At 39.7% G+C, this 121,896-nt stretch overlaps 2 protein-coding genes across 13 annotated transcripts; both read left to right on the top strand.

Moving 5' to 3' along the window:
* The first annotated feature begins 6,994 nt into the window (after window positions 1-6,994).
* On the top strand, window positions 6,995-44,874 carry FAR1 (fatty acyl-CoA reductase 1). Of its 4 annotated transcripts, none has more exons than XM_083836704.1 (12): window positions 6,995-7,148; window positions 19,267-19,461; window positions 22,589-22,764; window positions 25,342-25,521; window positions 26,552-26,729; window positions 27,753-27,797; window positions 27,887-28,014; window positions 28,583-28,650; window positions 30,150-30,321; window positions 37,933-38,062; window positions 39,770-39,897; window positions 41,985-44,874. In XM_083836704.1, the coding sequence occupies exons 2-12, from the start codon at window positions 19,273-19,275 to the stop codon at window positions 42,145-42,147; spliced, it is 1,557 nt and encodes a 518-aa protein (XP_083692830.1). In that variant the 5' UTR covers window positions 6,995-7,148; window positions 19,267-19,272; the 3' UTR covers window positions 42,148-44,874. The 4 variants fall into 4 exon arrangements, with proteins under 4 accessions (XP_083692830.1, XP_083692831.1, XP_083692833.1 ...); XM_083836705.1 differs by having other exon boundaries at window positions 6,996-7,148; window positions 27,887-28,005; XM_083836707.1 differs by lacking the exon at window positions 6,995-7,148 and adding an exon at window positions 7,781-7,804.
* Window positions 44,875-45,019: 145 nt separating this feature from the next.
* Window positions 45,020-86,702, top strand: OVCH2 (ovochymase 2). Of its 9 annotated transcripts, none has more exons than XM_083836702.1 (23): window positions 45,020-50,215; window positions 52,341-52,449; window positions 65,984-66,083; window positions 66,779-66,888; window positions 67,562-67,653; window positions 68,807-68,979; window positions 69,166-69,261; window positions 69,844-69,995; window positions 70,654-70,849; window positions 72,045-72,068; window positions 73,445-73,535; window positions 73,638-73,771; window positions 74,213-74,353; window positions 75,356-75,486; window positions 75,882-75,975; window positions 76,806-76,937; window positions 77,333-77,413; window positions 78,092-78,278; window positions 79,753-79,825; window positions 80,395-80,590; window positions 81,012-81,163; window positions 81,499-81,667; window positions 82,095-86,702. In XM_083836702.1, the coding sequence occupies exons 3-23, from the start codon at window positions 65,993-65,995 to the stop codon at window positions 82,115-82,117; spliced, it is 2,538 nt and encodes an 845-aa protein (XP_083692828.1). In that variant the 5' UTR covers window positions 45,020-50,215; window positions 52,341-52,449; window positions 65,984-65,992; the 3' UTR covers window positions 82,118-86,702. The 9 variants fall into 9 exon arrangements, with proteins under 9 accessions (XP_083692828.1, XP_083692821.1, XP_083692824.1 ...); XM_083836695.1 differs by having other exon boundaries at window positions 52,341-63,891; XM_083836698.1 differs by lacking the exon at window positions 52,341-52,449.
* Window positions 86,703-121,896: the final 35,194 nt, after the last annotated feature.

Genomic DNA, 121,896 nt, shown 5'->3' with positions numbered 1-121,896 from the left:
TTGTTTTGTAAGATCTCAGTGAAACTTCTTCTGGAATACTGTATACAATTATGAATTGAATCTGGAAAAGAAGTGAGGAAGGGCTCCCAGAATGATTAAGAAGGAGATTCTCTATACAAAAGAAAGTTTACAGAATGTGGCTATTCTAGCCCAATAAGATGAAAGCTGAAATGGGAAATAATTGTTCTCTACACATGGAATCATTGAATCAAAAGGCAAGTGGTGGCAGAGAAACAAAGTTGTACATTGATAAATACATTTAGAATGGAAATTAAAGGACAATTAAAAGAAAGTTAAAAGAAACAAACTAAAACTGTGTTAAAAATAGAATACAATCATTATACAAAGGGACCCTTCTGACTCAGTGCCTCCAATAGCTGGGCACTAGAGCCCATTAGACTTCCTTTGATCCTATGTACATAACTACACTGCCTGTCTTACAGCTTTTTTCAGCCAGTCTGCTGTTCCTAACTGAGCAGTAACTTTCACATCTGTAATATCTGGTACCTTTCAACAACCTGTTCTTTACTGGACTGTTATATTTTAGTCCTATGATCTGTATAGCCACATTCTTAAATGGTGTGATGACCTAAGCCTCACATGGCCATAACTAAGCCTCTGTCCTTCCTCTTAAAGGATCGCCCTTCCTCTTAAAGGTTCACCCTATAGCACTTCTTGTAGATATCAGCCATTCCAAAATGCAATTACATCAGAAAATTTCAATAGAAAAGAAGAGAGAAAATATCAAACACAAATATCACTAATATTGAGTTGACAGAACATAGCATGGCACCAGTAAAGGTAAGAAGTGTTTTAGTCAGCTTTTTCAAAATAAGGAGATTTTCTGAGATTTAATTTCCAATTTTCTGAAACTTAATTTCCAAAGAAAAAAATAAATTTCTTTGGAAATTAAGTTTCATACTTTTGATCATACCTGTCTCAGGACAGGTACTTTTGCTGCTTTTAAGTGAAGCACCAAGAATGCAAAAAGAGAAGTGACATTTGTGTGTAGTCATGCAGGAAAAGATAAGAATCAGCCATAGCTGATAGCTGAGCAGCTTAAGGCCTAAAAGGCAGAGTATGGCCCAATGAAAGACAAAGTGTGAAAGGCCAGTATTTTTCTGTGAAAATTTTTCTAGTGAATCTAGTCTTTTTGAACGAGCTTAATGCAAAGGAAACACGCCGTTGCAGACTGATTTTAAGCAAAGAAATCACATCTAATGATGACAACATCCACTAGAAAATAATCACCAGTGCTAAATACACAAGTGGAAGTAGAAATTACTTGCTGAATTCCTTTAAAGTCTGTTTTGGCAGTACAATATATAATGTCGTTATTAATGGCTTCAATACAAAAAGGGAAGATATAGTTAATAATATGTATGGAATCAGAAAGCTGAAACAGCTGAAGTGTACAATATCAGAGTACATTTTGGGAATATCCAGGTACTCCTGAATACTGAAGCAAGAGAAAATTGAATGAGATTTGATAGTACTGGATGTTAGGCAGTGGACCGAAACTGTTACAAAACTGCTACATGCTAGAGACTTGTTCACTGGAGAATGACACAGAAGGAGAATTACATGTGTACGCATATGTAATTTCATGCAACCACGAGAAAGACAGATAAAACCTAGGAGAAAAGTTTCCAGTAGGGGTGAGTTAAATATTGCCTTAATTGCTCTACATAATTATAGTTGCTAGGCTCACACTAAAGAAAGATGAAATGAGGAAAAGTGCAGAGAAGCACTACAAGAATGACTAGGGATGTAGAGATCTTTCATGAGAAAAGACTAAAATAACTTATTTAGCCTAGCAAAAGAGACCGCTGTAGAATATCATTATTCTTTATAAATTCAATAGAGAATGAATATTAATTAGCATGAAGAGATATTTAAGGTAAAATAAATGTGTATACACTTGAAGAAATAAGGGGCATAAAGTGCCCATGATATATTTTGTTTGGAAACTAGAATGAGGTTCATAACCATCAGAGGAAGAAAAATCTGGAGTCGATGCAAGCAAGAAAGCTAGATTTGGGAGAAGGATTATACAGTGTGGTTTTCCTTAATAGTGTAGTTTTGCAGATGATACTAAATTGGAAAAAGTGGATGATAAACCAGATAGGTGTGCTGCCATTCAGAGGAACCTCGGCAGGCTGGAGAAATGGTCCAGAAAGGGCCTTATGAAGGTCAACAAATGGAAATGCAAAGTACTGCTCCTGGGAAAGAACCCCGTACACCCATATAGATAGCATCAACTGGGTGGAAAGCAGCTTTGCAGAAAAGGCCCTAGGGATCCTGGTGGACAGCAAGCTGACCATGAGTCAGCAATGTGCGCCCACAGAAAAGAAGGCCAACAGCCTGGACTGCAACAGTAAGGGCATTGCCAGCAGGTCAAGGGAGTTGATCCTTCCCCTCTACTCAGCACTAGTGAGACACTTCTGGGGTCACAGTGCAAGAGATAAATGGACACGCTGGAATGAGTCCAGCGAATGGCCATGAAGGTAGTCAAGTGACTGGAGCATCTGTCATATGTGGAGAGGCTGAGAGAGCTGCACCTGTTCAGCCTGGAGAAGAGAAGGCTCAGGAGGCATTTTATCAATGTGCAATGTGTGTATGTTGTGAAGAAGGTTGTGTATCAATGTGAAGGTGGAGCCAGACTCTTCTCACTGATGTCCACTGACAGAATGAGACGCAACAGGCACAAACTGGAACACAGGGAATTCCATTTAAACCAAACAAAAAGCTTTTTTTTTTTTTTTAACTGTGGAGGTGGTCAAACACCAGTACAGGTTGCCCAGGGAGGGTGTAGAGTCTTCATCCTTGGATACTCAAAACCCAGTTGGACATGGCCCTGATGAACCTGCTCTACTTGGCCCTTCTTTGAGCAGGGGGTGGACTAGATGATCCCCAGAGGTCCTTTCTATTCTGTGATTTAGTGGTTGCATAATCTGTACCAAATATACATTGTAATTCTAAGAGTTGCCACTGAAAAATGAAGAACTAGCACATTAGCATGGAAAACGTACAGCGTGGAAAACATGAGCTGTACATTAGCACAGAAAATATACAGAAGATAGCAGAGTGCATTCAACTCCAAGCAATATAGAAAGTAACCCATCCAGTTTGTACCTCTACACCTAGTATGTGTTAAACATATTCAGGATTAAATTTAAAAAACACCCAGAATGCTAAGTAAGTATATTCAATCAGTTAATTCATTTGTAAAAGACAAAAGCAGCACTTGACGAAAACCAGCATTACATCCTGGGAGAGTAAAATTGTAACAGTTTCTTCTCATGAGAGGTTTGCTCTGTTTTGAAGCCAAAGAAAGCTTTTAGTACTGTGACTAGTTTTAATACACAGATGAAAATAATTTCCTGGACTTTTCCTAAACTGGTTTAACTACTTTTGGTCAGGCCCTTTGCTTTCAACCATAGTATCTCAAATTAGAAAACAAATAGTTTTACCTGTATTAATTACAGTATCCTGTACCTCATACAAAGCCCTGGATTTGTGCTTTTGCGAAACTGCATCTCCCATATCACAATGAACCACAGAAGCAAGTTTGTAAATTCTAGCATAAATTCTGCAGTGCATTCCAGGACTGGAATGCACTGCAGCTTAAGGGTAAGATCTGTTAATGCTCATAACATCATAAATACACTCTTTATAAACACCCATACATACAGCTGTTAACTGAATTTAAGTATCATATCATCACAAGCACAAATGAAGTGCTACTACCATGTAAGTTTGCTGTACAGAAACTGCTTGTGTGCATACTTCTGGCAGCATGGAAAGTAAAATTTGATGATGACTAATCCTTGAACTAAATGGTTGAATTTACCATATAGAAGCTCACCAAGCAGAAGTGAGCATCCATTTGGCTCTCACAAGTAGCTAACTTGTGGTAAATACATGCCTTATTTTATGCAGAAAAAAACACCCTTTATAGTATGTCCACAGCCTATTGAAAAAAGAAAAAAAAAAAACAAAAAACCACATGACTGTTGTTTGCCTAAAACCAGTAGTTTCTGAGGTATATAGTGATGAAGTTATGCACAGAGAAACAAAGTTTTTATATGAACAGCCTGTTCCTGTGGCATGGCTGTCATTTCTAGTGATACCTCATGATTTTGGTACTTGTCCTTTCTCACTTCTGCTGGTGGCACTTTTCTCAGTTTCCAAAGCAGGGAGACTGGGGCACCTAGTATGAGAAGCAGGGTGTAAAAGTAAAGATTTAAAGGTCAGTAATATGCACAACATTTTTACAACTCTTGGGCTCGTTTAAAATTGGAGAGATGCAACTAAGTCAGTCCCTAGAAGATTCCTGTGAATGAAATAACTTGTAGGTAGGGGTCAGAAACCTGAATGGATATAAAGACGTGAACTGGGTCTCAGTCTCTCTTTCTCTTCCCCTTGACTGTGACTATGGTGGCATTTGTTTCATACTCTCACAGATAACAAACCAAGGTTTGCCTTTGGAGGCTCTTGTGTTTGTTCACCTGGAGATTTATATAACCCTGTGTCACACTACATTTTTGTGCTGGGTAACAGGCTTTCAAACACCTTTGTTATTTAAACTAATGCAAACCTATGTGTTGGTTTTTGTTTGTCCTTTTTTTTTTTTTTTTTTGTAATTTATTCAGCATTCCCAAACTAGAGCATGTTTATGTGCCTTCTCATTTTTTTCCTCTGATGAAGATTTCGCATTGCTACCTAGTATAACCAGTTGGGTAGGTTCTTTGAGAAGCAGCCGTATGTTACTGTATTGAAGTGCAAATGCATTGTGATACCATGTCACTGTGATGTTTTCCTGCTCATAAATAATTCAGGAAGGATAAATTAATTGTGACTTTGAAAGGATTTTCTGGAAAAAAAATCAAATCATTGGATCTCACAGTATCCCTAAAATTTCTAAGGCTCTTGAGAAGCTGAAAAAGTTTTACAGCATTGTGAACTCACTCCATATCACTGCGATGCTTTGCTTTGTTGAGACATTTTGTCCTAGTGCAGTAAGAGACTGAGTCAGAAAAATGTTACTACATTGAAACATGTTGATATTTTGAGTTCACTGAACAGAACTCACCAATTATCAGTGCAAATGGATAATGCTGTGCTTTGGCTGTTCTTATACTTGTAATGATCTGATGGCATTGAAGGTAGCTTTGTGATGTTGTGCTCTGCTGTGTTGCCACTAAGTCACCTCGTGGTGCTGCACGGACCTGATGTGTGCTGATGACATGGTGATCTTGTCAGAGGTATGGAGCCCACAGAACCCATGAATGTGAAGAAAACCTGTGAATTTCAGCCTATCGATTACATGCTTGATAACTTCTACATGTATTTTTCTGGTTTTCCCCTATTCTGCCAAGAAATTTGATTTAAAGTTCTGATGCCAAAATTGCTTTATTATTATTATTATAGACTACAATTCATATTGAGTGCATCAGCTAAGGTATTGTCATTGCATTATAACATATCATTAATGAGCTATGACAATCATTAGATTATACAGCATTTATTATATAGAAAGTTTAAAACCCCACCATTTTTTAGCTGTTATCAAATGAGAAAATGAGACTGGACAAAACAGACTGCTTTGCCCTTGTTGAAATACCACTAATACCTGCCATTTACTTCCAGCTGATGTCATACACACATTTTACAAAGTGACTTCTGAAAAATGCACCCAAATTGAACCACTGTAATAATTTGTATGTGCCTGATAGGATGTGGACTTTTTTTTCTTTTTTTTTTCTTTTTTTTTTTTTTCTTTTTTTAATAATCTTTCCAAAGAGTACATATGCACTGGAAGTAATTCTGCAACTGTATCTCTGAGCTGCTATGGGCTCCACCATACAGGGGAATCTGAAATGCCTATTTCACATAGGCATTCATTCCTATAGTCAGAAAGACTACAATATGTCAGGATTTCACCAGAACAAGAAAGTGAAACATCGGTGCCGTAATAGCTATAGCGAAGTAGTAAAATCTTTCAGCAGGATCGTGGGAGATTTGAACTCAGACCTGTGCACTGCCTGGGTTTCCTGGTTCTCCTGTATAGCAGATGATCGGATAATGCTTCAGCTTTAATAAGCAGGTATTAACCTGAGGAATAACGTCTTTGAAAAACTGCCCACTAGATATTCTGATAGAGTCCAGCGTTGTGTGATTCTAAGTGCTCTGTTAAGAGATTAATGTTTTCATATCCAGAGTATGGTTTAACTGCTATGTAATAAATAAATCACGGGAGACTCATCAAACAATGAGGAAAACATAAATTGAATAGCTGCTGATTACATGAGCACACCTCCCATTCTAATGGCCTGGATCAGGCAGAAACTGTTCCGAAAAGTAGCATGCAGTTGCACAAGCAAAGTCAATGTTTACAGCAGTTCTCATATAATAATTTATATGCACTGTAATGTGAGCTAATACCAGTTGGGCAAGCTCATATTGGGTATTTCCTAATTTTTGAACACTTGATTTTTTTTTAATCTGATGCATGTCCACCTGTGCAATGCGTAGTTGTGAAACGAATGGTGTATGGTGACAGGGCATGGCACAACGGCACATTGCCCTGTATGGCCTGGCGATATTTGGTAACAAACGTGGGGTAATGTAGCACAATGGGTTTTGTAGCAGAGGTGCGATGTGTATGGGCAATAGGCCGGTAATTACAGCAGGGCACAGGGTCCAGGGGCGTTTGGCTGGCTGGCAGGCGCAAGCTGCCGAACGTTTCTCAAGCGTCAATTCAGCCAGTTACAACCGAAGCCGGCCTAGCGCCGCACTGCTCCAGCCCCCAGCAATTTCACACATACGAAAGCACTGCAGGGCGACAACGGGCGAGCGGCGAAGGCCTCCGGCCCTCCTCACGGAGCCGGCGTGGCGGAGGCCGCCTCAGGGTCGCTGGGTGTGACTCCCGCCCGGCCGCCAACCCCCGGCGTCCTCGTCCCTAGGAGCGGCAGGGCCGAGAGCCAATGGGCGGGCGCGAGCCGCGTGCGCAACGGCCAACGGGAGCGGCTCTTTTAGGACCGCTGCGCGGGGTGGCTCATAGCGCAGGGGAACGGCGGCTGGCGCGGGGGCGCGCGTCCGGGGAGCAGCGCACGGGGCTCGGCGGGGGTCGCCGCCCGCAGCAGGTAGCGGCCGCCGGGCTAGGCTAGGCTGCGCCGCGCCGCCCCCCACCCCCCTCCCCGGCCGGCGCCGGTCCTGCGAGGCGAGGCGAGGCGGTGGGGTAGTCGGCCGCCGCTGTCGTGCGCTTCCGGGGGCTGGCGGCGGGGGGGCCCTGAGGAGGGGGGCCCTGAGGAGGGGGGCCCTGAGGAGGGGGGCCCTGAGGAGGGGGGCCCTGAGGAGGGGGGCCCTGAGGAGGGGGGCCCTGAGGAGGGGGGCCCTGAGGAGGGGGGCCCTGAGGAGGGGGGCCCTGAGGAGGGGGGCCCTGAGGAGGGGGGCCCTGAGGAGGGGGGCCCTGAGGAGGGGGGCCCTGAGGGCCGGGGAGCTCGGTTCGATACTTATAAACGGGGTGGGATCCCGTCCTGGTGCCGTCGCGCTCTCGCGTGGTCGAGGCCTGCGGCCGCCGCTCCACCTGCAGCCGGGCCCGGGCCCGGGCCCGGCATCGGCATCTCGGCCCGGCGGTTCCCCCTTCTCGGAAACGTCGCCGGAGGTGGCCGTGCGGGGGGAGGCCACGAGCTTCTCGGCCCGGCACGGGGGACGGGGACGAGAAGGGAAATGGCCTCGTTCCGCAAACGGCAGTCCTGCTCGTGAGGAGGAGATCGGAAGTCGCGGCGGCCCATGACCGGTTGGGGAGCCTGGGAGGGCCTCGGGGCCCGCGTGGAGAAGGAGCCGCGTTGGGCCGGGGAGTGGGGCTGATGGGTGGCTAACAGTAGAGGCACACTGACTGGTAGCAGGCTTGGAATTGAAGCCAGCCTGAGTCCCAGGGAGGTAGAAACCTTTAATTTCAATTAATCTACTTTAGAGCTGTAGCAACTGGAAGCTTTTGATATTTTTATAACTGTTTTAGTAGTAATTAAAACAGAGTTGGAGCATGTAAGAGTTTTACTGGCTAGGACATCAGTCTGTACAAGCAAGCTTGAAATGCCCCTGCCCTTATCTCCTCCAATTTGTGATATCTTGTATACACCTCATAACTGAGGTACCAATACTTTAACAACTTGCAGGTTATGTATTAGGAGTATATTTCTAAGATCTCATATCTTCAGTTTTTCTACTCTGTTTTTGTACCACCTACTCAAATATAAATCATTAAAAAAATGCGCTTTCCCCACCCAAAAACTCCTAAAACTGGATATGAAAGATTGGCTGTATAGTTCTGCAACAGCTAGAACAAACTGTAAAAGCAATATGCAAATGCAGGTCTGTAACTTTTTACTGCGAGTACTGGGTTTAGTTACCTTATGCAGGGCTGCAGGTCTAATGAAGTTTACCAGAGACAATAGTTTCAACGGTAAATGCACCATATGCAGTTGTTTTCCATTTTGTGTGACTGATTAATGTAGAGGTGTATGTTTGCTAAATACTCCTTTCCTTCCAATAATTACAGTGGTACAAACCATCTTAATTCTCCCTAAGAGCTGATACTTGAAAATAAGTTAGGAATGAGGCAGAACTGTGAATCTGGTAACAGTGAATGTTTTCTCTTCATCCAGTACTTGGTGTTCCTCAGATTTTTTTTTTTTGCAAGCGTATAGGATGTCTGCTGGCTAGGTGTGAGCAGAGAGCATCACTAAGTGTCAGTTCTCTAGTGTGTTTCCTGACAATACCTTTAAAAGTTGGAGTAACGCATGTCTTGAAATACGTGTACTAACATATCTCCTGGAAATGGAGGAGATGGAAGTGTCTATCCGTAGAACCTCTTAGCTCCTGACAGGCTGAACTAAAGCTCCTCTGAAGCTAGCTACCAAGTGCTAGAGAACATGCTAGATGTAGTCAAAGGCACAGCTGTATCATTGCAGGGAGCTCAGGTTTGGCTAGCTTCTCACCTGAAATAATGTGTTAGTTTTCTTTTTGTGTGTGTGCCAAAATATTCAGTGTCTGAGGAAGGTTTGTGTTTGGTAAAACATGCCTCTTGTCTGTAGGATGCAGAGCGGCCGTGGAATTTTAAAATGCAAACCTTTTGAAAAGGAACCAGTAGCATCAAAACTTGAACTTTGCTACTTTGGTACTCTGTGCTACTTTGGTACTCTGTAGATGGATGGATGGCTTATCTCATGTAGTACTTTAATGGCTGGGCATGGTTAGTGCTATCATGTACATCCATACTGTTTCTCCCAGTTGCTAATTTTAAGCCTTGCAGCAATCTGGCTGTAATGCAGTCTTCCAGCTAGGTTTTATTTAGCCTCCAGACTTTGAAAGTGTGGAAGTTGCAAGCAGTCCTAGCAAGCACTGTCTTTCTGAATCAAATAGATACTCTTTTTTTTTTCCTTCTTATCTGAGTATGTCCAACATGGGGTTTCTTATGAGGCTTTCTTTTATAAAACTTCCTCCTCGCCTTTGAGCTTTTTCAAAACCTTTTCAAAGAATGTGACTCCATTTGGGTGCCCTATTGTGTTTTTCCTTAGGGTGTGGTTAGAAAGACTGTGTCTAGTAGGTTTTGGTAAGCAGCCTTTGGTGTTACCTATACACAAACTACATCATGCCAACCTTTCTGTGTCTTTGCTTAGCTTGATGTTTGCACAGGAATTCCTACAAATTTACAAAATGGGCGTAATGGATAGATCCAAGTAACGTGTGGAGCCCATATCATCTACATAATCAATAACAGCTACGGAATTGGAATAAAAAAATCTCAGTTCTTCTGAGAACAGGGATAGGGGCTCTGTGTGTCATTTAATTGATGTTCACTTGTGTTTGTCCTATGAACAGGACAGGTAGGCAATAGGTTAGTAGCATTTGCTTTAACTATTTATGTGTGTGAGCTATTTTTTCAAGACACAAAAGCTGCAGAAAAAGGTCTTTTAGTTTTCTGATGGGTTTTATTCTACAAGTTTTGAGAAGAAGAAAGGTAAATTATTTTTTTAATAAATATATGATTAGGCTTCAGATATAACCTACTAGAATGGTTGTTAATGGGTTATTTTTAGGTTCTAGAAGTATTCTTAGGCACATCTGCAGGAATGTGATGGGAAAAGAAAGGATCTTCATTGATTTGCACTGGAAAGCTATTGAATTAACTCATGTTGAAATGTTATATTGCTTGATGGCAATATACTTGTATGAAAAATTTTGAAAATGGCTCATTTAATGTTAAAGAACTAAGTTCATGGTTATGGAGGACTGCTGTAAGTTTAATGGCTGTAATTTCTGGAAGTCTTAACTTGCCTTTTTTTTTACAGCTGTTTTACAGTCTGCTTATCAGCAGTGAGTGTGTTTACTAGGTGTGTCCTTTACTACAAAGGCATTAGAAGCCAGGGTTTGGTGAAACATCAAGGGCATTTGAGGATTTTCTTGTGGAAGTGTAGGGAATTAGTACTAAACATTCACATGTACCTGTCAAATGAGGAATTACGGTATTTTTGTACCTTTAAATCTCTCTTAAAATACCTGAAACTATTTCAGTTGGGAGAACTCAGAGGATCACAAAGAGCGATCGCTTAGGATTTTCTTTAAATTGTAGAAAGTATAGAAGGAGCCTGGAAGTGGTGATTCCTAGGACTTCAGATCCATTGTATAATGTCTGTTGTAAAATGTGACTCACACCTTCCCATTCTGTGATAAATGTGTAATTTTAAAGGAAGGATAAGAAGGCTTTTTTTAGATAACACAGAATTTGCAGTCAGAATATTTTAATAAAAGTAATCACACAGTTCAAGGAAATACTGCTAAAAGACTAGCTCAAATGGCTCATTTTGGCCTTCTGATGTTTTGAACAGCATGTCATAGAGGCTGCAGTTTGAGCTGTTGTCTCTGTCCTGGCTGATCAATATGAGGAACGTGAACCTGGGTTTTAATTACCTAGCTTTGTCTCTTAGCTATGAAACTGGTGAATCCGTTTCAGTTGTTGTTGCTTTAGTTTTGTTTCTTCCTTTCCTCTTCGCATTTTTTGTTTTCTAAACTATTTCAAAGAATCTTCCCTGCCACTGCAAAATGACAGTATCACAGTAACAACTGGAGCAATAATCCTGCTGCCGTTCAGGCTTTTCCTAGTGGATACCTGGACCGGTTCTCAGAATACTCTTGTATGAAGTTTTAATTGATGCCTTTGGCTTTTCTTGATGCAATGAATAAGCATTGAGCCATCTTGCCTCTTCAGCATTTTCAGTCGTAGGCAACTGTGAGACAGTGTTACTTTGTCCATCTATGTTGCAGGCAACTTACGCAACTATCTTGATACACAGTAAGACTTTCTTGTAATGCTTTCCTAACCAAAAGTGCAACCAAGACTTCTAATATTGATTTCTAATTAGATAAAATGATCTGGGCCTATGGTCCTGTTTGGTTAATCTTGATTGAAGCCTGGCTCTTGCTTCCTAAAACAGGTTTGGAAGTTCTTGTGGTATAAGTCTTAAGCACAGTTGCATGTGAGCTGGAGATGATATACAGTAAATGTTCTTTCTCTTATGCGGTATGTGCTTTATTATAATAGCTTTTTTTTTTCCCTGGGCTGACTTATGCCTTTGCCTTCTGTGCAACTTGGAGAAATGAGGTTAATTATGTCAAAAGATATTTTCTTTCAACGTGTGCTTGAAGACTAAGTTCAAACAGTAAACAGTTTAGAAAAACATCACGGTTACAAGTGTGACTTATTATAAAGGGATAATAAAAACCTTTTACTTAATTGAATTAAACTAGCTCTTAAAAGAACTTTTAATTCCTTTTCAGTGCCCTTACTGCAAAGGAAGTATAATTACAGCAGAGCATGGGTCTCTCTAGTACTCTGTGGAACACAATGCTTACTAGTCAAGAGTCATTTCCATGTTAACTGGTACAGAATCCCTGAATAGAGGCATAAGTGAACGCAAACTTGTAGTAAGATCAAAATTATGGGTGAAAGGTGTGCGAACACGCACATAGGAATTAATTGTATAACTACATGCATCAAATTTGTGTAATGACAAAGTTCTGCTGAGATATCTCAGTGCAGGCCACTTGAGTTTACCTTCCCTGCAGTAAGACAGAAAGATTAGAGGAGGTTAAAGACCCCATGACTTCAGGCACAGCTCTGGCTTTTTAAGAGTCTTGTTTTCACAAAGGTGTTTTTGAACTGCAAATCAAATAGTTTGTGGGTTGGTTTGAAAGGGAAACTGAATATTACTTCAAATTCTGCTAATAAATTATAGGGTTAATTGGTTCGAGTTCACTGTCTTACTAAAGCAGTTGAGTGAATACTGTACTTTTTTGTCAGGGTCTTAAAGGAGTTCACGGAACTACTTCAGCTTCTGATATAAATTTAGATTTCTGTATCAGAATGCTGTGGTGTAGTTAAATAGTTCATATGCAGCATTACTTAAGCCTAAACTAAAGCAGTTTAATAACGCTTCTTAACTTGAATGTATGCACTGGAAAGGATAGTATTTTATCCAGGATGAGAATAACTTGTGGAGTCTGTAGTCCAGGAAAAACTTCTAGTATCCAATGTATTTCTATGGGCAAGAGGATTTTTTTTAAAATCAAGCCCACTCGATTTGTGGGCATACATCTATATGCTTAGTTATGTAAACTTTGGCCTGACTATATTAGTTGCTCTAACTGGTGTCTTGTTTCAATACTTAAATGATTTAAAGTAGACAGGTATCTTCATTGCTAGCAGGCTGGTCTGTGAACAATTCAAGATTGAAGAATATAGCTAGTTCGAAGCATTTATTATTTAGAAAATCTCTAATATACCCAGCGAGTGTCAGCCACATGTTTGCCATGTATAGTTTCAGGGAAGCATGAGACACTTACTGTCTAGCATACTGCCAGGCATAAATGAAAGACCAGCTAGCTGGTATTAAATTAGCAAACCTGTTTTGATAGCTCTTCAAAATGTAGTTCTTCTAATTAGCTTCCAGACCTGGCAATATGTTTTCCAGCTCCTGGAAACATGATAAATTTTCTTGGCAGGTTTATCCTGCAGGGGACTGTGGCTTACAGCTAGTAAAGAAAATGACCTTGCAGAGAGGAGATAAGAATGTTAATGATAGTCTAAAAAACGGATAAATGTCTTTCTCTAGTTGTGGGAAGAATCCCAAATCTTCCACATGACTGTCAAGTTTGGAATAGATACGTTTTGAGGTTAACTTACACCAAAAGCAGTTTACAATAGGAAATACTGTTCCACCATTTCAGTCTCTACTCGTCTTCCAAAACAGGTATCTTTCACAGATAAGGTTTCTCAATGGATATAACCTTGGACCTTGAAGACAAACAAACTATCCTTCTTTGGTGATATGCTGGGTAGGTATTGCCCAAATAGGGCAGATCACTGACCCTTGTGGTTGTTGAAAATGTGGACATTTTGCTGATAGCATTCATTGATTTACGTTTGTGGAAACAGGGCACCAGATGAAATGAGACATGATACGACCCAAGCTTGTCTTTCTGGCAGTAACTTTGTTTAGATGAGTTAAATATTACTTCCTTTGCTGCCTGAATCTATCCAGTTCTTAAATTTTATTCTGGCTTGCACTAGTGTTCTTCCAATATGACAGCTGAAGCCCTACATGACGGGCTTTACCTTCTGTAATGATTTATCTGTGATGTGGATGCACGTGTGTACAATTCTTGAAAATACTTGTTGCATTCAGATTTGACGTCTAGGTGGATTATATCCCCTGAATATACACAAATGAAATGTTTCTTCCACCTTATCTGTAGACCTTTTTGTGTTGCACTGCTGCTAGGACTAGGTTCAAGCTGTTAGGGAAAGGGGGAAGTGAGTTTATCAGGCTCAGTTTTGTAGAACTTTGTGGTTTGTTGCAGGTCCTTGAGAGGTTGGTTATGGACACTTCCAATTTCCTGTGACTGGATAATCTCAGTATGATTGAATTGGGAAGGAGCATGTTGCTGACCTAATGCTTGTCAGTGATAATTTAGAAAACAGGCCATTTATTCTCAAGGACATCAGTGCACATTCCTAGTTGCTGGATTTAGTATTTAAACATTTGCTGGAACTGCAACAGGCTCTCTTGGCAATTAGAAGGCAAATTTTTAAGTATCTTGATTTGTGTTTGGAAAATCTGAGAATTGTTCTTTTTCTCGTCTACAGACAGACTCGTACTTGTTTTGAGAGCCATAGAGACCTCTGAAGCAATGAGTTAAATATTGCAGCAGTAGCTCTGAAAGCAAACAGAGCTGCCATTGTTTGCTCCATAATAGCTCTTGCCCAGCCTCAGACAGGAGATTTTTTTTTACAAGATGGCTAGGATCTGGGAGGTGGCTTTTTGTATGCTTGTTTTTCTGAAGTGCTTAGGAGCCCTTGATGTCTTAAAGCACAACACCCATCCAATGAACAGTATCTTCCAAGTGTCACTGTTGGATTAGCCCTCAGCCTGTGGATTTGGAAGTACAGTAGTGTCAGTTTCTCTGTAGCAGTTTAACAGAAGCTTCCTCTTCCAAAGGCAGTTTATCCCCATAAGTCATCCGGTAATTTTGATCATCCCTGTTCTATACCAAGAGCTCTTGAGAGAACTCTTACTAATCCTTCCATCTTTTAGATTGTTTCCCCCCCAGCTGTTATTAGCTCAAAAAGTAGCTACATTATAGGAATTCATGCATTCCAAAGTGTGCATTAGACAGTGTTGTATTTGGTAGAACTGTCACCATGTGAAGGAGCTATTAATAAGTCATTGGATAATTGGTGAAAATATGTATTGCTGGTTAATAGATGCAATTCAGCTGTTGCAAGCATGCAACAAATTGTACTCTAAAACTAGATTAAAAGATTGCAGACACTTGAACCTTAAATGCTAAATTTGATTTTGCTTCATTGTCTTGCAAGGTAGGTATCCTTTCTGGACCTACTTCAGCCTGTTTTGTATTAAAAGTCAAACTAAATTTACTCTGGGAAATACCAGTTTCTTAACTATTTTTTTTAAAGCATAGGTATCATGTCGTTCTTCAGTAATTTGCTTTCATAGGATGGCTTCTTGTTATTCTTTGTATCCCTTGCCAAGTTTAGTTCTGTCAGTGCCTTGGCACTTTCCTGATCCCATCCCTGCACATCTGGACAGCATTTCTGCACTCTTCCCAGGGCATGTGGCCATGTTCCCACTATTTGTGCATTTTCTTCTTTTGCTGAAGTTTGACCAGCAGATCCTTACTCAACCATGCTGGTTTCCTACCTTCCCTGCTTGATTTAATAACATATGGGAATAGAGAGCTCTTGCATTCCAGGGAAAATATCCTTAAAGAGTTGCCAGCTCCAGTCAGATCCTCTGTCCCTAAGGACTGTGTCCCATGGGATCTCATCCACTAATTCTTTGAGCAGCTGCAAGGTGGTTCTTCTGAAGGTCATGGTCCTGATTTTGCTCTTAGCCAGGCTCATATCCCTCAAGATCACAAACTCAACTAGAGTGTGGTCACTGCAACCTAGGCTTCTTCCAATCTTAACCTCTTATTGAGCTCTTCTGCACTGGTGAGCACCAGGTCCAGTAATGCTTCTCTTCTGGTTGGTTTGTCTAATACCTGGGCGAGGAAGTTGTCTTCAGTGGACTTGAGGAGTCTTCAAGATTGCTTACTTCTGCCACGTGGCTTTTCCAGCAAACATCCAGGTGGCTGCAATCCCCCAGGAGGATGAGAGCCTTTGAGTGTGATCCTTCCTGTAGTTGGAGCAAGAAGTCTCATCAACAGGCTCCTCTTAATTGGGCAGCCTGTAAGTAGACCCCAACCACAAGAGGTCCTTTGTTGGTCTGGTCCTTAATTTTTACCCACAGGCTCTCAGCCTGCTCTTGGCTGTTCATTACAGGGAACTGTTCACAATCTATCAATTTCTTAACATAGAGGGCAACACCCCCACCTTCCTTCCCTGCCTGTCTCTCCTGTAAAGCTTGTAGCCCTCTGTTCCAATGTTCTAGTTATGTGATTTGTCCCACCACATTTCTGTGATAGCAATTAAATCCTAGTTTTCTAATTGCACCATGGCTTCCAACTCCTCTTGCTTGTTTCCCATGCTGGGTGTGTTGGTGTAGAGGCATGTCAGCTGGGCTATGGGCCACATCACCTTTTTAGAGGAGTCCTTCCTAATTTCTATGTTATGATTCACAGGTGTTTCCCAACACCTCTAAACAACTTAAGCAAAAAGAATGTTAAAAGGTAACACAACTAATGTATCATACCGGTAAGGAAAAACCTCTTCTGAATTTGAAGTTAGGAGTTGCCAGCAATACTGTGCTAGCTGGTGTGTTTTGACTTCTTCTCAGAGAAGGCAGGAAAGGGTGGGTGGAAAATGGGACCATTCTTTTCCTTTCCTGCAGTTGAGATGACTCCCTTTTCTTTTTGGTAGGGCATAGCATAGGCTGCTGCTTTATTAGTTTTTTCTTCATTCATCTCCAAATTCTGTGGGTGCTTTTTTATCCTTAATTCAACTGTAGTGCTTCCAGGCAATTCATTCACAATCCCAGTATTTATTGCTGTAACTTTGACAGCAATGTATGCTTATGAAAAGGTAAATATCTTTTGTAGCTGGAAACTTCTGGAGGAATAAAGTAGGAGAAGACAGTGTGGAAAATTGCTATTAATAAAGACTACCAAAGGCTGTAATTGTTGGAGAACAGGATAAAGGGAGATGCTATTGAGACTTTCTCAAAGGAAATAGTTCAGTTAAGAATCCTTTTAAAAAAAAAAGACAGCAAAATAAAGACAGCAAATGTAGGTGTTCCTGCCTCTTAAGAGTGGATATGAGTATTTATACATGTTTGTTTTTTTTGCCTAGTGAATAAATTTCTTCGTATGTAATCATAGCTGGATGATGTATAGGATGATATATATGATGATATATTTTAACTCTGTAAAAGTTTCAGGAGAATAGTACTGATATTTTGGATCTGATACCAGCCCCATGCTCACAGGAGCATAGTCAGAAATAACCGAGGCAGGAAATTTTATGATTGTTCTGGCTTTTAGTTTTCTTTATACCACATGACCCTAAATATTGTCAGATTTTTCAGCTAGCTAGCTGAAAGTTGGACCATAGGAATACACTTATTTCAATGCCAGCAGTATTAATTTTTTCAGTTCTTTACAAAACGAACAAACATTGGACTGTAGCCTGTGTGCTGGGGGTTGTAGTGAGGTTCCTGTGCTTAAAGATTGTCTCTGGCCATGCAAACAGGTTAGCAAACTGGGGATATGGCATTGTCTGAAGTAATACTAAACTTCTCTTAAATGAAGGGCAGGTGAAATAATGGTGCGATGTGCTGTGGCCAGTAGAAAATAGCAGTACTTGTTCAGTTCTGAGCCCGCTACTGTATCCCGCTATTACTTTATTGCAATTCAGCAATAATTGCAAGAGCTATTCTTGTTAGTGAAGGGAGTCAAACAAAGTGTTGGCACATTGGACAACAAAGCACAAGACTTTGTATCCAAATTCCTGATACTGAAGCTTGTGCAGGTGATAACTCATTTCTGGTAAGTGCTTAGAGCACATTCAGAAGCATTGCCATGGTATGAGCACATGAAAAAGCACAACACAAGGGCTCTAATATAGAAGGTACCTGACATGTAGAAAAGTATTCCAAAACTACATGTATACTTTCTCTGGGCAAAAATGCAAATTAAGCCTGCAGTTCTTTACATGAGATGCTGTATGTTAGGAATATATTCCATGGTAAGTTCCTGCTTGCAATACTCTGCCAAAAAAAACCCAAAACAAACAATAAAACAACAAAAAACCACTTTAGAAGTTGCATCCCTGTATTCTTGGGTGGTAGGTGAAAAAAGGCTATCATCCTCTTCAGGTATTCAGTACTGAAATTCTTCTTTGCTTAAGAAACAATCTCCACCTTTGTTTAGGGGGACTTTTTTGTTTGTTTTTAAACCATGTTTTTTATGTAGTCTGTCCATTCTGGTAGTGTTTCGTAGATCTGCTATGGGGGACCACAAATATTCTTTATAGAATCGTAGAATGGCTTGGGTTGGAAGGGACCTAAAGGGTCATCTAGTTGCAAGGCTGCCACCCACTAGATCAGGTTGCCCAGGGCCTCATCCAACCCGGTCTTGAACACTTCTATGGGCAACCTGTTCCAGTGCCTCACCACCCTCTAATTCTACTATATCAGCTTGTTATTTTTTATGACAGTCTAATTAGATTAATATACCATCATGGAACTATAGCCATGTTCTGTGGTCCTGTACAGTAAAGTTGTTTTAACGTTCTGGTGAAGACATTAGTGTATTGGACTGCACAGAATGGACTGAAGTTGGCCTGAGGTGCAGATTGAATTCTAAAGGTCATTAAGGTCATGTGAGAGAGCATTATATTTATCCTTAGGAATTGTTCCAGTTTCTAGAATCTAGAACTAGATATGGTCCCCAAACAGTTGACTGGGAGAGGGGAGAGAAATAAGAATTTTATAGTAACTGAAGCAAAAAAAAAAACAACCCTACACCACTTGAGCTCTGTGCTAAATTTGAGTAAAAATTCCTTTCTCTTTGCTTCATTAGAAGGCATATTTAAATCTTCATTCTGCGTGAGAATTCTAATACTTTTTTTGGATAAGTTTTATATTGATGAAAAGATTAGAACCTTGTATCATCTGTGGAAATGTGTTTTTTGTAATCAATAGAAAAAACAACAGATCTTATGCCAGGCAACTAACAACCGACTACCTTCTCTGTGACATAGCATCCTTTGTAGAAAGGCTCAGCCTAATACTGACAGGGGACTTGGCTCACTCAGGCAAAAATGCCAGGGCCAGTGTCAACATATTTGAAGTATCTACTTGTGATTATATTTTAATGATATGACCTTTTGTTTACATGGAACAGCCACTTAGTCTTAAAGGACTATGCACACAGATAAAAATAGACTAAAAATTGAGCTAATTAAATGGGGTGGATGTCCAATTCCTTAAAGAAACTATTAATTGAGACAATTTACAATAAGATCTAGAATGACTGTACTGACCCTGTGGGACTCTTTAGACTCTGGTGGGAAAAAAAAGACATCAAGCACTGGTTATAGGTTTAAAAAAAAAAAGTCAGGTAAAAGCTTCTTTCGGGTATGAAGTTCAGTGTTTACATCTGTGCAGTTTATGTATCTTCTGCAAATCTGAGCTCCTAGAGGTTCATTAATATATTTTTGCTTTTTTAACTTCTCTTAAGGTCATAATGGTTTCCATACCTGAATACTATGAAGGAAAGAATGTCCTCCTGACAGGAGCTACAGGTTTCATGGGAAAAGTGCTTCTGGAAAAGCTGCTCAGATCTTGTCCTAAAGTACAAGCGGTGTATGTATTGGTAAGACACAAATCAGGGCAGACACCTGAAGCACGAATACAGGAAATAACCAGCTGTAAGGTATGTATCATGTGCTCACAAAGTGCATTTTTGTCATTCTGTATCTTGTTCACGTAATGAAATGGAAACAACTTTGGTTTGCCTAAAGCAAAATATTGTTACTTTTTTTGTTCTAACAGAAATCCTAAACCTAAGATCTTGCAGTGTTTGTGACGGCTTTTCAAACTGTTATTCTCTAGCAAGTCCAGTAAAGGAAAATTATTCTGTATTTAATTTAGAAGGAGGGTGTTCAGCTGTAATGTAGGATTGAGAAGTCAAATACCTGAGTTAAAACTTGTTAAGAGAATGTGTAATCAAGTGCAAAAGGTAGTGTGGCCTGAGACTTGTAAAACTAGATTAAGACCCTTCTTAGGAGGGTCTCAGGTCACTTTTTCTCCATGTGCCTTATTTTCATTTCTGTAAGATGAGGTTTAGTGCTTCACTTCTCTTGAATGTGCTGTTGGATCTACCAGTATGCAAGGAGATATGTTTTCAACAGGGTGTTTAAATAGCTCGAACTGTCTATCAGTATTGCGTCTCTCTCCAATATGGTGTGTCCCATTTATAATGGGAAGGGGAGTGATCTCTAGCATAAATTTTGCTAAAACAGAGTTTGTTTATTCCTATTTATGCCTTCTTCTCTTATGGGATGGCAGGGTTGGCAGTTTAATATTTCAGGCTTAGGAAATGTGTTCAGATGCAGTATGGTCTGTTCGAAGTGTGTGCTTAGAGGGTGCTTAAAGGGACTTGGTAAGAGCATGACTGCATTTAGGACAGGAGAAGGTAAGTTATTTAAAGCAGGACTCTGAATTTCCTTACATCTCTTGACTGGTTAAGATTATAGCAGATGAGAAGATAGCTTTGTCACTAATAAACTCTTCTCGATAACCTTGTCAAAACTCTAGCTCGTTGCCCAAAAGCATCTGCTTGCAGTTCAGTACCATGTCATATAAAATGCAGCAGAATCAGGGTTCTGTCTTAAAATCCAGTTTCAAATTCTGTACATGAAGTCGTCAGTTTTTTACTCTCGAAACAAAATTTCAAACTGAACTCCGAAAGGAGAAAGGAAGAGCTTCTCAGTCCATCCTTTGTATACACTATTACCCAAGTAAAAAGTGGATAGTATTCAGGCAGAGGGGAGAGTAGTGTTAGTCTGGGCTGACTTAAGCCTTGCTGAAGTTCAGGCCCCTGTATGTAGCTTTTGGGAAGCTCATGTCTTGTAAGAGGCTTTTACATTTCGGTCCAAATCTTCTGCTTATAGCCTATACTAACTTGTGCTCAGATAGAACAATCTGATGTGTTTTTTGAATCTGGGTGAGCATTTATTGCTGGAAAAAGTTCAAATCTGATGTCCTGTTAAAAAGAACTGGTGCTTGAGATAGTCCTACATCTTAGTCCCTAGAGTAAGAGTGTAAGTGGATGCTGTTCCCCAACTATCTATGGGGATAGCTAAAACCAGATGTTCTGTCTTTATCTCATGGTTAGGCAAAATAGGTTTGAAAGTGTATAGATTAACTGGGATGCCTCCAAAAGACACCAAACATTTTTAATGGGACCTGTTGTCTTGATTTGTCCTTTGTAAGGGCCCTGCCATTAACTTTTTTTAATTTAGATGGGCCCATTAATTGGTTCTACAGATGCTTGGGCATTCTCTTTCTTGAAGAGTCTAGTCTAAGTGGGTCAATGCAATAGTTAAGATGAACTGGTCTGCAAATAGCCCCAAAAAATTGAGGTTTCTGTTTCTATTGGACTTCAGATATCTAATTCTTATGTTAATTTGTCATGTGTTGCATGTGCTCTAGCTGTTTGTTCTTACTTCCATTTTGTACTGGTGTTAGTGCTAGTATGAGTAATGCGATAAGAATGTATGGCTATTCATGTGAAAAGGAGCAGAACATACAGATTAAAAACACCATACTGGTTCTGTGTGTTTTAAATGCTTATCAGTGGGACTGCTTTCTATTATAATTCATGTCACACATCTTAGTATGGTTAAAGGGCAGTGGTTTCAGTATGCTAGAGTCAGGCAACGTTCTTCTGAGTAAAAACATTTTTGTTTTAAAAATGACAAAAGGCTTCCAACCGGTAAGTAAGCACTATTTTGCTGTAACATGTGAACTAAAAATCACAGGCTTTAAATGCTGCCTTGGCAACTTTGTCCTTTAAGGTGAAATCTCATACTTGGAGGTCAGTCTAAGACTTGTACCACTGGACATGTCCCCTGTTCTCACTGCAGTGTTACCACTATAAAATATTGGCACATGTGCAATTAAGAAGGGCTTGCTCTGGTTTAAAAAGGAAAAAAAAATAGGTGTTTTATTTCAGTCCCATAGTATTTTGCTCAGGAAAACTTGCATGTTGATTAGCTGTGTGTTAAGCTGCATGATTAGAATCCACTTAATTAAGAGGGTATATGATGAATGCAGTTAACACAGTTGTGGGTAAGGTTTTCTTAAATGAGTAAGATTTGCTCAGATGTTCTAATACCGCAAGAAGCCTTCAATGCTGGCTTTTTCTTTCTTAACTGGCCAGAGAAACAGATGTTTTGTTGTGTTTTTTAATCTGGAAGTTCCCCAGAACTGGCACAAGTCAAGGATTTTCTTAAATGGTTGGATTTTTTTCAAGTTTGATGAAAGCTTTCTAAATCTAAGAAATAGAATGACTTGTGCAGGTTTGCAAGAATCTGAATACACCATCTACCTTGGAAACTGGCTAAGCTGTCATCTTTCCCCTGTTGAAAGAAAAGATAACGCTATTTAGACTGCTACTGAAAATTGTGTTAATTTTGGGTGTCTAATAGCTTCTTCTGACATTGAGAGATCTGATCTTAAGGATAGGCATGAGCATTAGAAAAATTTTTTAAAAGTATACATTGAAATCTCACTGCTTTTCTGTGCAACGCATGCAATACTTCTGTTTTCACTGCTTGGGATAAAATGCATACAAACAACTTCACTGAATATGTTCATGGTAAGTCAGTAACATGTTGTAGGACACCTAAAACACTATCCTAACAGTACTGATTTTGAGAAATAAGGCAATATAGTTATATGTGGGCAGAAAATGTCTTTTATCTTCACTTATAAAACCTGTGCTTTTATCTTCACTGGCTATTAGTTTGAATTTTTAGTCCTGTTTTTTTTGACAGCTCTTTGACAGGTTGAGAGAGGAGCAGCCTGACTTCAAAGAAAAAATAATAGTAATTACAAGTGAACTTACACAGCCTGAACTGGACCTTAGTAGCCCAATCAAACAAAAACTTATAGACTGCATTAATATTATATTTCATTGTGCTGCTACAGTCAGATTTAATGAAACGCTAAGGTGAGTTTAAAATACTGTACTATCTAGTTTGGTAAGCTGATGGTATTCAGAGGGAAGGGGTAAATCAGGTGTCTGCAAAATCTTGCAAATATTCAGGCTGATTACTAATCTCATTTGGTTTTTGTGTGTCTGGTCAATTTAATGATTTCCCCTCTGATATTAACCTTTTCTCCCTACCTAAAACTTGCTATTGGGTGTTCATTTGCTTTTCATAAAAAGACAGAAGATACAGTATTTAAACCTGCTTTGCCAGCAGTTACAATACACTATTTGACATGGAAAAAAAAAATCACATCTTTTTAAAGCTTTAGGCAAAGACATCTATTCTTGGTGCTTAGAAGCAAAATAAATGATTTTTGTACTGTTATAGGCCCTTTAGTGTTTTTACTAAATTCCTGTACCTGAATTTCAAAGCCCTTTTTGAAGGGAAGCTGTTGAGAGAGACTTGAGAACATGTTGCTTTTCCAAGTCTTCCTAACATCACGTGTTGCTCTGATTTCTGGGATGGCTGAAGAAGGTATAAATAGTGTGTAGCTGTATGTACTGTGCTCACTACTTATATCGGAGCTTTCTTTGTGTAAGAGAACACAAACTATTCCTTTAGCTCCCCTTGTTAGAAAGCAAGCGTATGTGTTTAGAGGATGACTTTTCCCCAAAACTGGGGTGGGGTGGAAGCTCTAGTACTTGCTTTCTTTACTTGATGAACAAATAGTGAATTAAATGTTGCTCAGCCTTCAGAAAGTCCTCCAGTAAGAAGAATGCAAGTTTGCATTGGAGGGTGTAGGGAGAATTAGGTGCAGAGGGAGAAAGCTTAAAACTAACAAATGAATAACTTCCATCTTGTGCAAAGTTTATTAAGGAAATAAACAAAAAAGGATTCACAAAAGCAAGAAAAGATATTTGCTCTTTAGAAAAAATGACCTGATTTAGTGTTGAACCACTAGAATTAATAAACAATTTGGAGAAATGACTTTGAAAAATAACTCCAATTTTTATGAATGTAAAGCGACTCTTAAGTAAAGAAAATCTGAGTTGAGAAATATTTTGAGTTTTTAACATGTTGGCATTGCCTCTCTGAGTGCTGTACTGTATACTGAAATGACATAAGGTAGCCCATATTTATCGCTGTTTCATGGACCTTCAATGCTAGAGAACTGCCAGCCTGTTAAAAGTCTAGAGGGACTTAAATGCGATTGGAAAAACTGGTGGAAAGGTCTTGATACAGCAAGCTTCTGGCAGTTTACACTTTCCTGGAGGGCCTAGTACACTGTTTAGCAAAATAGAAAATCAGTTTCTTGGGAAGGATTTGAGGCCGGAGCACATAGCAGATGTGCTAGAATGGCTTTTTTTTTTTAGAGGAATCTTACAAATCTGAATATCACAGCAGCCTTCATATATTTATTAATGGAATTAATTGATGTAAAGTTCAAAGTATTTAGCTCAGGGTCAGTGATAGGAATAAAGCAAAATACTTTTGGCTTATTTTGGAACCCTTCCTGATTTGTATTGGCTGTGTGTTTCTATATCTTAAAATGATGCTTACAGCTATGATTATGAACTTCTTTCCTTTGACCTCTTCGAAAGAAGCACTGAAGACTTAAAAACCCCTTATTTTAGATAAAGTAACTTTTTCCGAGGTAACACTTCCTAGACTTAATTGCTTTGGGACAAGGGTTCCTTGTCCATTGCCCACCTAATGTTTTAGTAATAATGTGTGATAAAGAAGCCTTAAACTGTAACACCAATGCAAAGATTTTGATGAAGTTTTATTTAGCAGTATTCTTAAAACTTAGTTGATTTGTAAATTGTAAACAAGGCTAGTGCTTCTAATAAGTCTTTAGAGGCTGGAGAGAAGGTCTGAAATACATACAAATCATCATAGCAGTTGGTCCATTAGCTGTATTCTGATACAGTGCAAAATGTAGAGATACACCTTGTCTCTTCCAGTGTATTTAAGGAGTCTATTTTAATGAGAAGCAGTCAGGTTGGAGGGATGAAAGTGTGGATCTTGATTTTTTTCCTCCTTTCACTTTTTCTGCCTTCCTGTAATCCTGTTGTACTATTGAGTCTTGTGCTATCCTACATGAAGATCAATTTGCTAGCACCCTAAACCTTCATTCTGAGGTCTTGACCTAGGAAGCTCAAAGCTGCTGTTAAAATTGACTGGCATCTGTATCCTTTGGTAGCTATGTGTCCTTTTGCAGTTGTTCCATCACACTTTAGGAAACACTTACTGGATTAGAATTTAGCTTGAGCAGATCAAAGGTACGCTGACTTTGCCTGTTTAGTAACGGAGCATGAGGATGCCAATAAGAACAAGGTGAAACTTAAGAAAATTATCCTGAACACAGAGAAATTTCTAGGTGGAATGTGTCATCTTTTAAGTAGAAGGTTAGGATACTACTGTCCATAGTGTTTTTGGGGGGTGGAGGAGAAGGGGTTCAGAATGTTAGAATTACTGTATATACACCCACCACTGAAGCATTTAGGAAAGAATTAGGGGATTGACCAGTTATTTCTTTTTGCTTGCTGTTTTTGTTTTGCTTTCTACTAATCAAGTTTCTGTTTAATCAACAGAGATGCTGTTCAGTTAAATGTGCTTTCCACAAAACAGCTCCTCTCACTGGCACACCAAATGACGAATCTAGAAGTATTCATACATGTTTCAACTGCATATGCATATTGCAATCGAAAACACATTGAGGAAATTGTTTATCCACCTCCTGTTGATCCCAAGAAACTGATGGATTCTCTTGAGTATGTGTTGTTTTATCAAGTTACTTCAGTCTGTAACTACTTGCTTCCTAGTAATGAAGTACCAAACAATGATTAAGAAACAAAGATGAAGAAACTGGCTTATGGTGTTCTGTTGGTCTAACATATGGCTGATGCTACCCTTTCCTGTAAGGGAAATAGTCTAAGGTTTCATGGTTGCTTTTTAAGCTGAGCTAGATGTGGAACAGTGCTGAAAGAGGGAGATGCTCCAGGCTATTCCTGAAGCCTCCTGTATGCTGAGACTGGTGGCTCTTCAGCTCTATGAGGAGCTAGATCAGGAGCTATTAAAAACAAACAGAAGAAAGCTGCGCTGTTCCAAATGTACTGGTGCTGGTACTGTGAAGGACAGAGAGAGCTAAGATAGCAGCTCACCTTTGGCAGCAACCTTCACTACCTCCACCGAAGGCCATTGCAAGATGAGTCTGATATACTGAAATACTATTATTTAACTGCTCAGAAACAAAAATGTACAAGCAGTTCTGTTAGGTCTTTAATGTTGGTGCTTTCTGAATACCTGTGTTCTATGGATTTTTACTCTTAAATTGGATATTACTAGGGGAAAGTTACTTGTTCTGTATTGTCTGTACATTTGCTGTCCTGAGATCTTATCTAGTAGTCTTATTTAGTAGTTGTCAAGTCCTAAGTGAAATGGGACAAGTATGAGATGAGTAATGTAATTAATAATAATAATCGTATCTCTAAATCAGTCTGTTCCTTCTTCCATGTCATACAAAATCTTACCTCTTGTAAGGTAATCATTTTTAGTTTCATAATTATCAAGGTAAGGAAGACACTTTACTACTTATTATAGATGTAATTGCACAAGCATTAAAAATGAACTGAGGTAATGATAATACTTCTATGTGTTTGGTTTCCTGGGTGGTGTTTCGAAGAAAAGATTGTATTTTAATTGTGGAATTATTTTTGATTTATCTGGTTATCCTTTTTTCTTTGCTTTCCCAGTAAAATAGTATGCAGTAACTTACACTTGCCTCTTATTTTATTTTTGTAGGTGGATGGATGATGGCCTAGTGAATGATATTACACCTAAACTGATTGGTGATAGGCCTAACACTTACACTTATACAAAAGCCTTAGCCGAATATGTAGTACAGCAAGAAGGTGCAAAATTAAACACAGCCATTATAAGGCCATCTATTGTTGGTGCTAGCTGGAAGGAGCCTTTTCCTGTAAGTTGAGTTTTCCCATGACTCATGCCTGTAAACTGTAGCACATACTGACAGCTTGTGTATGTAGTGACCTTCATAGAGGAAAATCTCTTAAACTTAAAGCTGTGGCTTGACTGCTCCTGGGTAACAACTCTCATACAAAAGATACCAAATACAGCATTCGTATGTGGGAAGCTTGGGGGGATAAATTACTTCTAAGCATAGAACAATACATTTCTGTCCCAATGGGAGATACTATTTTATACACAAAATAGTTATACAGAATCTTGAAGGAAGAAAGGTAATTTAATCTATTTTCCCTCTTCAAGGTGCTTTGGTGTGTCAATAGCTGAATAGTACCATTAAGGAAACTGGGGTCTGCAGGACATAAAAATGTTTGGACTCCGCTTGTTTTAGTCAAGGCAGGAGATGGCAGAAGTTTTATGTACTTTGTTATATTGATATATAGTATATATGCTATATGCTTCTTCCAGTATGGGAGATAGTGCTGAAACAGCTTTTCCAGTTCAACGCTGAATATTTCTTAAGCACTTAAAAATACATTAACATCACATGCCTTTTTGAGTAGGTACAATGTACATATATGTCAGACAGTAAGTGTATAAATTTTAATTAAATATATAATGTTTAAACATTGGCATTGAAGTTGAGTGAAAATGTTTATGTGAAAATTAAAATAAAAAAAGACAGATAAACAGTTCTGCTGTTGACTGTTAAACTGAGTTGATGTGAGCTAGTGAAATATTTTCAACATAATGTATTTATGTAGAAAATACTTTGCGGTTTATTAACTAAGAAATAAGCAAGCCAGCTACTCATTTGGAGGGGCCAATGAAGCTACGGATGGATCTCATGTCTGAGTTGTAGCAAAATCTGATGATATAACAAGTTACTATGGAAGAACTTCATTTAGACACATGGAAATTAGTATTGCTCTCCTGTGGTAACTTGTCAAATTTTCACTTTAAACTGTTGACTTCACTACACTAACTAAAACCTTTCCTTCCTACCTGTTTGTGATAGGGATGGATTGATAACTTCAATGGACCTAGTGGCCTCTTCATTGCTGTAAGTAATGAAAAAAACGATTCTTCCTTTTGGAGGCAGCAAAGCTTCATGTGTTTTACTGGTGGGTCTTGTCTTTTTTCTCTTTTAAGGCAGGAAAAGGAATTCTTCGAACAATGAGAGCTACCAACGGTGCAGTAGCAGATCTTGTTCCAGTAGATGTTGTTGTCAATATGACACTGGCTGCAGCCTGGTATTCTGGAGTTAATAGGTACAGCAGGTGATGATAGAAAGTACTGAGTACTTTGAAGTGATGGTATTGTGCATTTTGATAAATCAGTCTTCTGTTGAACTTCTAATCAGTGTCCTGCTGTTCATCTAGGACAAAAGGGTTCTAAGGTTTTGACAGCATTAGTCCACCAGAGTGTAACTTAGGACAATGGCCAACATTTGACGATGAAGAGGAAGACATCACCTATGATACTATTGTATAAGCTATACCTGATTCCTTTTTTCCTGGGCCTCAGTGCAATCAGTATGACTTAAAATAATGTAAGCAAAGCCTTCTCTGGGGAAAAATATATACATTTTTTGTCATTGATGTATGTATATATACACACAGTTTATATATATACATAGTTATAATTATAAACTATCATATATATAGTAGTTAAAGATGGATTAAAATACTGGAAGGATTCAGGAAGCAAAAAACCTAATGTGAGGCTGACAACTTTTGCTTTATGTAAATAATGGTGAGGGTAAAGATAACTTTAGATATGGCTTTTGATGTGTTTTGTGTGTTTTTTTGGTCTTCTGATGTGCTCTTTGGTCTTTTTCCCCTCCAGGCCAAGAAATATCATGGTATATAACTGTACAACAGGTGGTACCAACCCTTTCCACTGGAGTGAAGTTGGTAAGACATATTTCTTTTTTATGAGCTTTAATAGAAAAATAAGATTAGTAATAAAAGCACAGGCTATAGTCTGTAGGTCAAATTTTATTTTTATAGTTGAAATTAGTATAACAGCCATAACTCAATTTTGCAGTGCATCATGCTTTTTCATTCTCTTCTGTTAATTTTCTCTCCTTGTAGAGTTATCGTTCCATTTTGTTCTTGTTTTTTTAATTCAATTTTTTTAAAGTATGGCAGAACTGATTTTTCTGCTTGATGCTTCAACAACTTAATCTGTAGAGTGTGGGTAGTGTGCAGAGAAAAGCATTGCTGAGAGGAACAGTACTAATGTTAGGTTTAATGCCAACCTTCCTGTAAATATATGGGTAAACAGCTCAAAATTGGGATTACTTTATACAGCTGCATAATTGAGGGTGTATGATAAGTTTTGCACTTGAAGCTTTTCTGTTGTGTCTAGCTTCAGTTAATTGTTGGTTGAGGTGGCTCTTAATCTTTAGATGGTTACATGAGACGTCCTTTATTCATGCTGAGGGAAAAGTAATCTTCTAAGAAGGTGTGGCCACCTATTTTCATCTTAGATATCCTGACTAAAACGTAACCCACATCTTAAGAGCTCTGTAATAGACTTTTATTATAAATAACAATGCAAGTGGGCTGGTATGGTAAACCTGTTAATTAGCTCTACATTTTTTTAGAAATAATTTCTCAGTAAAGATCATTATTTTTATTCTTTATCTCAAATGCTTAAATACCTGTTATTTCTGACGACTTTCTTCACCCTTTTACTTGCTTTTGCTGTCTTATGTATCTGTATTTATAAGCCTTATCACTTCAGCTGAAGTTGGAAAGTTGCTGGCTTCGTTTATATTGCGATTCTAATTGGGGTATTTAAAGACTTCCTGTAAGCAATGGAATGAAGTTACAAGAGATGATTACAAAGATAAAGTGAATTTTGATACATATGTACAGAATTTTTAGTTGTCAACGAGAGTTTGACCTGGAGTCCAATCCTAACTATTTTTTTTTAGAAAAGCTTAAATATGGATAATTTGTTGAATGTAACTTGAAATGCACTTCAGATACTTGCAAAGTCCTCAGTCTACTTTTTTAAAGTGTTCTTCATTTAAAAGATTAGAATAGCCTTCATGAAATACAGATGGATATTTAAATAGCTTTACATGCTATATAAACTGAAATTGCTGTGAATTCTCAAAATCAACTGAAGGTAGGGAAGAAGACCAGAAAGAGAAGCTACAGTAAAGCTACAGTAAAATATTCTGAAGATAAAGGTATAAAAAACTTTGATATAATAAGAACCAGTTTAACAGTATCTTAGATTTAAAGCTTATAGCTGTTTTAGTTTTTGTGGTTATTAGAAGAGTTAGGATGGTTACTTAAATAGCATACTAAAGTAAATATTGTACGCTGTAATGTACTTGGAAAACCATTGAACTTTACATGGTTACTATCAAAGCTGTTACGCAACTTTTCTTTCTCAGAATACCATGTAATCTCTACTTTCAAGAGGAATCCTCTCGAACAGGCCTTCAGACGGCCCAATGTTAATCTAACTTCCAATCACCTTTTATATCATTACTGGATTGCTGTAAGCCATAAGGCCCCAGCATTCCTGTATGATATCTACCTCAGGATTACTGGAAGAAGCCCAAGGTAATGGTGACTAGCTCTGTCTTCTCTGTTACTCTTACTTTTAAACAAAGCTATGCTTACACTGTGGTGTATATTGATTTCTTCTTCCCCTGAATGTTGTGTGACTAAAACTCACCTTTTCTATTTCTTTTTTTTCTCTCTGAGAGCAGGTCATTGAATTCAAAGTGAGTTTAAACTTTCTTGCAAAAATGAGGATGTTTTTTGTTGGATATTTTGTTTGGGGGGTTGAGTATTCAAGGTAAACAGAGTACAAGATATAGAAAATTATGTTCATTCTTGAATGATAAGTAATTAAAATGTTGATCCTTATCTTTTCCTACAGTAAAGCACCTATATTTGAATTACACGACAAATCCGTTAAGCAGTGCAGTAAGGCACCCTAGCATGAGTCTTTGTTCAAACCCCCTTTTGCATCACTGTCGGACCACAGTCTCCCATATATTGCCTGCGTTTTTTCACGATGTTTTGCTCAGATTGACAGGTCATAAGCCATGGTAAGAAGGACAGGGCTAAAAATATTTTGATAAGGTGGTGGAGATGAAGACAACATGGCATGGGTACTATCTAGACTTACTAACTATAAGCAATAACAATCCATTGACTGCATTTCTAAGAGATTAATGTCTGACTCACCAATGTTGTCCAAGATGTGTCTCAGGTCAGAATCCTAGTCAGTCATTAAACTCAGGGAAGTGGTTGGCATTAAGATTGTTGTTGCTATTATAAACTGAAAATGGAAGGGAGGCAGAGTAAATAACTGCAGGTTATTCCTGTAGATGATACAGGTTGATCTGGTATACTTTGTATCATCTCAACATTCCATTCAGTTTATAATAATTACACTACTAGCTGACTAACTTCTGAAGTGGTGAAAATTGCATAATTCTGCTAAATAGGCCAAACTAGATTACATAGAAAGAATATAAGATGTCACTGCAATCTGTTTCAGATTTGCCAAGCCATATGATCTTAACTCATTGCATGTATTATGTTTTCAAAAGTATTCGTCATCAGACTCTTAAATCTCCACTGTGGTGACAGTGTATTAATACAAGTGAGTATTCTTTCATTGTCCTGTAGTCTAGGTCTATCTTACAAGGAGGGGAAAATTATTTACTGCTTAGCACTGGATCAATAAAAGGAAGCAATGTAAGTAGTTTGCAGGCAAAAACTTCTAAACTGCCTTGGGTTCCATTGTTCCAAGCCTACTCAATAGCATAGCACTCACAGCAACAGTAGGGACAGACAGCTGTGCCTGTGCAGTTATCTCCACATTGAAAAGATTTAAGCTCTATGTATCAAAGGAAGGTATTAAGCATGAATTCCTAGCTTTTTAGGTGGTTCTGCAATATAAAATGTTCTTAATAAAAACTGATAGAAATTCCCTGATATATGTCAAGACTCCATCACTTGCACTTAAAAATAATTACACTACAAATATCAACCTGCTGTCTTCCAAATGGGAAATAATGCTGCCAGAATCATGTCAGTCTTTGGAAGTCCAGTCTTTTAAGTATTTGACCTATGGGAGTAAAACAAGGCTATAAATAAACACATTGTTTAGAACACTCTTAAAGGCATGAAACGTTGAATCTTGTTTTTTTTGCTTTTTCTGGAGTTCCTATTTAGTGTTCAAACACAATTTAAATCTTAGTCTGTACTAGTTCAAGAGGTGACATCAAACATGTATCTTCTGGCCTGTGAAGTATAAATTATGAGTATTCCTAATTAGTTTTATGTAGTAGCAGCTGAATAGGTTTCCTATCATGTACAAGATTTCAGGTTTGGAGGAAAGATGGGAGGTTCAACTAAATCAAAAAGTGATTATTCAGTTGCTAAGGAAGCAAACTGTAGCACACTTTATTCAGTTGCTTGGAATTAAAACTTTTTAAATTTGATGCCCAGCACGCTTACAGGAATGTAGCTTTCATTATATAGGGATTCTTTTCTTTAATTTTAAACCTTTTTAAAAAGAGCTTTTCTTTAAAAGAGTAATAGAAGGAAACTCTGATAGAGGTGCAAAGGAGACATGCAGTTTTAAATCCTAATGGGTTTCATGCATTATTTAATAATAGCAGAAAATTGAGCCAGATCTTTATTCTTCTGCTTTTTTCTAATTGTCTGGCTCAAAGTACTTTGAAACCTACTTTAACTGATAGGCTGGAGATGGCACTAGTATAGGGGTGTACTGCTGTTGCTGTTGTCATTCTGTCTGGTTGACCTCTGGTTTTAATTACCAAGTAGCATGCACTAGGAAGCTTCTAAAGCCTTGGGAACATAATTGCAGATTTTTGAGCTTGTTATAATGCTCTTCTGAGTGAAGGGCTAGCTTAATCTAAAATGTGACCTGTCTGCACCACAATTTAGCATGAAAAACTTGACCGTGTAGTAAAAAAAATAAAATAATTATGAAATCAGCACAAGCAAATCTGAATATTGTAGACCACATGAAGTCAAGTTAGCACAGTCTGCTGTCTGTGAATCTGAATACATTTCTAGGCTCTTTATTGCATATGTTATAAATGACTGAGTCCCAAATAGGATTGCAATCAAAGTTTACAATTTATTAAACGAATAGAGGCAAGCAAACAGCGCTGGATGTGCTGGGAGTCTCTGCTCCAGCAAGATGCACACCTGTTACATAAGACAGCTGATCTTTATGATCCTAGGCTAATACATCTTCATTACTACTTCTAGAAGAGGCAGGGTTATTATAATTGATTTCCGGAATCCGAAGCCCTCCCAGGGGTGCCTGCGTATCAGTCTCTGGTGGTCTCTCAGGGGTTGTTCATGTTGAAGGCTCATGGTCTTCCTCCCAGACTTTGCCTTTCAATCGTCCTTCAGCTCCCCCTTCCTCCTTATTTGGTAGTCTCTTGGCCGGATGTCAGAAACTACTGCACATCCTGTGCAGTAGTCAGCAGTTTTTCTCAAAAAATCCCTTTGTTCTATTATCACCTAAACCTGGGCCTCAATGTTAACCCTTCAAATTCCTTAGTGACATGAATTGCTAGACCATTCCTTACACGTATAATGTAGGAAAAACTAATCAGTGAAATTGCTGCATAGGTTGAATTGCACTATTGTCATACTGTCAGGATATTATACCGTCACTATATGAGAAACTCTTAGCAAATAGAACTACTTGGGTTTTATAACCCTTTAGAACTAAAGGAATATGCTCATAATTATTTAAAAAAAAAAAAACACACAAAAACTAAGTCTTCTGTTGAAGGGTTTGAATTTTTTTGGAAATGTAACCTATTGAAATCTTTATGCAATATGAAATTGTTCTGGTACACTGTACTCGTGGAAGCAGATAAAGCTTTTAGTGAGATGGAGAACTTATTTTTCATTGCTTTTGCATCTAGTGAAACATTGTTGAAGTTAACAATTCTCTGAGTAAGAGTTAAGGAAAATGAAGGAAGAAATAATGCATGTAATTCTTCCGAACATTGTAGATGGAATAAGTACAATAAGGATCGAAATAAGTACAATAAGGATTGAATGACATAATGAGGATTTAATATTTTAAACTACTTAAGTAGACTTTTGTAGTATTATGCCTCTATATAAATAGTGGTGATAATTCTCACTGTACAAGTTTGGCAGTGTTGTCAGTAGCTTGCTATATGTACTTAGTTGCATAGCAAAGCTTATTAATTGTCTAATATAAGGCATAGTTCTTGCCTGTAACTTTGCACAGGACTTATCACAGCAGAACCATCTCTTCTCAAAAGCAGCTCAGTGCGTTTGAAATCTTAAAGCCATTGAAAATATACACCCAGCAGGTCTTTCCAATTACTCTGGAAGAACAAGCACAGGGAGTACCACCTGAATATGACAGGGCACTTCTTTACTGTGAGGGTGACAGAGCACTGGAACAGGTTGCCCAGAGAAGTTGTAGAGTCTCCTTCTCTGGAGATACTCAAAACCCAGCTGGATGCCATCCTGCACAATGTGCTTTAGGTGATCCTGTTTGGCAGGGGGGTTGGACTAGAAGATCTTCAGAAGTCCTTTCCAACTTCAACCATTCTGTGATTCTGTAACAGAAAGTAACATGAAACATTGAAGCTCTAATTCATGTGTTTCTCCAGCAATTCATTTTCTGCTACTGCTTCTTAAAAAGCTTCTTAAACTACAGAGGAGGTAGAGCTGATGAGTGCAGGGAGGTATAAAGAGATCAATTCAGTTAAAGCTTCTTAAAACTTAACATGAAGCACCCTTGACATAGTCTCTGTCTTAGAAACCAGAAATGAGCGAACAGTATACTTTCATTGAATAGATGACTGATTTTTCCCCTTGCAAATACTTTGGAAAAAAGTTCTGCACTTACAGGAACAACAGAGTTGCTAGAAACAAAGAATTCCTCTTTGTCTTATACTTCAAAACTTACAGCTAAATAAAAACTTACCATTTGACAAATGTGAATACTTGTATCATATATCTTAGGAGGAATCTTAATTTTTTTTCCGACTGTCTCTAATGCTTATGCAAGGACTTGTGTATTAACAACACAGATCCTCTGAAGGATATCTTGTATTGGCTTCAGAACTTTTCAGCCTAGAAACAATAGATGGCGTAAGACTTGAAAATGTGTTGATAACCTTAAGCCAGGTTACTTTTTGTCTGCTACAGAAACATGCCCACCTAATTTATGGATACTTGATTTGTTTAACTGTTGCTTAAAACTCAATTTCTCTGTGCTTCTTGATTGGCTGTGTTTTGTGTGTATTTTGTGCTAATGGCAATAAGGGCTAGCTAGTAGAGGCAAAATTATACCTACTGTAGGTGAAAGCCTTGCATATTGTCACACTGGCTGACTGCAGCTAGTGTTCAGCTCCTTATGATCAGCAGGTCTGATTTTTCTGTCCTAAGCTTATGAAGGTGTGATGCAGTGTTTGATATTACACTGACTGGTTATATATAGTTTTGATATTGAAGAATTGTAGCTAACTGCTATCAAGTGTGTATATATAAATTTCAGGCTGAGAGAGAAAGCCTCATTACATACTTCTCACATTCTTCTTTGTCATCTGTATTTCCATTTGCAGGAGGAATGTGATGCTATTAAAGTTTGAAAATCTCTCTAACAAAACTTAGTTTGCTAGAATAGGTGTCCAGTAAATGACACTTATTGCTGACATCTCTGAATATAAGAGGTTGTCACCATAAGTCCTTTTCTTTTGCAAAGCGGGTGGGAGAGGGAAACGTAGTTTCATGTTGATTTAGTGCAGGCTACCAAGTTGTCACTGAGGAAGCTGCCCTCCTTTTGCCACATGTTCCTGTCACTTCTTTTGTGTCAGATCTAGCAGTTAAGAGCATGTAGAGACATTTGATTATTTTGGCTGATGAGAAGCTAATCCTAAAAAAAAAAAACCACACTTTTCTGATGAAGAACTTAATTATCTGGTTCTGTTGCCAGTCACTAAATACAATGTGAGACAGAATCTGCAGCTGAAGTAAAAGAATTGTCTTTAGCCACTTGGGTTGTGTGTTTTTTGTTTTGTTTTTTAAATCGGCTTATCTGTGTTCTAAAACCATACCCCTAAGTAGAGACAGCAGGATTCCCTGCAAAGGTTAGAGACTCTTCTTAGAAAAAGAACTAAAAATAATGTCAGGGGCTGGTAGCAAGCTCCAAATCTACACTTATTCAGATTTTCATTTATACCACTTAGTTTTTTGCAGGGATGCAAGTTTTCTTGTACTGAAGCAGTCTAGGCACTCTAACTAGAATCCAGCTATTCTTCCAGTTTAGCATAACAAACCGGAGAGGCACAATAAGTTCAACTACATTAAATAAACTTAAGACTGTCAGTGGACAGGCATCCACAGTGTCTAAGCATGTAGCTGCCATGTCCTATTTTGCATTATTGTTATCCAGGGCATTTTACTAAGTTGTCTTTCTGGCTATTCTGACCAGTGAGCTCTTTGTTTTGAGTTTATATTTTTGACTTTTTTGGACTTACATCTGTTAAGACAGTTGCTGGAGGATCATTCCTTTTTTTGGATGTTTAGTTCAGCCTTGTTAGCACTGGATATATACTGGACACAGTCTACATTCTTAATTATTTTTTGAATCGGGAACTCCAACTAAGCTCCTGTATAGCCAACTTGCCCAGCTGGGGAAACTGTAAATGAGTGTTAGTTTAATTTGAAAGCATCTAGGAATGTCTACTAACTGTTAGTCTAAAATTGGAATACAGTTCTTTAAGTATACTCCTGTGGAAGGTTTTAAGGAAGTGTTCATATTTTTTGTACTTCAAATACATATTGCTTTTTCAGTGGTCTTGGCCATTTGTAATACTCCGTTTCATGAGACTTAGAGGCAATTTCACTATTGCCTTACATAGTGAGATACCAGTCATTAATATTAGTCAATGTAAATGTTTGGAAGAGTTTCTGGGATTGTGCTGACTCCCCTACAAGTACGAATGTACCAAGGCAACTTCCAGAGAAAAATCAGGGAGTTATATTGCAGCTATGTATTTTATTGAACAAAACTTATCTTCAGAAAGCCATTTCCTGTTACTGCTGGGTTGTTCTGCTTTCTTTGCTTTTCCTATATGTCCCTGTGCTCTGCTTAAAATGACCATTGTGCCCTGCTGTAAGGATCAAATTGGAAGCAATTCTGTGAGATGGAAATAGCTCAAGCCCTGTAAGCAGAAATGTAATAGCATTTCATGTAAGTACTACCTAGTACTTACTGAAGCTGAGTGATCATATGTAGCTCTGTAACACTTGCAACGTTCCTACCTTTACAACAAGAAAATTCTTTCATCTAAGAGTGGATAACTCATGTTTTTTGGGTCTACTTCAGGTGTTCTGATCAAAGGGAAATTTGCCCAAATTGATCCTTATAACATAATTTCTCTGTATTCTGTGATATTTTTACAGAGTTGTCACCCCTGCATAATAAAGGATAATGGAAGGTTATTTTTGCATATTTTGAAGTAGCCTGGAACTGATCACCCAACTAGTGGGATATGCTATGGTTTATCTGCCCATTGAATAGAACCTGCTGTTTGCTGCAGTAACAGTAGGGATAGGGGGCAAAGCTGTATTTCTGGTTCTAAGCCTTGGTCTCTTACTGACCATAACAAATGAGTTTTCTTAGAGACATGGCCATGCGCAGTGTGCCAGAAAGTTAGGGAAACTTACTTCCTTGCTGTGTTCTGCACTGTGTAACTCTATTTTAAACATGTTCATCAAGTTAAATTGTTCAGTACAACTAGATGCTTGTTATGCTGAAGTGAAAAGTGTTAGGTATCACTGTCCTAAATTACAAAGAAAGGATGGTAAAATGCTGTCTTCTGTTGGCCACTCTTTTTAGAGAGGAAACTTACTGTTCCAATGTAGAATTAAAAAAAAAAAAGCTGTCCAGCAAGTTCTGCTTTCATATCAAGATTGGACAGCTAAAGTCCAGTAACATCTCACTTTCGACTGATAGGATATTTCTGTGTATTAATAACTTTTTTCATGGTTTGGATACAGAGTAGGATGGGTTATGTTGAAGGAGAGGTGCGGGGTTATAAAACTTATAATCCTCTTGTTTTACTTGTTTGAACTAATACTTACCACTGTAACCTCTACATTCTCATCCTTGGACTGTAGGATGATGAAAACAATATCACGTCTTCATAAGGCCATGATGTTATTAGAATATTTTACAAGCAATTCTTGGATCTGGAATACTGAAAATATGACTATGCTAATGAATCAGCTAACCCCTGAAGACAAAAAGGTAAGTAGCTGTGTGATATGGGGACAAAGTGAAATACAAACTAGCTGTTCTAAGATGACATGAATCAGTAATGCTGCTTACTGCAATGTGGAACTAAGCATGGTATTAACTCAGTTCTGGATAATCCTGCCACAGCCATTTGAGTATGCCAAGGTGTCTGTACAGGGCTGTGTTGTAAGCCGGATCAGTGATCTGATCAGAGATGAGGAAGGACAGGACCCCTTGAAGGAGGCTGTATACAAAAGATGGTTCTTAGGGTGGCTTGATCATACATGATCAGGTGTTGTCCTATATGTCAGCCAAGTAGCCAAGCTCTTACTGGTTTTACATGCATCATGAGTAAAACAAGGCTTTATTTCTTGACCACTATCTCCTTTTCCTGAGGAACAGGAGGTAGGTTTTGAGGGGCTTTTTTGTTTGCTTTTTGTTTCAAACTAGTGACAGCTTCTGTGTATGCTTTTCATGCTTTGGCAATACAGTTACCTGTTCTCAAATTCTCTCACTCATTGTGAACTAAAACTGCCCCATGCAGTGGGGAAGCATACCTAGAAGCAGGATGACAAAAGTCCTGAAGGTGGTTGAGGAAGAACAAAAACTGTTGTTGAATAGAGGACCTGAGTAAGAGTGAATGACACTTCTCATAAGAAATATCTTAATCTTCCTGCTGTTTCATCCCCTCCTCCCAGATTTTGATAGTTTTTCCAGAGTTACGCATGTTATTTTCTGAAACACAGTGGAACTGTGTATTTATTGTTGCTAACTACATTTTATATCATAAGCTGTAGTCAATTTCTGACTTGCCCTGTTTGGTGACATTTCACTATCAGCTTGTTCAAATGTCATTAAATACAGTATTCCTAGTAGTTAAGCATCAGACTTCCCATCTCTGCTCAGTGGATTATTTTTTTCTGCTCTTTTAACATGTCAAAGCTGATCCCTCTGAGCACTGCAAGACATTTAGTGGGAACATCCAACCTAGGAGGGATTGGGAACAACAGAGGAGTGAAACTTGCAGTAACAGTAAACAAGCTCTTCTATTAGCTTGCAGTTTCATAGAACAGTCCTATTAGGCAGGTTCTTACAGAGCAATGTTTAAGTATTTAGTTCAGAAACTGAGCTAGAGGTTTTATTGTCTTTGAGACTTAACTGGCTGCTGTACTGTAGTATTGTTTGAGATGGGGGTAATGGACATCAGTGAGAAACTGAAGTTGTGAAGTTACCGTAGTAACTTCCGCAGTAGATATTCTTATGACTCTTTTTAAAACATAGTGGTACAACTATAAGCACAGTTAAAAGAACTGCATCTCTATCTGTGAACTTGATACAGAGCAGTGTGCTTATTCTATAGCATGTGAGAATTATTTCCTGGCTAGAAAGGAAACAACAGAAAATCATTACTTCTAGAGTAGAGTTCTTTACGGAGAGATGAAATGTGAAACTAGCACACTTGGAAGCTGAGGGAAGAATATTACTCAAGAGGAAAAACAAGGCATGGAATGGTTGAAATTTGCAGGAGATTGATTGTATGAGAAGCTGGTGGTTTGGTCACAGATGGATCTAAATGTGAATCATTCTTACAATAAAGGACAAAAAATTTATCATTGCAACAAAATTAATCTGATAGAAAGGTAGTTGTTTTCTTTACATCTTTATCAGAAATGATTGACTTTCTTGGCAGTTAATAATGAAAGCTTTTATTTTATGCAGACTTTTAATTTTGATGTTCGACAACTACATTGGGCAGAATACATGGAAAACTACTGCATGGGAACAAAGAAATATGTGCTGAATGAAGAAATGTCTGGCCTCCCTGCAGCTCGGAAACACTTGAATAAGTAAGTGTGCATCTTATTTTCGTTTCTCTGTCCTTGTCAAGTTTTGCTTTTCCATTTTATAATTTACTGTTCTTTATAGCACTTGCCTAATTCCACCAGAGTTCTTCTATTCCAGGCATGTTGTCTAAAGCATTTTCTAATGCTTTAGTCAGATGCTATCTTTCTTTCATTTGTAGATCTTGCTTTGTTCTCTGTATTAATAATCCTAGTATGTCTGGGTTTATGGCTATAGCTCTGATCACTAGTGTATACTGGAATCCAGGTTTCTGATGTTACTTGTGTATGCTTTTTGGAACATCAAAAAGGTACACAGTAATACAGGGTCAGAATGGTTTGTTCAACTACGGTGGTTTAATACAACAATAATTTTCTTTTGGGAAGATTACTGCTGGAAACAGGCAAGTAAACAGGCATGGACTTTCCACCTCAGTGCAGGAAACTTTGATGTTGGTGCTGTAAGATGAAGTCTTTTAGCCTCTTATCTGTGGCTTAACTCCTCCAATTTGAATGCGTTGTAATTATTCAGAGCTTCACTGGCGTAGTTCCATTTGTTTTATTCTTGGGCGATTCATAAAGACAGTTGATAGTCTTTTTCTTTTTTCTCTTTAAAGAGTGAAAAAAGAACAATTTATCTTGTTCTGCAATATTGTTTATCTGTTATGCTGACAACCTGAGGGAAAGTGGTCTAAGTCATCTTCAAAAGAGATTAGCATGGCACAATCTCAGTGAGAATTTTGGCCAAACTTGCCAGTGTTAACCTTACAATAGCATATTCAGAGACACAGCTGTAATACGTGCTTGTAATATACACATGGTATAGCAACAAAGTAATCTGAGTATGTGAGAAATTATGGGTTTCAGCTAGATGTGTTGTAAGCCTGAATTACACGTTTGCAGGCAATTTTTAATGGGAATGAAGGTTTTCTGGATTTTCAGAGATTAATTTTGAATCTTGACTAGGACTTGACTGACAAAATTAGTGCTGATAGAAAAAGACTGAAAAAAGTGAGGGATCTAGAGGACTAAGTGAATATCCTTGTATGTTTACTTTGACTACATTTTTCCTGAATTCTCTTATGATGTGGCTCTTTTCAAAAAAGTAAAAAATGAATAAATTTAAAATCTCAAATATACTCTTTAAAGTTGATAATCTTTGATAATGGTGGGCATAGCTGAAGAGGTGTCCCCTTCTAGTTTTGGATTTAGATGCAGTTCAGAAATGCGCTGAACACAAGTGACATTCTTTGTACAAAGGATTGTGCCAAAATAACATGAGAAATAGTCTTATATTGGAATTGCAACTGGTCATCCTATGTAACGGAAGGCCTGGCTGTAATAACACCCGGTATGCCTGTACAGCAATGTAAGGCCAGTGAGTATTTTCTTAAAAAGAGCTGCCTTTCAAATACAAATTGTTATGGTCTACTGAACCAAAGATGTCACGTTCTTTTTAAGAAATCTGAGCAAATTCTGGTTTCAAGTCATCTTGGAGCTTCTCATTTTTACATGAGAAGATTGCTAAAAATCACAGATACCCTAAAACAGCACTTCCTTTTTCCTAATCCTTAAAGGATTTAGAAGGAAGGAGTTTAAAATTGCCATGGAGGCTATGAACTTTGCAGCTGGAACAATCTTAAACTTTTTTGTCAGCAGTAATAGATGTTTCTACAAATACGTAATTTTAAATACTTGGAAGGGAGCTAGGGTGAAATTAGCCCGGTTTTGGGTGAGTGGCTGTCTTGAGGTGAGTCAGTGTGTGACCTTGGCATTCAAAGGGTTTACCAAGCAACTATGAAGCAGTTGTATATGTAGTTAGCTACAAGGCTGGTTCTATTCCTGAATTTTCATGTTTCTCTTTGAGCAGTGAACAATCAAAAAGGCCTTCTCTGCTTGTTCTTCAACCTTCTCTGCTTGTTCTTCAACTTACTAGCTTACTTAATGCACTAACTTAATACCACTTTAATAAAGTATCCTGAGATTAATAGATGAACAAGTTAAATTCTACATTAGAAGTTATTTTAATGTTCTTTTCCCTGTAGTTCTTGGTACCTTGGCTTTTATGTTTTTTTTTCTTTTTCCCCACTTAGGTTAAGGAACATACGCTATGGATTCAATACAATTCTTGTGATCCTGATCTGGCGTATCTTTATTGCAAGATCACAAATGGCAAGAAATATCTGGTACTTTGTGGTTAGTCTGTGTTACAAGTTCCTCTCGTACTTCAGAGCCTCCAGTACTATGAGATACTGAAGAAGAGAATTGAGCATTAGGGCTTCTATGCATATGGTGGTTTAACTACACAAAGCCTGTAACGTAGTCATCTCATATTTTGTAAAAGCATAATTTCATCTTAAATTGGAGTGCAAAATAGATGGTATGGTATATGTACTGTTAGTTACATATCTTCCAGAAGACATAGAAAATAAAATGGTCAAGTGCTGGTCTGAACTGGTGTTAGACAAGCATTTAAATAACTTTAATTCATTGACATGGGGGGAGAGAATGTTTTAGACCACTGACCAACATAACTGTGCAATTTGGAACATTTTGATTGAAATCTGCCTTAACATACTTATTTTTTTCTTTTAATTTTTACACCACATTGAGGAAGGTAAATATTGTCATAGTAATTGCTAGTTTATTGACCTATTTATTTGAAATCCTAAAACTTCAAAGGATTTTGAGTTTCAGAAGTGTATAAATGCTGGTGGATCTCCTGGAAAAACTAGTGGAGGACTTCTATAATTTGTCTTTACTTTTGCCGCTTCTTCCCTTCTCAAAGTAGGGTCATAATGGTAACTACTTTGCTTTTAAAAGCAAAAAAAAAGTCTCCCTTCATTATGGAAAAGCCTTTTGTCCTATCTGGTTTTCAGAATGCACTCAGTGATTCAATTCTGTGATCAAAATTGGCACCATTCTATTTGTGTTTGTCAGCATGAGCAATTTGCTTCTCCAAAAGCAGAACTGATCCTATCATTGAAAAGATGAAAGGGAACATTACCATGAGGGGGGAAATATTCATTGACCATCCTTTTTTAATGATTTTTGTTGGGAATACAGAGCCAGCACTTGATTGTTACATTTCTGACTTTAAAAGGTAAATGTATTTAAGAAGTATTTATTATGCCTAGTTGATACTTGTATTACTGGTAACTGTAGTTGGACAAACTGTAGGCTTTCATTGAGAGATACCTGTTCTTAAATTCTAAGTAATGTTAGCAAATACTTCATGAATTTATAGCTTTTTAAAAACTGAGCTATGAAATTTGATGCATGGATAGACCATTGCATAAGCACACTCTCATCTCTGCCCCAATAAAACCCTTTTGTTTCACTGGGCAAGCAGAGCAAGAGGCATCTTGCTTCAAAATTTCAAATATGTTAACAGTTTTTCATCTATTACTTAGATTTCTTCAGATTTAAACCTAATAATTTAAACTGTTTTTTCTGTGTAATTTGTTTTGGTAGGTAAAACTCAGACAAATAACAAGTTGTAAGAAAAGCCTGAGTCCCTGTTTAAGGCAATACATAAAGATTCCTTGAAACTCCTGGTTGCACAGAATTCTGTTTGAGAATACTGTTCCTCTAATTGATGCACTGACAAGCACCCTTGCCCAGTGTTTGTTTATTAAAATCTATTTATACTGTATGTGAATACGTTCTTGGAATCTGCTTGGAAAGGCAAATAATGACTTAATTACTCAAGAGCTACATTATACTTGCCCTTGGTAGTTTTTCGTCCTATTTGAATTAAGTATGTAAAGAACTTATTTTGCTATTCTTGTGGAAACTTACTTTAAAGAGAACACCTTTCATGCAGGTGTATATCATTTTGAAAAGATAATGGCTTCCTTGTTGAAGCTAAGTATTCTGTAGTAAGTAGTTAGGCTGTAATTCCTTTTTAAAATGACCTGTGTGTGTATATATATAAAGCTAGCGATGGAAAGCCTGAAAGGTCTAGGACCACACCTTGTGTGAGAGACCTGACTGTGGCTGAAAATAAATTATGGCTTCTGTGACTGAAGATGTTATGCTTTAACAAATACATTAGGTATGCTACATTTTTAGTTACCTCCCCAAGCATCTTACTAGATCTGAAAGTATGCTTAAGCATTCCTGCACTGCAGACTTTTTTCAGAGGTGCCTACAATCCAATGATATCCCTCTTCCCGTGTTGGTATGTGACTGAAGTTTGCAAAAAAAAAAAATGCATCATATTCTGAAAATTATTTCTGTGAAGCAATTGACTTAAAATTTTTGTTCTTTATCACCATTACACGTGATACTTTTAATGTTGATTTGTTAATACTGGGAATTATGAAGCCAATTAATTGATTATTTCTGATCCATGCTACTTAGGAATCTATTCTGTTGAATGTGACTGAAGAAAAGGATTGCTTCAAATGTAAGGACACTTAACCTCTACTCTTTAAACACTTGGCAGTTTAGAAACCCACCTTTTTCTTTGGAGGTTGTGGTTATCTGTTGACTATTGGTATCTTAAGCTCATCAGTCGTTCTGTTTAATTGACAGTAGATTCAGTGTCACACTTATTACATCTGTTTTTTGTGGTCAGTCTGTGAAATTTCTATCTGAAGATAATGTTTTATTTCCATATCAGAACCCTGTTTTATTGCATTTCTTCGTAAGTATTTGCACGTAATGGATGTTGGTCAGAAACAGACTTGAACTTTGTTTTGATAGAGAAAGTTCGATTCACTATACTGACTAGCAAGTTACAGAAGGTATTCTAATTGGTTAAATAAGAGAAGCAGTTGAAACAAGAAACAACGTGGTCACTTAACAGTTACTGGTATTTAAATTTGGGACCAGGGAAAAACTGCTTTTTCCTGTAATGTTTTTCTGCTATAGGAACACATGTTTGGAAACAAATGCTAAATCTGTGAGCTTTTATAAGACAAACAGAAATATTGGGTGCCTTTGTTTGTAAACCAAAAATAAACAAATCCCATAAAAGTGTTGTTAGTGTTTGTTGTATTTTTACATGGTTTTAGTGTAATTTGTGGAAAATAACTGAAATGTATAAATTCTGTCTTAATATACATATATATGAACATGTTCTTTCCCTTACAAGAGACTTGGAAAATGAAGTTAATGGCTAAAATTGCATTTAAAACTCAAAAAAGCAATCCAACAACACCTCCTTTCTCTCCCAGCATCCCCCCCAAATCAACCCAAAAATAATCAAAAGATAAAAAATTAAATCTTCATGAAGTGATAACGAAACACATGGTGCATGGTCATGGAAACTTCTTGAACTTCAGGTAGTTTTCTCCTTACTATTACTGTCATCTCACTTGTAGTATCAATTTCGATTTTGCTTAAATAGGTAGGTGCTTTTTCACATAAGTTAGAAGAGAACTGTAGTTTAGCAGTAGCTTGTGGATTACCATTTCAACAACTGCAAGAAACCACAGCTGTTGTAGCATCTACATTTTGTGGTGAGGCAGAGGAAAGTACCATTGTTATTACCTAAATGCTGTGGCTTAGTCTGGCTTCTGTTTAAAATGTTATTTTCTCAGAATCCTCAGACTTAATGGATAACAACCTTAAGGTGCTGTCCCTCATGTTTTGTGCTGTTAAACATTTTGCCCTTTCTGTGTAGTACAGTATTACATAATGTATTTTCAAAAATGATGTACAGGCTGATAGTGGTAACTTGAATCTGAGAAGTATTCTGTACAGTGTTGGGAAGCATAACTCTTCATAATACTTTTTTTTTTTACATATTTCACAATCTGATGAGCAGACAAAAAGAAGGGAAACAGTAACCAGAGAAGGGCTACTCAGGAAAAATGTGGGTTGCATTAAAATGTGTTTTGCTGTTTGTCCAACTCTGTGCTGACATATGAGATTTGTTTGGAGGCATTCATTGTGTATTTGAATAAATCCATAGAAATTTTAAAACAGCTCTAAAGGAGCTAATATGAGTTGTCTACCCCAATTTTTAATATATACTATAACTGTAAACTTAAACACTAAAGTCAGCAGGTCTCACTCTTTAAATTCTAGGTTTTCTTGCTTTCTTTTTCTAGAGCTTCTTCAGACACCTTTGTCTTCCTTTCTGTCTGGAGATGATTGCAAGTTAAAGGCGACTTAACCAAACTGAGCTACTTCTGTCATCTTGACATAAACTTAACCCTGTGCTGCTTTTTAGATATTTGTTGTCTTCTCTAATGCTATCCTGGAGCTTCAGTGCATAGTTGATACATACTTTGGCTTTCTTTGCTTTGCAACCACTATGACTCACTGGTAATTATACAATTGGCTTTTCTGGAATATTGAGCAGTGACAGCTTTGAATGGCTTTTCTGTATGTGTGTGCTCTTAATTCAGCTATATTCATTAATCGCAAGTGTATTGATTATTACCAGAAGCCTTTAATTTCAATCTAATTGGTTTTTATTTTTTTCAGGGTGGTAATTCTGTAGTTACAATCACTTCCAAAAAAAAAAAATCCTGGTGTAGAAGCAAGACCTATTAATTGTTTTTTATGGACACAAGGAAAATTAAAGCATAAACTTTTATCCTGAATCATTATCAACTTCCCATAAGGTTCTTTGAGGAAGTGAAAAGTTAAAAACCACTGTTTGATTAACCTTTTCTGGATGTAGGAAAAGGATTAAATCTTCAATTGCTCTTGGCTCATAAGGTATGGCATACAAAGGACATACGGGACAGTTCTATCTGTACTGTAGAAACAGCAGTTCAGCCTCCTACCAGAAGGGTCAGAAAGTAGTTGTGCTCTTGCTTTTGTTGACAAAAGTCTGATTTACTAATTGCACTTCAGTGCAAATTATTTAATGCTTAGCCACTATAAGTAGCATGTTACCCTTAATTCAGATTCAAGACAGTGTCATGTACCTGAAAATTTTTATCCTTATGAAGTTCCATATTTCATCTGTTCCTTCATTTCTGATGAAATTATCTCAGAACTGGATGTCTAGAGACACAAATAGTTACTGTTTTAGACACACAACTAAGGTGGAATTCAAGAATCTGAAGTTAGGAGGCATGATTTCCTCTATTATAGGTATTTTCTTAGATTCAGAATCATAAGGCAAATGTTTAAAATAAACAGGGTCTCCTCAAAAGCAGTCATACTGCAGGGTGGAGAGAAATATATCCTTTGGAAGTGGAAGGAAATAGTATTAAGGCTGTTCCCATCATTCAACTGTCAGTATTTGTTCTCATTTTAATAGGTATGTGGCATTGTGGCTGTATTGACACTGTTGTTACGTGGATCATAATTTGCATTGTATATAAAGCTTCTTGTCCAAGAAGATAAATCAGAGAGCAGAAGTTAACTCTTAGTCTGAGTAAGTCTGTCATCTGGTAGGTTCTCACTTAATATACTCTCCTAGGACAGTAGTCATCCCAAGTTAAGGGACAGCAGCTAAGGATATTTCTGTTTACAATATTGCTTACAGTACATGGAAGCCTGCAGAGTCTGTGGAAGCTGAGATCTTCTTTGCAATTTATGGCATAGAAATTTTCTTGCAAGTTTATTTACATGACATAAAAGGCAGCAGTGTGTTCCTCAAACACACATTAACCAGTCCTATGCAATATCTTTTCAAATGGGCTTTAAAAAATGTCATGTACTTCAAGGAGCTAACTAATCTTGAACAAATTGCGTAGGCTAGAACAAGACATCTTGGTATCTACTGTAAGTCCTTAGCAGGGAGAATGGACACTTCCAGATCCATTTGCTGTACTGGACACTTCCTTGCTTTATGTTCTTTCAAGAACATCTTGTTCAACACACTTAATTTTTAAATTGTAAATTAATAGGTAAGTATAATTATTCAGTTGTTAGTCTAGCTTTTTTTGCCTGTATCTTTCAAATCCATCTTACCTTTTCAGTTTCACACAGGCCCTCCCAATTTTCATCAGAGATGCTTTTTGTTGCATAAAGCACACAACACATACTTTCAGAGTTTTGTGCATAGTAACTAGGAAAAGGATTCAAGCCTAATATAGGCCAGAACAGCACAATCCTCCTGAATCTGATGAGCCTTCACAGAGTAAACTGTGAATCAACAAAATGCTATTCTGACTGTTAATGTGATGTTTTCCAAAACTGCAAGTAAAAGACCTAATCTGATGTTGAAGGACTCATAAAATCATTTCCCACTACATTGTTTGTTGTCAGAGCACTTGTCTGTAATCAACTATTTAACAGTAGATAACTTAGGACTCACAATCATCACTTGTCTCTATATCATACTGTATGAATGACAATCCCATAGGTTGCTTCTGTGTTTGGATTTTTACTCTCCCATTTCTGAGGGGGTGGTTTTTTTGGCTTCTTTGGTTCCTTCCCCCACTCAAGTTCTACCATTGGTTCCTATGCTCTTGCCACCCACTCAGTTGAGTGACCCTAGCCATAGTGCTAGGCCTATTGAGATTAAAAAATTGTATGCTTTTGATTGTAAACGCTTCATTAATTCCAGGCACTGAACACATGGGGAAATTGGCTGGTTTGTTTCTTTAAGAAAATATTAAATTCTGACTCTTGGAAACAAATGAAAGACTTCTAGTTCCTCTGATAACAAATATCAGTTTAAATTATATGCTTGTATGGTCACTTAGCAGAGCAGATCCCTCTACTTTTCTATCCATGTGTGTGGTTTTAAGCTACAACTAATCTTTCCTTATCAGTGACACCTGTGTTTTTCCTCTGTTAAATATTTGATTTGGAAAGAAAAACATGCAATGTAACTTCCACTCCCTGACTCCAATATAAAACCAAGCCTATTCATTTTTAATAGGAATGTGCTGCTCTTAGGCTAGTAAGTCAGTTTCTGGATGAATTAGTTACTTCAGTGCTGTTTTGTGCCATGTAGTTTCTGCATTTCAGAACCAATAGGTGCTTAGCATCTATATATGCACATTCAAAGAGTATTCCATGAAGGCTTTCTTTATAAAAACTTTTGGTTAGACTTTCTTTATTAAAACGTTTGGTTAGAGAGAGGCAAAGAACACTTGACTTTTACAAATGCTAAGTGATACCACTTTTAGATCAGTCTCCATTATTAGAATGGAGAGAGAGTTAAACCATTAGTAGGAAATACTAACTAGCTATATCTAAACTATTTTTAGCTTGTTAACCCAACTTCATAGAAGAGAAATACTGGAAAAATTCAGAGCTGCAGAACATGGAAGCAGTTGGTGCTTTTCTCTTTAAACATGGTGCCAATACCTATCATAACTTTCTTTTCAACTAGAACTTTACTGTTACTTTGTTAGTTTTTTTCCTTACAAACCCAACAACAGAAAGTAAGTATTGGGGGTTGGGGTAGAAATCAGTCCTTGACACTTTTTTTCTTCTAGAATTAAGTGTAATCTTCTCATCTTAATCGTTCTGTTGTAGACTCAGATTTTGTGCTTCTTGTTTTTCTTTTGTGGAAATATCAGAAGTTATTACCCTGTGTGCCAGCAGTGATCACTTTAGCTGGCATATTAAGCTGAATGGGGAATCTGAAACAGATGCTCCCTTCACTCATGGTAGCTTCACAGGTGCTTGGCATCCAGATTTAGTAATTAACCTTTCTATGTCTTACATCTGTTAGAGTAAACTGGATATGAAGCTGGATATGCAATGTCATGGTAAGATAGCTTGCCTGAAAAGGCCATCTCTTTCAATCACCTGTGGTGGGGAGAGCAGGAAAAAAACAACACACCTAGAATAGCCATGCAAAGTGGAAAGCCAGTGTCACTCACTGTATAATTAAAGTAATACCCTTTCTAACTCCTGAGGTGGTGTTACCACCTGTGAATGTTTTTGCATTTGAATGTTTTGCTCCAAGACCTGTTAAAACATAAGTGAGGATGATGACTTGTGTCTTGATTATAATATTTAAAGCATGAAATCTCTTTCAGGACATCTATTTATTAATTCTTCTTCCCACCAATGAAAGCATTGGATGGCTCCTATGTTATGACAGATTGTCTGAGAAACCCAGGTGGGAGAGTTTAGAACAGGTACTTAGCATCTGTTTTTGTAAAAAGACACAGGCATTGCATGTAATTAAATGCCTGGGGCTCTGATATGGAACAAGAAGCCCACCTGGGTCTCCAGTCCTGGTGAAAGAGTGGGCTGCCACTACTTTCAACTGAAAGTGTCTGTTGTTAGTTTTTCTGCACGGTTTGCTTCCCATTCCTTTCATTCTGTGATCTTCAAGGTTGTTTGCTGCTGCATCTTCTCACTTTTAGAAGCTTTTGCTTACTGTCTCCATCAGCAGTTTCATAAGGTTCCATAGGAAGTTGGTCTGGAGATGGACACAGGCTTTCAGGTAAGGCAGAAGCACAAATGAGTGTTGTTTCTCTACAAGGGGAGAACAGAAAAAGGCTGAGATGTTCTTCCGAATAGCAGCTTGATTGAACTGACCAACTGTGAACTCCTTTCTGATCTGCCTCTTTATCTTTTCCACATAATGGACATGCCCCTCCATACTGGCATGTAAATAGTTGCTTCCAGAATGACTGTTTGCTTCTTCCACTTTGCTGCATTTAATTAAAGCATTTGTCCTCAAATGCAGGCCTTTTGGCAAGTGTAGCTCTTTTGATATGACAGCAATTTTTTCTGTTGGAATTTATATTGTGTTAGCTGGCATTCAAATTTTTTTAATGGATTTTGGGTTTTGTAGAGCTCAACTGTCCTAATAAATAGACTGCAAATGACTTCCTTTAAGTAGTCCTTTATCAGTTCAGTGCTTCAACGTCCTTAGTTTGACTGGCTGTGGAGATGTAGTTCACCAGAAAAATACTGATGTGATTTCTTGTGCACAGTCAGCTGTCTGTAAGGTAAAACATTTTTTTAATGTGAAATGTTGTATACTGAAAAATGACTTTTTGACTTTTTGTCCAGATGTGTAATGTGCTATTTCTTAATTGTTAGGTTTTATGTGAATAACTATACATGCAGTACATATAGTTTCTGTTGTCAAGCCTTCTGGATTATTGCTCTTCTATTTACACTCCCTGGAAATAGTCTTTGGCAGAACTTGATTTAGAGCAGATTTGAGTTGTCTTGTTTCTTTGAAGTATTACTCACCTGTGTTAATTACAATGCAAAAACTAATACTAATTTACATGCATAGTATAGTAACTTAAGAAATTCACAAAAGGTGAAATGTGTGCACATCTCATCTCAATATTCATGCATATGCATATAAAGAACAACATATATATGGCCAGTTTTTCTCTGCTCTGTTTTTATTCAGGGCTTCTGTTTTGCTGTTCTATCAGGGACTATTTTTGGAAATAAGGGAGGAAACAAACATTGTTTTCAAAACCTAGCTGCTTTACTAGAAGGCTAATTACACAATGCCTGTGGTAACTTGTGTGAACTATTGGATACCTGGCTTGTATCAAAACTGCACTAGTCTGGTGTCCTTTCTCTGTATGAAGGAGCACCCTCTGGTCTGAGGAGAAAACATGAAGTTGGCCTGGGCACAGCATTACTTGAAACTTCTGGGCTACTGACTTGATGCTGTGATGCAGAATTAAATATTCTTAAGCATGTGTCTGCCAGTAATCTTCTACAGAAGGCCTTTGAAGCATACACAATTAATAGATGTTAAAATGTTAATAGATTTGTTAATAGAACTGAAGTGAGGGAAGCGCAGATTGTCACCTGGTATCTCCAGTATGTTGATGTAAAGCAAAGCAGGGGAAAGAAGCCTTTTACCCTTATTGCAGAAATTACTTCTCAAGACTACTACTCTAAAGCCTTCTGCCCTGCTACTTTTTGAAAGTAAGAAGCACAGGAGCTTAAAAGAAAAAATTGGGAAGTGTTAGAAAAAGTGTTATTTTATACAACTGGTTTAATAAAACTTGTATAGCATGTGGTAATATCTTCACTTGTCCAAAGGAGAAGTGGAAAATGCAAGTTAAAATGGAAGCTGGATGATGAATCAGCTCTTAAATATTCCTACTGTTGTTCTTTCAGGGTGGACAATATGAGATTTGTTTTGAGAGTAAATACTCTTACTAAGTTATTTCGAACACTGATTTTACCCATGCAGGAACTGATCATAGTTCATTAATAAAATTGCTGTTGGATGACTTTTCTTGGGCTTTTTAATTCTGTTCTGCCAAAATATTTTTTGGAAAATAAAACTTTAAAAGGCTGTAGTTGAAATTTGGATTGTACAGTAGGTTTTGATCAACAGACTTCTGGGCTCTGGCTGGGATTGCTTGGAGCTAAAGTAACCTGAAGAGATGTGGTGTTAACTGGTATGCTCTGCTTAGATTTAACTGCTGAATCAGTTTGGACTGTGTGCATTAATAAGCACACCAGAAGAGCAATGTTCAGTGTTCTAAGGAAGCAACATAATAATTGTCTTTATGAACTCACACTGTAATATCACAGTAGATTTTCTGACATCCCTGTTCTTTCACCTTTTTTTCCTTTAGAATAAAAGAATGACTATGAAGATTAGTTGTTGGAAACTGTAAGAAACAGATCCCAGATCTCTTACTTGGCAGTTAACTTCTTTAGGAGGGAGTCTTGCTTCAAAAGACTGTAAGTGATGCATGTCTGCCCTTATAGGGTTTTTAAAAGTACTGCAATAAGTCATCTATACAGTCAGTATTTTTCAAATAAATTGAAGTTTAGCACTGTATGGACAATACCTGCTGCATTGTGATTTTGGCAGAAAGCTCTAGCTTTAATTCAATTAAACAACGTCCATGTCATTAGTGACTAAAATACTAGCCCAAACTTAAGTATTTCCAAATAAAAATCATCCTCTAAAATATGACTTCCTTATTTTTGTCTGAACTCTAAGCATGTGTATACATATATGAATGGCTTTTCAGTGTTGATCTCTAGCAAAGTCTTAAATGTTTGCAGTGCAAGGTGTATGAGAGGGTTTTCACTGCTTTACAGAACTAAGAGGTTTATCATCATAGGTATATTAAGTGTAGTATGCAGTTCAGACCAGTATCATTGTATTTTTATGATGCATTATTAGCTATTGCATATAGAGACTGATGCATGTAATGTTGATAAGTTCTGCTCCAAGACAATTGAATTTTGAATAAGAAAGTATTAGAGCCTGGAAATATTAAAAGCTGCAAGTAATAAGAACTACTTTTTTTGACTGCAGTAAGATATGTAGGCCCTAGTTTATTTACCATTGGGTTTGAATGTTTGATGAATAGTAAGTAAACCTGTATGGAGTCTATCAGAATTTTAAAAACACTTGCTACGTGCTTAAGCAGGTAGCAATAAATGGAAAGGTGAGAGAAGAGTAGCAAGTTCAGCTGCAATCCATGAAAGACACTTTCCTGCTGCCAGTTAATGAAAACAACCTGGGAGCTTGTAACTGCACATGCACACCTTGTGTGTGTCTATCGTGTTAGTTTTATTTTTTCCTACAGCTCTGTAGAAGCTGTATTCTAGGATTAATTTTTAGAGCAATTTAAATATACATCTAAGCAGAAGCTGAGTGAAAGTGCTGATACAACAATAATGATATTGCAAATGCTGTTGCTTCAGTGAGTTTGTGGACTGGCAATTCCTTTGTATTGAGACAGCATGCTAAAGGAGAAGGTTTTAAAACAGGGATCATACAATGGACTGTTGTTGCACTGCAAACTGTTAGGTAAGCAGTGATAAATAGACTGAGTGCATGTCAACGGCAATTACTGTGTGCTCTGTTTTGAAAATGTGTGTTCTGACAAATATCAGCCACTGCAGTAGTAATGCAGTATTAAGACTGTTGTCTGACTTGCTTGGTGTAACAGAATTCCCTGGTGTTGGATACCTTGAGACAGGTATTTAATTTTTTGTTTCATATACCTGTTCATCTCTTGTTACATGGTAATACTTACACTCTTAACAGCTGGCATGGCTGTGAATGTCCTGCTTTGCAGAGGTGAGAAATTCAGATGTCTGGCTCCAAGTTGCTTATATTTTTGCGAGGTTGCTCCAAGCCTCTGTTGTTACAAAACTGTTTCTATAGTAAACTCCAGGTCTGCTGCCTGCCTTCAGGGTGGAACTTGACCAGGCCTGATTTTGCTGCCACTGATCTCAACTGCGGGATCATGAACCAAAAGAGGGAGTACGGTCTTCTGAGAGGTTTGAAACAGATTTTGCATCATGGATACTTTACATGGCAAAGCCAACTCTCTTCAAGTTTTTGTGCGCATGCACATGCGCACTCTAAACTTCTTTTTGGGGAAGAGGATTGTTCTGATTAAAGGTAACTTTCCCAATAGAGGAGGGAGGAAAAATGACCAAGCAGGCAAACAACACAGCTCAAATGCTGTTTGAGGCTGATGGCTGATTAAAGCCACAATGCAGCAGATGACTTTGCCTAGCAAACATTGAGTCCACAAGTATCTTCTGTGACTCAAGGAATCATAAGCTACTACAGAGAACTTCATGTTAGTGAAGGCTGCAGTGCTTGCTGGGAGTTTGTGTACACAAAGTATTCCAGCTGTGACAAAATGGAGCTTTCTGTGGGCTTGATTGTTCTGATAGGAAGTCAAGATAGTTAGCCTCTGAGCTTGGAGAGTTTCAGATATTGACACTTCTGGGTGATCAAATGGTCAATGTGTATAAAATGATGTGCAACATAAGAGTGATGTTACAGTGTTTCTGAATTGATGTTTTTTTCTTCTCTCTGATTCTAAGTTAATTTAGCCATTGTGCTCTTCTAACCTTTGCAGTGGCCACTCATGCAAAGTTAATTCTGAGAGATGAAATTCTGGCTGTATTTAAATATATCCTTTAATAATAGGGCTTTGTACAGGAAACTGGATATTTCAACATGAGTATGTGAGGAATGAATGAGGGTAACTTAAAAAAAAAAATCTCAATTTTAAGAAGTCTTTAAGCTGAAGTGTTTCTAGATCCTGTTCTCAATGTTTTTCCACATCTGTGAAGTTTAAGCAGTTGTTTTGTGCCTTTCAAGCTTATTTTTTTCTAGGAAGCAGAAGAATCTAGGCTAAACACAGCTCACAATTGAAGGTCTGTGAAAGGACAGAAAACTGGAATGTAACTGGAAGTTTCTTGTTCTCAGTGTTAAAGCCTGTCCTATGGACTGGATGTGTGGCACAGCAGTGTCAAACACACTGATTTATCTTGGGTTTAGAAATGACTTGGTGAACACATCTGTTAAGTAACCAGTAGTTTCTTGCATGATTCTTTACTGCCTGTAACAATGAAGATGCTGGACACTAGTTGAATTATTCTCTTCATGGTCTTAAATCTGGAATCCTTCTGGCAAAGTGAGATGAGGGGCTGAAACTACAGAAACCTTTTGGTTTGCTGTCTTGCACATGGCAACAGTTCAGGACTCCAAAGAATATATTAGGTGCATGGAAGAACTCTAAAATAGTCAAAACAGCGTGGGAAGAAAATGGCTCTGTTTGTTTTGGTGGAGAAAAGCATGCAAAATCTGCTAACCTGATGGGGTTGCCTATTTGTAATATCTACTTGAATGTCAATGGCAGTGACTCCATTAGCTGTCTTCTGATGTTTAGCCCACAGCCCTGGTACATCACCTGTTTTCAACTCCATATGATTTCAGTGTCAGGAAACTTTTTTTGCTTACTCTGGAGCTTAAGATGTGCCTCACTGAAATTTGCTATACTTAGGTTACAGGTTTATCTAGCCTATCCCATTTCTGTTCATCCATTCACATATGTACACACACAGTTGGAGTGATATATATACATATATATATACATTCTTTGTTGAATGAGAAAATAACAAAAGCTATAGCTTACCTCTGACCTCTGTTCTGAAGAAGGCAGAAAGTTCCTGAATCATGAATTAGTGATCTAACCCTATGCATATTGCATTAGGGCAAGGAACAGTGCAGCAAGTGATGTACTGTAATTCAATGTAACCTAGCACGTAGTGGCACAAAACTACAGTATTCTGCAGTATTTGTGAGCTGCAGTGTTCTGTGGGCTTGACATGGCACTTTCCTACATGAAAAGGGTTGCATTATGTACAAAGTTGTAAAAGAAACATTGCCACTCAGTGTTCTTCAGCTGTTTATCTGTAGGGAGTTAGTGTTTGATGTCTAGTTTTTTTGTAGAATTGGCCAGAGATTTTGCATGATCAGCATGGTGCTGCTCACAAATGTGTGGCAGACCCCTATGGCAATGAAGTGTAAGTCAAGCATGTACAGAATTTGTGGGTGTTTTTGTTCTATCGCCTCTCCTCTTCTTCCTTAAGATCAACTTAAGAATAAAAGTTGCTTATTCTAACTGAAAACTGCTTCTGTATTGGTTGAATTCACATCGTTTTGAGCTTGTAATAAATGTACGAACTGGTCTCCTACTGCCACATAGCATTATTCCAGAAATATTGTAAGTTGAAGACAGAATTGACATTAAACCTTACGTGGCCTATATTTCAGTTGTTCTGTGTAGAAAGAATTTTGCTGCTTAAACTATTGCTGATTGTGTGGAATATCACGTCTGCTGATTAAAGGCAAATGCCACTTTGAACATAATGTGGTTTTTGTAGTGTTGTGATGTTCATTAAAGGCCTTCAGTTTTTGACTGTAGTGCTTTAACAGAATCGACCAGTGATATGGTTCAGTTTTTGTCATACTAAGGTCTCATATCACCACTGGAACTCCTTTAAAGGAACTCCTTTAAAGTTAACTTTCTTAAGCTATTAAGAATCTCCTATGATCATCTTGTTGCCATGTGCTGCTTGGAGCTTGTTCTGGCCTGTCATTGCAGATATGATGGCAGTAATTTAAACCCTCAAACTCTGGCATCTGTCAAATCTTGCTGAGACAGCTGAAATTCACCCCCTCCAAAGCGGGGTGGAGATGGAATGGCTGTACATCCATGTCATCTCTTCACAGCATGCATGATCACACTTCTGGTGTACAAAACATTTTAGTAGCTGCAGTATTTAACTCTTTCATATTGCACCCAGAGTATTTGATGGAAGCTCTCTGTATTTACTGGCTGTTCAGCAGCCTCAGCGTACTCAAATGCTTCTTCTAGTGTTCCCTAAGCTCCTCTTTCCAAAGAAAGACCACTGTTTGTCTTGAATTCATTAGGACATTTATTAAAACACTTACCCAGTGTGTAACAGACCTGAAGTCTCAGCTCTGCCTGTTTTTAAAAGCAGGGACATGGACTTCATCCCAGATACCAGTTCTTGCTCCTGGTTCTTCTTGCCTCATCTCTCCACAATTCTTTTTGCAAAGACCTCAGTTGTTGTTTACATATCCAAAACACTTAAACCACTTAATATCTTGTAAGACAGACTTCTAATTTCCTTTTTTGTACTCATAGCTACATCTACTGCTGCAGAGACAGGGAATCTGTCTCCTTGGCTTTATTAGAAGGGTTTTGTACTTCCCCTCTTTAATCCTCCTGTGTGGTATGTACTGCAGCACAGCATGCGCAGCATGTTTCACTAAAAGGGAGAAGTAGTAGTTCCATTGCTGGTTGATAATACTTAAGTAGTGAGTGCCCTGTGGCAGAAAATACTGCAGGTGGTTGTAGTGGTAGAAGCAGCTTGCTGCTTCTTTGCTTCTTGGCGGCAGAGGGCTAGTTACAGAAGTGGGAAAGTAAGCATGTTAATCCAGTTAGGAAACTTCAAGCTAGCTAAAACTTAAACAATTCCAGGAAACTTAGCCAATGCTGTATCAGTGCATATCCACATGCTAGGATTATCAACATGCTAGGATGAATCCTGCTTAGACTTGTCAAGGGGAGAAATGATTCAGAAATGACTGTCACTTGCAGTCAGCAAGGGTAAGATACAAAACTGGCAAAGCCATACAAAAATCATGTAGGAAGAGCTGTGTTGATTGTGTCACTGTTATTTGTAGTAATTTTCCTTTTGATTAGATAGCATTTTAGGCTTCTTGGTTTTCTTTAAATTCTCTCTGCTGTCATGGAAACAGTTTAGAACTGACTCTTTGAAAGTCTGTTAGGATTATGAACAAGACTTCTGATCAGTCTGACATGACTTTAGATCTGACATGACTTTAGATATTTCACTGGATTTAAATGAGGTTGGTCTTGCACAACCAATAGCAGTACAGGAGGGAAACAACTTTTCTATGGATACTTTCATAGCTGCATGCTTGCAGCAACTATCAGGCTGTCACACGTAGCTCAACTACACCTGTGACAGAAATGGTGTTGCTCTGCCACCTTATGGCAGAGCTGAAGCCAGAACATACCACTTCCTACTTCAGTTTCAATGGAGACTACTGTGTATGTATTAATGTGTAGAAGCTAGAGCAATAAATGAGTGCAGATGCTTCTGAAAGGGGCTGTGTTTAAATTATAAATAAACAATTTTATATTTTGTCTTATCATTGTTCTTATTAACTTTTCACATCTCTACTAAATTGCCTGTTCTGTGGGCTTGGGCTGACCTTCCTTGTACTTCCTGTATTCCTGTGTTACTGTGACAGTGTGAGATAAAAACAGAACTGTCTACTGGCTCTGTTAAAGATTTCTTCTCTGGCTTTTCTGTCTCTATTTCCCTATTTAAATGCAGGAACTGCAGTTTCTGCCATCTTTCACCAAAAAAACCCACACCCTACTGCACGCGCCCCCCCCCCCCCCCCCAAAAAAAAAACAGCAACAAATAAAACAACCATCCTCCTCTGATTTCAGTCTGAGAATTACCCCTAAAATTTTAAAATCTGCCTTTCTAGTTTTGGCACAAAAGGTTTTCTGGGCGTGCTTCTTCTGCCTTTCTCTTCTTCCTGGACCTCTTGGTCTAAACCAGTAGCTGCAGGCTGTTACCCTGCTCTCTGCTTCTTCCTGTGCTGACTGCATTGCATACTGGGTCCTGAAAATAAGCTATTAAGCCACAGAGACCAAGCATGGTCAAGAGCACATAGAGCATGGTTATGTGCTACTTTTCTGCAATAGTGGAAGCTGTCTCATCGACTGCTCAGGAGCAAATACATGGATTACTTTAGGATTTCTTGCTCCTGGAATTTTAAGCTACTTTGACAAATCTTTCATCTCTAATACCATACCATTTGGACTTTGTTTCACCTCTGCACTGGTAAAGCAGTGATACCCTTTCTGAAATCAGCTGCACAATGATACTGAGTTTTAGACTTAGTATGTTGGACTTAATGGAAACATGGAATGTGGTCCTTTTATGTCCTCGTGTTGATGTGATGTGAAGTACAGACATCACACTGGCAGCATATCCACACTAATGTGCTACACATTTATCTTTAGTATGCTTCTGAAAGAATATGCAAGAATTTATCTAATTACTGTTTGACTGAGATGGAGCAGTCGTGTATTTTGAGCATATTTCTTAGCACTGTAGTGCTGTAACTCCTTTTCCCAAGTGTTAAAATCAGACTTTAGAATGTGTGTTCACTATGTTCTCTGAAAATTAAGTTATTTGTTGGCTTTATTTTGGATGATGTGTCCGTCATGCATCAATTTAATCAGAGATGTGCAATTTAATGAGAGATGTTCTCCTTCTAGGCCTTGTTCTGTTTTATGTGTGCAAAACTTCAGACTGAGACAGCTGGTGGGAATGGAGGGCCTGTTTCTTCAGTGTCAACCATTTATCTCTTGTAGTTGAGATGCCTGCTGAGTGGGGAGATGCCCCGTGCCCTTTGTGCTCATAACAACTGTGGTACAAGGCCTTGTGAGCTCAGGTTCGTTGCGTTTCAGGCTTTGTTCTTCTGGATGTGAGAGGGTGCTAAGTGTAAGTTCTAGATGCCTGCAGAGGAGGAAGAAACAAACCAACCAACCAAAAAAAAAAAAAAAACAGTAAAAACTAGTATGTTAGCTCAGCATATGGTAGTACAGTTGCATGAAACTAATGCTTTAGTGTTCCTACATTTGTTTTAGGTTTACACTGAGGAGCTTCCACTGTTCTTGGACTATGTATTTCATTAGTAACAATACTTTCCTGAGGGGATGCTATATGTCTGGGAGGTAAGCAACGAGGGTACTTCTGACTAGCACTGATTTCCTTAGTACATACGGCAGTCTTTCCTTAGCTAAAAAAGGGTAGTATTGATCTTCTCTTATGAAGCATTTTGAGATACTCTGACCAAATACTTAAGCTAAGCCAAATTTTGTTCCCTTTCTTCATTTGTCCTTTACCAATTAATCAGTTATGCCCTAGGTCTAAGGCTGGACTTTATCCAAGGAAAGCTTTGGCCTCTTTCTTAACATGTCATGCTTTTTATAGTCTGCAGTATTTTTGCATTTGTTGACATTGTTCATCTTGGTTGGTTTTGATCTTGTTTACTCTGAAGGATAAAATCATCATCAGTTAGAAGGCTTAGCTACAGAGGGAAAATGTATTTCACAGCATTATCCATTACAGATACAAGTAACTGAGTGTACATCTACGATACTCATATACTGCTGAGTTCTGAGAGCACGAATAACAGAGCTACTGTGAAAAATGGGAAAATGCTAGCAGGTGTTGTTTCTTTTGGTTTCCAGTCACTTTTGGCTAGTATAGCAACTATTCCGCTTTGCTTTGCATAATGGAAAAAAGCTTAATGCATTTTCTTTTGAAGTTGCACTTTTTCTTTGCACAGGAAACACAAATAGATTTTGATGCACATCCAGAAGTTTGAAATAAAGACTAAATGTTCCGGAGAAATAAAGTTTTGGGTCACTTCTTCTGTGGGTTTTTATTCTACCAAGTACTCTTTTGAACATTCTTGCTATTGTGAGCTTTGTTTTGTGCCTTGACAGGTCAACTTAAGAATTTAGAAGGGTGTAGCAAGTTAAAGTAAAGACACTATCAAAAGCCAACCTTTCTTGTTTTACTGCTCCCTCTGAGTCCTTGCCTTAGTTAATTAGAAGCAATAAAACATAACTAAATGTCTCTCTGTGAGGCAAGAACACTGGCCCTTTCAGTTGTGCTTAAGGCTGTAATGGGAGCTCAGTGGTAGCGGGGGAGGAAATGATGAACACAAAGTCTTAGAAAGAAGTCTTAGAAAGTAGTCTGTATCTAAGGGAATTTGATATATTGGGCTGACTAATACTTGGGAGGATGAGGAGTGGGTGTAAGCTGTGCAGGGGTGGTAGCAACTATACTGTTGGAGCTATGGAGATACAGGGTGACCGTGCCCTTTAACTTTTGTTATGCTGCTAAAAATGTATTAGGATGCTTTGTCCTTTCAGGGATCTTCATGCTCTAAGAAAAAGAACTTTTTAGTTCCCAGAGTGTGGTAGTTGAGAGTTAAATATTGCAGAATGTTCAGCTTAGATGTATTTGCTAACCAGAACCAGACAGGAGGTCGTGGCAAAGCTTAGAACAGAACTGAAAACTCTTAAGTCTGGTTTTAGGACAATATCATGTCTAAAGTCCAGTCTGGCTTCAGTTTCATGGTTGGTTTAGGTATTCTTAATTATGGAGGTTGCAATCAAAAGTGGAGGTTGCAATCAAAAAGAATGAACTGATCTGTTTAATGCATGCATTCATTCCTCCTCTTTTGTGTTGGCACAAACATTCAATTTTTGAGTAACAGCTTTAATCAAGAAGCCAATCCAGCTATAAAATCAAATCCAGCTACATTAAAAAAAGAAGAGTATTCAGCTCTCCTCACAGCCTGACCAGAACTGGGGCTACCACAAGGGGAATAGTAGCAACAGGGGCTTTTTTTGGAGATTGGCACAGCTGTCTTTTTGGTAGCAGCCTGAACTTGGGTTGGTTTAAAGCAACTGTGAACCTACAAGCACAATGGAAACATACTTATCACTTGTGAAGAACTTGCCTTGTGTGTTTTTAACAGTTTGTCCTTCGTAGAGTAGCAGTCTATCATCAGCACTGTTTTTGTTAATAGATTCAGAATGGTCAGGATGGTCCTTGCTGAACACTTTTATCTCTGGCCATTTTTTATAAATATTTCTTTGCTTAATTTTCAGTCAAAATCTGGCTTCCTAAAAATGTTCTAACTGAAAAAACATGGGTATGAATCTTTCTGGAAAATGAGTTGATAGCATTATGAGCATTATTTAGCAAAATTTTAGTTTGTAGATCTTTTCAGCAATGTTTGCCAAGCTTAGCTATAATCATAAATCATAAAATAGCTGAACTAGGAGCTGCAGGATTGATGTGGGAGTGTTGAGGTGAAACTCTGTGGTTTGTAGTATGCAGGAGTTCAAACGAATTTATTGAATGATCTCTGCTGGTCTAAAAGTACACGAATCCCAGCCATGTAAATCCAAGCTGAAGGTATAATAACATGGCAGAGAAGCATGGTTCTGCTCTGAGATGAGACATAATTTGCAGAGGCAGAGGAGAAAAGATGTTTGTGAGTAGGTGAATTACTGAACGTTTTGACTCTAGGAATGGATGATTTCAAGGAGGGAACTCCTTCAGCTTTTCAATACATTGCTCTCTGAAGTAAGATGAAGGTTTTGTCTGAAAAAAGTGAACAAAAAGTTAACCATTCGTGTGTGGGTTTGTGTGTGGTTTGTTTTTATGAACGTTAAAAATGAAGTGACTGGTTTTGTGCTGGTTACATGCGGTGTCTTTTATATGCATCTAAATTACTTTTACTTTGGGAAAATGTTAGGCGATAATGGAATAATGAGAGTTAAACTTGATTTTGTTGTTACATCAGACTGAAGCATGATTTGAATCAAGTAATTGGAATTACAGTAGGCTAAAATTGCTGAAAAATGAGTTTGGAAAGTTGAGATACATTTATTTCCTATTGAACCTTAATTAAAATATTTGGTTCTGTTTTCAGTTAAGAACTACTGGATTCATAAATGTAATACACAAATTATAACATTTATGAAGTTTAATATTTAAACCATATCATTTACAAAATACAGAATTGTTAATTTTATCGAACAAGTTTTCCAGTTTTCAAGCAGTGACCTTGCAAACAGTTCACATGACCGGTGAGCCTTAAAAGCACAAGCCAGTGTTTTCAAAACAAAACAAATCTCCTATTTAAATATCTCTTTTCTAGTGATCTTCTAAGAGCTTAATTACTAACCAGCATTTTCTGCTTATGTTACCATCCTCATCCTCCATCCTTCACTCCTTATCTCTTCTTCTCTTAAACTTCACGTTGTCACTGTTATTTTCCACCTTTCCTCTTGGATGGATGGAACAACATGAAACAACTTTTCTAGTCAGAATAGAATAATTTCTGAGATTTATTTATGTATTTACATTTTTCGGTCTGGTCGTGTCAGTGGTCCACTGACCTTAACTGAACAGCAGCCTGCATTCCCTCCTACCAGCCCCAACCACCCCCCCAGACCAGAAGAACCGAGCAACCATTCTGGAAGGTTCTGATAATGAATGTTATCTATATTCTTTGCCTTCTTCCAGTCTTAAACTTATTTGTACTTTTTTTGTTTAATAACCTCATAGGAAGAAGTAGCTATATACATTTCTACAGCATTAAGCTGTATCCTACGGAGAATAAAATGTTTGTAAATCAAATGTACAGCAAAAGAAGAGACAGGGCAGACCGAATGTTATTGATTCGTGCTGTTATTCTGTGGCTAGGGACTGGATCTACCTGCTAAAATGGGGATCAAATCTAGATTTCAAGCACACAGTAATTTTGGAAAACAGGTGATTTAGTGGCTTTGACTGGTCTTACTATGAAGATACAGGATGCTAACGGGATACATAGCTAGCTCTGCACTGGGATTCGGAGCACATGCGTGGATGGAGATGAAGTCTGAGATCTGACCTTTGCCTTTCTTTCAGGAACGATGCTGGCGGCGCTGCCTGCCAAAGCCGCAAGTTTTAGGAGCAACAGCAGCTAGCCAGTGAGAAAAGTAGATAAAGTCATTGGTGCCTCTGTCTGTGCACACAGTATAAAGATAACGGCTTCAGAAGGAGAAAGATAAATCAGTAGTGAAAGAGGAAAACAAAGAATAGTTAGACGAGAAAGGCTGCACTCCTGTTTTGTCATCCCAGATGAAGGGCAGATTGTACAGAACATGCCATTCTGTGCTTTTTCTTTCTGACCTTTTTGGCTGCTGCACAGTAAGTGTTGCCTCACTGTCATAAATTTGAAATGAGCTGATTGTTTCTCTGTTTGCCAGTGGGCTGGATATTTCTATTTCTCATTGGTAATGTGACAGGTAATGTTTGCACAGTGTCACTTAAAAATGCTGAGATCGTTTCTTCTTTTTTTTATATCATCCTGTTGGATGGCATCATTCCAAGAGATGTCATTGTGGTGGATAACCAGAGAGCTCAAAAGTACACAGAACTGATTTTGGGGATTGGGACTTCTGTTTTGTCACAAAGGAATTAATGATAGAACGCAGCCTTCAAAGTTTTTGATTACAGCTCGTCCTGTCTGTTTGGAGCGATGTGGGTGATGCAGGTTTCAGAAGCTGCAGAATTAGGGATTGCTGCGTAACCAGTAGAAAAACTGCAATCTTAAGAAGTTCTGTATATTGATAACAGAAGAAGCAACAGTTTCCACGACAGGGTTTGTATTCAGTTGCTTGTTATGAAATTGCATAGTCAGGGTAAAGGCTTGTTTCTGTTTCCTCTGACCGGCAGAGGAGAAGAACAACAAAACCCTAGAACTGAATAAATACATAAATGATAGTTGGGATGTTTACTGGTGCAGGATTTGGGGGTAGGAGGCATTGTGAAATCCTTCGTCAAATAATAGAACACATTCAGTAGACTGGGGCTGAAGGGTTGGGTATAAGATAGTTTTCTTTGGGAGACAGAGCAGAGTCAAAAAACCTAAGTCTTCTCCATTGGGATGATAACCACAAAAAGAGAAGCTGTTTCATTACTGTTGCAAATTATTTTAAAAGCAGATATATTTTGCTTTTTCCTCTTGGCATCTTGAAATAATAGATTTTTTAATAGGTTATGTTTATGAAACTGTTCAAAATTGAAACTCGTATTAACATGCATGTATTGTTCACCTCGTATCTCTCTGTCTTCAAAGTTTAATGCATCTCCCATGTAAAAATTATGTTTCTTGTGGGATAGTTTAAGGTGGAAATATTGAATTATGTTTTACAAAGACAGGGAAAGCTGAGGATCTCAACCAGTTAAACCAAGGGAAAAAAAAAAAACAACTATCCTTTTCCCTGTCTTGTATAAATATTTATTTGTTTGAAGATATAAATATCCTTTTCCCTTTCTGGTACAAATGAAACTTATTGCTTCTGTCATCTAGAGTTAGTTCTGCTGATTCTCTCGATGTCTTTAATGTCTGTCTTGGTGCTTATATATTTCATATGGATTTATGATTGTTTGTATAATATTTTGATGGTAATTACCACTTCATTCAGTCATTTCTAAGGCAGTACCTGCTAAAACTGATGAGACACAAGTTTTAAGTGATGAATTCACAGGGTAATTTAACTTACGGTTTCTGTTTTGTGAAATCTCTTAATTTAGCTGCTAATGTGTTCTTTATTTAGGATTCAAATATTCTTCTAAGAGACTCATACTTAAATTGCTTTAAAAAAATGGAGCTTAGTCATCAAAGTGACTGGTGCTGCTGACTGCAGTAAAGCTGAAATATTTTTAAAAAGCTGAGCCCTGTCCTCCTTAATTGCTTTTAAAAATGGGATGTAAACGCCAGTCCTTTGGAAAAATGATGCTTTGACACAGGGAGCTATCTTTGTCTCATACAACACAGCATACTGTCAACAAAGTGATAATCTCTTGGTATGTTTCTGAGGTCTTTGAAACTGGCTAAATATAAAATATACAGGAAATACAAAGTATTGCCTGTTCAAGAGCTGTAGAAATTGTCAGCGCAAATAGCAACTGATATTTTATTCAGGTGTGTTCTGCGTGCAAATTAGCCTGGGTAAGTGTCAATAGAAGAGCGTGCAATGGTAACTTCTGGTTCTGTCATTTTGCTTGAAAAAAACAAGTTCTGGGGGGATTTCAGCTACTATTTTACAGCAAATACCAGTATTGAATTATAAAAGAATCATGCTCTGGTGAATTTGGAAAACTTATTTGTCCAGTTAAGTGCTCTATGTCTAGATTAATGAGTAACTTCTACTTCAATTAGTTGTTCTCCTGCGGTGTAATAGTTGGGCTTCTTTTTCTCTATAAAAACTCTTCTTGTTTTCACTTCATCACTTAGCACCCCAAGATGCACATTGCCCCTGGTAAGCTGCCGTTACTCCTGATGGGGATAGTTTGTATTACAGAGTTTCATGCTGTACCATTCGTTCTTCAGAAAGGTAGGATCAAAATTTCACATCTAACTTTAAGAGTTTTCTAAGTACTAAAGCTTTTGTTCATACGCAGTGAAAAGCAAAGGAGTTAATGCTGAAATAAAGAAGCTGCGTTAGTTTCACCCAGTGGGGTTTTAACCCTGAGAGCTTGTAGATCTAGGCACAAGGTAGCATTAGACTAACTTGTCTGGTTTTGATTGTTTGCTTTTGTCCAGATCCAAGTCTGTAACTGAAAGTTAACTTTTAATAAGTAATTCTTATGCAGCTTTTGTCAGATTCCTTGATGATTCAGAATGAATAAAATTAAATAAATGTGATTTATAACTAAGTAAATAAAATTAAATACTCTCAAATTAGCAGTAAGTTAATGAAGGTCCTGGTTTAGCATGTTACCCATGGGCTGCAAACAAAATATAGTGAGTCTTCTCTTACATTGTCTTATATCTTACAATCCAGGGCATACTTCTTTTTGGCACAATCAATGATTGCAGTTGTTCCATTTCCTTCATTAATATTTACTAATTTGTGTAATTGTACACAAATGTACATTAGTGTACAATTGTACATTTGTGTACAAAATGTACACTTTGTACATTAGTGCCTCTGTGCCAGGCCATGCCTTCCAATTTTATGCTGCTAAAAAGTAGAAAAGCATCAACCCAAAATAAATCATTCCTTCTTTTTCTCCTTCAATCCCTCAGATCCTAAGTGTGGGCAGAAAGTTCATGAGACAAATCCGTGGAGTTACCTTAACCTTTTCACTCGGATTGTTGGGGGGAGCCAGGTGAAACAAGGCTCACATCCATGGCAGGTTTGCACAAACAAATGAGGTTTTATCTTCAGAACAAAGTCCTTGCTTTCTTCATATTCATAGAAATGACAAAAGAAAACTGGTATACTTTGTGCTTATTGACACTTAATGACATATTGTTGAGCTCCACCCTGCATTTATGAAAAGCAGTGAAGCAGGCTGAGAGGACATGAATCTGTCCTGCTCTCTAAGAAACCTTTGCATATTGTTTATCATTAATTCTGAAAGAGCATCTTTAGATTAGTCTATGTAAAGATGCATGGGCGAAACTGCTCAGAAATAGGATACCCCAACACCCATAACCATTGTCAGGCATCATGGATTTGCACTTCAGAAGAGGGTACCTCATGGTGCTTGGTGATTTAAGCTTACAAACTGAATAAAGGTTATGGAATAGATGTCAAGGACTCTGCGGTGTTCCCAGTGACCTACAAAGGAAAAAAGAGCGACTAGCCAGTAGCCTTTACAGCATGCTGAATAAGTCAGTGAATTGGCATTTCTTATTATTTCTTAGATGCTTTTATCTGGGTACCAAGTCATAGACAATGAAAACAGCAAGGTTTAGCATCTCTTAGTCTCAAGGAAAGTAGGAGTACTGTGAAAGCATCTTTGCTTGAAGTGCAGCATGTACCTTAGCTATGTGAATCTGTAAAGTCTTCTTTATGTGACACAGGTTTCCTTGAAACGAAGGCAGAAGCATTTCTGTGGAGGCACCATTGTTTCTGCTCAGTGGGTGGTCACAGCAGCTCACTGTATCTTAGACAGGTATGGATGTGATATTTCAGGAACAGGTTGCAGGTGCAGAAAAACATTGATTATGAAAGTGTGTGTGCTGTAGCATCTTTCTTTGGAGATTACTTCCAGGTACTGCTCTTTCATGTGTAACCAATATTTTCCATGTTTTAACAAGAAGGGAGGAAAAAAAACCACCTTTGAACGTTTCAAAACTAAGAATAAAATAGCCTTACAAAGTGAGATGAAGACTGATTTTGGAAGAGTAGGTAAAAATCTAATATAGATATAACCTAATTATAATTATCAGGTGATTGCAATATTTTTTTTCACAGGTAGCATCTAGCACCATAGGTGCAATTAAATGGTGAATGGACACAGTACTGATTTCTTGCATGCTGATGACATTAATGACATTCAGCCTTAGTTGAAAAACAAAAACAAAACACAAGGTTTCAGTCCTGATTCTGTTGTGGCTTCACAGAGATTCTGAGATTCTACATTCTAATTCCCTGACAGTTAATACTGAATCTTTGTACTAACGGATCACTTAGAATTTTACATTTGATCTGTATCAGAAATAGTATATGACCACATCTTGGTTAAATTAGCCAATAATAACTGGAGAGTTTTTATTAATTACAGAAGGACGGGCAGTACCTGAATCAGCATAAAGCCTCCTGACACAAAAGTAATTCATCAAGTTGGTGAATAAATCTGAAGCAGAATAGCAAGTTCATCATGATTGTTTTTTTGTTTGTTTCCTTGCTGCACATTTTGATTTGGTACTAGGAACCCCGAAGCAGGATTCACTACGTTTTAAGACATAAACAGAGAATGCTAGAAAAGTGGTATTATTTTTTTTTGTACTTCTCTATACTCGAATTTTCCATCCTCTGAAAATGCAGTGTGATCAAACATTTTTAAACACAAGAATAGGAGCTGGGTCTTTAGCGAACCTCTTAAACACAATCAGGAGTGTAGCAAAATGTATTTCTCTCGGTTGTTTTATCTCTCAATTTCTACTGTAGGGCATGCATATTGACTGTAGATCTTAAATGCTTTAAAATCTGAAGATGAAAGGTATTAAGTATCAGTAGTAATAACTTCTCTGTTTATAAACAACTACATTTTTACTTTCGTTTTGAAGATTCTATAGTTGAATTTTTATTTTGCTCTTCTGCAGGAACGTACTTGAGTATTTGAATGTCACTGCAGGAGAGCATGATTTGAGGATCAGGGAGAATGGAGAGCAGACACTCCCCGTTAAATATGTCATTAAGCATCCAAACTTTGACCCCAGAAGGCCGATGAACTACGACGTTGCACTTCTGAAGCTAGATGGAGCCTTCAACTTCAGTAAGACCATAGTTAAATATGGGAAATGTGAAGAAGAAAAAGCAAGGATAAATTGTCAAATGCCTGATTAATATTTCAGACACCACAAAAATAATTAGTTTTAAAGAACTAGATGAAAAATAAAGTACTTTTTTGTTGTTACTTTTTCAAATATTTATCCAGAAACTTCATGTCCATGTGTGGCAGGTTCGTCAGTTTTGCCAGCATGTCTTCCTGATCCAGGTGAAAAGTTTGAAGCAGGATATGTCTGTACTACTTGCGGCTGGGGACGTTTAAATGAGAGTAAGTCACTGGAATTGTTCTTAGACTTTGTAGTTTCATTGACATTGGCTGTGTCAGTCTTTGCTTCCTTTGTTCATCCTTCTCTTGCCAATGGGCAAGGACTTGTATAGCAACTTTGTATCTGTGTAGCAGGTAGTTATTTTCAGATGAGCAAACATTCTCTTACCATATTGTTTGGTTTCAGATATTTACTTGAAAATTATGTCTGTCCCAACATGCAGTGTTAGCTTATTTCTGAAGCTAAGAGCTTCTTTATATAGGCTATAGACAGCCCAGAAGAAATGATAAACTGGTCATAAGAATTGTAATCTCAAAATGGGATCTTTGCTAGCTTTTATGTCTACCTGTGAATTACCTCAAGATGGATCACTAGAGTACACAGACCCGTATTTCATGTTGGAGACACTTTGAAGTTTATTCAAGTAAAATTGCTTATGTATGCAAAACTGGATGTTTATCAAAACATGCTTGTAAACATAAAATGGCCCAGAGCAAGTTTCCAATGTGTTTTTCTTTGTGTATTAGCAGTGACATTAAGTTCATCTCTCAGCATTTCTTATGAACATTTTTTTTTTGTTTCAGATGGAGTACTCCCTCAAGTTTTATATGAAGTCAATCTACCAATTCTGAATAGGAAGGAATGTTCAAGAGCTTTGTCATCTTTAAAGAAACCCATCCAAGGTGACACTATAATGTGTGCTGGATTTCCAGATGGAGGAAAAGATGCCTGTCAGGTCAGCTGAACAGAGGGCCTTGTCTACTTACAAGTATTTCTCTGAAGCTCAAGGCTCTGTGCACCTAAGTGAATAAATACACTGCACATTGTGATATTTGGGGTATATTTATTTTGATGTGTGAATTCTTGGAAAAGTTCTGTATGGAGGAATGCAATTAATTACATGACTCTATTTTAATTATTGTGCGAATTGCATGATAAGTGTCTGACAGCAATTTCACAGTGTATCCCAGTGCAGTAATGCATAGAGCTTTCTAACTTTAGAAAACTTGATAAACATTGATTAGTGAATGCTACTAACATAGTATGGAGGAAGTTAGAAAGTTTTGCCTTGGAAAGAAGTGAGATAAAATTGATTGTTGCTTGTCATGTAAAATTAAAAAAAAAAAAAAGAAAAGAAAAGCAAAGCTCTCATGCTGAAACACAGCAGATGTGCACTTCAGAGTGAATTAATCTCTCCCCCTCTTCAAAATCCTGACTAAATATGATGTCTTTTTTTCTTTTTTTGCTTTTTTTTTTTGAAATGACTATTCTGTTTTGTGGCAGGTTTATTACTGTGATTAAAAAAAAAGGCAACTCAATAAACTCTTAGAGGCTTGCTCAGTGGTTGGTATGCATGCACTTTTGTAAGCTGTGGGTTCTGGGGGTTCTTACAGGGAGACTCAGGGGGCCCTCTTTTGTGCCGACGTAAGCACGGTGCCTGGATTCTCGCTGGTGTGATCTCCTGGGGGATGGGATGTGCTCGTGGCTGGATAGGTAATGACAAGAAGAAATATTACGAAAGAGGATCACCAGGAATATTCACAGACCTCAGTGCGGTGCTTTCCTGGATTCAAGAAAATATGAGTGCTGGTATTAAGTCTCCACAGTAATTTCTCTCTCACTTGTGACAACTCTTCTGTCTCATAACAACATTTCATTTATCTTTTTCAAGATACAGTACTAATATTATCCCATTATTCCTGTCAAAGTATTACAGCTTTTCACAATGCCTTTAAGTAGATGGTACTGATTGGTAATTGCCAAAACCAAATTGAGATTATTGTAAACGATTGTTTCTCTTCCACTTTGTCTTCTAACTGGGTGATATTTGTATTTATTTATTTATTATTACTTATTTGTATATTACCTTTAAGGATGGTCTTTTTATCCAGCTAGCCAGTTAACCTGGTATTTTTGGTTTTAAGTGGAAATTTAACCAGTTGAAAGTGTCTGAAATTCCATATGCACCTCTTTGAAGTTGCTTATCGTTTTCCTCAGCTAAAATGTATTTATTGGGCATTTGACTATATGGGCAAAAGTCGTGGTCTCAGAAGCATTTCTGCTTACTCTGCCCGAAAGGCTACATGTCCTCTGTACAGCAGAGCAGCATGAAAATTATCAATCACTTCCAAAGTCATGCAGCTGGAGATATAGATAACATTATGTCTAGGTGTTAACTTCACTCAGAGCATTAAGAGTCTGAATTAATATTTTCTTCCATTTTGAGCTATGTTCTTTAAAAGATAAAGGAGATTGTATTAAAATGTATGTGGAGAATTGGAAAACTGAGGAGGTGTGTTTTGAGAGGTTTTGTTAGTCAATGGTTTAAAAAAAATGGTGAGAAAAAATAACAATTTCCTAGCTTCACTTGCCACTCTTTTACACTGTTGGACTGGTGCAAAGAATCTGGACTGTAACTGCTGTCAGGTTCAGTGTCTCTGTGTCCCTGATGTGATGGAAGCAGTTGGATTCTGCTATCCTTCCCTGAAATGTATCATATCTACTCAACCCATAAGTACAGAGACAGTGCTGCTCAGATTGGTTAATTCTAGCAGTGGTTGCTCTAGAATTGTTTATTCTGAAATTAGCATTGCCTGAACTTGCAATTTTGTTTTAGTTCCAAGCCTAGTTTACTGTAGGTGCTATGTCCCCAGGAAGCATTCAAATTTGCGTCAGTGCTAGCTGTATAAACTTACTATTTCACACTGTTAAAAATAGAGTGTATGTTGTGAATACAAAACTACAGTAATATATTCTTTTTTTCACCCCCTTCCTCCCTTATTAGACCTGAAAATGAAAAGTTCTACACGTGAGTACAGTATTTTTTCAGAATCTTTTATCTATGTTAGAGCATAACCAGCCTTCTCCCTGAATAGTCTGATAGATAATCCGTGAAAGAAGAAACCTATTTGTAGCGTGACTCATCAATGCACTTTAAAAAGCATAAATGCATACTTTCAAAATACACTTTTTTCTTCTGGCTCAGTTAAAAAAAAAAAAAACAAACAACTTATGTAGGATACTACTTAAGTGCTGGTGACTTCAAAAAGGAATTTCCCTTAAGACAGCTACGTCTGAAAAGTAATATTTTTATTGAAATGTAAATAGGATTAATGGGAAAAATATAGAACAAAGCCTCAAGCAATGCAAGAAATCCAGTTAGTGAGGTTGATTCTGTATAACAATATAGATTCTAAACAGGAAGCATGAGATACATTGATAGTACTTCTGAGCAGTTTATGATGAATCTACTTGTCCGATGTCCATTTCTGTGAATGAAATGTAAAAAAAAAATCAAAACCAAAAATAACTAAAACCAGCATATATGAATATAATTTGTTTTACAATTGAAGTTTTATTTTGATTCTGTCATGTTTATGTTCTTTTTGGGCGCAGTTCAACTAGATACAACTTCACATAAGGATAATAGTAACTCCTGTGAACTAGATCTTAGAATTTCAGTTTTTACTATCTAGAAATTTCTCAGATGACAAATAAGCTTAGGCATGCAGTCAGTTTGCAATAGGCTTGTTTAGACCAATGAGCATTGGGTGTCTAAGTGCTGTCTGTGTCTTTCTGAAAATTTTTACTGGTCTTCCTAGGACAATTTAGGAAAGATAATCTTTAAAGTACATGACTCATTATTTTTTTTCCTGTAAATTGTTGATAAATGTCTTACTAGCTTACCTTGGCAAGGAGAAAGAAAGGCAAGAGGAGGCAATTTTTGTAAGTAGTTGTAGTTTCTAGCAGTAGCTATCTCAACAGAAAAGCTTTTGCTTCTTCCAATACCATGTTGTACTGTTACAGAAGTATCCTGCTGTAATATAGCTAAGAACATTATTATAAATGGACAGCAATGAATGTCTTGTGATATGTATTTTTTGTCCCTGAAAAATACTTTTACCAAAATCTTAATTTAGCAAATGGTTTATTCAAGGTAAAAAGCAAGCACTGCCATTTTTACAGTAAAATATGATAGGGCTCTGGCAGTGCTTGGTTTTTGCCTCCAAATTCTGTGCTTTAAAAATGGCTTGCTGTAATTTTAAATAAAAGAGAGAAGACAGGAAAGACCCAACAACATTCTGCCATCAGTAACAAGGTACTGCTGAGCAGTCTTGAGTCTCACAATATTCTCAGATGATTGCAAATGTATTCTTCCTATTTTGTTTTTACTCTGCAATGCAGCATTTTGTGGTGTTCAAGATGGCAAACTCCCAAACAGTGAAGGAGAATTACATTTTCCTGGAAGTCTCAAACAGTTCTATCAAAACCACCAGTGAGTAGACAATACAGAAACCTTGTCCGGAAACTCTTCCTGGTACCTGTGTGGTTGTTTTTCGTTGTAGTTTTGTCAACAGGAACAAATCTATCATTTCAGATTGTGTGTATGGACTCTACTTGTACCGGAAGGAAATTATATATTCCTTCGTTTTTCCCACTTTGATATAGAGCCAGAAACATTTTGTGACTATGATTCTTTATCAGTCTATTCAAAAGACAACAGACTTATTGGTGAGTTGCTGTCCCCTTGTTCTTTGAAATAATCTGTTAGCATATCCTTTCATTCTAAAGGCAATTAAACCTAGAGAGGACATTGCAGTTGATGATGTTTTACTTGTGTTTTCATAATGAACACATTGTGACATGTGATCTAAACTAAACGATGAGAGGTTGTGAGAGGAAAAGAATGGAAGAATACCTGTTAGGGAGCTGTGTCAGCATGTGAATTGATGGTGTCAAGGATTTTCAATTTTTAATATTTTAATTCTATTTTTAATATTTTTATTTTCTTTTATTTGGGCTAATGGATTAATAGTGAATAGAGGGGATTGGATAGGCAATTTGCTTTTCATCTATAGTTTTTTATAGCCAGGTACAAAAAATGGTACATCAAAGTTTTCTCAAGTGACTAAAGACTTTGAACTGTGATTACTCTCTGATATCTTGTTTCAGGGAAATTCTGTGGAGGAGATCTTCCATTACCTATTTTAATTGGCTCCAATAGTATAAGGCTGAAATTTGTTTCTGACAGCAAGGATTATGGAACTGGTTTTTCCATGACGTACAAAGCTCTTACACCAGATATACTTCCTAGTAAGTCTAAGTCTACTAATATACCTGTCTGTGCTCTTGGGTGATGGCCTGAAAAAATAAACTGGAGGAGAACATAAATCAGAGGGAGTTCCTTTGACTTTTTCTAAGAGTATGGTGTAGTGAACGAGGTAAGTGTGCTTAGATAGCTGTGTGACATTGTGGAAAAACTGGGACGTCAGAAAGAGAGAGGATAGATGCTGTTAAGAAAAGCCCTCATGTTACTTTGCCTCTTCTCCATCCACTTCATGTAAGATTTCATTTCCTTCCCTACTTCCAGAATATTCTAAAACTTAGTAAAATTAGTTTAAAATGAGGCAAATTTCCAGATGAAAGGTGCTTTGCTAGTTCCAAGCATGCTTTCCTGTAGGGGCCCTGAGGGAGGCAGCTAAAGCTTACGTATATGTAGTGAAAAATTGCTTTCAGGTTTGCTGTGTAGAGCAGTTTACCATTGCTAGGGAAGGAGGTGCAAGGGTCATCTACTGAGTCTAGACAATTCCATTAAAGACAGACACCTGTTTCTGTTTCTACAGTTTTTCCAACCAGTTTCTTTCCTTTGTGTAGTGTAAGGGCACCTTTGTGGAGTGTATAGGGAGAAATCCCTTCTGAGGGGCCTTGCCACTGCATAGCAAGGATTGGGAAGACACATCCAATGGTTGTGTTTTATATCTCCACTTTCATTTCTAAAGCTAGCAAATGTTCTTCTGACATGCCTGTGTCCCTCTCTCCCCACAGAGAGCAGTGCACACAAGCACATCAGTCTGCAGTGCACTGCCTATAGCAAAGGGGGAGTGCTATTGTCATGGTTGAATCTGTTCCACCTGGGAACAGATGAAAAATTTTCTCTGCATGTTTTTCATGCAGAAAAATTTAGCTTGCTGCTCTTTTTCTGTTTTCTTTCTCAATTGTGTGAAAGCATCATGAGAGGTTTTCCGAATTTTATTTTTATTTTTTTGCAAATGATTTAAGACGTGCCTCCATTTTTGTTTTTCTCTGGATTTCCAGATTCTGGCTGTGAGTCCATAGCTGTCCTTTTTGAAGAAGGAGTGTTACAAAGTATGCACTATCCAGAACAGTACAGTAATCTGGCAGACTGTCAATGGATTATTTGTGCGCCAGAGGACCATGTAATCAAGGTATAATATGAGTGCTTCTTGAGTCTACAGAATGGAAGTGGGTAGCATTTAGTTGACACGGAAATGTGCAGCTAAGGACAAACAAGATCTAGCAACATAAGCTTGAATAATGCTGCTGGATACAGTTAAGAGAAATTGCTTTCCATCCCAAAAGCCAGAAAGGTTTTGATTTCTCCTTTAGGTTAATAGTAAAATAGGATTTTCTGGTTTATCATGTGTCATTTTATTTTGACACATTTTTCTATCAAATTTAATATGACGTGTCACTTGTGAGAGGTCTGAATGCCACAGAAACCAGACCCTAAAAGAATCTTTGAGACTATTAAAGACATTATTGTAGATAATTGAATTTTAGTTTGTGAATTTAACAAGATTTTTTTTTTTTTAACGTAAAGCTTACATACAAATCTTTTGAAGTAGAAGAGAGTGAAGATTGCTCTTACGATGCTGTGACTGTGTATGAAGATGTGGGAAAAGAGGAGGAAATTGGTTTGGCTTTTGATTTTCAACATATTTTGGGGATGAACTATTAGTCCTATGAATCTCAGTAGCCCTGTTTTACATCATAAAATCAAGTTCAACATTAGAATCTCAGGTGATGTTGTAGGTACCAGTATGAGTACCTTGAAAATACTTACATGTATTGGTTCTTCTGTTCCACTTGTTGAGGCAAAGACATCTAATAACTGTTTGCTGTATTTAAGTTCTATATGGAATGCAATCTGAATTCATGTAAATGAAGAGAAGAATTTAAGACAATAATTTGTTTTTATAGTAATTATGTTGGTCAGATCAGGAAGAGAAAGCAACCCACAGATTTCAGAGTCCAATTTTTCTTCACTCCAGATGTGCATTCATGTTATTCTTACCACCCTGCTGGAGATTCCCCTGGCTTATATCAAAAGAAAGGAAGACCTGTGCCAATCAAATCTTTTCAACACTAATTGATGCTGTTGCTTAGATTAGCACTGGCAGATATTTCAGCACTACTGAAACAGCAATAAGGAAACCAATTTTCCAGTGTGTTCTATATGTAATGGCAACCTAAGAGCATGAGTGCCGCAATAGTATCTTGCGCAACAATGCGTGATTCTCCTTGTTCTTATGAGATAATTACTGAACAGACTGACAGGAATAATAGAATTGTCCTTCAGCCTCAGTCTGGTTATCTATTTCTCTCTTGTGTATAGTTCTTTTTTATTTATTTATTTATTTTTTAACCTTCCTACGTAGCAACTGGAATGCACAGACTGTTGAAAGAGATAAGGATGAAAAACTACCTTCTAATCTGCTGTGAACCTTTGCTTTCTGATCTTTAGCTAAGTCTTGTGGATTTGACCTACCAGCACCTGTTTTAAGCTCCTCTGCTCTGATGCTTGTTGTCTTTCACTCTGATGAAACAGAGACCTTTGAAGGATTCAAAGCTACAATCTCTTTTGTACATGTAACAGGTAATAGAAGTAACTTGGGAGACTGCCTCATTGGGGCAGCACAAAGGGCTCTGTGCTGAATCTGGATATTCAGAATGATTTTGTTCTAGGAGATTTCACATAATACATAGTTTCAGTGAAAAATATTATGAACCTATTGAGACATTGAACAAAGGACTTAATGAGCAGGTAAAGAGAAACAATGGATCTCCCCCAAACCTCAGGGTTTTGTTTTGTGTAAAAGTATTTTGGTACATTTTGAATGGTACTTTAGTACCATGTGAAGATGTAATACAGCCCCTGCTGTAGAAATCTATTCCTTCTACAGAAATGATAATAGGGAAATAAAAATAATTTAGAAATAAAAGTATCATTCAAGACAACCCACTAACACATTTGCTATTCTCATTTGCTAGATTTAGATACTTTGAATTCAACTAGTGAAGAAGTTTTTGAAGATACGGATACGACTGTAGAAGAAATACAGGTTACAATAGGTATGTCAACCTGAGGTATGTTTTCTTCATGGGAATGTGGAGTACCTCTAGGACTTAAATGGTGTTTTCTCCAAATATTTAATGGCTGCAGTCTGAGGTGTCCAAGGATTTTTCATTAAGATGTGTTGAGGAAATAAAAAGGTGAATAGTAACCTTTCTATGTTTTAGCTTTTGAATAATAGAAGGTATTTTTTGCTTGTTTCCTTCATTTTCTTAAGTCACTTAGAGCAATACACTGACATTTTTACAGCCTGTCAGTCAGTTTTACACCCTGCTTCTTGGAAAATAATTGCAAAGTGTACAGGGTTTTTGAAACTAATAACCAGAGTTCTAGAACTTCCTTTTTCTTTTTTTTTAACCTCTAGCAGTTTATGGAGAATGGAATGTGTCCATATTCGTTGTAGGTCTGAGGCTAAAATCTTTGAAGTGGCATAGGATCTGAGAATCCTCTCATAAGCAGTTGCTTTCACCTTGGTGAAGCTAAGTTTTTTGCAAAGATCATCTCCTCATGGTATCTCTAAACATGCAGATGATTTGTCATGAGAAAATTTGAAAGATGTAGCAAAAATGGTGTTGGGAGGGGAGCCTGAGAAGTTGAGGGGTAGCTCTTAAATAGGCTGCTCTTTACCAATCTTAACTTCTAAATACTTCTTGAGACATTTGTCTTTTCTGTTTCAGATGATATTTGTGGAGTGCCTTCAAATCAGCCCAGGTTCATTTTCAGTAGGATAATTGGAGGTGAAGAAGCAGTACCATACTCATGGCCTTGGCAGGTCAGCATACAAATTTCAAATGAGCATATCTGTGGAGGAGCTGTCCTTGCCAAAGAATGGGTTGTCACAGCTGCTCATTGCTTTAATTCTAAGTAAGTACACTGGGATGAACCCTCTGCTGTGAATGTCTGCAATTGCACAGTGCATCTCTGCAGTGTGGTGGTCCTGCCAAGGGAGGCTGGCATGGTTTTGGTTACTACCTACTTGCAACTCAGTCAGGATTCTTTTTCTCTACACACATGTATTAGTGTTACATGGCTACTTAGGAAGCAGCCTCATTCTGTAGGCTTGGTTTTCTTTCAGATCAGTTTACAGAAGAGATGACAAGATATTGTCATCTTGTCATCCATCACCTATTCTCAGGCAGTTTCTCTCTGGGTCATTTGCAGAGCATGATTTCCTCTAGGTAGAATCAACGTATCAAAAAGTTTTAGAATTGCTACATTTATATAAACTATAAGAGGATGTAAAGGAAGATTTTGTGCACAGAGTTGGTGCCATTCCCTTATTAGGAAGCTATTGATCTGTTAAATAGGATTACATGGATGCCTTTCTGGTTTTATTGACAGAAGCCAAAAGGGCAGTCTGTGAGACTTTCAGACTCTTTAAAATACTTTATAAAATGTACTTTAATTATTCATCTCATAGGCTGAACTACCTGGCTGTTTTCCAATTTCAAATGAATCACAAGTAGATTAATTTAAACTTCACATACCTTTGGTCTTGGGTCATTAAAATATTTTATAAAAATCCTCCCAAGATTGCTGATAATTAGATATTCTGGACCAATCTTTAAATAAAGTAGTAATTACTTGAAAATGAGAGGAAGCTTTCAAAAGCCAAGAATGAAAAAGATGCTTAGACATGTATATTTTCTATTGGACTCTGAAATGAAAATGCTGTTTTGAATTTTGGACTTTGGCTTTTAAGTTTCTAAATATTAGTTTGCAAGATTTTATGTCTGGAGCATTGTTGTACTGTGTTGAAAGTACTGCTCTAAGAGCCACAATAAGGAGGATTTTTCTGTCACACATTGCCATCACATCAGAATTTGTGTACATGGCTTAATGTGATTTTATCAGGGAGTTATGACAGGTTTTCAAGGAGTTGAGAGGATTTGGTTAAGATAACAGAGGATGAAATGAAATGTATCTGTTACGTTTCTTCATATCATCTGATGAGTAGTTATGATTTGTTACCCGTTTTTTCATTAAGATAGGGACCAGCGCCATCCCTGGATGGTATTGACCATGCAGGCCTTCAGTCCTGCAGCAGACACTCTTAGTCTTTATAAAACTTATCTTTCTGTTAGTTCACTACGTGTTTGAGATATGCCATGGCCTCATCATGAGATTGTTTCATGCTCCCTTGAAGTCAATGGGAAGATTTCCATAGATTTGTATGGTAGTGTGGTCCTCAGGTGGTCAGGTGGTGTTGGTCCAGGAATATGTAGGGCACTAGTATTTGTTTTGGGTGGGGGAGGCTATAAGATTCTCAAGTTTTATGAATGCTGTTATACCAGCCTGAGAACATGCTTATCTTCCTTTTTTTTTTTTTTTTTGGCAGGGAACTGTACAGAGACCTATGGATGGTGGTCACAGGACTTCATGATCTTACAGAGCAAGAAGGATACAGACAGGTACTATAAATTCTGCTTAATAACAAAAAGCATATCAACCTTACAAAATATATTTTTAGTGTAAATGCATCTTTCAAGTTGTTCATGATGCAGCAATCTAACAGCCTGAATGCTGGTTTTAATCTGCATTTGTACAATATTTTTTATGTGACTGCCAGAGAACTTGCATCAACATAGACCTGTGCATTCACCATTAATAAAGTGTAAAGCTCAGTATCCTGGAGGATATCTGAATGAGGAGTGTATTGTTTCTAAATTTTGGTAATAGTTGGCTCGGTAATAGTTCCCAGAAATAATGAGGACACAGCTTTCCACTTTGCTCAGACTGGACAAATGTTTTTCCAAGACCCTTTTCCTATATTTGGTGAATGAAGTTTCCTGCACATTTCCTGATCCATGTCCAAGAAGCATAACCTTGACTTCTTAATATAAGAAAACCAGTAACTTCAGCAGCTGCTTTTAAATATTTCTTCCTCCTCAGACATTGTGCAAATGTCCTGAAGATTTATAAAACCAAAGACTCAAATTCTCAAGTCACTCAGCAAATGTCAATGTCCTTGCTTTCCTAGAAAAGATCAGTGAAGCAGTGTATTATACATCCAAGCTTTAACAAAACCACGATGGACTCAGATATTGCTTTACTGCGACTGGCCGAGCCCTTAGAATTCAACCACTATGTGCGGCCAGTGTGTCTCCCTGCGAAGGAAGAAGTGGTTCATCCCTCCAGGGTGTGCGTTGCCACAGGATGGGGAGCACATGAAGAAGGTATGTAGTCTTTGCCCTTTTGAGGGCTGATCAGGCTGTGGCTGTCTCTTATGGTTTGTTCTGTGTTGTAATGTTAATTCTATCTATGCTTGGGTTCCTGGAGAACTGATTTGTTAAGAAGTTTTTGCTTGTGTAAACTCAGCTAGATGTGCACGGATCTGAGTAGGAGTAAAGCAATCAGATAATACAGATTTAGACTATTTGAAAAAGAGAAGAGTAAAGCTGCTTTCTGGAAGCCTTAAATAAGCAGGCTGTATAAAGCACTAGAGATATATACTGTGGACAACAGTCCTGCTCTGGAGGAAGAAAAAGCCGAAGGGACCCAGAGATATTTCTCATTCTTTGTGATGTCAGGTGAGGCAGGCAATGTATCATTAATTAAAACCTCTGCTGGTTTCTAAATTTTTTTTTTTTATTCAAGACAGAGAAAAGAGTAAAAAACTGCATCAGGTGGAAGTCCCTATCCTGGTGCTTGACACATGTCAGACCTATTACATAAATCTGCCCAGTAAAGTGACTCAGAGGATGATCTGCGCTGGATTCCCTCTGGAAGGAGGCAAGGACTCATGTGCAGTAAGTTGCACACATCACCTTTGCTTTCTAATACTTGGGGCATGGCCAGATGGGTTCTGAAAAGACGGGAGTGTTGAAACCTCCCTAGGAGCTGTTTTCTTGCAAACCGGCTGTAGGTGATTTACAGTGAAACACACCTTAACAGTAGGATTTTAATTACTCATATTGTATAAAAAGGTACATCCCTTGACGAAAGGTTATTTCTCTCACTGCCCTTAAAAACAGAGACACCCAAACACACGAGCAGCCTTGAACCTATTGTGTAGCTGAAGTTATCTTTTAAAAACGTAAGGAGTGCTTTTGGATTGTAACAAGATTCCTTTGTCCTTGTGCAGGGTGATTCTGGTGGCCCATTAGTTTGTCCTTCAGAAGATGAGTCAGGATTTTATACCCTTCATGGAATCACTAGCTGGGGCTTGGGCTGCGGAAGGAAGAACTACCCAGGAGTATACACAAATGTCGCTGTTTTTGTGGACTGGATCAAGCAGAGTGTTAATACTAGTGGTATGTATGAATGCAAGCAAGCAAAAACTGATTAAATGAATCCTTTTGCTGTTGCTAGTGGCTCTTTTTGAGGCCTTTTCCAGGGTGCCATTTTTGTACTTGGGTGTCTAGCACTTTCTGAGATCTAGGCTGTTTAAAATACAACTAGCTGAGTGCCCAGAAGCTGGTGAATCTAAATCAATAGTCAATTCTGAAAATCTTACTACTTCAGGATGTATTGTTATTCCTCTCTTTACTGTATTTCCCCTCCTGATGAACAGTGCTTTTTATTATTGTTGCTTTGCTGCCTCATTTCTAAGGGTTGGAGGAGGTAGGGTGGTGCGAAATGACATGTGATGACAGCTGAGTCCACTTCGAGGAGTTTACTGACAGACTTTGATGGTCTTTGCAAAGTTTACCTGGTGTTTTTTTTTTTTCTTTCTTGTAGATGTTCCCATGTTCATGGTGTAGCTGTCAAAAGAGGAGTTCTGATGGACTACATTGTAAAACACTTCCAAAGTGCAAATGTCATTGAAAGCAACATTTGGTGAAGCATATTAGATTGTGATTGGTGAACAGATTACAAAGTAGCTGATACTTAGCTTGATTCTTGTACTGCTTATTTATCTAAGAGAGACTTTGACCATACCTGTATGTTCTTGGGAAATACAAAAGTTACTCACATGCTTCTGGCACTGTCAGTCTGTATTAGAAGGAACAATAGGGAAAATGAGTCACCATATACTGGATGTCAATCATGTCCTTGAATGTAGCACTGGAGAGAACAAAAATGAAGATGAAATAAGCACTTATGTAAAACAACTGAAGGAGTAGTCAGTTATCTTTCTATTAAGGTCAACGAGAGTGTTACTTCTGGCTCTGAAAGGACCTAGGCAGTGGCAGTAGTAGTGCATCTGTGAGGAGCAGAAGAACATTGTCTAGTGATTAGTGATGTGAGTCAATCAAATTGCTGTGAAAATGGCATTTTAATATGCCCAAGTGAAGGTCCCTATAGGCCTGATCTGACCAATTTGAGTGCTAAAATACTCTTTTCAGCTGAAAAACCTGGCCAGTCATACCAGTAATAAAGGTACCTGCTGCTCGAGCAAGGAAGCTGAATTACAGTGTAAAATACTATTTTTTTCTGGTTCTTACCTATTATTTTTACTTTTTAAAAGCAACGTTTTTTTAAAGAAGTCATGCAGTTTTGAGGAGTTAGAATGTGCTTACTCTATCAATTGCCCATTGTTGTAACAATTTTTCTACATGTAACTGCATCAAAAGAACTTCTGTGCTTGTAGAAAGCTGCTACCAAATGCAGAGAAGGCATAACCATCTCCAAAATAACTCGGGCTTTTAAGATATAGGGTAGGATCAGCAATGAGCCAGGATGGCTTGCATGACCACCACCTTCTGGTCTGCCTTCACAGTGGAATTGTCCATTAGTGTGAAGCCCTATGTATTAGCTCATGTATTCTGCAAGATTTTCAAGGCTTGTTAAGATTAAAATTCCTCTGAAAGATATTTTCTAGACATTACATGAGTTGTTATGGATGTAGGGAATTCTACAAAGTCAGGGCTGCGCTGGGTGGAAATGCTGATCTCAACTATCCACAACTTTTCAATAATCTCTACAACCTGGGATGCTGGAGGTATGCTTTTCATACTTAATCAGAGGTTTCCCTTGCATCAGCCATGCACTCACTTTAATTCCATGGTTGCAATATTTTTTTAGTGATTGAGAGAAAAGAGAATCTGGGTCATTAGCTTAAGTTTTCACTATACTTTTGTGAAGTCTGTATTTAACTGGACTGTTTGACATCAGTTATGTAAAGTATATTATTTTAGGTCGGTTCATCTTGGTTAGCAATGGAAATATAGACTGAGGTCTAAATGAAGTCTTGATGACTTGTCCAATATTTGTAGTGTGGTGTTGCTATGCCTGCAGGGAATACAAAAATGGCTGAGATTCCAATTACTTGTATTCAGGACTTCAGTAATGGTCATCAGAGTTAACAGATGTGCTCACAAAGCATTAGATATCGGATTGTCTTTGGAATCAAACCACTTGCTGGTTGCAAACTCTGTTGCAATTTTCTGGATTGAAGAAAAGTTGATGTTTTGATTAAAAAGTAACATCAGCTTTTCAAGCTGTTGGGCATTTCATATATTCATTAAGTTTTGAAAACAGCAACTAGTATTTGCTATTTTAACAAATTGCTTGTTGTTCAAATAGAAATGTTTGAAAACTCTGGTGTTCTAGGCCAACCACCTTTGGCACCATGCAATAACTGGCAAATGTCCCAATTAATCTATCCATATAATCAAAGAGGTACTGTGTAATCCACATGCTTCTAAGTGAGCACATCTGCTTGTAAATAGCGATTTGTTTAATGCCCAAGTGGCTGCTTGCACAAAAAGATGTGATGACAAGCTCCAATTAGATTTGCAAACTGTGTGGGGAAAGAGAGAAAGTGCAGAGTCCTGCTGTGTGTGGGGTTGCATAGAAGCTCCCAAAGGGAGTTCAGGTCCACCCAAAGGCTTCCGTTGGGAGCACTTTTTGATGGGAGAAAATGGCTATGTATGTTTTTGTAAGGGTCATAATTAGGGTTAGGTTTAGGGATACGTTTAGGGTTTTTTGTTACAATAATGCGCTCCTAATTGGCAGGACTCCTGTCATTGCAATCGCAAATAAAAGAGCTTCACCGAAGATCCTGTCTGAAGGAAATTATTGAAATTTTTCTCACAATTTTTGGCTCATTCGGGATCTTATCGCCTACATAAGAGTTCTTGCCACCACAGACAGGAAGGTGCACCCCGCTGATTTCAGCAGTCCTGTCGGGGGTTGTGGGTTGTCTAGGTATGGCTGCAAAAGGACTGAGACAGTTAATCTGAAGACAAGCTCTGCGAAGCACCGGGGGGAAGGGAGGCCAGCACTGACATATGACAGACACAGCCCAGACGAGATACAGGCACAGGGATTACTGCTGATAACCCAGACTGCGAAGTCCGTGCACAGACCGAGGTAAGGCAAACTTTGCCATATATTGCCTTGGGGTGGGTTTGGGGAGACTCTTGTGTGGAGTGTGAATGAGATGCACTTTTAGTGTGAAGCGAGTGTGGAGTCCCGATATGTGGTTCCGTAGTCCCGCGAGGGGCACGGCCAGATACGGACGAAGCGAAAGATAGATGAGCGAAAGAGAGTCTCGGGGGTTTGGGCCCTTAGGTGTAAGGGTACCCCGAGCACGGTGAAGTTAGGTGCTTGGCAGTACACTCCACCTCTGTCCTAATCCTAGGTGAAGGCAAGTGGTAAACTGTGGGTGGTAAAGTCCACAGCAGCACGTCAGGAAGAGATGGGGATTAAGGGTTCAAAGAGTCAGCAGGGTGGGGGTGGAGACCCCGGGATCGCTAGGGAGAAACTGGTGACGTTCGTGTTTTTTAGGGTCCTAATTAGGGTTATGTTTAGTGTTAGGGTTAGAGTTATGTTTAGGGTTGTTTGGAAAGAGAGAAAGCGCAGAGTCCTGTTGTGTGTGGGGTTGTATAAACGCTCCCAAAGGTAGTTCAGGTCCACCCAAAGATTTCCATTGGAAGCACTTTTTGATGGGAGAAACTGGCGACGCACATGTTTTTAGGGTCCTAATTAGGGGTAGGCTTAGTGTTAGGGTTAGGGTTATGTTTAGGGTTGTTTAGAAAGAGAGAAAGCTCAGAGTCCTGTTGTGTGTGGGGTTGCGTAAAGGCTCCCCAAGGGAGGTCAGGTCCACTGAAAGGCTTCTGTTGCGAGCACTTTTTGATGGGGGAAACTGGCAATGTATGTGTTTGTTGGGGTCCTAATTAGGATTAGGTTTAGTATTACGTTTAAGGTTGTTTGGAAAGAGAAAACGTAGAGTGCTGTTGTGTGTCGGGTTGCATGAAGGCTACCAAAGGTAGTTCAGGTCCACCCAAAGGTTTCCATTGGGAGCACTTTTTGATGGGAGAAACTGGCGACACACGTTTTTTTTAGGGTCCTAATCAGGGTTAGGCTTAGTATTTCATTTAGGGTTACATTTAGGGTTGTTTGGAAAGAGCGAAAGTGCAGAGTCCTGTTGTGTGTTGTGTTGGAGTGTGGCCATGGGGGCCGACAAGCCCCATGGTTGGTGATAACATCAGACTCTTAATGATGAGACCAGGAGGAATGTAAAGTGTTTAGAAGGAACAAAGAAGGGTTATTCAGGAGATGCCTTGCCGTCTGGGACTGCTTGTTCTCCAGTTGTTAAGACATGGAAGTTTCTGGATGTTTGCAGTTGGTGGGCAAAGTTGTTTGACCAATGAACATTTAGTGGAAAAGTACTGCTGTAGAGCAAATGGTATAAGAAGGGAGGCTGTCCTCAATAAGAGATAGTTGAAGTTATGCCCTCAGTGAGAGAGTTCTGTCATCTGGAATGAGCCTGAGAAAGTGCATTTTGATATGGGACTGCCCTGCACTCAGATTTTGTCCTTCCTTCTTGCCTTCCCCTCCTCACCACCTCTCCGCCTTTTCCAGCTGTGAGCATTTCTGTGCTCTCAAGGCCTTTTCCAGGCACTGCCGTGGACCTGCAGTTTGCTGACCACAGCAGCTGACAGATGTGAATTTTGGATCAGCTGACAGGATGGACTGTTCAGGAAGAGCATCCTTAGCCTTTCCTCACTTGTGAGGAAGACATCAAGGCTAATCTGTCCTGTGTCACCCTCATGACAAGCTGATCAGGTCAAGTAAGGCCTGGCTAGAGTGAAGGCAGTTTCATTAACATTAAGCCACTTCATGCACAGTTCTTCCCCCACTTAGCCATACGAGGGTAGTGCTTTGTTTTCACCCCAGACCAGTGCTAGAGTAGTTGTCTGGATGCTCTAAAACAGCATGTGTACGTTCAGTGCATCTGCGAGAAACCAACCAGGGAAGTTAGGAAGATATGCACTACTCCGTGACCTCCTCCAACTCCTTCATTTAATGTTGACCTCATTTTGATATGGGTTTGTCTTGCCAGTTCTCTTCGTTATTTCACCAGATTGATACCTGTATTGACTTAAAGGGAAAACAAGCATAAAGTCAATTGCACTTGCTGTAATTACCTAGCTCTTAAAAGGGAAAGACATTTATTTAATTTGCTTTGCAACCTGTGAGCTCATGAGGTTCATTAATTTTCTAGGAAGTAAATAAGTTCCAGTGTTTTGTTCTGGAATTTATCACTTTTTGTCTATTTCCATTTTAATTCATAGTTCAAGCTCTGCATCCTGCTTGACTGTGCTCTGTGACAGACCACGCCTGGGCCTTTGCAGCCTGGGGGACACTTGTGCAGAAAAATTAGAGGTATTTGTTGCCTCATTGCTATTGCAATTGGTACTGCATGGGTCCAGGAGCACAGATAGCAGCGTTGCATTTGCATTATCTGTCTTTTACTGATACAGGGGTGGGCTTCTTGGGCATGGATGCTAGTGGTCTTGGGATACTTGCCTCTCTCACTGAGTGGCATGAGGAGTGCTCATGGGCATGTCAGCCAGATAGGCATCTTGTAGCCAGGAAGATAAAAGTGTAGCATACTTGTCATCTGTCTTCTAGCAGATGGGAAGCACAACTGGATGAAGAAGCTTCATTTAAAAGAGTAGAAGTTCTCCTGAGGCCAATATATCAGGAGTGCTGGGGGGGAGGGGGAGAGGACGGTGGGATATGTTAGATATTGAAGATCATTTCCCATTCTATTATTTTAAGTAGAGATAAAAATGCAGACTGATTATCTTATCTCTATAAACTTTTTTCCTTTTTTTTTTTTTAGTATTTTACCACCCAAAGCAAATGCCACACAAAGAGTTGTGGTTAGGAGGCATACAGTTATTTATCTCAGTCAAAATGTCTCAGTTAAAAAGCTATCAGTAGGAGATAATAATAATAAATACATGTGGCATTTGGCTAGATGAATACAAGATTATTCTAAACAGAACATATTCCTGAAAAGAATTATTGTAACCAATTAGAAATCTCCAGTTATGCTTAGAGTTGTAAGAATGTGAAATCAAATTTAATTATGCAAGGTCCCATTTGTGCCAAAGGTGTTATAAAGAATATCTGTACAGAAACATTCAGTATAAGAAGATGATTTGGTGCCATTATTAGCATGCTCAGTTGCACATTTTCTTTATAGTAGTTCAAAGTTTAATGATGGTATTTGTAGGGCTAATTACTGAGAATCTGCACAGCAGACATTGGGGTAGCCATACAAAAAGCATCTGTTTTTGCACTGGCAAGTTATTGATAACTCCAAAGCGAGCTTTGACTAAACTCTTTGTATTAGGTATATGTACAGACAGGTTCTTGAAAGTGGAAATACCTCTTGTTGCTTTGCAAGCCTGATCAGTGAGCATCGTTCCATCACTCGTGCGTGCTAGTAGAGGACTGCTGGCAAGCCATCAGCGCTTTCTGGGTTCAGCAGTAAGCTGGGAGATGTTCCACAGAGCACATCTTGGGTGATAGGAATGGTCTGGAGACAGGGAGCAGGGAAACATGGACAGAAAGGAAGGCAAACAGTCAATATTCATATAAATATTCCTTCATAGCCAATTTTCTAGGAACGGTGAGAAGGAAAGCTAAGGCATCAGGTGTGGTCATAATAGCCCAAGATAAAATCCTGGTGCACAGCAAGGGTATTGTGCATCTCAGGCCTGAGGACAAGGAGTTATCTGGGCCACCCTGAGTGTGAACCAAGCACTTTTCCAGCAGCACTCAGTGTATTCTGATCCTGGAGACCATGGTCTCCCATGGAGAAAGCAGCTTAGGTGACGCTGCTCACCAGTGTAGTTGCGGAGGAGAAGTGATCATGAGAAATAAGCTGTGATATTAGAGGAATGTGGGAAGAAAACTTGATGAAAACCCGTTATGTTTGGGATTGACACAGAAGTCAGGTATGGCTCCTGGTTAGGGCTGTGCTGCCCAAACGGTTTTCCCATCCTCTCCACATGGAAGGAATCTGCTCCCCCTTCTCCCCCCTGCAGCACCTCTGGAGGCGATGCTAACATAGGTGAATTAAGCTTTCAAAACCACGCAAGTCTTCCCACTGATACCGTCAGGCCCTGTGAGGGTAAGTCTTTTCTTCTCAGTTATGAGGGCTTTCCTTTCAAAGAGTGCTATGTGATTCCCAGCCCCAGAGATGGCTGTCTGCTGCCAGTAACAATCCCTGCAGGCCACAGCAAAGCAGTTTCATCTTTCAGCCCTCCTGACCTGGCACAGAGGGACCGTCTTTCTTCTCCTCCACCTACCTAGAAGGTAATCGCAAGGCATCCATCTCTCTCAGTACCACTCCTCTCCCCTGCCTCGCCAGCTTCTGTGGAGGTGCAGCTTGGAATTGGGACTGAAAATCTCTGGGTTTGGGTCCTCTGATCTGCTCAAACAAACCTGAGCAGTGACAGGAGCTGTGCTGCGGAGCTCAGCCTTGCCCTGTGTGTTCCCGGGCTTCGCACTCAAGTAACTGGGGGTCAGCCAAGGGAAGGCAGAGAAGCACAACACAAGCGCTTCTCCCAGCTGATCTTTCAATCTTGTTGGAAGAGGAGGGTCGAATCAGCTGGATCAAGGGGTCATCCTGCTACTGAGAGTGACTGACAGGAACCTGAGCTGGGATTCAGTTCTTGTATCTCAGAAATCTACAGCTGAGCTGGGCACTCCAGGCTTCCCTTATTAGTTAATGGAGAGGATTAGGTATTTTTAGGCATGACTCACCTGGCCTATTTTAGCTCTCTGATTCAGTGCATGATGAATAGTACTTTATCCATTAACTTTAAAGGGTGTCTAATCCAAGTAGCTCAGATGTGGACCTGTTAATTGATTTATTCAGTTGAATTCTACCCCCGTGTGCCAAGGTCTTTAAAGCATCAGCTGACTTTCAAGGCTGAAGCAGACACAACCAGAAAGAGAGAGGTAGTGCAGAAAGCTGCTCTTTGCTTGAATTTTTTAATTTTTTTTCCAGATAGTGGCATCTCTTCAGGTGTGATTGTTGGTAGCCAGACACTTGAGTTGGCTATGGTCATTTTGTACTCTGAGAGGTACTGGTCCTCCTAGTTTAGGAGCAATGCAGTCTCCTCCACCTGTACGACCTCCATCTATCTGGTGAGAAAAAGAAGAGTTTCAGTTGCTTTCTCTCTGAAACATCTGCTTTCCTGTGGACAAACCCTTCTCTCTCTTGCTCTATCCCTGCCCTCCTTTTCCTCACAGTCCTCCGTTCTGACCCCTCACGATGCAGCCAAAACTGACAGTTCTCTGCAGCTTCTCCGAGGCTGCTACCTTCCTTACCTTTTGCTGGAGTTAAGCAGAGAGGTTCCCTGGCACAGGGGCAAGGAGAGCTGCTGCACCTCTGTAGTGCAGCCAGTGAGACCAGCAGCAGCATGCTCAGCTCATGTCCCATACCCCTGCCGCTCCCTGCAGAAGAGGCTGCAAGAGGGAAGGCTGGGTAAGGGCTTGGCTGGTCCACAGGGACTCCCCAGGGGCGGTTCCTGTGCAGGGGCCAGCCTGGGACCAGACAAAGGCAGAGAAGCACGTCCTCAGGAGTGAAGTATGGAAATGATGAAGCACGCCTTGCATGCCACCATCTTATCATAGCTTATTGTACTGATAGAAACAAGGGCATCCTCCTTTAGCTTTCTGAAGCTGACGTGGGACAATGCCATTTTCCCCATGGGTGGAATTGACACGTGGCACAACACCGAGCCTCTGGCTGCGTGGGGAGCCATACAAGCTCCCTGATGACACTGCAGGCTGCACACCACGGGCAGCCGCTGGCTCCCGTAGCCTGCCTCACAAAGCGCTAGAACAATCAGCTGGCAGCACAATGCTGGCTCGCCCGGTGGTGGACTCTGTAATGACATTCTTGGGGTGAGGACCTCAGAATATAAACTAGAGGTAGTTTATTTGCAGAGTGAGGAATGAGGCAGTATTGATAAATTCAGGTGTCTGATAGAAGAAGGATGGAAATTCTCATTTCTAAGCCTTGCTTGTAACCTCAGTGTTGGTGTACCTCTTCCTTCCCTTGCTCTGTTGTCTGGAGGATTTAGCTTCATCTTTTCTCAGTCCCTTCTCACATCACATAGTTGTCGGTGGCTGAACACTCTACTTGCTATTTCCCTGATCTCATTCTTGGCCTTTGTGTCCATACCAGCTGTCTAATGATGGCACAATCATGAGCTCTGAGGGCTGTCATCCCTAAACTCATTCTTACTCCATTCTTACCTGCTCAACTGCTCAACTCATTCTTACCTGCTCTAAACTGTCACTACACACACACGATGAATTTCTGCTTGCTCTTGTCTCAGCTAACATAAGGAATCCTGGCTGGACTGAGCACACTGAATTCCCTTGTTTTGCTCACCTTTTTGCACTCTGATTTCAGGCCATCGTTCCAAGAGAGCTGAGGAACTTGGCCTGTACAGGCTCGTTGAAGGCTGGGGTAAGCATTTTGATGAACTGCAGAGTCTTTGGATTAAGGACAAACACTGATATGGACAGAAGGGATTTATTCTCTACAGGAGATATGTAGATGTCCAAGGACCTGCAGGATGCAGAGAATTCATCTTGTGCAGCTGACACTTCATAAATTGGAGTTCAGGGTGCATGTCCAGGTATTGCTGTACAAGAACGACAGTGGTGCAACTCCCAGCGGGCATTGTCTCTCTTCCTTCTGGATCTTTCCACAGTAGAAAGGGAAGATGGCAGGAAAATCTTTCCTGCTATCACCTGAGCTTCTTCAAGCTCCCTGTGCTAGTGCAAGATGGTCCTGTAAGATGTCTAATACTGAGTGCTGTGTCCATGTCCTGGGACCATTTCCCAGTTATTTACTTCTTAAGAAGGAGAAGAGAGCGCACACATGGCAGGTCCTACGTCAGCTACTGCACATCTGAAATATGTCAGATGCTAGAAGAACTTCTGCAAGATAGCATTAAATATATAACATACAAGTTGTTTGGCAATACAAGTCAATTGGCACACTTGGGGAGCTCTGTCCTACAATTCTTTCTCCTTTCACTTCTCTTGTTAATGAAACAGCTGCTCTTTGGTTTCAGGCTTAAATATATTTTTTAGATTGCTTTTATGCTGCTGGCCTTTGGAAATGCATGAAGTGCTGTGAAAGAAAGCCATTGCTGGGAGGCAAGAGGAAGGCCTGTAGGTGAAATCATGTCTCGTAATAACAGTCTGAATCTCACGTATTCATCTCATCCCTTCCTTTGTTTCTGTAAAGGGTCTTGGCTCCCTTGGGCACATGGTTGCATGCCTTTTCTGCCTTATTTAAACATTTACAGTGATATCAGCCAAGGTCCTTCACTAGCACAGCACTAGCTACTGGGTTGTTCCTTTGGGGGCTGTTTTCTTCACGGCTTGGGGCTGCAGAGCCCATGCGGTCTCAGTGCACAGTCCTGCTCCCACCATAGGAAACATGCTGGTCTGAAGAGAAAAGGGGGTGGAGGAGCTTGAATGTCAAGGAGAGAAGCTGGAGAACAGCACAGAAAGAAGGTGGGTATTAGGGAAAGCTGTGGATGAAACAATGCATAGGGAAAGTAGGATTTATTTATTGGATGAGCAGTAAGACCGCGTTTCTTTGAGCTGATGGATTCTAATTGGGATGTCACATTGCATTTGTGCACTAGGGTTTCACATAAAGGGGTGTGGGTGGGCAAATAAAGTATAATGATCTAAATAGTCAAGTTATCCCAATGATTGTGAATCCAGAACCAATTAATTGGTGTATGCAACTCCTCTGTATACTATGATATGACCACATATGTTAGGATTACTGTGGTTTTAAATGTGATATAAATAATTGCATAACTTCATTAGTTATTTACTACCTACAATGAATTAGTTCAGCACTAAACTACCTTAAGCAGTACTTCCTTACGGGATTTACACTCTGTAGGCTGAATGCCCGGCTGTGTCTTAGCTGACAGTAATGAACATGCTGTGGCTAATTGAAGTGGGAGGTGTTATGGTTGCAGTACTCAGCTGACTCAGTGTTGACAACTTAGTCATTTCTTAAAAAAAACAAGTCAGACTCAGCATGTTTTGGCTGACTAAAACAAAAAAAATAGTTTTGTGTCTTGCATTCCAAGTTTCAGGCTCCTGAAAAAAGGTTTCTGAGCTGACAAAATAAAATCTTTTTTCCAGACCTTTTTTCTCATTGCTGCAGCCATAGCCACCTTGAGGGGAAAGAGGACTTGTGTTTGCTCTGCATCCCTGCACTAACACAGTGTTTTACTGGAATCTCTGTCACCTCCAAAGTATCAGTTAAATCCTGCCTAAAGATAAGGAGGACTCCACGGAGCAAGGTTTGGTTTTCTTTTTATGGTAGAAAAATGTGGTTTCACTTCTGTGCTACAGAGGAGATCTAGCACTAAAGTGAGTCTCTGAGCAGCAATGGTGGCTACTGCTGCAGTCTCATACGACCTTGGTTACGGATGGGTAAGTTTGTACAGGGGAAACGAGGAACAGTCTGTAACACTCATGGTGCCCTATGGGCTCTGCGTGGGTTCTGCCACTCATGAAACTGAATTTTAAGTTGGATTTTTCAGGGCGCGTGTATGCAGTATCTCATATATTGCAACTAACTGCCATGGTTTCTCCTGTCTAGAACAAGACTGTGACACCTGTATGAGTATTTGCATGCTCGCTTATACAGAAGACTATGCAGTCCAGAAGAGCTGGGAAACATCATCCTTCCTAAAATTATCAGTTCTAATTCTTAGCTGCTTTTCTTGCCCCAGCGCTCAGTATCTTAAGAAAATGATAGGCATTTGCTGTCATCCCACAATGCAGTTGAAAACACCACAGCATTAAAACAGTGTTGGATGAATGGAATATAAGGTCTAATAAAAGTGATCGATGGGAGCAGCTTCAGAGACAGTGAATATGTCTGTGACTTTTTTTTTAATAAATAACAGTGGAATAAAATAAATTTGTATTTTTATAATTTTGTGTTTGACACAATCCCCACTATCAAGTCTGCTTTATGTCATTGTATAACAGTCAAGAGAGACTCTCGTTTTTATAAATTAATCTAAGGTTTCAGGCCATAAGTTTCTGAAGCTGACGTAGAATTGCAAGAAAAAATACCAACAATGTTTTTTTATTGACCACCATCAGAGATCACTGCAGCTGGGAAGGGGTCTTGACTGTCCTTTTGCCAGTGAGCTCAGTTTCTTAGAGGAAATGTTTTGTGCAGAGCAGGCAGATTAATGAAAACTAAGGCTTCTCTAAAGGCCAGCAGCTGCCTGAGCTGGCTGAGCCGGGTTGGTTTTGTTCTATTTTCCCCGGGCGTAGCACCACTATCTTTGCATTTTAAGTGGTCAGCCAAATAATGGCTGGGAATTCAAGCCAGAAAGCAAAAGCAATTTGATGACGTGAAAGGGGAAAAACAAAAGACAGAAAGGCACACCAAACTAGTGTAATGTGAGAGAAGGGGAGCCACGCACAGGAGAGGAAGCACTGGGGTACTGCTGCTGCATAAAGGGTGTGCAAGGAGCAGCGTGTGGGGTGTGGGGTGTGGGTGCGGGGCTGGGGCTGGTTAACAAGATGCTGGAGGCAGAAAGGGGAGCAGCACAGCAGGGGAGCTTAGAAACCGTCTGCTGCAGTGGCACCCCTGTCCCCACAATTCAATTGGAGGCCGAGGGAAGGAGCTGGAAGAAAAAGATGTGTGTGCGCAAACAAATCCTGAGCTATGAGAGCACAGCGGAGCACAAAGGCCCATGAGACCACCTCCTCTGGAGCGTGAGGATGTGCCTGGCCCCAGCTGTGGTGCTGCTTTCCAACTGAAAAGCTGAAGACCAGTTGAGGAAAGGGAATGCAGCAAAGATGTACCAAGGGGAAAAATGGGGGGTGGGGGTGGGGCGTGCAGAGGCAGGTGGGAGCACCCCAGGTGGTACCCCAACATCTGCCGTGCTCACAGCAGATGAAGGCAGAGAGGGAGCGCGCAGACGGACTGGGCCTGGGGACGATGAACCCCACCACTGATGACACCCTCAAAATATCAGCTGAGAGCTGACCTTCTCTGTCAAACCTGCCCAGCACATGGACAGAGGGACCTCAGGAGAACACAGTGACCCAAACTGGAGCCACGTGTAATGCACACCAATGGGGATGGAAGCAGGACGTGCGAGGGTCGCAGAGAGAGGGCAGCAACACGGAGCTCAGCTGGCACCACCCCACCCTGCCGAATACCCGGTGTTAAAATCCCAGAAATGTTACTCAAAACCTTAGGCCTCACGTGACCTCTAGTAACCCCATGAGTTAATTGGGTGACCTCAGATGACCCCAGAGGATAGTTGGTGACCTCAAATAACACCAGAACCCAAAAAACTTAGCAGCGCTGCCCTCAGCTGACCCCAGGGCCAATTGGTGACCTCAAATGACGCCAGAACCCCAAAAACTTAGCAGTGGTGACTTTGAATGACCCTGCAGGCTAATTGGTTACCTCAAATGACCCCAGAACTGAAAGAATTGTGGTGTGGTGACCTCAGATGACCTCGCAGGCTAATTGGTGACCTCAGAACGCAAAGAACTTAGTAGTGGTGACTATATCCAAATATTCAGATAGATCCCCCCCCCCCCCCCCCCCCCCCCCCCCCCCCCCCCCCGCCATGTGTCCATGTGTTTGGGTTACTTGGATTTCTCCACTATCTCCTCTGTGGTTGTTTGTAGTCTCTGATGACTCCACCTGCTGTGGTCATCTGGGGCATCATCATCAGTGCAGTGGCCTCCAGCGTTTTCCTGCAATATCCACAGAGTCATTTCAGATCTTCTGTGCTCTGGTTTCACTTTTAAGATGTTGGACTGGGATGAAACCACGTTAAGAGTGTATTTTCCAGCTTCAGCTGTCACACTCTAGCTGAATGAAGCTTTCAGGCAAGATCATTTGAGTGTAGCATGTAATGAGAAAGAAGGGAGATTTACATCAATCTTCCCTGCTAATTACCTCCAAGGAACATACAGATAAACTATGAGGTGCCAAAAATGGAAAACAGGCACCAGCCCATTTTTATTTCATGAAGGAACAAGAGGCTGCTTGTTTTACTAAGAAAATTATTATGATGTGGTACATATAAAACAACTTCCATCTGCACACCCTCCTTATATTGTACAGTCTATGAAGCTTTTGCAGAGTATCAACCCCTGAATGATGCTGATTTCATCCAGGCCTTCAGCAACAGGCTGCATGTCGCTCACTGCCACACCCGTCTTCTCCACGCGTGTTGACTGAGTCCATTCAGCTTCCATTCTGTCAGCATTCACCTCTTGGGTTTGGTTAATAAAAACTGTTATGTTTGCTCACCTCAAGCCAAGCAGGAAACTATCTGCTTTGTAACTATCTTGGTGACACCGCATTAAAATACAAGACAAATAAGGTTTCAGACTAAGCCATGCTTTGATGAAAAGTGCATCATACCCAGCTGGGTTATATTACTCCCGTATGCAGTACTGCACGTGTTTGTCATCTAACCAGCTCAGATTAGCAAACTGACCAGCACACAGGGCAAAGGCATCTTACTCACTAACAGTTGCTTGTAAGGAGGAAGCCAGGAAGGGAATACATTTCCTGATATTAATGCATATTGCTGGAGAAGCAGCAACATCTGCTTGGAGCCTCTGTGCCTTTCACAAGCAGCTGGGTCCCCCTGCTTGGAGACCCCTGGGAGTTCTTTAAAGTGGGATTCAGCATTACTTCAAGTGAGAGACCTGGATGAAAAAAACAAACAAACAAACGTAAATTATTCCAAGAGGGGAGGAGAGAGACTGGCTACAAGGAAGAAAATGAGACAATGCACAGTCCAAATGTTCATTTCCAAACACCCAGGCTTTTAACAGCACTAGCTGAAGCCAAAAGAACTCTGTTTCCAGCTTCTCCCTCCTTGCTTTTCTGTAAGCCATGTCCTGATTAAGAGTTATTTATAACACAGGGAACAAAAAAACTCAAAAGCCCAAGATGACCGGTTTCTATTCAGGTACCAAAATACAGATTCTTCCGTTCTGTGTGAACCTGTTGAGAAAAGACAGAACAAGATCATAAGCATCCAGCAAACCCTCAGGGGTCCTGTGGGAGTCTGTGTGGGGGTGTCCTGTGGGGCAAGGGGGCTGGGGCAGCAGAGGGCACCCACCGGGCAAGAAAAGCAGGGCTGGGACAGCAACCAGGGCTGGCCAGGGCCCTTAGGCCCCCAGACCCAGCTGTGGTGGCGAGCAGGGTTGAGGTCCAGCCGGGAGCCAAGGCAGGGACGGGGATGTGCAGCTAGCCGAGCACAGGCATGGTGTGACTCAGGTAGAAGGGCAAACACCAGGGTGCAAATGCAGGGCCTGGCCAGGGGCAGAGGGTGCCCAAGTGCCACCCCAAGCAATGGCTGCTCAGAGCAATCGGAGCCTCTTGGGGCACCTAGGGCCCTGATGCATGCTGAAAATATAGCCTTACGCGTAAACATGCATAAGTGATACAGAACATGGTCTTTCCTCTATCAAAATCAGCATAAACCGGGTACAACCTTAATAAAGACAATAAACAGTGTTGCAGCATTTTCAGGGTGCATATTAGAGGATGAGTAGATCCCTAAATGGTAGTATGCTTGCAATGCCCTGTGCCATGAAAGGTACCACAGGTCACATCCCGCTCCCTTCAAATCAACAGCAGAACACATACCAACAGCACTGCAGCTGGTACGTGGCCATTTTGGAAAACACCATCAGCTTCAAGTTTGGGGTTCAGTCTCTATTCTGCGTTTAATAGGTTTGCTTATCCTGTTGGAAAAAAAAATTATTCTGCTGTGACTCCAACAAAACCAGTGGTCAGAGCAGAGCATCAGATGGTGTTAATGAACTTTATGAATTTGCCATACACTTACTCAGAAAGCAATGCCCAGGAAAGTGAAACACCAGGTCCTCAGCTAAACTGTGGGCAAGCGAGGTAATACCAAAGGTGTTGGTTAGGTTGACCAAACAAATGTTGTTTGGGCCTTTATTTAATAGTTTAATTACATAGCAGACTGCTTTTCAATACCATTTTAAATAGACATTATCATTAGAGTTAATAAATTTGAGGGCATTTTTATCCTTCAGCAACAGGATATTCTGTTTTTCTCTGACATCTCACTCATATTTATTTTTTCCTAGAACTTGGCAATAAAACATCCAGGAGAACCATGTACTTGTGAAAGGATGGAGCTGCAAGTGAACACCTGCCTGGTAGCAGGAAACGAGAAGCCACGCTGAGCTCCCAGCTGACAGTGCCTGTCAGTCCCAAACTCTGCTGTAAAATCCACAGAATCTAGAGAATTCTCATCTTACTGAAATTTAATGGTTTGGTAATCCTAGTTGCTCCTCAGAGACTCTGGGCTTACTCCGTATAAATATCTCAGCTTGCAGAATCTGGGGCCTAAACTGAGTTCCTCAGTAAAAAGCCCCATGGAACTTGCAAGAGTGAAGGAAGAAGCCTGGAAATAAACAGCAGCAGAAGAGACACCAATAAGTGAATTCAGTGGGTCTTTGCAGCGTTACTTTTAGGAAACTTACCTAGCAATTTAGCTATGTGAATGGAAGAACATTTCTTGAAGAAGTGGAGCGTAACTTTCTTACTTAAAAGTATTGATTAACTGAAGTGGGACTATTCAAACCAGATTTTTCTCCTAGTGAGCAATTACCAGCTGCATCCTCAGAAAGAAGCGAAGGAGAGCTGATGCTGTCCCTGCATCCCTAGCTGTTTCCCTTCCCTATGGGGCTACAGTCTCGGTGTGGTCACAGAGCACACCAAAGGCTGCCCTGGACTCTGCCACCTGGTAACAGTTCCCAGAGAATGAGAGTTGGTGGTGACAACACCCTTCTCCTTTCCTGCCTTGATAAGACTTCAGAACTTTCTTATGCATGTGGGATGCCTTTCAGATCTACCAGCATTATTTTAATAAGTGGAAAATTCAGGCATGCCATGGCATCTCCAACTAGAAAAACAGCTAGTTATCCTTCCCTGCTACCTCTGCATCAATAAAGCTTCTACTCAAGCTTTGGTGTTTAGAGTAGTTTTTGCTACCCTTTGAATAGTTTGTTGGGAGCCAGAAGTTATTAAATGATAAAATGGAATAAATGTGACATCAGGAGCTAAGGATTCAAACATCAGAGAACGAATTTTACAAACTACTGAATGATGTTAAAAATAGTGACGCGGTTGGTTTCATAGCAGAAAACCTGACAAAAAAAAATGTATCACTATATAGAATTAATTCCCAGAGGAAATGTTGGCAGCCCATTGACTGAACAGTCAAACACAGACTTATGGAAACATGAGAAATTCAGTGCAAGACAGAGGAAATACTTAGTGAAAGTCATCTCAGAAGTGTGTGCCATTTCTAACTTCTGTTAATGCTGAGTGCCATGGAAGTATAACTTCTGAGCAAGTTGTAATTAGAAAGCAAGGCAGGCCTCAGAAATTACTCTTATTTCAGCAGTTTCTAAGGGCACTTTTAATTGGCATTATTCAAATGCAAATGCCCCCGGATACAAGTAAGGATGTAGTCTTAAACTCTAAATTATTCCAAGTTTCTCAGTGAGACATTCTTCCAGTATGGGCTAGTTATCTCCTGCTGACCATTTAAAACAATAATAGCAACTTTGGTAAATTCTGAGCTAAGCCTTCTTGAAACTGATTTGCAGCGAAAAAGAGAGAGAGGAGGGAGTCAGTGAATCATCAGCAGAAAGACTGTTGGTAGGCAAAGCTTCAACACATTCAGAAGATTGTGAGCACGGAGATACAAGTGTGTGTATCTATAACCACTTCCAAGAGAATCAACAACCGCCCTTAGGGTTGGTGGTCTGGCTGGAGAAGAGGTTTGCAGCCATGAGCAGACAGCTGTTGTTGATTCCCTCTCACATTTGAAACGGCCCGTCCTTGTGACTGAATATAATTCAAAGATGTCTAGCGCTATCACCACTTGCTACGTTTAATCAAAATAAAGCATCCTCCCATTAGTCACTCATATCAAAAGGATAATAATACTTAAAAGAAATTCCTTATTTTCCAGAGAGCTCACTATTACTTAGATAGTTCTTAACATGACTGTTTTGTTGGTTATTGCATCACAACATAGGATGCAATGACTTTCTCTTATCTTATATTTGTGAAGCAAAGCTGTTTCCTGATGTAAATTAATAGCAGCAGCTTGTACGAAGCACAAAACCGATGCATGCTAGTAAAGTATTTATTTTATTAAGCTAAACAACAGACTCTGCCAGATGCATTCAGTGACTAATACAACCCAGTGAAGATAAAAAACAAGAACTGGAAAAAAAAAAAAGTAAAAGACCTTGTCTCCTAATCAGCTCAGTTTGGCAGTACTGAAATTTCGCCCTGAGTAGTAATACATACTGCTGGAATGTATCATTTCACAGAGAGATGTTGTAAAGGAAGCAAAGAGGTGCGAGGCAGGCAGGACCTGTTATAATTCATACTTCATTGAAATTTAGTTCGCAGATTGGCTGGTGTTTTCCAATTATCTGAAAATTGTCACATACTAAATAGCAGCAGAACACACAGTACGTTACAAACAGCGTGCACCACCAAAGGCCTGTTTGTATTTTAGTACAAATCCAAACCTCTAACAGCTTGAAACAAAGCCCCCTCTGTGGTTTCATGGGCTGTAGATAAAGTTATTATGCTCTCAAAGCAAGTTTTGAAATTTCTGACAGAGAGGAATTGGCATTGTCAGACCTGCTTGAGCCATCAAGGAAAACTGAAGGCCATACTTCTCCTGCTTTAGGCATTTATCAGCACAACAGGGTCACAAGGTCTGAGATGCAGCTCTTTTCCCTTAATTTGTTTTTCCTTTCACTTAGGATAAGCTCCCTTTTGAACACTGTTTGTTCCAGACAGGATCTCTGAAGCAAACTGCAAACAGAGCAGCCACCTGCAACAACTTCGTGCTATCTTAATATAGCACCGATAACACAGGAGTTACAGTATAGCTCATCTATCCTTCTGAAGGTTGAAGAAACAGCTATAACTTACAGGAAAAAAATGCTCAGCCAGCAGTCTCCCTCCAAGTCCCCCTTTCCCAAAGACGCTGCTTTGCTCTACCCTGTTAGCCACCATAAATGTCTCTTACAGAAAAATGTGAATTTAATTACAATACATCAAACAGACCTAGGAATGAGTCAGCATGGTTCATCCGACCGCATCCAGCATCTCACAATGAAAATGACAAGGGGAGTCACAACAGTGACCTTACTTTGGGTTCCAGAATAAAAATAAATAAATAAATAAAATTCTATGTTTCAAGTAAATTAGGGCTGAACTTCAGGTTTAACTCATCAGTGAGGTAATTACTACAAGCAAATATTGTTTTCAGGTCCAGACCTAAGTATCTCCAAGATATCTGAATTTGTTATTTTGGTTCAGATGTGCTTCTAATGATTACTTACGCACTGTAAATGTAAAGGATTACATAATAATGTAAGAAATAGGCACCTATGAGATAGATGTTTATTCTCAGTATTCTCCCTGTAATGAAATGCGGTACTGGTCAACTGTTTGGTTCAGTGGTGTCAAGTGCCTTAGGAATGCCACCAAGTAGGTACATTTATCGATAAAAATCAGGCAGTTGTACTAAGCACTTTTTACAGTAGCTCTTCCAGAATGCAAAGTTAACAGGGTGGCAATGGCACCTGTATTCACGTCCCCCACCCATTTAAAAGATCACTACATTTCTACTTCACCACATTTAAAATACAAATGAATTTCAGATATTAGATTGAAATCCGTGCACAATTATGAAAAAAAATATGAGACAAATGTCATTATCACTATATTATAAAACTGGAGTATCATTGCTTTGGTAACATAGCAGAAATGGACCTGTAATAGACACAGAATAGATAGCTGGAAAGGAAAATAATGAAGCTGCCCAGGGTGAATTTGAAGCAGCAAACTCTTTTAATTAAAGACAAAATAACTGGAAAGTTTTAGCTGAGAAATAATGGGAAAATGAACAGAAGCCTACCATAGAAATAGTTTGCGTAGGCTTAGATAAAAAATAGAGCAACTGAGACTTGAAGACAGCATTGGCAGTGATTAGAAATGTACATATGGAAAATTAGAGAAAATGACAAAATGTTATGCATAGATGCCACCCTCTTTCAAGTCATCATTTTCTATAGAGTTGTTCAGAAACTCAAGTGTGAGTTGGGAAAAGGGGTGAAGAAATGAGACTGCACCATTTTAGAGGCAATCTTTCTTTACTGAAGAGTAAATTGTCTCCAGATTGATGTTCTCCTGTGGTGCTGGGGTGCATAACCAGTTATCTGCACCGTTCTGTTTCTTCATTTGTCAGACCTTGGATAGAAACACAGGCACAAATCGCAGTGTTTCCAAGCCTGCACATGTGCATCACCACTGCTAAGCACGTGCATAATAAGTCGCCAAGCGCTAGACTTAGCACCCACACACAGCAATGCTACTTGGTAACAAAGGTGCATCAAGCACATTTTGCAGCCCAAACCTAATGGGCTTGTTGCATAGGTCCAGTTCAATGGAGCAGCTGATCTGGGTATAGGGAATGGCATTTCTCTCCAATCCTCAGTTAAAACTACTCTCTCCGGGGAGCTGCCAAGCAATCTGAAGGATTAGTTACATCACTAAGTTAATCTTTTCTCTCTCTCTCTTTTTTTTTTTTTTTTTTTTGCCTGGACAAATTTCTGAGAAAGTAAGAGTACACCTCTGGGACAATGTGTATGGCATCTCTAAGCCTGTTACTGGGACCCGTAGGATTCATTCGCACTGTCACCACTGTTATTTTGCTTATCACACTGCAATTTTTGGCCATTTAAATCCTCGAAATAAACCAGGAAGAGAAATAGAATCACATAAGCAAAATAATGTTCTGTGCTCCACAGCAATTTTGCAAACTGTTTGCACAGACTTCAATGCCAAAATTGCATGAGCATTATAATTAAGGTAGCTTGGCAATTGTCCCACTTGTTAATAGGGTGGTTTGGTCATAGACCTCATGCTTGGCTCAGCACCCAGCCTGTGACTTGATTGGGATGCAGAGTTGATTTCATTCTCCCCACAAGCATTCCTTATTCAAGAGTAAACCATCACCTGATGTAAGAGAAAACAGCCTCAGATTCCCTGACGTCTCTCGGCTTCCTAAGGGGTCATTAAATTGGTGTAAGGGTGCTCCAGTCACCTCTGCTTCTGGGTCCACTTCACCAGTGAGAATGAAGTGGCCTGGGGCTACAGCTCTGTCCTGTAACCAGCACATTACACTCTCAGGAGATCTTCAAGCTGCTGTCACCTCCCCTGTGCCTCTTCCCAAAGGCAGTCTATAAACTGGAACAGCATATAGGGCAACATTTGAAAGAATGTAGTACCTTCGGCATATTGTGTATGATGAGCAACAATATGCCTAACTTCCTCATAAGAAATAGTTACAGTAGCAACATTTTTTAATCAGCTAATCCTAATGGTCCCAGCTTTCTGCAGATTGTCCAGTCTCTGCCTAGATTTTCATTTGTTCCAAATTTGATTTTCTACGAATTGGTGCAGATGTGCTTGCAGAGGGATTTGTAATTAATGTATGCAGCTAACTCACAACTAAAATGTTGCCAAGAGTACTACAGCCTTTTTAATAGATGATCCTTTCCTAAAAGATGCATTTAAAATCATCAGCAATAACCACAATCAAACATATAGAGTACACATATAGAATAGAAACATCCTTTCCTACAACAGTTAAAGATCTCAGATGAATGTTTCTGAACTTGATAACATGCAGACGTGTCAGCAGCCTCCAGTATCTGTTCATTCAGTGTTAAAATTGATTGAAGATGTTTACTAATATCCACATCGTTTGCTCCTCCCTATTTTCTCCATTCTTTTCAATATCCATTAAAATACTTCATATAAGATTTTTCCTTCATTGTTTCTACACCAAGGTTAAATCTTTTTATTTCCACCCAGGAGCTGAAAACGGAGTTTTGAAATAAGCAGTACTGGTTGAAGAACTGGAGCAAGGTTGGATGAACAATTAAGATAATGGCTGGACTATCCAGCTGAATAATCATTTAGATAATGATTGCTGTCTTGGAACATTTTATGAGGTATGGAATAAAAAGGAAAATCAAAAGGAATTCCCTCTGAGTAGATGTTTGGCATAGCTGAGTGCTGCTGCAGTGTATCTGAATGTTAAAGGATGTTCAGTAAGACAAAAGCAGTATTCTTTGCTGGAGAAGAGGAGGATTTAATTTATTGCTTTTCTTTCCCTCTCCAGATTTATATTACAAATGCAAAGTGTTGCTTTCTTGGAGGCTCAGTTATTGTTTGAAAGGATAAAACCTACTGTTATCTTTTCCCCTGTAAAGGAATTCTGTCCCCAGTGCCACCTGCGGTTCCAGGAAATGACGGGGAAGAGCCACCTAAGATAAACGATCCTGTAAGTCCTCTCTATCTAGGGTTATTGCTGCTTAAGTTGGAAACCTGCAGATGGGGGACTTTTTGGAAAGGTCATGGGGGTCAATCAGAGACATTATGGTGAAATGTGTGGATATAATTTCTTAGAAATTCTGTTAAGTTCCCCCACATTAACGCCATTATTTCTGTAAAGAGGATAAATTTAATAAGGCCCAAGAGCTTAACAAAGAAGCTCTAGAGGGATATGCTGGCTTCCTGCAGGTCCAAATCCTCCAGCCAGTTTTTTTGCTTAGATTTTTTTTTCACTCAAACTGACTGGAAAAAAAAAAAGGGGCAAACTCCTGAGCAGAAGCTCATCTGTCTGTCACATTTCACTTCACAGTCCTTGACTTTACCACTTACCCTGGCTTCTGTTGGAAAGATAATAATGCCTCTAAGCACAGGTGGGAATTGTCTACAGAAGAACCATAGAGCCATACAAGCTGTAATGCACCTGACAGTCGGGTGAACCACTGAATTCTCTAAAGTGGAGAATTTGTGAAAGGATAAAACAGAAAGGAAGAAATTCTAACTTGCAAGAGTTGTGTGGTTAGTACAAATATGAAATTTGTTAAAATAAAACTTGAATTTGGAGAAATTCTCCTCTTATGCAAGAATGGTACCTGACAGTACAAGGAAAATTTACAACTGCTCCTAGTCTTGACATTACAAGGAAAATCTCCAACTGCTCACAGTATAGTTTTTAACTTTGGATAGTAAGTACAAGATTTTCATAAGCTTTGATACGCTATCTAGAAAGTACTAACTTTTCTTAAATGGATTTTTTTTTCCTTTGTTTCTGCTAATAAACCATCCATCAAGAAAATTTCTACTTATTACTATATCTTCAGCCATCACAACAGGGAGATGAGATGGTAAACAGAGTGAAAGCAGAAGAAATATTTAGTTAAGACCTTCTGCAAAACAATGTATTTCACTTTCCCATCACATCTGTATTTGATTTTTTATTTTCGTGTAATAAAATTTACTTGTATTTACTTGTATTTGCTAGTGGGAAGTTAATGCTATATCATCATGATATGACATTTTGCATTTTAATGCTGGTAAATGAATTAGTGATAGCAATGTTGAGCAAGGATTTAGCAGGTAGGGAAATGTTGAGCCAACTAATCTTACTTCAGCCTACTGAGTTCTGACACAATGCGTGTCTCTATGGTTTCATTATCAGTAACAAATTGCTAGGGCTGTGTAAATAGTATGTATCAACAGGGTTAGGGTCTTGGCTAAATCTGAAGGATCTGAGCTATGCAATTAAATGTTAGTCATTTTTGCTAGCATGGTATTTGTAAATCTTTGTAAAAACTTGGGACAGTCACATAGTAAGCAAGCTGTCTTTTATTTACTTATTTTCAGCCAGTACTGTCCCTGAGAAATGTGTAATTCTTCTGACAAGGCATAAAAGTAGCATTATGAAATAGCCCCAGTAGCCCTTCTGCTCTACACAACACTGATAAACCTAACCTGAAGTCCTGGGTCAAGGCTGGGACATCGCACTTGAAAAGCCATGGGAACCCATTTAAGAAAATTCATGCACGAGCACCAAGTATAATCAAAATTCTAGAAAATGTACTCAAGGGAAAAGAGGAAATACAATAAAGTCTAGACTGTAGACAGTTGAGGGGACGGCACCAGGTATTAAAATGCTGACACAAAGAGGAAGGTAATAAAATATTCTCCATTATTTAATTTGACAATGAAACAAACAAACAAACAAAAAAAACACCAACACCAACCAATGGGTGTAAATTGAAGCAGACACTTGGCTTATGTACTAAAATGAAGTCTTCTACTGCAAGCTGAGAAAAACAGACTAGATAAACAGCCAGGAATAGTTTATTTACAGCTAAATAGGGAGTAGTTAGCTTCCTGTAGTCCTTTCTCAGTTACTTTTTCTTTGCTTATGACTCAATAATAGGAACATTTCAAATGAGGTCACTCATTTGTGCTTGGAACATAAGGTATGCAAAGCATTGCTTCCTTGAGCAGAAGAAAGAGGGCTAACACAGAAAGAAGAAGAGAATAGGACAACAGCACAAATGTGGAGAAACGGGAGTTCCTACTTTCATTACAAAGAAGATCCTCTCTGTCACGAAAATGAATAAATGCCTTGAACAAATAAATTATCTACTAAGTTACTTATTAATATTATTTGTTATATTTATTACCCCCAAAGCATTTACAGTAACCACTCTGGAATAATGAAAGCACACTCATACGCAGAAACCACTACCATCGATTCTGGGCCCTATACGCGTCAACAGTGGCAATGATAAGTAACATGCCCTTCCTCCCCAGAAAAAGCAGGCCAGAAACTAGAATCATCTTCTTCTACGAGTCCTGAGCCCAGGTAGAAGACAGAAGCAGCTCTTTGCTTTTTGTGTTTCACAGCCACAGACTTCAAAATGACAACTGATTTTCTAGAAAGAGGACTCATAAAACTTTTGAAGTTCAGATAGATTAAATCTGCTGCATTTCTTCAAAAATCAGTTGGCATACTTACAGCCATTTGATTATTCAGACAATTTATCTTTGGTTCATTTTGTACCCTTTTTTCTTTGTTTCTTTAATTACATACCGTTAGACCACAGCACTTGTAACAACCCTCTAACTGCTCTCATTATCTCTTCCTTCAAGATCTGCTTTAAATTCTTGCATTTCGTTGAGGTCAGACAAATGACACCATAGTTGTCTAGACCACTATTTTACAATGCCACACAAAGTTGGACGTGATATGGATTAGAAATCAAACAGAAAATAAACAAGATGAAATGCACTGAGGAGAGCTCAAAAGGGAACATCAGGCTACAATTGAAAACCTTAAGTATTGGATTTGTAAGACTCTATATTTTCGTTCATAGTTCTGAAACAAAAAGTAGGAATGTTCTAACAGGATTTGCAGACAATGAGCAGGTAAGAGGTATTGCAAATCTTCGAGAGAATTAATATATCATGCTGTAAAACTCTGAAACAGAAAAGGAATGAAGTTCAAATATACACTGTGCAAGATCAACTTCTGGGCAAAATGCCCAAACTTTTTACAAATTGGGAACTCAATCTGAAATGGCTAAGGATGAGATTGACTTAAAAAATCAAAAGTTACCAAGAAACACAGAGGTGGCTGTAAAAACTGACAAGGTAGTATCCCTTCAAAATTGCATGTACTTTGTTACTTTAACAGCACTGGTAGCAATCTACAGTGAAGAAGATACCTTACGGTAGCACTGGAAACATTAGTACGACTGAAGCACTTACGAAATTTCACCTAGAATATAGCTTTACAAATAGATAAACTGAACTGAAACAAGTATAAAGTCCTGCTTAGATGGGGAGAGAAACTGAAAGTTTGTTTTGAAGCAGAACCTAAAATGACTGACTTGATTAGTCAATTAAAAAAAAAAAAAAGAGAAGGCTGACAGTTAACATCATTACTTGCCTAAATTTATTTCTATTGGTACAAACGTAGACAGGTACAGAACAATTGTGAATAAAATGCAACAAGAAATTAGAAGTTTTAATTTTTGATATAGTCAGATGATGACACAGCCTTCCAGCAAAGAGTGGTATGGGAGTCCCTGAGAACAGACTGCTTTTAAAAAGAGGAAAATAGAAATCTAATTAAAAGGTATAGCAATCAGCAGGGTAGAAGTAAACTCAGGGCAGATTTAGCACAACAATCTTCTGTCTACAAGAGAAATTGGTAGCTGTGGTAGAATGACCATATCACCGATGCTGGAAGCAAAATACATGGTACAGAAAGGAAGCCAGCAGCAAAGGCAAGAGAAGATAAAAAGAAAATTAATCCAAATACTTTACATTTATATAGTGGTTTTTCAGGTTTACATGAAGAAAGAATGTGTTGGTAGTTCCTTGCAACTTAAGCATGTTTCCCCTGTGTAAAAATAATCGAAGTTAGAGCACTCAGATATTGGTTTCACTGAAATAACTGTCAAGACATTGCGACTTGAAGACAAAAGACCTACCTACAGCACTACAATGAAATAAATTTTAATTTGCACTTAAATATAAAGAGTTTGACTGCTAAAACTAATGCATTGTGCTTTCTTTCTTGTCTCCATAAAAACTTAATACACTATAGAGGAAAGATAGTGAGATAATGAAACTGCATAACAACTCAATAAGACTGTTTTAAAACAGCTGGCAATCAAACACGTAAGACAGTATTCTCCTGTTCACAACCTCTAAAATGGACGAACGCTGCTACGTTCATCAGAGCTGCTGAGGAAAAAGAGGTATGAGGAAAACAATGAAAAAAACATGGAAATACAGTGCAAAAATTTCTGAGCAAACTACACACGAAGGAATTTTTCTCCAGATGACATGCACTTGCTAATGCAAGCCATTAAGAGACCAAGGGGAGCACAGTTTTGAGTGACCCTAAACAAAAGCATTCATTAGACAGCACACTGATAGATGTGAATATAAACTGTATGTCAGAAACTCCCCGTGCATCTCAAAAAACTAAGCTAGCATAATGCTTGCATGATCTGTCATCAGCTCCATCCTGTGGCTTTTCCAGCATTTTATGTAGTAGAAAATTACAATGCTGATAACTATATTTTTATGGCACTATGTACCACTTTTGTTCTTAGCAAAGAGCCAACCTGTAATAACAAATTACTTTTTATTTATTTTCAGAATCCTGCTTGTACAACACAATTTACAAGCTTTCCTGTTCTTGGGGATCCTCTGTCCCATATAGTAATGCAGAGACGTCATCGAGTCTGGTAAACTGATAGGTTGCACTGACATGCAAAAATAATATTTCTTCAAAAGCTTAGACACTGAAATTTCTAACTCAAGTAATATCATATCATAAATTGATATTATGGAAAAAAGCGTTTAAGTAAAAATGTTTCTTAGTTCATACTACTGTTTATTATGGCTCATGCCTAAATCTGAATTTGGGAAAATTAAATACGTTGAGCATGTTTAAATGCTGTTCTCTGTAGGGTGAACGGTGCTGTTTACAGTAAGAATCCAATACTAAATTATTTGGTACAAATCAGCATAGACACAGTAGTGTTAGTGGAGGAACATCAATTTAGAGAAGCAAAGAAACCAGACATTTACACAAACTTCTTCAAGGATATTTCCAAAGTGAAGGTTTGTGAAACAGATAGTGACCATACATATCATGCATGTTTTTGTAAGATTAGTTTTGACCTTGTTTTGTTGAGAGAGCAAATGTAAAACTATTAACATCTTTAGTTTCTGTTTTCATGGTGGAGATCAGTTATTTTTGTAAAATGAGATTTCACATTACATGTATTTAAAGGTATCACGCAAGAATGCATTTACCTAGACAAACATTCTTACTGGAAGTCTAGTAAATTCAAATAATTGAGCCTTAGGATAATATTAACTTTAATAAATATGAACGTATTGACTGAATGCATTTGGTTTTCAGATTTTCCTTGTCTAAGAATTGCACACACATTGATTTCTTTGTCCATTGTTCAGAGAACACCCCATACATACAGAAATAAAGGTGTCTTCCTGATTATAGAAACGTATACACATAATAGAAAAACTCTATTCAATTTAGCTTCTGTGTACAAATACAAGTAATCAATTCAGATATACTAAGTACATATTTAGAAAAGAGCTTTATGTGTGGAAGAAAAATTGCATTTCCAAATTAGAAAACATACATAATTTAAGAGGTAATTGACCAACAAATGTTGCGTGTGATTCTGTTTAACCCAACTACATATGTCATTTATAAAGTGGGAATGTAGCTAGAATCATCATTGCCAAGGCAGTATAAATAGCAATTAAGAACAGTTTAGATGTCTGCCTGCTTTCCTGTAATCTTCCCTTATAGATGTCATAAGAAAGAAGGAGAGGACAACAGTCTTGCTACAAAATCTAAGCATGAAGCTTCATTTTAGATTTGAGGCATACACTTCAGAAGGAAGCCCTGTACTCTACCCAAGAAAGATTCAACTGTATGACCAGGTCCTTAGGGAACATACTTCCAAGGAAGATCTAGGGGTAACAAAACAGCCATTCATCCTTCAGCACTTTGCCAGTTGTGTACCGTGCTAATGCTGTCACCTTTCCAATGAGAAAGAAACACAGTCTTAACAAATTTGGACATGAAGAATGTCACTGCATTTTGTCCAGTAATATAACAGCCAGCAGCAGCCTGGCTGAATGCTGTTGTGTAGTTTATTCATCAAAACCAAAACAATCTTAACTGGCAAACTTCCACGTTCCGTTCTGTGGCACAGCAGGACGTGTAAAAGCTACTGCCCTCAGCTCCATTTCTGTGATAAGCAAAAAGAATACAATAGACAGAGCCCCTTCTTATTTAACTGCTGCTTTTTTGAAGTACTCTAAAATACATATGATTATTAGGACCGCCTTGAAACCTTCTGAGCCTTAAGAATACAGGAACTGAACATATTACACATATTCTCTAAGTGCTCTTATCAATAGCACTTGCGCTCTCTGGTCCAGTGAATATCAATTTACAGCAAATGGAAAAATTCCAAGTAGATAGATAAAAGCAGAAAAAAAAAAGCCAAATTCAAGTCCAGCTTGAACGTGGCTTTGACTTGGGTTTCTGACATTGCAGGTGAACGTCTTTACTGTAAGGTATTCTCTCCTCATTTCACACACAGCTTAGAAAAGTCTTAATTTCATCCCACTTTAGTACAGAACAACTTATGAGACTTCAGGAAAGATGCCACAAGTGGAAAATGGTTCCCATACGTGACTTCGTGAGACAACAGACTGAATGCTGCATTTGCATGTGCAGCAGCCCTGACATTGCATTTTCCCATTCCTGGGAGCTGGGTGCATTTGAGCACTCTGCACTCCCTTGCTACCAGTACACCAAGTGCTCTTCAGTGGGCAGTCATAGGTTAGTTACTTCTGCAGAAAGGGAAAACATTGGAACACAAAGCTTGTGGTGCTACTTCATCTTTGTTCCTTTCTGAGGCTATTATGAGCAAATTTTCAGAAATTTCCTTGCAATTCTAAATGGGTCAACAGCTCACTTGTGTTTTGACTGGGCCTGCATACCATACAGTAGCTATCCCTACAAGGTGTTCTACACAGCAAAAATATATATCGTTATCTAAATTTTGCTATGACAGTTTTAACTTCCCTCATTTATGCTCAGAAATTCTAGCTAAACTGAAGCTGAACTTCTACTCTGCACTGAAGAGTAGTCTTCCCTAGGAACGAAAACAGATGAAAGTAGAATAACTCAAGTAAATACATAATTGGCAGAGGGACACAAGTTCAAGCCACATAGGAGAAACTGCTGTACAAGAACTGAAGCAACCCCATTTGCATCCATATAACAGAGAGGGAAGTTCCTCAGGTACAGGAGAAACAATGTGTTTAGGTAATATGAGGTTACTCTGAAGAACCACTTTGTACCTGGCACAGCAGCATGTGACAGCTAGATCAGAAATTCTTATTTATCTTTTCTTTTTTTCAGAGAGAGATAAACCTTGCCGATGTATTACCACTGTTTGCCATACATATTCCTCTGAGGAAAACACATTTTATGCAAGTCTTAGATCTGAATACCAATTCAATCACAAGAACAAAAGTCTAAGTTTTCCTTTGAAAAACTGTAGTAACATTTAAAATGTAATTGCTTTTGGAAAATGACAACTAATCATCCATAAGCAAAATGCACATTTGGCTTTTAAAAAATTAAATGCCAATCAATATAATAAAAATGGTGTTTTTCACTTTTTGCTTTCAGAAATCATTTTACTTCGTTTTAAAATTAATCTATCTACATATATCGGCACATGCATTTTGTGATTACGCCTGTTCACATAAAGTCTTAACAAATCATATTATTTCTACCTACAGACTTTCTGCTTGCGTCCTTCAACTACAACTTCTATTTTTAAAGGTACAGATATCGCTATTACTACAAGCTGTTTCACCCTGATTTGATTTTACTTGCTCTCTCCATTATCACAGAATCACAGAATCATCTAGGTTGGAAGAGACCTCCAAGATCACCTAGTCCAACCTCAGCCCTAACACTAACAAGTCCTCCACTAAACCATATCACTAAGGGCTACATCTAAACGTCTCTTAAAGACCTCCAGGGATGGCGACTCAACCACTTCCCTGGGCAGCCCATTCCAATGCCTAACAACCCTTTCAGTAAAGAAGTTCTTCCCAACATCCAACCTAAACCTCCCCTGGCACAACTTTAGCCCATTCCCCCTCGTCCTGTCACCAGGCATGTGGGAGAATAGACCAACCCCCACCTCTCTACAGCCTCCTTTAAGGTACCTATAGAGAACAATAAGGTCACCCCTGTGCCTCCTCTTCTCCAGGCTAAACAACCCCAGCTCCCTCAGCTGCTCCTCGTAAGACTTGTTCTCCAGACCCCTCACCAGCTTCGTTGCCCTTCTCTGGACACTCTCGAGCATCTCCATGTCCTTCTTGTGGCGAGGGGCCCAAAACTGAACACAGTACTCGAGGTGCGGCCTCACCAGAGCCGAGTACAGGGGGACAATCACCTCCCTAGACCTGCTGGCCGCACTGCTTCTTATACAGGCCAGGATGCTGTTGGCCTTCTTGGCCACCTGAGCACACTGCTGGCTCATATTCAGCTGACTATCAACCAGTACTCCCAGGTCCTTCTCGGCCAGGCAGCTTTCCAACCACTCATCTCCCAGCCTGTAAAGCTGCTTGGGGTTGTTAGGCCCCAGGTGCAGGACCTAGCACTTGGCCTTGTTGAACTTCATACAGTTGACCTCAGCCCATCAGTCCAGCCTATCCAGATCCTCCTGCAGAGCCTTCCTTCCCTCGAGCAGATCGACACACGCACCTAACTTGGTGTCATCTGCAAACTTACTGAGGGTGCACTCGATCCCCTCATCCAGGTCGTCGATGAAGACATTAAAGAGGACTGGCCCCAGCACTGAGCCCTGGGGGACTCCACTAGTAACTGGCCTCCAACTGGATTTGGCTCCATTCACCACTACTCTTTGGGCCCGGCCATCCAGCCACTTTTTAACCCAACAAAGCGTACGCCAGTCCAAGCCACGAGCAGCCAGTTTCTTGAGGAGGATGCTGTGGGAAACGGTGTCAAAAGCCTTACTGAAGTCAAGGTAGATCACATCCACAGCCTTCCCCTCATCCACCAAGCGCGTCACTTGGTCACAGAAGGAGATCAGGTTCAGATTTTTCTTCCTATGCCAAAAGAAAGGTTTAAGCCAATGCCAGCTGAAAAAGATCAGTTACTTGCTTGGTCATATTGTCCTCTCCATATTCAAAGCTGAAGCAAAAGCCTGGGGATTGTTGCTTCTAGAAATACCCCAGTTCTCTTGTCTGCACTCTGCATGGTGTTGAGCTGAAAACCAGATTGGAAAAAAAAAAAAAAGGAAAACCACAGCTGCTGCTTGTCCTGCTCTGTCTACTTTGTTGTTCTTGCCCATCCCCTTTCCCAGGTGATTGGGTTTGGGTGCTGGGCGGGGCCAAATGGTATATGAGCCCCAGGCAAGGCATGAGGGAGCTCCTTCTGCCTGGGCTGCTCTTAGGGGTAAGTGCTTTGTTTTTCCTTCTGTCAGTTGCAGGGTTCTTTGGGTGGGTTGGAGTCTATGGACTGATGCGTACCGGCCTGTGCTTGGAAATGCACATCTCTTTGAGATAAGGGTTAGAAGGATCTGTTAGAGGAAAGCAATCTATATAGTAGGAGCAGGTGTCTTTATTGCATGCAGCTCTTCTTCAGGTGATAAAATTGTTAGAGCATGTTTACAGAAAGGGTGGTAATGTTAGCTTGTGTGTTCTAGGTCCCTTAGGATTTTGACAGATTGATTGGGGCTTCCTGTGAGTCTTGGCCTGTATGTCAAATATTATGCAAGTTCCAGCTGTGGTGGTAAAGTGATGGAGCAGGGTTTAGGAGAACTCGATCATGGAAGCTCCCTGTGCAAGCATGTATCTGAAAAGAGCAGCAGGAGGCAGGTAAGGTGTAGTCTTTTCCAGGGTTGGGGCAGTTTGTTATATTTCTGGAGCTTTTGCCTGTGGTTTGGCTGGCTGTGGAGTCTTTAGACCTTGCAGCCTTCTAGATGTTAAGTGCTTGGAATTGACGTACTAGAGGTATGTTTAGGAGGGGTTGCTGGCTAACTTGTGTCTTGAAAATGGTGGGGGTACGGTTCCTTGACTACATAAGCACAGTATTACCTAGAGAGTGAGCAGGCTCACCTTTTCCATTCGTGAAAGGTAAGTCTGTGATGGCGCCGCCCAGGCCGCTTTTCGCGCAGCCCCCTTTGTCTCAGATCGAGCTAACCTGCAGCTGAGATAAAGGAGCTGGGGCGAGGGAGGTATTGCAGCAGGTACGCTGTGGCTGTGAGGTGCCTCAGGGTGTGCTTTTTCTGTTGTCTCTGCAGGTGCCTAATGCGGTCTTGTACAGGGAAATCCCCGTGTCACGGAGCAGTGAGGGAAGGTGAGCGTGTTGTCAGCCTGGTCGTCCCTTAACTGAAGTGAAGGGATGTAGTGGGTTTATGTGGCAAGGTTTTGGTAGCAGTGGGCTCTAGGGGTGGCTTCTGTGGGAAGAGCCTAGAAGCTGCCCCACGTTAGGTAAGGGCCCCACTGCTGAGCGGAGCCAATAAGTGATGTTGTTTGCGCGTCTGTGAGAGTATATTTAAGAAAGGAAAAAAGAAAAACCACATGCTGTGCCACACAGCAGCTGGGAGAGCAAGAGGAGTGAGGAACAGCCTTGCAGGCGCCAAGGTCAGTGAAGAAGGAGGGGGAGAGGTACTCCAGGTGCTGGAGCAGAAGTCCCCGGCGGCCTGTGGCAAGGACCATGGTGAAGCAGGCTGTCCCCCTGCAGCCCATGGTGGGGTACGGTTCCTTATTTGGGGGTTCTATTTTAATCTCTAGATATATCAAGGCATTTGCGTAGCTGTCCAGAGGATTCACAAAGAGCCTCAGTATGCATGGCAAGGGCCTTGACTGCATAAGGGCAGTATGAGGAAGAGGCTGAGCAGGGTCACCTTTTTCATCTGGAGAGGATAAGTCTGTGATTGCCCCTGCTGGGGCTGCTGTGCATTCATGGCCTTTTGGCCTTTGTGGACCTGAGGGTGTTTCTTTTCTGGCTCTAGTCTCTGTGCTTGAGACCTCTGCAAGGAGCTGTACTGTTTGCGTGTCCATCACGGGCCTGACCTTCTCTCTCTTTCTTGTAGGCCTTGTCATGGGCATGGACTAAGCTGGAAACTTGAAAGAGGCACGAGGGTGAGTAGATGGCAGTGTGGGCCCTGAGTTGGTGGGTGGATTGTTAGTCTGTTTGGCCTGTTGGGCAGGCTTTGCAAGCACTTGTGACAGCATTGTGCATCTCCTGCCATGTTCCTGAGGGGTGTCAGTGGGTCCAGTTCCTGAAATGCTGACCCATCAGCATAGCCTTTTGGTTTTCAGATAGCCTGCTCAAGTGTGTGATTTTTCCTGTGAGTGATGTTATTTCATGGAATTGGTTTTTCTTTTTTGGCGTGTAATCTGTGGTGCTCCTAGATTTTTCTTCCTATGTAAAGGAAAGGTTTAATGCCAGCTGAAGATGATCAGTTACTTGCTTGGTCATATTGTCCTCTCAATTTTCAAAGCTGAAGCAGAAGCCTGGGGATTGTTGCTTCTAGAAACACCCCAGTTCTCTTGTCTGCACTCTGTATGGTGTTGAGGTGAAAACGAGATAAAAGAACCACAGCTGCTGCTTGTCCTGCTCTCTACTTTGTTGTTTCTTGCCCCTCCCCTTCCCCAGTGTCCTGGTTCCAGTTAGGACAGAGTTAATTTTCCCTCATAGTAGCTGGTAGGGTGCTATGTTTTGGATTAGGATGAGAAGAGCGCTGATAACATGCTGATGTTTTAATTGTTGCAGAGCAGTGTTTACACCAGGCCAAGGACTTTTCGGCTTCTCGCTCTGTCCTGCCAGCGAGCAGGCTAGGGGTGCAGCAGGAGCTGGGAGGGGACAGACCCAGGACAGCTAACCCAAACTGGCCAAAGGGGTATTCCATACCATCTGATGTCATGCTAAACAATATATAGGGGTGGCTGGCCGGGGTGGGGGGCCAGCTGCTCGGGGATAGGCTGGGCATCGGTCAGCAGGTGGTGAGCAATTGCATTGTGCATCACTTGTTTTCTTACACATTATTATTGTTAATACTATTATCATTATCACTATTATTATTGTTATTATTATATTCCTGTCTTAATAAACTGTCTTTATCTCAACTCACAGGCTTCACTTTCCCGTTTCTCTCCCCCATCCCAGAGAGCGAGGGGGGAGGGTGAGCGAACGGCTGTGTGGTGTTTAGCTGCCAGCCGGGTTAAACCACAACAGCCCTTTTGGCGCCCAACGTGGGGCTCGAAGGGTTGAGATATCGACAAATCTGACCAGAGTGTGTTAAACTAAAATTGGTATAAGTATTGGACCTGCTTAATAGTTGCTAGTCACGATGTTGATTGCCTTAATCTCCAGTCTGCTGTACCTGTATTCCAAATTGAGTTTTATAGTGTGTTACTCTCTGTATGTGCTCCCTGTTGCACTGTTTATCCTTTCCGGGCCCTGGTTTAAGATTGTTATGGTACTGTGCGGTGTAACAATGGCTTATGAAATGATGAAATATCTGGTCACGACTTTAACCTGGTATTTGTACTCAGCACTGATGTCGACTCTATACTTTGGAACCCATATCTCGGAAACTATTAGCAATTACACCTATTGCCTGTTTTCGTTAGGGAGCCAATCTGTGAAGGGGACAGGGGAAGACATGTTTCCCTCCCTGTTCACTCTCCCTTTTTCCTTCACCACCACCCTCTTATCCCCCGAGCTAGTTACGGTGGTTCTCCGAGATGTTGAATATCCTTGGGATACTCAGACCAGCCTGCTCTTGTTGTTATGTCTCCTGAATGCGCTTCAGGTTTTGTTGAGGGTTAAACAACTACTTAGGAATCTCATCCGGAGATCTGTCTTGAGGCGGGATAGTTGTGAGTGGCAGGGAGTGTGGGAGGATATGGGCAGGTTTCTAGAGCAGTGGTCACCTCCAGTGTTTTGGACATTCACCCCTGAACAACTGCAAAATCCTAAAAAGCTGGCAGAATGCTTGAAAAAAAGGTGTCATGACTCTGGCAGTTCCAAAGTGACACAAATCACTGTAGTGTGCTGGGGTCTGGCTTGTGCCTATTGAGCTGCAATTGATGCTACTAGCAACCTAGCTGCAGCTCCGGCAGCTGCTCCAGCCGTGGCAGCCGCTCCCACTCCTGTGTCTGGGTCAGAGAAACGAGCTGTAGCAGTGCAAGTTGACCCCGCAGAGGGCATTCCAACCCCTGTGGCAGACCCTGCGTCTGGGTCAGAGAAACGAGCTGTAGCAGTGCAAGTTGACCCTGTAGACAAGGTGAAGAAATGGTATAGAGGCTCAGGTCGTTTAGAACGCAAACAGTCTTCTGCTAAGTCTGGGCATAGTGAAGACGAGGCTGGGCCATCAAAGGTGCAGGAGACTGAAGATGAGGATGGGGATGTCGAAAAATCAACAGTAACTACCCGGACTCTATACCAGCGTGAGCTACGAGATGTGCGAAAAGATTTTGGTTGCTGTATAGGTGAGCAGCTTGTCACCTGGCTGCTTCGGTGCTGGGACACTGGAGCCGATTATGTGGAATTAGAGGGCAAGGAAGCCAGGCGGCTGGGATCCCTTGCTAGGGACGCATGCATTGACAAAGCAATTGGAGATGGAGCATGATCTCGCAGTCTCTGGAGGCGTCTCCTGTCAGCTGTGCAGGAAAGGTATCCCTTCAAGGAGGAACTTGTATGTCTACCAGGCAAACGGACCACCATGGAGAAGGGAATTCAGTACCTGAGGGAATTGGCCATACGGGAAGTAATTTATAAGGCCCTAGACGACGCACAAACATCCGCAGATCCAGATGCAGTCCAGTGTACACCACCTATGTGGTGGAAGTTTGTACGGAGTGCACCATCATCATATGCCAGCTCATTGGCAATAATAGCCTGGAAAGCGGAGGAGAATCCCCCAGTGAATGAAGTGGCTAAATTACTCCGGCAGTACGAAGGAAATCTCTCCTCTTCCCTACAGGCCTGTGTCTCGGCTGTGGAGAAACTCTCTGAAGAGGTCCACCAACTTAAAGAGAATTTATCTTCCCCTCCACCTGAACGAACCAGTGTCCACCAGCTAAAAGAGAATACTTTGGAGAAACTTTCTGAAAAGATCCACCAACTTGAAGAGAGATTATTTTCCTCCCCACCTGTACAAACCAGTGTCTCAGCTATTGGGGTAAACGTTCATCTATGCAAGGAAGACAATATGGTGGGCACACACACCGCGCCACCCTGTGGTTTTACCTACGCGACCATGGAGAGGACATGAGAAAATGGGATGGAAAATCTACTGCGACCCTAGAGGCACGGGTACGTGAATTGCAAAGGAAAACAAGTGGGAAAAAGGAATTCTCTGAAAAGTTTGCTGCTCCAACTTCCAGCAGGCAGTCCTTTAGACACAGAAATGAAGATTCTGACCAGGACTAGAGGGGCCCTGCCTCCAGCCAGGGGGAGGAAAGGGACAATCGAGTTTATTGGACTGTGTGGATTCGATGGCCTGGCACGTCAGACGCACAGAAGTATAAGGCTTTGGTAGACACTGGTGCACAATGTACTCTAATGCCATCAAGCTATACAGGGCCAGAGCCCATCTGTATTTATGGTGTGACGGGGGGATCCCAGCAGTTAACTGTATTGGAGGCTGAAGTGAGTCTAACCGGTAATGAGTGGCAAAAGCACCGTATTGTGACTGGCCCGGATGCTCCGTGCATCCTTGGCATAGACTATCTTAGAAGAGGATATTTCAAGGACCCAAAAGGGTTCCGCTGGGCTTTTGGCATAGCTGCCTTGGAGACAGAGGACATTAAACAGTTGTCTACCTTGCCTGGTCTCTCAGAGGACCCTTCTGTTGTGGGGTTGCTGAGGGTTGAAGAACAGCAAGTGCCGATCGCTACCACAACTGTGCACCGGCGGCAATATCGCACCAACCGAGACTCCCTGAGTCCCATCCATAAGCTAATTCGTCAACTGGAGAGCCAAGGAGTGATCAGCAAGACTCATTCACCTTTTAATAGTCCCATATGGCCAGTGCGAAAGTCTAATGGTGAGTGGAGACTAACAGTGGACTACCGTGGCCTGAACGAAGTCACGCCACCACTGAGTGCTGCAGTGCCAGACATGCTAGAACTCCAGTATGAACTGGAATCAAAGGCAGCCAAGTGGTATGCCACAATTGATATCGCTAATGCATTTTTCTCCAACCCTCTAGCAGCACAGTGCAGGCCACAGTTTGCTTTCACTTGGAGGGGAGTCCAATATACTTGGAATCGGCTGCCCCAGGGGTGGAAACACAGCCCTACCATTTGCCATGGACTGATCCAGTCTGCGCTGGAGCAGGGGGAAGCTCCTGAACACCTGCAGTACATCGATGACATCATTGTGTGGGGTGACACTGCAGAAGAGGTTTTCGAGAAAGGGAAGAAAATAGTCCAAATCCTTCTGAAGGCCGGTTTTGCCATAAAACAGAATAAAGTTAAAGGACCTGCACGAGAGATCCAGTTTTTAGGAATAAAATGGCAAGATGGACATCGTCAAATCCCAATGGATGTGATCAACAAAATAACAGCTATGTCTCCACCAACTAGCAAAAAAGAAACACAAACTTTCCTAGGTGTCGTGGGGTTTTGGAGAATGCATATTCCAAATTACAGTCTGATTGTAAACCCGCTCTACCAAGTAACCCGTAAGAAGAATGCTTTTGAATGGGGCCCTGAGCAACGACAAGCCTTTGAACAAATTAAGCAGGAAATAGTTCATGCAGTAGCCCTCGGGCCAGTCCGAACAGGACCAGATGTAAAGAATGTGCTCTACACCGCAGCCGGGGAGAATGGTCCCACCTGGAGCCTCTGGCAGAAAGAACCTGGGGAAACTCGAGGTCGACCCCTGGGGTTTTGGAGTCGGGGATACAGAGGATCTGAAGCCCGCTATACTCCAACTGAAAAGGAGATATTGGCAGCATATGAAGGAGTTCGATCTGCTTCGGAAGTGGTCGGTACTGAAGCGCAGCTCCTCCTGGCACCCCGACTGCCGGTACTAGGCTGGATGTTCAAAGGAAGGGTCCCCTCTACACATCATGCAACTGATGCTACATGGGGCAAGTGGGTTGCACTGATTACTCAGCGGGCTCGAATAGGAAACCCCAGTCGCCCAGGAATCTTGGAGGTGATTATGGACTGGCCAGAAGGCAAATACTTTGGGATATCGTCAGAGGAGGAGGTGGTTTGTGCTGAAGAAGCCCCACTGTACAACAAACTACCGGAAAATGAGAAGAAATATGCCTTGTTCACCGACGGGTCCTGTCGTATTGTGGGAAAGCATCGGAGATGGAAAGCTGCTGTATGGAGTCCTACACGACGAGTTGCAGAAGCTGCTGAGGGAGAAGGTGAATCGAGTCAGTTTGCAGAAGTGAAAGCCATTCAGCTGGCTTTAGATATTGCTGAACGAGAAAAGTGGCCAGTTCTCTATCTCTATACTGATTCATGGATGGTAGCAAATGCCCTGTGGGGGTGGTTACAGCAATGGAAGCAGAACAACTGGCAGCGCAGGGGCAAGCCCATCTGGGCTGCGGCATTGTGGCAAGATATTGCTGCCCGGGTAGAGAACCTGGTTGTAAAGGTACGCCATGTAGATGCTCATGTGCCCAAGAATCGGGCTACTGAAGAACATCAAAACAACCAGCAGGTGGATCAGGCTTCTAAGATTGAAGTGGCTCAGGTGGACCTGGACTGGCAACATAAAGGTGAATTATTTATAGCCCGATGGGCCCATGACACCTCAGGCCATCAAGGTAGAGATGCACCCTACAGATGGGCTCGTGATCGAGGGGTGGACCTGACCATGGACACTATAGCACAGGTTATTCATGACTGTGAAACATGTGCTGCAATCAAGCAAGCCAAACGGTCAAAACCTCTTTGGTATGGAGGACGATGGCTGAAATATAAATATGGAGAGGCCTGGCAGATTGATTACATTACACTCCCTCAAACCCGCAATGGCAAGCGCCACGTACTTACAATGGTGGAAGCAACCACCGGATGGCTGGAAACATATCCTGTGCCCCATGCCACCTCCCGGAACACTATCCTGGGCCTTGAAAAGCAAGTCCTACGGCGACATGGCACCCCAGAGAGAATTGAGTCAGACAACGGGACTCATTTCCGAAATAACCTTATAGACACTTGGGCCAAAGAACATGGTATTGAGTGGGTGTATCACATCCCCTATCATGCACCAGCCTCTGGAAAAGTTGAACGATACAATGGACTGTTGAAGAATACACTGAAAGCAATGGGTGCTGGGACATTCAAAAACTGGGATACACATTTGGCAAAGGCCACCTGGTTAGTCAATACCAGGGGATCTGCCAACCGAGCTGGACCTGCCCAATCAAACCTGTTACGCACTGTAGAAGGGGATAAAGTTCCTGTAGTGCACATAAGAAACATGCTGGGTAAAACAGTCTGGGCTACTCCTGCCTCAGGAAAAGGCAAACCCATTCGTGGAATTGCTTTTGCTCAGGGACCTGGATGCACTTGGTGGGTAATGCAAAAGAATGGGGAGGTCCGGTGTGTACCTCAAGGGGATTTGATACTGGGTGAGAATAGCCTATGAGTTGAATTGTAGTATGTTAATTATTATATAATACTGTATGTCATCAC

The sequence above is a fragment of the Anser anser genome (genome assembly GCF_964211835.1).
Source record: "Anser anser genome assembly, chromosome: 5".
Classification (NCBI taxonomy): Eukaryota; Metazoa; Chordata; class Aves; order Anseriformes; family Anatidae; genus Anser; species Anser anser.
This window is presented reverse-complemented; position numbering and strand designations above follow the sequence as displayed.

What these genes read in the sequence shown, in the direction of transcription:
- FAR1 (XM_083836704.1), top strand. Translation starts at nt 19,273, where the DNA reads ATGGTTTCCATACCTGAATACTATGAAGGAAAGAATGTCCTCCTGACA. An exon ending in GCTGGAAGGAGCCTTTTCCT is followed by an intron (nt 26,730 to 27,752) that starts GTAAGTTGAGTT and finishes TGTTTGTGATAG; the next exon opens with GGATGGATTGATAACTTCAA. An exon ending in GGAGTTAATAGGTACAGCAG is followed by an intron (nt 28,015 to 28,582) that starts GTGATGATAGAA and finishes TTTCCCCTCCAG; the next exon opens with GCCAAGAAATATCATGGTAT.
- OVCH2 (XM_083836695.1), top strand. Translation starts at nt 63,823, where the DNA reads ATGAAGGGCAGATTGTACAGAACATGCCATTCTGTGCTTTTTCTTTCT. An exon ending in AAGGCTCACATCCATGGCAG is followed by an intron (nt 66,889 to 67,561) that starts GTTTGCACAAAC and finishes TATGTGACACAG; the next exon opens with GTTTCCTTGAAACGAAGGCA. An exon ending in CTCTTTTGTACATGTAACAG is followed by an intron (nt 76,938 to 77,332) that starts GTAATAGAAGTA and finishes CTCATTTGCTAG; the next exon opens with ATTTAGATACTTTGAATTCA.